Source organism: Balaenoptera musculus, chromosome 8 (assembly GCF_009873245.2).
Source record: "Balaenoptera musculus isolate JJ_BM4_2016_0621 chromosome 8, mBalMus1.pri.v3, whole genome shotgun sequence".
NCBI classification, from domain to species: domain Eukaryota; kingdom Metazoa; phylum Chordata; class Mammalia; order Artiodactyla; family Balaenopteridae; genus Balaenoptera; species Balaenoptera musculus.
In genome coordinates this window covers 48,458,458-48,602,636 of record NC_045792.1, presented here as the reverse complement: position 1 = coordinate 48,602,636, position 144,179 = coordinate 48,458,458, and the positions used below count along the sequence as shown (strand labels likewise).

Genomic DNA, 144,179 nt, shown 5'->3' with positions numbered 1-144,179 from the left:
ATCTGTAGTGAGGTGGATGGACCTAGAGACTGTCATACAGAGTGAAGTAAGTCAGAAAGAGAAAAACAAATACCATATGCTAACACATATATATGGAATCTAAAAAAAAAAAAAAAAGGAACTGATGAACCTAGGGGCAGGACAGGAATAAAGACGCAGGCATAGAGAATGGACTTGAGGACATGGGGAGGGGGAAGGGTAAGCTGAGACGAAGTGAAAGAGTGGCATGGACATATATACACTACCAAATGTAAAATAGATAGCTAGTGGGAAGCAGCCGCGTAGCACAGGGAGATCAGCTCAGTGCTTTGTGTCCATCTAGAGGGGTGGGATAGGGAGGTTGGGAGGGAGACGCAAGAGGGAGGAGATGTGGGGATGTATGTATATGTATAGCTGATTCACTTTGTTATAAGACAGAAACTAACACACCATTGTAAAGTAATTATACTCCAATGAAGATGTTAAAGAAAAAAAAAAAGAAAGAGCAAGAGAAAACCCCTGAAAAACAAGGAATAAAACAGAAATAAATAACTTACCATGTAAAGAGTTCAAAGCATTTGTTATAAAAATGTTAACTGAATTAAGGAAAAGAGTAGATTTACACAATGATAATTTTAACAAGGTACTAGAAAATATAAAAAGACCCAATCAGAAATGAAGAATTCAATAGCTAAAATTTAAGAAAGAAAACAACACACTAGAAGGAATGGATAGCAGACTTAGAGATGCAGAAGAATGCATAAGTAATCTGGAAGGTAGAAAAATGGAAATCACCCAATCAGAACAGCAAAAAGAAAAACAAATTTTAAAAAATGTAAATAGTCTAGGAGATCGCTGAGGAAACATTAAGCATACCAACATTTATATTATATGTGTCCAAGAAGGAGAAGAGAGAGAGAGAAGAGGATTAATTATTTATTTGAGGAAATTATAGCTGAAAATTTCCCAAATGTGAAGAAGGAAACATATATCCAGGTACAGAAAGCACAGAGTCCCAAACAAGATGAACCCAAACAGACACATACCAAGACATATCATAATTAAAATGGCAAAAGTTAAAGAGAGAATTCTAAAGGCATCAAGAGAAACACAAAGAGTTATACATAAGGGAATACCCTAAGGCTATCAGTTGATTTCTCTGCAGAAAATTTGCAGGCCAGAAGGGAGTGGCATGATATATTTAAAGTGCTGTAAAGGAAAAACCTGCAATCTAGGATACTCTACCCAGTAATATTATTATTTAGAATAGAAGGAGAGATAAAGAACTTCTCAGACCAGCAAAAACTAAAAGTGCTCATCAATACTAAACCTACCCTTAAAGAAATGTTAAGGGGTCTTCTCTAAGAGGAAAAGAAGTAAGTATATATAAGAAAGGGAAAACCCCACTAGGAGAGGCAAATATAAAGACCAAGGATCAACCACTTAAATAAGCCACTCTGAAGATTAAAAGACAAAAAAACTGTAAAAGCAACTATAACTATAATAAACAGTTAAGAGATAAACAGGAAGATGTAAAATATGACATCAAAAACACAATGTGGGGGAGGGTAATAAAAAATGTAGACCTTTTAAAATGTGTTTTAATTTAAATTCATACCAGTTTAAAACAAGTAGATATAGTAGACATATATGAACCCATGGTAACCACAAATCAAAAACCTATAATATAGGGCTTCCCTGGTGGCTAAGAATCTGCCTGCCAGTGCAGGGGACATGGGTTTGAGCTCTTGTCTGGGAAGATCCCACATGCCATGGAGCAACTAAGCCTATGTGCCACAACTGCTGAGCCTGTGTGCCACAACTACTGAAGCCCATGTGCCTAGAGCCCATGCTCCGCAACAAAGAGTAGCCCCCACTCGCCGCAACTAGAGAAAGCCCGCATGCAGCAACAAAGATACAACTCAACCATAAATAAATAAATAAATAAATAAAATTTATTTTTTAAAACCCTATAATATATACACAAAAACTAAAAAGAAAGGGACACAAGCATACTACAAAAGAAAATCATCAAACCACAATGGTTGAAACAAAAAGAAGAAACAAACTGAGAAGAACTACAAAAACAATTGGAAAACAAGTAATAAAATGACAATAAGTACATACCTACTGGGACTTCTCTGGTGGTGCAGTGGTTAAGAATCTGTCTGCCAATGCAAGGGACACAGGTTCGAGCTCTTGTCCGGGAAGATCTCACATGCCATGGAGCAACTAAACCCGTGCACCACAACTATTGAGCCTGCACTCTAGAGACCGTGAGCCACAACTACTGAGCCTGCATGCCACAACTACTGAAGCCCGCATGCCTAGAACCCATGCTCTGCAATGAGAGAAGCCACCACAATGAGAAGCCTGCGCACCACAGCAAAGAGTAGCCCCCACTCGCTGCAACTAGAGAAAGCCCGTGCACAGCAACGAAGACCCAACACAGAAAATAAATAAAAACAAATAAATAAATTTATAAAAAATAATAAGTACATACCTATCAATAATTACTTTAAATGTCAATGGACTAAATGCTCCAATCAAAAGACATAGGGTGGCTGATTGGATAAAAGAACAAGACCCTTCTATATACTGCCTACAAGAGAATGACTTCAGAGGTAAAGACACACACAGACTGAACATGAGGGGATGGAAAAAGATATTTCATGCAAATGGAAACAACAAGAAAGCAGGGGTAGCAATACTCATGTCAGGCTAAATAGACTTTTTTAAAAGGTTATAACAGGGCTTCCCTGGTGGCGCAGTGGTTGAGAGTCCGCCTGCCAACGCGAGGGACACGGGTTCGAGCCCTGGTCTGGGAGGATCCCACATGCCGCGGAGCGACTGGGCCCGTGAGCCACAATTGCTGAGCCTGCGCGTCTGGAGCCTGTGCTCCGCAACAGGGGGGGCCGCAACGGTGGGAGGCCCGCGCACCGCGACTAGGAGTGGCCCCCGCTTGCCGCGGCTGGGGAGAGCCCTCGCACGTAAGCGAAGACCCAACACAGCCATAAATAAATTAATTAATTAATTAATTAATTAATTTTAAAAAAAGTTAAAAAAAAAAAGGTTATAACAAAAGACACCATATAACGATAAAGGGATCAATAAAAGAAGAGGATATTACACTCGTTAACATATACACACCAAATACAGGAGCACCTAAATATATAAAGCAAATACTAACAGACATAAAAGGAGAAGCTGACAATAATACAATACTAGCGGGGGACTTTAACAACCCACTTACATCAGTGGAGCGATCATCCAGACAGAAAATCAATAAGGCAATAATGGTCTTAAATGACACAATAGACCAGTTGAACTTAATAGATATCTACAGGACAATACATCCAAAAACAGCAGAATACACATAATTTTCAAGTGCACAAGGAACATTCTCCAGGATAGATCACATGCTGGACCACAAAGCAAGCCTTGGTAAATTTAAGAAAATTAAAATCATATCAAGTATCTTTTCCAACCACAATGCTATGAGATTAGAAATCAACTACAAGAGGACTTCCCTGGTGGTCCGGTGGTTAAGACTCTGTGCTTCCAATATAGGGGGCATGGGTTCAACCCCTGGTCAGGGAACTAAGATCCCACATGCCATGTGGTGCGGACAAAAAATAAATAAATAAATACTAAAATAAATAAATAAATAAATAAAAATAATTTTTTAAATAATCGAATACAAGAGAAAACTGCAAAAAACACAAACACCTGGAGGCCGAACAGTATGCTACCAAACAATAATGGATCACTGAAGAAATCAAAGAGGAAATTTAAGAATACCTAGAGACAAATGACAATGAAAACATGATGATCCAAATCCTATGGGATGCAGCAAAAGCGGTTTTAAGAGGGAAGTTTACAGCAATACAATCTTACCTTAGGAAACAAGCAAAATCTCAAATAAACAACCTAACATTACACCTAAAACAACTAGAGAAAGGAGAACAGACAAAACCCAAAGTTAGTAGAAGCAAAGAAATAATAAAGATCAGAGCAGAAATAAATACAACAGAGACTAAGAAAACAATAGAAAAGATCAATGAAACTAAAAGCTGGTTCTTTGAAAAGACAAACAAAATTGATAAACCTTTAGCCAGACTCATCAAGAAAAAAAGGGAGAGGGCCCAAATCAATAAAATTAGACATGAAAAGAGAAGTTACAACTGACACCACAGAAATACAGAGGACCATAAGAGACTACTACAAGCAATTATATGCCAATAAAATGGACAAATTCTAAGAAAGGTACAATCTCCCAAGACTGAACCAGGAAGAAATAGAAAATATGAACACACCAACTACAAGTACTGAAATTGAATCTGTGATTTTCAATTTTTCAATAAAACTCCCAACAAACAAAAGTCCAGGACCAGATATCCTCACAGGCAAATTATATCAAACGTTTAGAGAAGAGTTAACCCCTATCCTTCTGAAAGTATTCCAAAAAATTAGAGTAAGGAACACTTCTAGAGTTGTTCTAAGAGATCACCATCACCCTGATATCACAATCTGACAAAGATACCACAAAAAACGAAACTTACAGGCCAATACCACTGATAAACATAGATGCAAAACTCCTCAACAAAATACTAGCATACCAAATCCAACAATACAATGAAAGGATCATACACCATGGTCAAGTGGGATTTGTCCCAGGGATGCAGGGATTTTTCAGTATCCGCAAATCAATCAGTGTGATACACCACATTAACAAACTGAAGGATAAAGACCATATGATCATCTCAATAGATGCAGAAAAGGCTTTGGACAAAATTCAACACCAATTCATGATAAAAACTCTCCAGAAAGTGGGCATAGAGGGAACCTACCTCAACATAATAAAGGCCATATATGACAAACCCACAGGTAACATCATACGCAACAGTGAAAAGCTGAAAGCATTTCTGCTAAGATCAAGAACAAGACAAGGATGTCCACTCTTGCCACTTTTATTCAAAATAATTTTGGAAGTCCTAGCCAGAGCAATCAGAGAAGAAAAAGAAATAAAAGGGATCCAAATTGGAAAAGAAGAAGTAAAACTGTCACTGTTTGCAGATGACATGGTACTTTACATAGAAAATCCTAAAGGCACCACCAGAAAACTACTAGAGCACATCAATGAATTTGGTAAAGTTGCAGGATACAAAATTAATGTACAGAAATCTGTTGTATTTCTATATACTAGCAATGAAAGATCAGAAAGAGGAATTAAGGAAACAACCCCATTTACCATTGCAACAAAAAGAATAAAATACCTAGGAATAAACCGACCTAAGGAGGCAAAAGACCTGTATGCCAAAAACTATAAGACACTAATGAAAGAAATTGAAGATGACACAAACAAATGGAAAGATATACCATGTTCTTGGATTGGAAGAATCAATATTGTCAAAATGACTATACTACCCAAGACAATCTATTTCAATGCAATCCCTATCAAATTATCAATGGCAGTGTTCACCGAACTAGAACAAAAAGTTTTTAAATTTGTATGGAAAGACACTGAATAGCCAAAGCAACCTTGAGAAAGAAAAATGGAGCTGGAGGAATCAGGCTCCCTGACTTCAGACTATACTACAAAGCTACAGTCATCAAGACAGTATGGTACTGGCACAAAAACAGAAATATAGATCAATGGAACAGGATAGAAAGCCCAGAAATAAACCCACACACCTATGGTCAATTAATCTACAACAAAGGAGGCAAGAATACACAATGGAGAAAAGACAGTCTCTTCAATAAGTGGTGATGTGAAAACTGGACAGCTACATGTAAAAGAATGAAATTAGAAACTTCTCTAACACCATACACAAAAATAAACTCAAACTGGTTTAAAGACCTAAATGTAAGACCAGATACTATAATTCTCCTAAAGGAAAACATTGGCAGGACAGACTTTGACATAAATCACAGCAATATCTTTTTGGATTTGTCTTTCGTCTCCTAGAGTAATGGAAATAAGAACAAAAATAAACAAATGGGACCTAATTAAGCTTAAAAGCTTTTGCACAGCAAAGGAAACCATAAACAAAACAAAAAGACAACATAAAGAGTGGTAGAAAATATTTGCAAATGATGTGACCAACAAGGGATTAATTTCCAAAATACACAAACAGCTCATACAGCTAAATAACAAAAAAACAAACAACTCAATCAAAAATTGGGCAGAAGATCTAAACAGACACTTCTTCAAAGAAGACATACAGATGGCCAAAAGGCACATGAAAAGATCCTCAACATTGCTAATTATTAGAGAAATGCAAATCAAAACTACAATGAAGTATCACTTCACACCAGTCAGAATGGCCATTATCAAAAAGTCTACAATTAATAAATGCTGGAGAGGGTGTGGAGAAAAGGGAACCCTCCTACTCTGTTGGTGGGAATGTAAATTGGTACAGCTACTATGGAGAACAGTATGGAGGTTCCTTAAAAAACTAGAAATAGAACTACCATATGACTCAGCAATCTCACTACTGCACATATACCCTGAGAAAACTATAATTCAAAAAGCCACATGCACCCCAATGTTCATTGCAGCTCTATTTCTGTAGCCAGGACATGGAAGCAACCTAAATGTCCATCAACAGAGGAATGGATAAAGAAGATGTGATATATATATCACATATATATCACAACAGTAATGGAATGTTACTCAGCCATAAAAAAGAATGAAATTCTGCCATTTACGGCAGCATGGATAGACCTAGTGAATATTATACTTGGTGAAATAAGTCAGACAGAGAAAGACAAGTACTATATGATATCGCTTATATGTGGAATCTAAAAAATAAAACAAAGGAATGCATACAGCAAAATAGAAACTGACTCACAGATTTGAAAAACAAAGTAGTGGTTACTAGTTGGGAGAGGGCAGGAGGAAGGGGCAAGATAGGGGTATGGGATCAAAAGATTCAAACTATGAGGTATAAAATAGATAAGCAACAAGGATATATTATATAGCTCAGGGAATTACAGCTATTATAACAACTTTTAATGCAGTATAATCTGTAAAAATACTGAATCAATCTGCTGTACACCTGAATCTAATATAATATTATAAATCAGATATACTTCAATTTTTTTAAAAAGGAGAGAAATTGGGAAATTGACTTAGAGGAGATCAACCTGCTGTCATCTCACAGCCAGTGAATCCTTAGGCCTGGGGTAATTTGCATGCATCTTGGAATCCTTTGGGGAATGCTGATAAAAGGAGTTTCATTTATCCAGATATTTTAATAGGAATCTGGAGGCAACTGGAACTGCTGTCTTTTAGAGAATGTGCTCTTGTAGGCTGCTCTTGCTCTGGCCTTTCCCCCTCCACCTTCTCCCCAACCCGCTACCATCAGTACATTTTATAAGAAAAAGAATTGAGAGATTTCATTTCCATAGGACATAGAATTTGGAGAAATAACTTGAATCTCAATCAAGAACCACCTTCCACTTGCCCATCAAGATTGGGAAATCAGGGCTCCAAACAGGAAGTGACTCTATACATCTTCTTTCCATAGTGAGCAGACCTCAAAACTTTTACCTTGGTTCCCACTTCAGTACTGTTTATACTGTTGGGGAAATATAACTAAAAACAAAATCTCTTCCCAGCCCAGAAACCTTCTCCACAAAGGCCAAAGAGAAAGAAAACAATTTTATTAAATTGTTTATTGAACAATTTAAAAGTTGAATAAGTATTAAACCAGAATATGATGCAAGAACAGGCAATCCACTAAGAGATTACAAAGACATGTGCAAGAACAGGCAATCCACTAAGAGATTACAAAGACAGAAAGAAATCTCACCCTTTTATACAGCTGTTACAAGCTGAATCTTTTCCTCTTCAAAATTTATATGTTGAAGTCCTAACTCCCAGAACCTTGGAATATGACTGTATTTGGAAATAGGACCTTTAAAGAGGTGATTAAAAGGAGGGCCCTAATCCAATCTGACTCATGTCCTTATAAGAAGAGGAAATTTGGACACACAAAGAGCCACCAAAGGGACTTCCCTGGTATCGCAGTGGTTGAGAATCCACCTGCCAATGCAGGGGACACAGGTTCAAGCCCTGGTCCGGGAAGATCCCACATGCCGCGGAGAAACTTAGCCCGTGCCCCACAGCTACTGAGCCCACGCGCCACAACTACTGAAGCCCGCGCGCCTAGAGCCTGTGCTCTGCAACAAGAGAAGCCACTGCAATGAGAAGCCTGCACACCGCAACAAAGAGTAGCCCCCGCTCTCCACAAACAGAGAAAAGCCCACACGTGGCAATGAAGACCCAACACAGCCAAAAATAAAATAAAATTTAAAAAAATAAATAAATAAAATGAAAGCCATCGGGGTGTGTGTGCACAACAGAAAAACCATGTGAGGACACAGCAAGAAGGCAGCCATCTGCAAGCCAAGGAGAGGCCTCAGAAGAAACAAAACCTGCCGACACCTTGATCTTGGACTTTTAGCCTCCAGAACTGTGAGAAAATTAATTTCTGTCATTTAAGGTGCCCAGTCTGTGGTATTTTGTTATGGCAGCCCTAACAAACCAAAGCAGATGCAATCCATTTCAAACATGTTCTCAAGCGAAACAAGAGCTAGTCCTCAGGTAAGAGGACTTGTCACATATAGTTTATCCTATATTCACCTGGTAATTGAGGTGGCCATCTATGTCTGCTAATTGGTTTTAACCAAAAGAAAAATAAACTTCTCATATCTTTATGAAAGGAGGAAGTTTTACAACTTGGAGCAGGTCACCCACTGAGGTTAGGCCCCTACCTTCTCCCAGAAACTGGGATATAGGTGTTCTGTCTCCCTTAATGGTTACCTTTCAAAGAGAAGTCTCCCAGGATGGATGGTGATGCAATTGTACAACAATGAGAATGTATCTAATGCCACTGAACCATTCACTTTAAAATGGCTAACATGGAATATGTATGTAAAAATTTGGTTTAAAAGAGCTATATTCATGTGTATATTTTCATATATATGACAGAACAGAATATGTATGAATAGTGCTAATGTTATATCTGTATTTTTATTATTCCTGACTTAAATTACTTCTCAAAGTGTGTTTATACTATGAATTAATATGATGTATTCCTCACATTATGCTTTAATAATCTTTTTCTTAATGAGCCATGATATATGTATGTAAATATTCTAGTTTCCATGCCTGTGTTTATAACCCATATCTTTAATACATTCAAAAAAGAAAAAGAAAAAATAAATGGCTAACATGGTAAATTTTATGTTATATATATTTCGCCACAATTTTAAAAAGAGAGATGGTTCCCAAGTCCTTAAAAGGCATTCCTGGGTTGTAAAACTGGCAAGATGCTTTTGAAAAGATTTACATACATCTCAAAGGGGTAGAGAAAGAATTTGTAAGTTTTCTTTTAAAAATGCTCTAAGGAAAAGGAGGGGAGAAGTCTCTTTTCTTATTCTCAACAGTGCCCTTACAACTTAAATTCTATTCCTTAATTTCATACTTAAGGAAACTGAGGTCCAGAATGATAAAAGAACTTGCCTGAGGTCACACTTGGTGAATGGCAAAGCCTGAACTTGAATTCAGATGTCCTGATATCCAGGCTAGTTCTCACTTCCGAGATCCCTCCAGAGAGAGTAAAGCCCCTATACCTGTACCTGGACAAGCAGCGTCTTACCTTGAAGCTCACTGCCCGGCTGCTGTGCATATTAAGGAGTCAATGTCCTTTGGCGACGTCTGTGTGGCTAGAGACAACACAACAACTCATCTCAGTTTAGGCCAAATACAAACCACCAAGAAGCCTCTCGGGGCCCTCACTCCCTGCTGCAAGGGAGTACCTGCTCACAGTGCTTAGGGAAGTGTCCCTGCCTTCCTTTCTAATCTGTCTTGACTTGGATAGATGTATAAATTCTATACTCCCCCTCTGCTTCTAGGCCAAGGAGAAGCCCTTTGAAGGCAGGGCTTTGAAGAAGCAAAGCTTTGAAGGGGTTAGGAGAGAAAATCCTGGTGCTCGGCCCAATGTGGTGCCATCTCCAAGAGGCTGGCTTATATTGTTCCAGGCACTAACAATAATAGCGACTACATTTCTACGGCACTTAACAGTTTCTAAAATTCTGTAAAACCGCCTTTATCATCACAATAACCTTCTGAGTAAAAATGGAAGGCTTTACACACATCCACTACCTACATTCCCCTTCCCCTAATACACACACACACACACTCACACACACACACACACACCACCACACATACCACTTCACCCTCCTGTCAAAATATACACATACATCTTTTCCCTCCACACCCAACCTATTATTTTTTAGTTAAAAACCTTAAGGACATTCAGGAGTTTGACCAAGTTGCTGACACAGGAGGCTCCTGAACTCCCGTTCTCCCATGCACACTCCAAATATACAGCTATAGACAGAGCAGTTCCCTCTGAAATAAATACAGAAACTAGCTGAGAAACTCTTACACGTCAGGCAAATGAGAAAATACCCATATCAAAACAGGTAGGAAAAACTGAGACACACTCTCACCATAGACTCTACTCCCAGCACAGCACCATGTACTTGGGAAGGAATTCCCAACACCCAGCTTCTCCCTGAAATGCAAAGGGTTTGGACCCACATTTTGTGATCTAACTTTTAACCTGAGGGATAGGCCCCCAGAACACCAGGCTCTGAAAGCCAGTGGGGCTTGCATCCACAAGTCCCACAGGATTGTAGCAAACAAAGACACAGTTCTTAATGGTTTCAGGAATACACCACCCTGGTTACACACCTCAGGCCAAGCACAGAGGGAACAGGCAAAAATGCTCATCTACCAGTTTCTTCCTGAAAGGGACTTAAATACATACTTTCCCAGCTGCTGCCTGTTCCAATCAGCCTGCATCTAGGTACTAAATGCATTCCTCCCCTTTGGCACACTGACAGGTCTTGACACGCCTACTACTAAATAGTCATTAAGAACAAAGAAGGCACTTTGGACAATCACAAAGGTTTGTGAGACAATTAAGAGCTAGGGCTGGGATGAGCAATAAGGTTCATCTCCTACATGAGGCCACTCCATCAAGACTGGGAGAGTTGGCTCTTTTATCTAATTTACATAAACCAACACAAAGAGCCAAAGAAAATGAAGAAACAGAGATATATGTTCCAAACAAAGTTAAAAGATAAAACTCTAGAAACAGACCTTAATGAAACAGAGATAAGGGATTTACCTGATAAAGCATTCAAAATAATGGTCATAGTCTCTTCAGCAAGTGGTGTTGGGAAAGTTGGATGCTGCATGTAAATCAATGAAGTTAGAACATTCCCTCATACCCTACACAAAAATAAACTCAAAATAGCTTAAAAACTTAAATATAAGACATGACACAACAAAACTCCCAGAAGAGAACATAGGCAAAACACTCTCTGACACAAATCAAAGCAATGTTTTCTTAGGTCAGTCTCCCAAGGCAATAGAAATAAAAGCAAAAATAAATAAATGGGACCTAATCAAACTTATAAGCTTTTGCGTAGCAAAGAAAACCATAAAAACCTACCTAAGGAGACAAAAGACCTGTATGCAGAAAACTATAAGACACTGATGAAAGAAATTAAAGATGATACCAACAGATGGAGAGATATACCATGTTCTTGGATTGGAAGAATCAACATTGTGAAAATGACTATACTACCCAAAGCAATCTACAGATTCAATGCAATCCCTATCAAATTACCAATGGCATTTTTTACGGAGCTAGAACAAATCATCTTAAAATTTGTATGGAGACACAAAAGACCCCGAATAGCCAAAGCAGTCTTGAGGCAAAAAAATGGAGCTGGAGGAATCAGACTCCCTGACTTCAGACTATACTACAAAGCTACAGTAATCAAGACAATATGGTACTGGCACAAAAACAGAAACATAGATCAATGGAACAAGATAGAAAGCCCAGAGATTAACCCACGCACCTATGGTCAACTAATCTATGACAAAGGAGGCAAAGATATACAATGGAGAAAAGACAGTCTCTTCAATAAGTGGTGCTGGGAAAACTGGACAGCTACATGTAAAAGAATGAAATTCGAATACTCCCTAACACCATACACAAAAATAAACTCAAAATGGATTAGAGACCTAAATATAAGACTGGACACTATAAAACTCTTAGAGGAAAACATAGGAAGAACACTCTTTGACATAAATCACAGCAAGATCTTTTTTGATCCACCTCCTAGAGTAATGGAAATAAAAACAAAAATAAACAAGTGGGACCTAATGAAACTTCAAAGCTTTTGCACAGCAAAGGAAACCATAAACAAGACGAAAAGACAACCCTCAGAATGGGAGAAAATATTTGCAAATGAATCAACGGACAAAGGATTAATCTCCAAAATATATAAACAGCTCATTCAGCTCAATATCAAAGAAACAAACACCCCAATCCAAAAATGGGCAGAAGACCTAAATAGACATTTCTCCAAAGAAGACATACAGACGGCCACGGAGCACATGAAAAGATGCTCAACATCACTAATTATTAGAGAAATGCAAATCAAAACTACAATGAGGTATCACCTCACTCCTGTTAGAATGGGCATCATCAGAAAATCTACAAACAACAAATGTTGGAGAGGGTGTGGAGAAAAGGGAACCCTCTTGCACTGTTGGTGGGAATGTAAATTGATACAGCCACTATGGAGAACAATATGGAGGTTCCTTAAAAAACTAAAAATAGAATTACCATATGACCCAGCAATCCCACTACTGGGCATATACCCAGAGAAAACCGTAATTCAAAAAGACACATGCACCCGAATGTTCATTGCAGCACTATTTACAATAGCCAGGTCATGGAAGCAACCTAAATGCCCATCAACAGACGAATGGATAAAGAAGATGTGGTACATATATACAATGGAATATTACTCAGCCATAAAAAGGAACGAAATTGAGTCATTTGTTGAGACGTGGATGGATCTAGAGTCTGTCATACAGAGTGAAGTAAGTCAGAAAGAGAAAAACAAATATCGTATATTAATACATGTATGTGGAACCTAGAAAAATGGTACAGATGAGCCAGTTTGCAGGGCAGAAGTTGAGACACAGATGTAGAGAATGGACATATGGACACCAAGGGGGGAAAACTGCGGTGGGGTGGGGATGGTGGTGTGCTGAATTGGGCGATTGGGATTGACATGTATACACTGATGTGTATAAAACTGATGCCTAATAAGAACCTGCAGTATAAAAAAACAAACAAAACAACTAATACTAAACTTTCATTGGGTTATTTGTATGGAAATATGTTAATATAAATGTTTCAGACATTACATGAAATTTCTAAAAATCTTATATTTGTATTTGTATGGAAATATGTATGGAAATATGTTAATATAAATGTTTCAGACATTACATGAAATTTCTAAAAATCTTATATTTGTATTTGTATGGAAATATGTATGGAAATATGTTAATATAAATGTTTCAGACATAAAAAAAAAAAAAAAAACCCACAACCTATGGACTGGGAGAAAATATTTGCAAATGATGTAACTAACAAGGGCTTAATTTTCAAAATACACAAACAGCTCATACAACTCAATAACAACAACAAAAAAAAACCAATCAAAAAATGGGCAGAAGACCTTATTAGACATTTCTCCAAAGAAGACATACAGATGGCCAATAGGCACATGAAAAGATGCTCAACATTGCTAATTATTAGAGAAATGCAAATCAAAACTACAATGAGGTATCACTTCACACCAGTCAGAATGGCCATCATCAAAAAGTCTACAAACAATAAATGCTGGAGGGGATGTGGAGAAAAGGGAACCCTCTTGCACTGTTGGTGGGAATGTAAACTGATACAGCCACTATGAAGAACAGTATGGAGGTTCCTTAAAAAACTAAAAATAGAGCTACCATATGACCCAGCAATCCCACTACTGGGCATATACCCTGAGAAAACCATAATTCAAAAAGAGTCATGTACCACAGTGTTCATTGAAGCTCTATTTACAATAGCCAGGATATGGAAGCAACCTAAATGTCCATCGACAGATGAATGGGTAAAGAAGATGTGGCACATATATACAATGGAATATTACTCAGCCATAAAAAGACACAAAATTGAGTTATTTGTAGAGAGGTGGATGGACCTAGAGACTGTCATACAGAGTAAAGTAAGTCAGAAAGAGAAAAACAAATACCATATGCTAACACATATATATGGAATCTTAACAAAAAAAAACGGTACTGATGAACCTAGGGGCAGGACAGCAATAAAGACACAGATGTAGAGAATGGCCTTGAGGACACAGGGAGGGGGAAGGGTAAGCTGGGATGAAGTGAGAGAGTGGCATGGACATATATACACTACCAAATGTAAAATAGATAGCTAATGGGAAGCAGCTGCATAGCACAGGGAGATCAGCTTGGTGCTTTGTGTCCACCTAGAGGGGTGGGATAGGGAGGGTGGGAGGGAGACACAGAGGGAGGAGATATGGGGATGTATATATATGTATAGCTGATTCACTTTGTTATACAGCAGAAACTAACACACCATTGTAAAGCAATTATATCCCAATAAAGATGTTAAAAAAAAAAAAAGTCTACAAATAAGGGAATTCCCTGGCAGTCCAGTGGTTGGGACTCCATGCTTTCACTGCTGAGGGTCTGAGTTGGATCCCTGCTTAGGGAACTAAGATCCCAGAAGCTGTGTGACACAGCCAAAAGTAAAAAGGTCTACAAATAACTAATGCTGGAGAGGGTATGGAGAAAAGGGAACCCTTCTACACTGTTGGTGAAAATGTAAATTGGTACAGCCACTATGGAGAAAGGTATGGAGGTTCCTTAAAAAATAAAAATAGAGCTACCATTCGATCCAGTAATCCCACTCCTAGGCATATATCTGGAGAAAACCATAATTCAAAAATATACATGTACCCCAATATTCATTGCAGCACTATTTACAGTAGCCAAGACATGGAAGCAACCTAAATGTCCATTGACAGATGAATGGATAAAGAAGATGTGGTATGTGTATATATATATATATACATATATACACACACACACACACACACACACACACACACACACACAATGGAATACTACTCAGCCATAAAAAAAGAATGAAATAATGCCATTTGCAGCAACATGGATGCACCTAGAGATTATCATACTAAGTGAAGTAAATCAGACAGAGAAAGACAAATATTATATAATATCACTTATATGAGGGATCTAAAATATGATACAAATGAACTTATTTACAAAGCAGAAACAGATTCACACATAGAAAACAAACTTACGGTTATGAAAGGGGAAAGGGAGGGAGGGATAAATTAGGAGTATGGGATTAGCAGATACAAACTACTATATATAAAATAGATAAACAAAAAGTCCTACTGTATAGCACAGGGAACTATATTCAATATCTTATAATAAACCATAATGTAAAAGCATATGAAAAAGAATATATATATACATATGTATAACTGAATCACTTTGCTGTACACCAGAAACTAATAAAACATTGTAAATGAACTATACTTCAATTTTAAAAAAATGGTCATAAAGATGCTCACTTAAGTCAGGAGAACAATTCATGAACAAAGTGAGAATTCCAACAGAGACGGAACATATAAGAATACGAAACAGAAATCACAGAACTGAGGAGTATAATAACCAAAATGAAAAATTCAATAAAGGGGTTCAACAAGAGACTACATCAAGTGAAAGAAAGGATCAGCCAACTTGAACACAGGGCAATGGAATTCATGGCATCAGAGGAGCAGAAAGAAAAGAGTGAGAAAAAGTGACGATAAGAGATTTGTGGGACACCATCAGGCAGACCAATATATGCATTCTAGAGGTCCCAGAAATATAATTGAAAGAAAGGGGCAGAAAACCGATTCAAAGAAAAATTGGCTGAAAACTTCCCGAACCTGGGGAAAGAAACAGATATCCAGATCCAGGAAGCCCAGAGAGTACCAAATAAGATAAATCAGAAGAGACCCACACTGCGACAGACTATAATCATCAGACAGACTTTAAGCCAAAGACTGTAACAAGAGACAAAGAAGATAATAATAATAAATGTTGTTATTATTGTCTATAATAATTAAGAGGTTAATTCATCAAGAGCATATAATAATTATAAATATAGATGCACCCAACAACAGGATAAATAAATATATAAAGCAAATATTAACAGATCTGAATATGAACAGATCAGAACTAGACAGCAATATAATAATAGTAGGGTACTTCAATAACCCACTTTCAGTAATGAATAGATCATCTAGAGAGAAAATCAACAAGGAGACATTGGCCTTAAACAACGCATTAGATGAGATAGACCTAATAAACTTTTATAGAACATTCCATCTGACAGTAACAGAATACACATTCTACTCAAGCACACATGAAACACTCTCTAGGATAGATCATATGTTAGGCCACCAAAAAAAGTCTTAATAAATTTAAATAGATTGAAATCATATTAATCATCTTTTCTTATCACAGTGGTATGAAATTAGAAATGAGTTACAAGAAGGAAACTGGGACTTCACAAATATGTGGAGATTAAGGAACACAGTACTGAACAACCAATGGGTCAAAGAAAAAAATCAAAAGAGAAATCAAAAAATATCTTGAGACAAATGAAAATGGAAACATAACATACCAAAACTTATGGGATGTATTAAAAGCAGTTGTGAGAGGGAAATTTATAGTGATAAATACCTACATTAAGAAAAAAGAAATATTTCAAATAAACAACCTAACTTTATATCTCAAGGAACAAAAAAAAAGAAGAAGACAAACTAAGCCCAAAGTTAGTAGAAGGAAGGAAATAACAAAATCAGAACAGAAAAAAATGAAATAGAGACTAAAAATACAAAAAGATCAATGAAACTATGAGCTATTTTTTTTTAATAATAAACCTTTAGCTAGAATTACCAAGATAAAAAGAGAGAGGACTTACTTAAATAAATAAAATTATAAGTGAAAGAAGAGACATTATAACTAATACCATAGAAATTCAAAGGATCATAAGAGACTACTATGAACAATTATACACCAACATATTGGACAACCTATAAGAAATGGATAAATTCCTAGCAAACTACAACTTACCAAGACTGAATTATGAAGAAAAAGAAAATCTGAATGAACAAATTACTAGTAAGGAGATTGAATCAGTAATCAAAAACCTCCCCACAAACAAAATTCCAGGATAGATGGTTTCACTGGTGAATTCTACCAAACATTTAAAGAAGAATTATTAGCAACCCTTCTCAAACTCTTCCAAAAAATAGAAGAGGAGGGAACATTTCAAAGTTCATGTTATGAGGCCAGCATTACACTGATACCAAAACTAGGCAAAAATGTCACAAGAAAAGAAAGTTATAGGCCAATATCCCTGATGAACGTAGATGCAAAAACCCTTAACAAAATATTAGAAAACTGAATTTAACAATATATTAAAAGGATCATACACCATGATCAAGTGGGATTTATTCCAGGATACAAGAATGGTTCAACACCTGCAAATCAGTCAATGTAGTACACCACATTAACAAAGGATAAAAATCATATGGTCATCTCAATAGATGCAGAAAAATCATTTGACAAAATTCAACATCTATTTATGATAAAATCTCTCAACAAAGTGGGTATGGAGGGAACATATCTCAACATAATAAAGGCCATAGATGACAAACCTACAGCCAACATCGTACTTAACAGTGAAAAGCTAAAAGTTTTTCCTCTTAGATTGGGAACAGGACAAGGATGCTCACTCTCACCATTTTTATTCCATAAAGTACTGGAAATCTTAGCCAGAGCAACTAGGCAAGAAAAAGAAATAAAAGACATTCAGATCAGAAAGAAGTAAAACTGCCTCTATTTGCAGATGACATGATATTTTATATAGAAAACCCTGAAGACTCCACCAAAAGTAAATTTGAAGGATACAAAATCAACATACAAAAATCAGTTGTTGTGTCTATATACTAACAATAAACTATCAAAAAGAGAAATAAAGAAACAATCCTATTTACAGTAGCATGAAAAACAATAAAATACTTAGGAATAAATTTAACCAGGGAGGTCAAAGACTTATACACTGAGAATGATAAGATTTTAGTGGAAGAAATTGAAGAAGACACAAATAAATGGAAAGATATTCTGATATTCCGTACTCATGGATTGGAAGAATATTGTTAAAATGTCCATACTACTCAAAAAACTACAGATTCAATGCAATCCCTATAAAAATTCCAATGGCATTTTTCACAGAAATAGAAAAAAACAACCCTGAAATTTGTATGGAACTACAAAAGACTCTGAATAGCCAAAGCAATCTTGAGAAAGAAGAACCATGCTGGAGGCATCACACGTCCTTGTTTCAAAACATATCACAAAGCTATAATAATCAAAACCGTATGGTTCTGGCATAAAAATAGAAATAGAGACAAGTGGAACAGATAAAGAACCCCAAAATAGACCCACACATTTATGGTAAACTGATCTTCAGCAAGGGTGCCAAGAATACACGATGGGGAAAGGATAGCCTCTTCAATAAATGGTACTGGGAAAACGGGAATTCTCATGCAAAAGAATGAAATTGGAACCCTATTTTACACTATACACTAAAATCAACTCAAAATGTATTAAAGACATAAAGTTAAGACCTGAAACTGTAAAACCCTTAGAAGAAAATATAGGGGGAAAGTTTCCTGACATTGGCGTTGGCAATGACTTTTTTGGATATGACACCAAAAGCACAAGCAGCAAAAGAAACAAATCAACAAAATGAAAAAGCAACCTATGAAATGGGAGAAAATATTTACAAACCACACATCTGATAAGGGGTTAATATTAAAAATATGCAAGAAACTTTTACAAATCAATAGCAAAAATACAAATAACCTGACTTTAAGATGGGCAAAAGACCTGGATAGACATTTCTCCAAAGAAAAAAATATTTGAAGATCATAATAATGAGTTTAACTAAAACACAAGCCATAGAGACGTGATGCACGGGAACCTTTTTCAACAACAGTCCCCCGATAAAATTAAATCTTACAGAAAATATTTCGAATGACTTTTTTTTTTTAATTCTCTTAAGGATGGTGCCATTTCTAGATGCAATGGAGAAAAGTTAATTCATTACACACAATAGATACTTTAAGCTTTGGGGCATAATTCCTTCACTGAATACACAAAAAAGACTTGAATTGAGAGTCTGAGAAAGAGAGAAGGGTCAAGAAGGAAGGCTGGGCTTCAGGCTTGGCACCTGAGAAGCTGGGAGTTCTATTTACTGAAACTAGAAACACAGCACTCCACCCCCACCACTCTGGTTGTAGAGAGTTCTGCTGCATCTAGAGTGATATTTCTTGTCCTTTCTGTCCAGTCTGCTTGGATGTCCCACAAGCAGAATCACTCCTCATGTCCTGAAACCAAGTTCTCATTTTTCATTCCCCTACATTCCCTCTCTACTTTCAGTTGGTTGGACTTTACCCTGGAGATGACAGAAAGTCAGTGTTTTGCAATCATCAGTTCAAGGGCAGGGTCTACGCAGATGTATCTGTGCTATCTCACAGTGCCTGCCACAGGGCAGGTGCTCCATACATATTGAGTGAATAATTAGTTATGCAATTATGATGACTAAACCATTTGGAACTTCCTAAGCAAGAAAGTGACTTAAGATTTGTCTTTAATAGGATTACTCTGGCTGCAGTGTGCAGAATCTCCTAGAGCAGGTTTTCTCAACCTCGGCACTACTGATATTTGAACTGATTAATTCTCTGTTGTGAGGGGCTGTCCTGTGCATTGTAGGATGTTTAGCATCCTACATCCCTGGCCTCTACCCACTAATTACCATTAGCTCTCCTGTCCCCAGTTATGAAAGCAAAAATGTCTCTTCAGACATTGGCGATGTTCTCTAGGAAGCAAAATTGTCCCGGGATGAGAACCACTGCCATGAAGGGAAAAGAAAATGAAAGATCAGTCAGGAGGCCATTCACCACATAATATCATAGGAGGAAGAAGAGGCAGTACAGTCACATTGATTGAAAATGTCTACTATGTGCTGGGCACTTTGCATATGTTATCATATTTTAAAGAGGGATATGGGATAAGAGAGCCCTACCCCCATACCAACTGCCCCCTAAAATCCCTTCAGGGTTACCTGAGGTCAAGCTCCCAAATGATTAAACCCTAAAACAGACACCATCACTTTCCCTGGCCCCATATGAACGCGGTGGAGTCTAATTCCCACGCCATGTCAAAGAGAAGTGTTTGACATTGTTCCATGGATATTAATTTAAGTTATTCTGGGGAGGCCTCAAAGTCACTTTCCAGTCAGGTCCAAGGGGGGACAGGGCAGAGGTTCTTTGCACAAGGTGGTCAAACTCCAGAACTTGGGTATCTTATTCCTTTGTCCAAGCCCTCAGCCACCCTAGGGGAGCCTCTCCCTGGGGACCACACAGCAGCTGGGCAAAGAGCTGAATGTTGGAGCCAACCAGTTTTCCTGGTGAGGTCCAGCTCAGAGGGCCCTGGAAGGTGCCTCTGCATTCACTCAGCAGCCTGGGGACTCGGTTTGCTCCCACCAACGCCCGCTGATTGCTGCTGGTATTAATAACATAAGCAGCAGGAGGCTTTGCACCAGAATCAGGGCTGTCTGGATAATTATCTAGTGGCCTAGGACCAGTCAGTAAATTACTCTGTGACCTGAGAATTCAGCAGGTTACCACCATCACTCAGGCCTGCTCACTTTATTGCTCTCCCCTCCTGCTGCACTGACATTTATTTGTCTCGTTTACATTCAGAGCATTGATTTCATGCCTTTTGTTTTCTGTCTTAGAGGTGAGAAGTAGTTTCTTTAGGAAGGCTGGTTCTCAGGTCAGTGGGATAGCTGTAGTGACACAGGGAGGGGGGAATACTGGAGTTTTTGTTTTCTGCAATCATTTAGTGTGCTCCCAGCACATCAACACCTGCTCTCTGTGGTACTCCCAAACGCATTTCTATCTTTTTAGTCAGAGTTGTGACACTCTCTAGTAAACTGCCTGTATATGTAAACTTGCGTATTGGGGAAGGGAAGGTCAGAGAAGAAAACTCATATCACTCCCTCCTCACACACTACACTTCAGCTATACCAAATGGGAATAGTACATTCAAATTAATTTTCGCAAATTACTTGGGGTATTTGCATAAACTGTTCCCTTTATCTAGAGCACTCTTTTCCCTCTCCTGCATTGCACTCTTACTCATCTTTCAGGTCTTACCTTAGATGTCACTACCTGCACCCCCCCGACCCAAGGAAGCTTGTCCTTGCCCATCCAGAACACAGTTACTCATGCCCCTTCTGGGCTGCCATAGCATCCTATACCGTATTTTTATTACTAAATTCAGTTGGTTCCAATTACCTGTTCTCTTGTCTGTCCCATCTTTCAGATTGTGAGCTCAATGAGAACAAGAACCAGCTCACATCTGTTCCAGGCCCCCATTTAAAGTGGCCCAAAAAATGTAATAAGTAGACGTAGGAAGATGTATCTTAACTCTGTTTTCCAGGCAAACTCGTTTCCCAGCTTCAAATCAGCCAAGACACTCACTTAATATCCAACACCACTCTTCGAAGAGAGCTGTCGTGAAGTTTGCCAGTGGGGAACCTACAGCTTCAACTAAGGACTTTATTCCCATTCCCTGCAATTATCTACTTTATCTATCCCTCTTTTCAATTCACCAATTTCTATAAATGCACCTGAAGATAATCCTGTAACTATCATTTATTGTTCACTTTAACTCCATAATCCATCTGAAAAACACAGATATTCCTGTCTCAGCTGATTAAACTGCTTTATAACCTTGATTAAGACATTTACATGCATTCAGCCTTGATTTCCTCTTACAGAGAATGAGTCCACGATCTCTTAAGTGCCTTCCATCGTGAAAGTTTTCTGATTCTAAAATTTGAAGTATATTTTGTGATTCTGCACCATAAAAGTGGCTACCGTTCCCACTTTCTGCAAAACCCTTTTTAAAAAATATTTATTATTATTTTTGGCTGCATTGCATGCGGGATCTTTCGTTGTGGCACGGGCTCCCCGTTGTGGCGCATGGGCTTCTCTCTGTAGTTGTGGCACGTGGGCTCAGTAGTTGCCACGTGCAGCTTCTCTAGTTGTGGCGCTCAGGCTCCAGAGAATATGGGCTCTGTAGTTGTGTCACACAGGCTCCCCAGTTGCGGCACACAGGGTCAGTATTTGCAGCGTACAGGCTTATTTGCCCTGCGGCATGTGGGATCTTAGTTCCCTGACCAGGGATCGAACCAGCGTCCCCTGCATTGCAAGACAGATTCCTAACCACTGGACCACCAGGGAAGTCCTGTAAAACCCTTTTTGATAAACAAAATATAAATCAAGTAATTAATTAAAGTAAATAATTTACATACTTTTTCCACAAAGGTGCAGTATGAAAGATCATAATCTGGCCCCAACTTACTCGTCCAACCTGCCCACTCCATTATCATCACAAACTGCTTCTAGTTCCTCTCTGCACAGATGTTTTTCTAGCCAATGTGCTCTCTTACCCATGCTATTCCATCTGCCTTTCTCCTCTGTACACCTGGAAAACTTCTAATTCTGTTTTGAAACCCAGCTATGGTTAACTCCTCAGGGAAGTCTTCCTTGATTTGAGATGCAGCATGGCACAATGAGTAAGGGTTTAAACTGTAAAGTCAGACAGATTTGGGACTCTAATTTGGCCCACCACCTATGGTGGTGGAAAAGTGACTTAATTGATCTGACCAAGCCTCAGCCTCCTCATCTGTGCAATGGGCATAATAGTTCCTACCTCATAGGGCTACAAGGATTGAATGAGGTAACCTAAGGAAAACATTCGACTCAGCTCCTGGCAAATAATAAGTATTGTATAACATTTAGCTATTATTATTGACTCCAGGTTAAAATTAATCACTTCTGATGCATACTTATCAAGCTGAATTTTACATGCCTGTCTTCCCTACAAGATTATGACCTCCTTAAAGTTCAGAGACTTATTTGTATCTGTATTCCCAGAACTGTGCCCAGCACGTAGTAAGTAACGAATAAATGTTTTAAGTTAAATTGAATTATACATTTAGAAAAGAAAGGTATTCTTAAAAGAACAAGAATTTAAAATAATACTTTAAATAAAGTAAGGTAAAATAAAAAATAAAAGTGTACAACATGTTATCTGATCATGCTCTAGATTGGCTGTGACACTTTCACATTCATGTTCAGGTTTTCACTTTGATTCTCACAGTGAATTTATGTGGCAGGTATAATTATCCTGAGTTCACAAATGAGAGAAAGGACTTTGATTTTGCTTCAGATTCACAGAGCAATTTGCAGAACCCAAACCTGTATCACTTTTCTCCCCTCTTATGCTTCCCTTGCCCACCCCCACCCCCCAAAAAGGAGTAGCTCAACCACTCTTAAAACTCAGGTGTAAGATTTTAAGCTTCCACAAGTGATCCCTCACCCAGCACCCAATGAAAGCAGGCACAAAGAACAGGGCCCTTCTCCGAGATGCCATTCCCGCTGGTTACTGCGGCCCCGACTTCTTCGCACGCTGGTGGAGAAAGCATGCATGTGCTGTACATTTCGCCCTCAGCATTCAGGAGACACTTGGTTTCTGCCAGTGCTTTGGGCTCCTCCAGGCTTTTCCTGTACTTTTGTGCAGCTGAGAAGGTGAAGCATAAGGGTATCAAAAGCTGCAAACAGTCCCTACCTCTGGAGACAGGCATTTACTAGAAGAAAGAACGGACCAATGGCTTCCCAGAGCATTGTTCAGCCACATTAGAGAAAGGATTAAGCAGATACATTCAGCTATTCTAACAGATTTTCTTTAAGCTTTGAATACGCCTCTCACCCTCACTCAGATAATCACATTAGTTTTGTCATTAAAAGATCCCTTTTGTAGAAAGTACCTAAACCGCTTAAACCACCCAGAGAGGTTGCATACATTATCAAACACCAAGACAAACAAAAGGGATTTTCTGTTCCACATCTCAGTTTTCCTTATTTCTCAAAAAATCTGGGAAATCAAGGTAGAAATTATTTTGCAAATGGATAGTGGCAGGACAGCAATTCTCACTCCTTCCTTCCCTGGGAAGTCCCTTAGCAATCAGAACTGGGAAGGCTGAAAAACTTCTTCTGCACTGGGGCCAGCAGAAAACAAAAGTTTAGCCAGAGATGAAGACAGCAGAGAAAGGAGGGGGGTAGAAAGACTGTGCTTGCCTCTCTGCCACAGGAAATTGCATTTGGAACCAAGGAATGGTAGAAAAGCACAGGATTTGGGATCAGACCATGCCATTTACTAGATCTGTGGCTAGTGGTTGGGGGTGGAAGTTTCTTCATTTTTCTTGGCCTCATGGTCCTCCTTTATAAAATGGAGGTAGGTAATATCTGCCTTGCTTCCCGCACAGGGATGTTAAGGGGCTCAAAATGAGAAAAGGCAGGCAGCAGAGTTCATGTAAACTATGATACAAGCATTACAGGGGAGGTTTCTTTTGGCTTTCTTTTTATAACCCCCATGATGATAGGAGCTATGTCTATCTTTTTCACAATAACATGATGGGTGCCTAACCCTTGGTACATTATGAGTGCTTAATATCTTTTTTTAAATAGTGCTTTTATTGCCTTTCTCACCAAGCTCCACCCACCCTGCAAACTTCCAGCCTTCAAGTCTCAGTTCAAATGTTACTTCTCCTTTAGAGCCTTCCTCAAACTTACAGGATGAATTCATCACTTCAGCTTTCATGCTCCCACAGCATTCTGAATGCAACCCAAATTCTTAGCCCAAAGTGTTTAATCATCTGACATTGTGACCATCTCTCCCCTTTAATAGTGAGCTTCTTGAAAACAATAGGGCTTTGCCTTTGAATTCTTACTACCTAACACTGTACTGCATAGAGTAGCCATTCAATAAACGTTTGAATGAACAAATGATAAATGAACAAACAATCCAAAGAATTGCAGTTATTCGGCCCAGTGAAGTTCAAGGAGTAACTTAAGAATTAAGTTACTTAAGAATTCAAGGAGTAACTTAAGAATCAGACTTCAAAATGAAGGTTATTAAATTTTAGAGACGATAATGTGTCTGTACTATACGTTGTGCTACTGTGTTTTTTAGAGCATAAGACTATTGGATGAGCTGAATAAACCATCAGTTTTTCATCTCCTTTGTTGGGTAAAACTTGAGGAAAGGGCCTTAAATTATAATGGAGAAGATTTAGGTTAGACTAGAGTTTCTCGACACCAACATTATTGCCATCTGGGGCCAGACAATTCTTTGTTGTGAGAGGCTGTCCTTTGCACTGCAGGATGTCCACTAAATTAGATGCCAGTACAACCCACCCCCCTCCCCACACACACACATACACACCGACTTGTGATGACCAATAACATCTCCAGACATTGTCAAACGTCCCTGGGCGGTAAAATTGACACCAGTTGAAAACCACTGGCTTAGACCTAAAGAATAAACTCCCGCAGGTGAGGGTTTTGTGGCATCAGAAAAGGAGACAAAAGAGGTGGTGTAACTCTGACCATGAGTTCCTCAGAGATAAAGCAGATGATTTACTTTACTGCTTTATAGTGTACCTTCCATTCTGAAGGTAGATAGATTAACTAAATGAACTGACATCATGATAACATATGAGATGTCTCCTGTCGACCGTGAGATTTCCGAAACAAGAATAATCTGATAGCCTGTGTCGATGAAAAAGGAGGCCATTTATCAAATCATCTGGCTACGTCCACTGTACTGCACTTATTCAAGGGCATTTACTATATATCCTCAGTGTCATAGCACCTTACATATCACCTGAGCAAAAAGTTTCACTTGGAGTTTAATATCTTGGAGTTATTGACTGATGGTTTTCTGCACGCCTTTCTTTGGCTATTTGCATCTAGATTTCAGGGGCTACAAAACAAAGAAAAGCAGTTAAAACCACTCTCCCAAAGCTAAGGAGGAAGTTTGGTAACAGATGCAAACAACATTGCATAGAAGCACCTGATTCCCTATCTCTGCTCTGCCTCCACATGGCTGGTGAGCTGCCACTGGTCCCATAGTTCATCTGTGAGCCAAGTAGGGTAATAGTAGATACAAATGTCTGAGTAGATTCAGAAGCAGTTTTTCAAACTACTTCATTTGTGTTACAAAACATCATTCCTTCCCCTTATTCAACTATCTACAATGACATTTAAACTGGCCAACGAACATATATTCAGAAAAATTTTGACTGAGAGTGTTCCTACAGACACTGTAAAATCTATATATTTCTAGATTAAGTCAGATCAGCAAATACACACACACACACCCCAATATATATACATACCTGTAGTATATTTCATTAGCTCATTACAGTTTAATCATTATACTTTGGTGTTATGATTTTCCTTTATACTGAAAGGTCATATAAGAATGAATACAGTGAAATTTAGCAATATGTATAGAGAAATTGAAAATCTTATTCATTACATTTTTCCACTTTCTGAGGCTCTTTCAGGAAGTTCCTGCCTGGGACTCTCCAGGCTGATTGATCTTAAGTACAGTGTGAACTGTTTAACTGACTTTGTTTTCCTCTTTGCAGATGGCTGATAAAAAGCTTAGAGCCAAATTTTCTTGGCCTCTATCATCAGAAAATGTCTAGAATTCCATGGCAGCATTCCCCAGTGTATGTTTGGCAGAGCATTCATTCTTAAACGTTGTTGAAAAAGGGGTTATAGATCAAGTAAGTTTGGGAAATGTCACATTCTTGTTGATTTCACAATGAACGTGGCATATCAAAGTTTTGAGAGATTCTGTAGTAAAGATAATCTGTTTAAATTTATTTTAACCATGTTCAAACAGTTTGATCATGTACCTCTTTTTTATGTAACACCCACTTACGTCTGGCCTTACTAGCATTCTGTGGAAACTGTTCGATAAATGCTGCTTTATGGTTTGCATTCCTAGATCCATTTTACATCCCTATCCCTTTTAAATCTCTCTGTCCCATTTATGCTGTGCTTACTGTATATCTTTTAGATCACCTGAAATCCTTTCAGAACCAAGTGTGACAAAAATTTTAAAATAAATAATAAATAAACATGTGAGCTATATGACCTTGGGCATGTAACTTTCACATTCCAGGCCTGGGTTTCTTATTAAAGATGTTAGTCATGTTAAACACACATGTAGAACTAAATGATCCCAAGACTGCTTTTCAGCTCTGCAATTGTATGTATCTCCACTATTAGACAGCAAAATCTGTTAAAACCAGCCCTTTCCTTCACCCCTTGCGTTGAAAAGTGGCTCCAGAGAAATCTACCCACTTGAATGGCTATTTCTAGTCAGTGTTCTATTCCCACCTAACATCAAGGCAGAGTTATATTCAGCTCCTTTGATAAAAAGTGCCAGACTGATGGAGTAGGAGAGGGAGCCTGAGGCATGAGTAGCTGAAGTGAGGGAAAATCAGTGAGTCCAAGTTTTAGAGGTACTGAGTACTTGGAGACCCAGGAAAGCCCAGGGCAGGAAGTACTTTCCAAAATCCAGGGAAGCCCAGGGCAGGAGGTCATGTAAGCACATCAGAGCTGTGAAAGATGCTTGGCTATAGAGATGGACAGAAAGCTTGGCCTTTCCACCCTGGAAAGTATCCATTCGTATAAATTTACCAAGAGCCTACTGAGACCAGCTGCCCAGCGCTGTGCCATTACTAGATGCTGATTACTAGAAGAAGTAAGGCATAGTCCCTGCTCTCAGATAGTTTGGTCTTCCTAAAAAGAGGGTGAAAACATTTAGCAATTTATTGCTAAATGTTTGGGGCATGTGTACTAAATTAGAGGTGGTCAGGAATTGCTGAAAGGTACTGGAGATGCAGAAATGAACAAGACAATCTCTACCTTGATGAAGTTTACATTCTAGCTGACACCCTAGGTGTGAACCTTGTTCTGTGACAGCATAGATTTGAAAGACTACTCCTTTGGGAAAGCTGAGAAAGACTTCACAGGAGAGGTAATCAAGTTGATCTGGGCTTTGAAGGATGCAAAGAAGTTTGCCAGTGAAAACACATTGGAGGGTAGTGATGAGAAGGGAATCAGACAGAGGAGCAGTATTTTATTTTATTTATTTATTTTTTAAAATACATTAATTAATTTTTTATTTTATTTTATTTATTTTTGGCTGTGTTGGGTCTTCGTTGCTGCGCACGGGCTTTCTCTAGTTGCGGCGAGCGGGGGCTACTCTTCGTTGCGGCGCGTGGGTTTCTCATTGCGGCGCGTGGGTTTCTCATATCGGCACGCGGGTTTCTCATTGCGGTGGCTTCTCTTGTTGTGGAGCATGGGCTCTAGGCCTGCGGGCTTCAGCAGTTGTGGCATGCAGGCTTCAGTAGTTGTGGATCGCAGGTTCCAGAGCGCAAGCTCAGTAGTTGTGGCACACAGGCTTAGTTGCTCCGCAGCATGTGGGATCTTCCCAGACCAGGGCTTGAACCTGTGTCCCCTGCATTGGTAGGCGGATTCTTAACCACTGCACCACCAGGGAAGCCCAGGAGCAGTATTTTAGAATAACAGAAATTTTTGTGTTTGAAGTGCAGGTTATTAGGAAAGTGAAAGGCAGCAGTAAGAATGGGAAATGAGTGCAGAGAGGTAGATCCCAATTTTTGCAAAGGCTGTACCAGGGATCAAGTGATGGGTTGGCTCAGTGGAGTCAAATGTACTACAGTTGCAGGAGAATTAGGATGTTTGCGGTCTTCTTAAGAATGTATTGTGGTAAGTACAGTATAGTAGCAGCTCCTGAAGTATATTTCCTGAACACTAGTTCCTTGAGCTCACATCCCATCCCATGCTTTGATTACCATCTATTCACCATGGCTCTCCAACCCACACTGGGTTCCAGATCTTTACATCCAACAGTCCTACTTGACAGCTAGCTCCACTTGGTTATTTCAAAAGTATACAAAACTCAGCATGACAAAACTGAACTCATAATCTTCCTGCCAAACCTGTTCACCCAGTGGGGCTTTCTTTCCAGTCTATGGCACCACCATCTATCCAAGTGCACTAGTCATAAATCATCAACCTTGACACCTGCCCAACTCTCATCTCATATAAAACTCATCACCAAATCCCACTGGCATTCCTTACCAAATCTCTCTCAAATTCATCCACTTCTCATTTCCACCTCTACCACCCTAGCCAAAGCTCTCTTTCTCTTACTTGGACAACTGCAACTGTGGCCTCCTATATTACATGCTTACCCCCTCCAATACACTCTCCAATTTATAGCCAGAGTGATCTCTTTAAATGAAAATCTGTTCATGTCACTCCCCCGAATAAGGACAATCGACGGTTTCTCATTCCTTATAAAGACTCCTTATCATGGTCTACTTGAATGAGCTTCCTCCCTGCCCAGGTCTCCAGATTCATCTTATGTCACTTTCTCTGTGGTCATGTGGTCATCTGCTGTCCCATACAGAGGCCTTCTTTCAGTTCCTTGAGTATACTACACTCAGGGCTTTTGCACATGCCGTTTTCTCCACTCCTCTTCTAGTATAGCCCCCATTTACCGTTTAGATAACCTAAAACGTCACACCTCAGAACAGCATTCTCTTGCTCCCGCAGACCAGCTCAGACTATTTGCCGCTAAATTTCCTAATAACCCCACTCTTCATAACACTTATAATTGTACCCTCTGTCTGTATAATTTGACATTTCGTGTCTTCCTCCCACTGGAATGTAAACCTTATTAGTAGAGACACTGTGTTTGCTTTTTCACCATTGTATCCTCCAGGTTCCAGAACAACATCTTATGCCTTGTAAATGTTCTGTAAGTAAGAACATTTCTGTAAGCAAAAGTTGTATTCTTGATCACCATTTCGGAAAGTCACAATGCATATTTACAGATTAAAAAAAAAACGATTTAACTTTGTTTAACCCATCATTTTCCAACCTTGCTTAACTATGGATCTTTCTATTACATAAGTCATTGGCATTTTGTTGGACACCTGTGTTCCAAGAAACACTGTTTGATAGTTATACACTTATACACTGAATTGCTTGAGCTGCTCTTCCTCCACCCTCATCCTAAATAGTGTGTCTCTGAAGCCATGCTTTTATGGTCTTATCCCTCCCTAACCATCTGAGAGTTGTGGGCTTGTGAGATGGTACAGCCTCAGGGGCCTGAGGACACCATTCTGGGAAGTCGTGACAGGCCTTTTGCAAGCAGAGAAGAGGAAGCTGATCTGCACAGATGAAGCAGCCATGGGAAAGGAAGCGTTCGGCAGGGCTCCCCTACTCAAGTGGGATCAGGTAGGACAACAGGAGTGAGGAGAACTGAAGGCACATGCCTTGTCTGAGGAAATTCAAATTCAGAATTCTCTTAACTAGTGGTTCGCAAGGTGTGATTCCCCAGCGTCATCTGGAAACGTGTTAAAAATGCAACTTCTCAGGATCCACCCCAAGACATATTACAAACTCTGGGATGGGGCTCAACAATCAATGTTTTAACAAGCCCCTCGGGTAATTCTGATGCACATGCACACTTTAGACTGCTAGCCAAACTACAAATAAAAGAAGCAAATCGTACGCACTGGTTGACAACTGGTGACCTCTGCTGTAAGCGAGAGAAAGTAGCAGTCTTGACTTTTAATGACTTTCCACACCCTAATTCCATTATTTCACAATTCCTAGTTACCCAAGTCCTGGAGCTATTCCTGCATAGCTTCAAAAAATTCCCTCTTTTGCTTAAGCTGGTTTAATGAGGTTTTGTTGCTTGAATTCAAACAAAGATTTAAGCTACACCAATAAAGTGAAAACAACAAAACAACAACAACAACAAACAAACCTGGATGCAAGGCTTGGTTCTGCTAAAAATGAGCTGTGAGGCCTTAGACAAGTCCCTTCTCTCTGGGCCACAATGCCATCACCTACGAATGATGTGGTTGGACTGGATGACATCCGAGTTGCCTTCAGAACTCTCTAATATACTAGACTAGACATTGGCTCCTCTGGAGAATCTCTTGACTCTACAGATCCCTTAAGAAAGATCTCTAAATTTCTTTAGTTCTGCCCATTGACTCTAGGTAGTTAGAGTAACAAAGACAGAGAAAAAAAAACACACTCCAACTCTCTGTGTCTCTCTTTCCTGGTGTTTCAAAAGTATCATCTAATAATTAGAGGGATGCTTTAAATAAGGCTTATTTGATGCTTCAGTTCTTTTTCAATTTAAAATTAAATTTTAGCATATTATAATTAGGCCAACTTTAGTTAAGGTTGCTATCTGTCATGAAATGTACATAGAAAAAACATGTACATAAAAAACAGTCATTTTTTGACAACTTTTCTCTTCACAAAAATGCAACTCATCCAAACAATCAATATTAAGTGAAGTGGCAAAGTATTTTAAAGATTTTAAGTAAAAAAGGTTTCAATGAAAATATGCTAAAATAAATATAGCCTAAAATAAATAGTAAGAATATCCTCCATTAAGCCCATAAACCTGGCATTATATAACTTCTTAGTTGACAAAGAATAAAAACTAGTATTGTCTTGACCCTTAAATTCCCACCCCAGCAGACTTTTCTCTGATGCTGAAATGAAAATAGTGACCAAATGCTTTGATGGACAACTTATTACAATGAGAACTGAAGGCTTCCAAAACCAAGACAAAGATTTTTCTGTATCTCCCAGATGCCAGGGAAAGTAAGGGGAATATTTCAGTCTCCCACCCAAGAATGAACATTATATCTGCATTTTATAAAAAAAAATAAGTGCTTTAGAAATACTCAAGCTCAAGATACAATTTTTAAAAAGCAGAAAATGTTCCCAAGGCAGAGTGAAGAAAAAAGAACTGAGAGAAAATAAAAGCAAACAAGGGAAGAGAAATCTTTCAACAGAGTAGAAACTGTTAGTCTCTCTCTCTGTCCCTGAAAGGTTTTGATCCAACCCTATTTGTTATCCTAGAAAAGCTCTTCTGAAGAAAGGTCTCAGTGTAAGAACTGCTTGAAAGAAGCCAACCCCTTGGAAATAGGAACGGCTCAGCCATTTATTAATGTCAAATATGCTGCCTGCATGAATTAGTCAGCTTGTCTTTTGGAAGCCATACAGAAAAGTTCTTGTGCACCTGCCTCTTAGTGTCCTGACACTTCTGGCTTTAATGACAGCATACCACTCACCAGAAAATAAAATCTAAAAACCAAAATGCTGAACATAACTATATTCTACCTTCTGAATAGCTGATTCATCAGTTTTTAAAGGCTTTTTACTGAAGTATCATCAGTAACCACAGAATATAACTTGCTCAGATGTAAAAAGAAAAGGAAAACAGAGTCATTTTCCTAAACTGGCAAAACCTAACCAAACTACCACAAAACTGACCTCAGAAACAAAGAGAAACGGAGCAGAAAAAGGCCAGATTTCTTACTGGCAGTACCATGGTGGCAAATATCCCAGAACTAAGAAAAGCTGCCAAATAGAAGAGAGAAAATTAAAGGACTTTCCAAAAACAGCCAAGCCCAGTGCACACAGCATTCCCAACAGCTGGAGTGAGCTTCAGAAGCAACACACAGGTATAAGGTCCAGCCCTATTCTTTATTTACAGCACAGTTCAAAGTCATTAAATCAAGCACAAAAGAAATGGCTCCCATTTCCTGGTTTGGCACTGGATATCCTTCCTACCAGCTGCAATTACATCATTTTTATCCATCTTCTGCTTTTCCTTTTGGGAAAGTAGAGGAGGGGCGAGTGACAAATGGGCCAAAGAGACTTCAACTTCGAAACCAATAAATCCCTGCTTTCAGAGAAACCAAGGAAGTGACTCCCCCTCTTGTGAAAGGCAGTCAATACTCTGCTCCAGTTATCAAGGCCACTGATGGTGTGGGAAAGCTGTCATGAAGAGATTCTTCCTGGAGGTGGCACAAAGATGGGAAGGACTCAGGTCATTGGATGGCTGCTATCACCACCATCACGTTCTCTTCTATCTCAACCTTTGCCACACCAAATCTAATAAACAAGGGAAAGTAATTATGTACAGAAAACCAAAGTGAATGGAAATGTGGGTGGAATGAACTTAAAAGAAGAAACTGAAAATGATCGAACGTTACTCAGTGCATCTTTCTCAGACTTGCATAGAAATCTTTGATCCACTGCTTCATATGTCTAACTTCCAAGGAGCGGGCTAATAGCACAGCGACGGGATCAAAGGCATTGTTGGCTCGGAGATCTAGATGATGCGCTCCCTCTGGGATGACGATCGCAAGTAAGGTGTCTGTAATATCCTTAGTTACTCCACCTCCTGACCAGGGGTCTAGTTCACCATTGCTAAGTGAGGGAAAGAAAAAAAAAAAAGATTATTCGTTTTTTTATATCTACACAAATATAAGATAGGAGAAACCTACTATATGCATAACACCTAAAATTATAAGCTTATAACCTGGGGGATTTGATCTGAGGATTTAATCTGTCATATAGAAAGGTGCTTTATCCTGGAGTTTGACAGTATTTCTGCAAGCAGGTACAGAAATAGGACCAGAGAAGACTGAAGGTGATGCCCCATGAATCAACCTAGATTGTACTGGGACTTGGAATTTAGAAGACTGAATTCCAATCCTGGCTTCATCACTCAAAAGCTGTATGACCTTACACAAGTTACCTGACTCAGTCTCCTTATCTGTAAAGTAGAGTTAACAAGGCCTACCTCATAAGGTTGCTTCAAGGGTTAAATCAGATGCTACATGTGGATATGTTTAATAAGTGTCAGGCACATAGGAGTCCCTCAATTAAAGCCAGTCTCCTTCTTTCCTAAGACCCAAATACCAAAGTGATAAAGAAAAATTTCCATATTTAAAAATGCTAATTATCTCTTGGCTCTTTAAAAAAAAAAACAAACCTTCATTTTTTAAAAAAAATTTCCCTCTTAGTATAGCACTTTGGGAAATAGGGTGGTAGGACTGAAAAAACTGCTCTGAATCTAGAATCAGAACTTTTGGGCATTACTCAAGATACTCATTTTACATTAGCTTTAAAATTAAGGAAACGCTATTAGGTTATTAGTCCTGGCTGGTGCACACAACACATTTCAGAATGATGTAAACAGGATCAGTCATTGAAACAGGATACTTAGTTTAGCTGAAAAAAAAGCCAACACAAACACAGACAGCATCCCTAATAGTATTTGTTAACAGCTTTGTTGAGATATAATTCATCTCCCACAAAATGGACACTTATATCGTACAAATTCAATGGTTTTTAGTATATTCAGAGATGTGCAACCATCATCACGATCAATTTTAGAACATTTTCATCACCCCCAAAAGAAACCTATACTCACTGGCAGTCAAATCCCCATTCCCCTCTACTACTTCCCCTCACTGTCAGCCCCAGGCAACCACTAATCTACTTTCTATCTCTATAGATTTGCCTATTCTGGACATCTCATATAAATGGAATTATATAATGGTTGTTTTTTGTGATTGGCTGCTTTCACTTTGACATATTTTCGTTTCATCCATGTTGTAGCATGTATCAGTACATTTTTCCTTTTTATTGCCAAAAATATTCTATTGTATATGGATACGCCACATTTATTTATCCATTCATCAGATGCACATTTGTGTTGTTTCCACTTTTTGGCTATTATGAATATTACTCCTATGAACATTTGTGTACAAGTTTTTACATGGATGAATATTTTCATTTCTTTTGGGTATATAACTAGGAATGGAATTTCTGGGATATATAATGACTTAACCTTTTGATGAACTGCCAAACTGTTTTCCAAAGTGAGTGCATTTTATACTCCCACAAACAACATCTGAGGGTTCTAAATTCTCTGTATCCTCACCAACATTTATTATGTGTCTTTTTGATTATAGTCATCCTATGTGGGTGTGAAATGGAATCTCATTGTGGTCTTGATTTGCATTTCCCAAATGACTGATGGTATTGAGAATTTTTTTCATGTGCTGATTGGCCATTTGTATATCTTTTTTGAAAAAAATGTCTACTCAGATCCCTGCTCATTTTTAAATTGAATTATCAATTAAATCATTTGATCCATTCTGAGTTAATGTTTTTGTATAGTATGAAATAGGGATCCAGCTTTATTCTTTTGCCTGTGAATATCCAGTTTTCCCAGCATCATTTCTTGAAAAAAACTATTCTTTCCTCAATGAATTGTCTTAGCATTCTTGCAAAAAATCAATTAACCACACAGATAAGGGCTGACTTCTGGACGGTCAATTCTCTTCCACTGATCTATATGTCTATGTTTATGCCAGTATCACACTGTATTGACTACAGAAGCTTTATACGAAGTTTGAAATCAGGAAGTATGAGTTCTTCAAATTTGTTCTTCCTTTTCAAGATTGATTTAGCTATTTTGGGTCCCTTGCATTTTTAGATGAATTTTAAGATCAGTTTGTCAATTTCTGACTGGTTTAAAGTTTACAAAGCCTTTCATATTTGACCTCACATTATACCAACCATGTGAGGTAGGTTTAATTACAACTCTTATAGATGAGAAAACTAATGCCTAGTGAAGTTAGAAGGCTTACTCAAATCAAGCCTCTGAGATACAAACTCAGATCTTGTAACCCTATTCCAACGTTCATTTTATACTACGTTGCATTTCATGGACACATGACTGCTGTTGGAAATCGACAGCACATAACATCTTGGCTTGTGTGGTGCAGAGTAAGAAGAGCACAACTTCGGGATCAGACACACCTGGGTTCCAGTCCCAGGTCTGCCTCTCATCTTCCTAATCTCATGGAAGCTTAGATTCCTCAGGATATAACAGGGGCTGAAATACCTGGATTTAAGTACCTGGCCCATGGTAGGTATTAGGTCACTTTTCCCCGTACAGCACCTCTTGGTATGTCTATCTATAAATCACTTGAAATCACTTACAGAACATTTTAACGTGTGTTCTGACATTTGTTTAATGCACATTCTATTTTGCTGATATTGTTACGAAGCCTGAAATAACAAATCTTCAAGGTCATATTATCAGACATATGAAATTATTTCCATAATTTGCATAATCATTTAAGAAAAACCCTCTCATCTATAAGTATAATCTATACACAAATGACTATCAAAAAATATCTTTAGCCAGAACCTTTCCCCTAAACCTCAGGACCAATATTCAATTATATACTTGACATTTTTACATGGCAGTCTAACGAGACATCTCGAGCTTTCAGGTCCAAAACAGAGCTCTTGATACTCTCCAACTCCCAACCAGCCCTGCCACTATCTTCCCAATCTCTGTCAATGGCAACCTTATCTTTCCAGTTGCTGGGCCAAAAACTTGTTACTTTTTAATCTCTCTTTCATACCTAATCTGTCGACAAATCCTGGCAGCTATAAATTCAAATATATCCAGAATTTGAACTCTTCTCACCACCCCACTGCCGCTGCTCTGGTCTAAGTCACCGTTATCTCTAGCCTGAATAGCCTTTTAACTGATCTTCCTGCTTCTACTCTTGTCTCCCTGCAATCTAATATCAATACAGCAGCCAACTTGATGCTGTTAAACTCTGAATCAGGTTATGTCACTCCTCTGCTTAAAACACTCCAAGTTTTCCCATTTCATTCAGAGTAAAAACCAAACATGCAGGACCTACAAGTCTCTAAATGATCTGGGCCCTCTGCTGCCTCTCTGATTTCACCTCCTGCTACTCTCTCCCTCCTTAACTCCACTCCAGCCACAGTGACCTTCTCACTGTACCTGGAGGAGAACATGCTGGGACATTTACTTGTCAAGGCCTTTGCCTCTGCTTACCTCTCTGCTTGGAGTATCCTTACCCCACCGAGCTCCTTCCTCCACATCACTATTCAAAAGTCACCCTTGGTGAGGTCTTCCTTAGTCACATCATCTAAAGCTTCAAACTTCTCCCCACCCACCACCAACATTTCATAACCCTCTTCCCCTTATTTATTTTTTCCCCTTAGCACTTATCTCCTTCTAACATGCTTATAAGTGCTATCTTGTTCATTATCCATCTCTCAAACTAGAACTCTCCAAGGGCAGGGCTTTTTGTCTGTTTTATTACTGTATCTTCAGCACCTGGTACACAGTAGAAGCCATACAAATATTTATCAAATGAATGAAAAAAGAATGTATCTAGTTATTTGTAGCCTTACATCAGATGCCCTACACAAAAGAGATCTATAAATACACGCATGCAAGTTTAGGAACATGTAAATCACTTCAGTACTTTTTACATGGGAAAGCAGAGTTCACATAAGTGGTTCATATAAATATATAGAGACTGACCTTCAGCTATGTGTAATACTGGCAAGAAACAATGAACTAAGTCAGCAGATCTAAGTTTTATACCCTAGTAAGCCACATGACTTTGGGTAAGTCACCTGACCCCTCTGAACCTCAATTCTCATGTGTATTACCAAAAAAAAATTTTTTTAAAGATAACGCCCCTCACTCACAGAGATATTGTGAGGCCCAAGTTGAATAATATATGTGGAAATAAGGTATAAACTATAAAACACTACATGAATGTGTAGCATTATTATAGTTATTATCATATTCTACAAGCATAAGAAGTGTTAATACTTCTGAGAGGTAAATGAATAATGAAAAGGGATGCGATAGCATTTCTCACAGAAATTTGGTCAGAAAACTAATGCAATCAATTTTCTAGGTAAATGTACAAATTAAAAAAGAAATAAGCATTTAGGTACGTTAAATACATGTGTGTTTGAAATATAAGTTTAAAACCCCTGTTCTACCCTCACCACACTTTTAACCACATTTTTCATCTTAAAAAAATTAATTCAATTGCAACTTAACATCATCATTCTTGGGGGAAAAAAAATCACTCCAAAAATGTACTTTTTTTTTTTGGTTTTGTTAAAAACAAGAGGAAAAACTCACATGCAAAATAGGAGCCTTAGTTTTCAACTATGTGATAAATTTTTAAAGTAAACTACACAAGGCGTTGGATTCTCTTAAGTGAACAAATGGCCTTTATCATTATTGCAATTTGACAGGACCAACCCAGATAGGAAACTCTCCATTATTTGCAAAACAAAAAAGCTATCCCAACAGCCACATAATAAGCAAACTGCATTTGATTTAAAAGGTCATCTGAATCAGCCTAGTGGCTTAGCAACAGTGTTTGGAGTTGCTGAGAGACCTAAGATGCACATGGACTTGAATTTCTTGGTCCTAGACATGTGAAAGCTAAACCAGTCACTGGGAAATTTACAGGAAAAAAAAAAATACTGGCTTTCGTGAGAGAATCTAGATGCCTGGATAAAATTCCCAACAGTGAGCCTCACTTAATTGCTGGCAACAATTAATTTGCCTGAGAAATGATGTTAAACTAACCAGCTTCTCAGAGACTCCTTTTTGGATTTCTATTTAAATAACTGAAAATGACCATTGGTAAGATAATTTCTTACCAACTGGAGTTGGAGAAAAAAATAAATCCTTCCAACAAAACCACTGTGGAATAAGAAAATTGCTGAAATGGAACTATTAATAGCTACTATTAAATCCTCATTCATTCAACACATTTACTGAGTGCCTACTATGTGTCAGGTACTGACTGGGTACAGGTGACTTAACCGTGAACAGACAAAACCTCTGCCCTCACAGTGCTCACTTCTATGATAATCTATCTACTCCTCGAAGTAACTCTGGCAGGTAGTCATTATTTCTAACTCATATAAATTGGCAATTTGCCTGAGGCCACGCAGCTAATTCAGGGTAGAAGCAGAATGGCACCCAGGTCTCCCTGACTTCAAAGCCCAAGCTCTTAACTGGCAAATCTCTAATCCAACAATTAAAAACAGACTGAATTTTCTAACCAGAAAAGCAGTCACAGTTGGATTTGTGTGAGGTGACTTGAGAGAAGCCTGAACATAAAATACACTTTCCACATGGTTCCTCGGACATTTTCTTACTCATCAACCAGTAATGTTTTCTAGCTGATAGCCACTAAGTAGACAGAACAGAGACACCTAAAGCTGCTCTTTTACTTTCAGAATGTGCTTTCTTCAGAAAAGCAGTAGAATTTTGAATTTTTAAATAACTTAAGTTTTACATTGAATTCTTCACACCTAGCAGCATACGGGAAAAGATTTCTTTTTAAAAGTAGACTTGCCACTGCAGAAAGATAAACCAGCATTTTCATATAGTTCTGCCTTTAAACTTTCACATGCCTCTGAAGCCTTTCTGAGCTTTATATCATTCCTCATCCTTATCAAACATATTAGGCATCCACTATGTGCCAGTCACTGTAGCAGGTGCTAAAGGCACAGAGATGATTAAGACGAAGTCTCTGTCATTGAGAAGTTTACAGTCTCACGGGGCAGATAGAAACACACATAGATAATTTCCACACAGGGCGCTAAGGGACAGTCACAGGCCTTAGTGGAGCTAAGTGTGTGGGGGAAACCTAACCTCCCTGGAGGTGTCAGGGAAGGTTTCTTGGAGGATGCCCGAGCCTTAGGAAAAAGAAAAAAGAGGAAGGAAAGGACATTCAGGGACAAATAGTCCCCTGTTGGCTAGAAGGTAAAGTACAGGCTGAGAGTATACTTCCATTTATTCACTCAACGTACATTTTTTGAGCATATATATTTGCTAGGTCCGCGCCAAGTACTTCACTGGGTTAAATTTTTTAAGCATCACAACAACTCTGTGGGTGATTTTACAGAAGAGAAAACTGAGGGTCAAAGAGCTTAAGTAATTTAAGACAGCTCATTCTGCCTTTGCACAACTCTGTTAGGAAGTCCTTTCTTACACTGAGCTAGAAGTTTTTAACACTGAGCCATAATTTCCACCTACTGGCTTCAGTTCTACTCCTCAACCTTTTTTCACAAAATCTACCCTTTCCCCCGATGATGATGATGATGATGATGATGATGATGACGATTGTTATTTTGATACCCTGAGGAAAATAGTATAAAAGGACAAATGGATCACTAAAATACTCATCTGTAATGGTTGAAGCCAATAAAAAAGGATAATGTATTTGACGAAAACTCAAATATTAAAACCTTTATACAAGGATTTAAAGACTCCACTTTACTATTCAACTTGAACTTCAGCTTTGAGCTTACACCATCAGCATGCTAGAGAAATCCATATAAATACTACATGGAGGTAAGCGCCTAAAGAAAAACAAGAACATGACAAAGTACTTCCTCCTCTGAGGCAACAAAGATGACCTTGGACACCCAAGGCTTATACTTAAGCTTTTTTCAGTTCTCTCAGTCCTTTCATGTTTTCCTGATTTCAAACATCCTAACTTGGCAGTTTCCTTAAATACCCTAAATATCCTTATTTGCTCAACTGTCACTTCATAAGGCTGAGATGAAAAGTATAGTTTTGAAGACTCTTATTGAGGACAAGGAAAACAATTTCAGGAAATTAAAAAGAATCTTTACGTTTTCCACATGGGGGGGGGAGGTACCCTACTGAGTGAGAAAATAGCATGAACCCAATAAGAAAGAGGCTCTTTTGCAAAATGGGCAGTGCCACTGGCCTAAACCCAGAGAGTGATCCTTCAGTCAAAACAGCATTCCTCACTCCTAAAAGCTATTGGCCATGTCTAGAAGGTCAAATGTGACTCTGTTTAGAAGAGTTTGTAAAAGAATGACATTTACAATTTAAACAATAGGTCCAGGTTGAGGGATATGTATGGGTATCTCTCTACTATCTCCATATAGATTTGGGGAAATTTTTAAATTAAATGGTTGCTATTTTAATAACTAACAACCTAATATTCAAGCCAAAACATGGAAATTTCGAAGTCACAATCAGACACATAGAGTCTACTCAATTAACTACAATGTGAACCAATACCAAATATGACACTACTAGTGCAGCTGTGTAACAGAAGAACAAACACGGGTTTTGTAGTCAGACACGCCAAGGTTGAAAACTGACTTTATCACTTGGTAACTAAAACAAAGCTGGATGAGTTTTGGCAAGTGACTGCTCACAGTGACCTTCACTTTACTCCTCAGTAAAAAAGGGACTATAAAAACTGCTTCCAAGGCTTGTTGTGAGAATTGAATTAAGTAGTTTATTTAAAGTGCCTCATACAGTGCCTGGGACAGAACAGAGTGGGCACTTCAAAAGTGTTTGTTAAATATATATTAAAATTTTTTATTACCATTGATAACAATAGTAACACAAATTGAGAACAACAGATGATGCTTCATTTTGTGTTGGAGAGTATTTTTTTAATATTTTAACTTTGTTGCTGTTGTTTTTAAGCCTTTAAGCATACTGGTAATAGAGCAAAAATTCATATCACCTCTCAGCATCCTGTCTTTCAAGGAGTAGAAAAACATGATGGATACCACTGCTGTATTCTATATCGTTGTAACTGCAGCATTTTCCTGGTTCTCTTTTCTCAGCTATTTTAAAATGTCTCCGTCAACCAAAGTTTTCTTTGGATCAGCAAAAATTCACCTGAAAATGATGTTCGTGTGTGAACTGATGTTTTTGCCTCCATACATAGTAGGGATCCAAGAGGGCCTTGGTTTCACACCCCACTGTTTAAAACAGTCATCAGAAAATTCCTTAAAGTTCCACGAGTGAGGTTCGAACATGTCATCAATACCATTAGAACAGAAGGGCATGACCATTTCTGTGCAGGTCTGAAAAAGCAAACCAGGAGAGATTCCAGTGAGAAGATGAGGCATAAAATGTTAAATAAATTGTCCAAGGTCATACAGCTTGTAAGCAGTAAAGCCAGGGTTTGAACTCAGGCAGTCTGGCTTCAGAGCCCCTGTTCTTTATGCCATACCACCTCTCATTATTCCTGGAAAGGCGCAGCTGAGAAGTCACAGAAGTTGGGGCTATACATTCCTTCTTTGCAAACTGCTTCATTTCACATCTATTATCATATTTAATCCTCAAAACAACTCTGGAGGAAAAGCATTACTATTATTATTACTAGTCTCATTGTACAGATGAAGGAAGGAATGGAGGCTCAGACAGAATCAAGTTAGACTCCCCCTTCTTTTCTGTGTCCATAAAATGCTACCTTTATAGGACTTACCAAGATCTACTGTAACATTAGTTTAGTTACCTATCATTTCCACCAAGCTATATTTGATGATTAGATCGTATCTCATTTACCTTTGTGTCTTTGGAGCCTAGAAAAGTGCCTGACTTGTGTTAAGTACTCAGAATATATTCTGTGATGATTATATACCAAACTGAACTAGTATATATAAGACAGATAAACAATGAGGTCCTACTCTATAGCACAGGGAACTATATTCAATATCCTGTGACAAACCATAATGGGAAAGAATATGAAAAAGAATATATATATATATATATGTATAATTGAGTCAATTTGCTGTACAGCAGAAATTAACACAACATTGTAAATCAACTTTACTTCAGTAAAATAAATTTTTTAAAAAATGGAATTGGTTTTTAATGAATATATGAATGAGGAAACTTATCCACAGTCTCCAAGTACAAGGTAACAGAGCTCAGATTTGGATCCAGGTGACAAAATCCTGCAAATTCTCTGTTACAGCACAACCATATCAGTGAAAAGTAAGTTCCACTTGGGGAAATATACACACTTACCTGATAGCTCCAACCCAGGGCTCCCAGACTGCTGGTTGCTGTCTCTGATATATTCAGGCATCTCGCCTGGCCCGAATAATTGTAATATACATTAAGAGCTTGGAAAATATTCTGCAGCAGCCATGTATCAGATACATTGGGATTTTTCAAATACTGGCACACTACCTGTCATTTTAGAGAGATAAAAGGGAGAAGAGTCGAATATAAATATAAAATTACAGTTTAATAAAACAAAGAAGAAATATGAGTTTGATTTGATCATAAAACAATCTTAAGCATCTAACGGCATTGCCTGACAATTTCTATCTATTGCATATAACCACCTTCATAAATGAATAAACCTTTCAAATTACTCCCCAAACTATAGAAATAAACCAAAGTCATTTGCATGGTATGCAAAGTCCTCCCCACTTACCACTCTAGATTTATCTTCTGCAGCCTTTGCTCCAGCCTAGCAAAAACCATTCCCACCACACCAACTTCTTTCCCTCCTCACTGCCTTCGCTCACACTGAAATGCCCTTTTCCCACTCTCCCACTCCACTATTGCCTGGCAAACACCAACTCCTCTTCCTCAACGCAGCTCAAGTGTCACCTCCTCTACGAGGCCATTGTTGCCTATGCCCTCAAGTCAGGGAGAACTAAATCACTCCCTTCTTTGTGCCTCCTCATCCTGTGCCTATTTCTATCAGAGCTGATACCGCACTCATTTGATTCCAGAATGTCTCCCTTGGCACTTAGCAAGGCATCTGGCAGCTAAATGTTTGCTGAATGAATGACTATATTTTTATGAAAATGCAAAATTTATGAAATTTCTTTTGGAAAAACTACACCAAGCTCCTACATCTGTAACATTATAAGAAGCATATCAGGCAGCTCCCCAGTTCAAAATACTCCTAACACTTGACTATAATCAGAGCTAAAAGTCACAGGTAATACTTGGGGTTGGGAGCGAAGGCAGGACTGACTAGTCAGGGACATGGGGAAATTCCAAGGTTATGAAAATATTTCTTATCATCATAGAGGTCTGGATTATACAACAAACAACACACGATTTGTATGTAAATTTTACCTCAAAAACATTATAAACAAATACTGAACTCTAGATAGTGATGTTAAAGCTGAAGTATACAGTCTATATTTCATTTATTTCTGCTCTAATCTTTCTTTCTTTCCTTCTACTGACTTGGAGCTTCACTTGTTCTTTTTCTAGTTCCTTGAGGTGTAAATTTAGATTGTTTATTTGAGACTTTTCTTGTTTCTTGAGGTAGGCATTTATCACTATGAACTTCCCTCCCAGAAGTGCTTTTGCTGCATCCCATAAATTTTGGTATGTTACATTTCCATTTTCATTTGTCTCAAGGTATTTTTTAAATTTCTCTTTTAATTTCTTCTTTGACCCATTGGTTGTCCAATAGCATGTTGCTTTATCTCCAAATATTTGTGAATTTTCCAGTTTTCTTTGTGTAATTTATTTCTAGATTCATACCACTGTGGTTGGAAATGATGCTTCATATGATTTCAATCCTCTTAAATTTACTAAGACTTGTTTGTGGCCTAACATTTGATCTATCTTAGAAAATGTTCTATGTGCACTTGAGAAGAATGTATATTCTGTTGCTTTGAGATAGAATGTTCTATAAATATCTGTTAAGTCCATCTAGTCTAATGTGCTGTTTAAAACCAATGTTTCCTTATTGATTTTCTGCCTGGATAATCTATCTATTGACATTAGTGGGGTATTAAAGTCCCCTACTGTTCATGTACTGCTGCCAATTTCTCCCTTTAGGTCTGTTAATATCTGCTTTACATATTTAGGTTCTCCTATATTGGGCACATAAATATTTACAAATGTTTTATCTTCTTGTTGAATTGACTCCCTTATCATTATGTAACACACTTCTCTGTGTATCATTATAGTCTTTATTTTAAAGTCTATTTTGTCTAATATAAGTATAGCTACCCCAGCTTTCTTTTGGTTTCCATTTGCATGGAACATCATTTTCCATCCCTTCACTTTCAGTCTGTTTGTGTCCTTACATCTAAAGTGAGTCTCTTATAGGTAACATATTGATGGGTCTTGGTTTTTTATTCATTCAACCACTCTATGTCTGTTGATTAGCGAATTCAGTCCATTTACATTTAAAGTAATTATTAATATGTATGTGCTTATTGCCATTTTGTTCATTGTTTTTTGGCTGTTTATGTAGCTCCTCTAGCTCCTTTCTTTCTTTTTCTCTTGCTCTCTTCCTTTGTGGCTTGATGACTTTCTTTAGTGGTATGTTTATATTCCTCTCTCTTTATCTTTTGTATATTTACCACAAGTTTTTGTTTTGTGGTTACCATGAGGCTTAAATATAACAATTTATATCGATAACAGTCTATTTTAAGTTGATAACAACTTAAGTTTGATCCCATTGAAAAGCTCAACATTATTACTCCCCCATTTTATAATTCCCCCAATTTATAAGTCACATTCTAGATCTTTTTCTCTTGTGTATCCTTAACAAGTTACTGTAATCATAGTTATTTTTACTACCTTTGATTTTTTTGGCCTTCATACTAGCTTTGTAAGTAATTAATCCACTATCTTTACTATATATTTGCCTTTCCAGTGAGATTTATTCTTTCATATGAGTTCTTGTTACTACTTAGTGCCCTTTCTTTTCAGTTTAAAGAAGTCCCTTTTAACATTTCTTATAAGGCTGGTTTAGTGGTGATGAACTCCTTTAGCTTTTGCTTGTCTGGTAAACTCTATCTCTCCTTCACTTCTGAATGATAACTGCCAGGTAGAGTATTCTTAGTTGAAAGGTTTTTTTCTTTCAGCACCTTATATACTGTGTCTTTCCCTTCTGGCCTGCGAAGTTTCTGCTAAAAAATCTGCTCATAGTCTTATGGGAGCTCCCTTGCATGTAACAAATTGCTTTTTCTTGTTGTTTTTTAACATTTTCTCCCTGTCTTTAACTTTTGACATTTTAATTATACTGTGTCTTGGTATGGGTCTGTTTGGATTCCTCTTATTTGGAACTCTCTGGGATTCCTGGATCTGGAAGATTAGAGACGCTTTCACCTATTATTTCTTCAGATAAGATTTCTGCCACTTTCTCTCTCTCTTCTCCTTCTGGGAACCCTATGAGGTGAATGTTAGACCACCTGATGTAAATGTTAGTCTATAAGTCCCTTAAGCTATTTTCACTTTTTTTCATTCTGCTGCTCTGACTGCGTAAGTCCTACTGCCCTGTTTTTGTGTTGACTGATCCTGTCTTCTGTTTCATCTAATCTGCTGTTGAATCACTCCAGTGTAATTTTTTTCAGTTATTGTATTCTTCAGCTTTGTGACTTCTACGTGGTACTTTTTTTATATTTTCCATCTCTTTGCTGAAATTCTGTGTTCATCCATTCTTCTCCCCAGTTCAGTGAGCATCTTTATGACCATTACTTTGAACTCTTTATCAGGTAAATTAATCTCTCTCTCATTAAGATTTTTTTCTGAGGTTTTACCTTGTTCTTTCATTTGGAACATATTCCTCTATTTCTTCATTTTGTTTGACTCTCTGTGTTAGTTTCCATATAGTAGAAACAACCACCTCTCCCAGTCATGAAGGAGTGGCCTCGTATAGGAGATGAACCTTGTTGTTCAACCCTGCCTTAGCGCTTGGGTGTCTTTCAAACCTTTGTGCTTATCCAAGCAGCCTATTATATTTTTAATAACTCCAAGTAGTTGAGGACATGCCAAAACCTGTCAGCATCCCAAAAGGGAGGATCTTAGCTCTTTCATTCAGGATGACTAGGAGCCAGACCCTCAAGCACCAGCTTTTAAAAGTATGCAAATATATACAGTGTTGTGGGACTGCAAGCATGAGCCCTGTTGGCCACCAGAGTCAGGTGATCTGGAAGTGTCCATTGGGCAGTCACAAAAAACAGGGCTCCGAGATGAGTGTATAAGCTCTTTTCTAGGTGATATCAGCAAGCTGAAGCAAGGCAGAGGGAAAGCACCAAGGTGGCATCCATGGCCTACATTCCTTAAGAGCAGCTTTGCAGGCCACTAAATACGTGTTAAACCTGAAGCCTGCCCCTCAGGCAGAAGCTCCAAACAAGCAAAGAAGTCTCCTTCACAAAAAGACTGGGGGGGTGTACCTCAGTCTGCTGTCTACGCAGTGCCCTGAGGGTGGCAGCCTGACAAGAACCATATCTCCAGTAGCACAGTCCCATGGGACTCAGGAGTGTAAGCTCCAGCCCCCAGCCACCAGAGCCAGGTGATCAAGGGGTGTCCCCTGGGTGGGAGCCACAAAAACTGGGGCGCAAGACATAAAAACCAGGGCACCAGACACATGTAAAGCTCCCCTCCAGGAAACACTGGCAGTCTGGAGCATGGCAATAGAAAAAAAAAAAAATTAATAAAACTAAGACCTGGATTTTGAAAAATAAAATTAGCAAATCTTTAGCCAGAGTGACCAAGAAAAAAAGAGTGAGAACTCAAATAAATAAAATCAGAAATGAAAGAGGAGATACTACAGATACTACAGATGCTGTGTATTTCTGATACCACAGAAATACAAAGGATCACAACAGAGTACTATAAACAATTATATGTCATCAAATTCAACAACCTAGAAGAAATGCATAAATTCCTAGAAACATGCAGCCTATCATGACTGAATCATGGGGGACTTCCCTGGCGGTCCAGGGGTTAAGACTCCACGCTTCCACTGCAGAGGATACAGGTTCAATCCCTGGTTGGGGAATTAAGATCTCACATGCCATGCAGTACAGCCAAAAAAAAAGACTGAATAATGATGAAACAGAAAATCCGAACAGGCTGAATACTAGTAAGGAGATTGAATCAGTAAACAAAAACCTTCAAAAAAACAAAAGTCTAGGACCAGATGGTTTCACTGGTGAATTCTACCAACATTCAAGGAAGAATTAATATCAATCCTTCCTAAACTCTTCCCAAAAAATAGAAAAGGAGGGAACACTTCCAAGTTCATTTTACAAGGCCAGAATTACCCTGATACCAAAACTACACAAGAATGCCACAAGAAAAGAAAATTACAGGCCAATCTCCCTGATGACCATAGATGCAAAAATCCTCAACAAAATATTAGCAAACCAAATTCAATGATACACTAAAAGGATCATACACCATGATCAAGTAGGATTTACCCAGGGAAGCAAGGATGGTTCAACATCAACAAATCAGTCAATGTGAACCACCATATTAACAAAATAAAGGATAAAAATCATATGATCATCTTAATAGATGCAAAAGAAGTATTTGACAAAATTCAACATCTATTTATGATTAAAACAAAAACTCTCAACAAACTGGTATAGAGTGGACATACTTCAACATAATAAAGGTTGTATATGACAAGCCCAGAGCAAACATCATACTCACAGTGAAAAGCTGAAAGCTTTTACTCTAAGATCAGGAACAAGACAAGGATGCTCACTCTCACCACTTTTATTCAACATACTATTGGAAGTCCTAGCCAGAGCAATTAGGTAAGAAAAAGAAATAAAAGGCATCTAAATCTGAAAGGAATAAGTAAAACTACCTCTATTTGCAGATGACATGATATTATATATAAAAAAACCATAAAGGCTCTATCAAAAAACTGTTAGAGGAAATTCCCTGGCAGTCCAGTGGTTAGGACTCCACACTTGCACTGCAGGAGGCATGGGTTCAATCCCTGGTCAGGGAACTAAGATCCCACAAGCCATGTGGTGTGGCCAAAAACAAACTGTTAGAAAAATTAATGAATTTATTAAGAAAAATCAATGAATTCAGTAAAGTTGCAAGAAACAAAACCAACATATAAAAATCTTCTGTGTTTCTATATACTAACAATGAACTATCAGAAAGAGAAATTAAGAAAACAATCCCATTTACAATTACGTCAAAAAGAATAAAATACCTGGGAGGAGGTATTTTAGACATGAAAGACCTGTATGTTAAAAAATACAAGACATTAATGAAAAAATTGAAGAAGACACAAATAAATGAAAATATATGGATTGGAAGAATTAATACTGTTAAAATATCTATACGCAAAGCAATATACAGAGTCAATGCTATCCTTATCAAAATTCCAATGACATTTTCACAGAAATAAAATTTAAAATTCTAAAATTTGTGTGGAAACATAAAAGACCCCAAATGGCCAAAGCAATCTTGAGAAAGAACAATGGTAAAGGCATCACACTCTCTGATTTCAAACTATATTACAAACCTGTATTAATTAAAACAATATGGTACTGGCATAAAAACAGACACATAGATCAATGAAACAGAGTAGAGAGACCAGAAATAAACCCATGCATATATGGTCAATTAACTTATGACAAACAAGTCAAGAATATACAATGGGGGGCTTCCCTGGTGGCGCAGTGGTTAAGAATCCGCCTGCCAATGCAGGGGACACGGGTTCAAGCCCTGGTCCGGGAAGTTCCCACATGCCGTGGACCAACTAAGCCCGTGTGCCACAACTACTGAGCCTGCGCTCCAGAGCCCGTGAGCCACAACTCCTGAAGCCTGGGCGCCTAGAGCCTGTGCTCTGCAACAAGAGAAGCCACCACAATGAGAAGCCTGCGCACCGCAACGAAGAGTAGCCCCCGCTCACCGCAACTAGAGAAAGCCCACGTGCAGCAACAAAGACCCAAAGCAGCCAAAAATAAATAAATAAATTTAAAAAAAAGAATATACAATGGGGAAAAGATAGTCTCTTCAATAAACAGTGTTGGGAACATTGGACAGCCACATGCAAAATAATGAAACTGGATGACTATCTTACACCAGACACAAAAATTAACTCAAAGTGAATGACTTCCATGTAAGACCTGAAACCATAAAACTCATAGAAGAAAACATAGGTGGTAAGCTCCTTGACATAGGTCTTGGCAATGATTTTTTTTAATCTGACACCAAAAACAAAAGCAAAAATAAACAAGTAGGATTTCATCAAACTAAAAGCCTCCTGCATAGCAAAGGAAACCATCAACAAATGAAAAGGCAACCTACTGAATGGGAGAAAATATCTGCAAATCATATATCTGATAAAGGGCTAACATCCGAAATATATAAAGAACTCATACAACTCAACAGCAAAAAAAAAAAATCCAATTAAAAAATGGGCAGAAGATCTGAATAGACAGTTTTCCAAAGAAGACATACAGATGGCCAACAGGTATATGAAAAGATGCTCTACATCATTAATCAAAAGGAAAATGCAAATCAAGAGTACAATGAGATATCACCTCACATCTATTAGAATGGCTATTATCAAAAAGACAAGAAATAACAAGTGTTGGCGAGGATGTGGAGAAAAGGGAACCCTGTGCACTGCTGGTAGGAATGTAAATTGGTACACCACTTTGAAAACAGTATGGAGGTTCCCCAAAAACTTCAAACTAGAAATGCCATATAATCTGGCAATTCCACTTCTGGGTATTTACCCAAAGAAAACAAAAACACTAATCTGAAAAGATATATGCATCTCCATGTTCACTGCAGCATTATTTACAATGGCCAAGATATGGAAACAACCTAAATGTTCATCAATGGATGAATGAATAAAAGAGGTATGGTACATGTATACGATGGAATATTATTAAGCCATAAAAAAAGAATGAAATCTTGCCATTTGTGACAACATGGGTAGACTTTAAGGGCATTATGCTAAGTGAAATCAGTCAGACAGAGAAAGACAAATACTATATGATCTCTCTTATATGTAGAATCTAAAAAAAAAAATTTTTTTTTTTTTTTTAATTTAAAAAACCATGCTGGGACTTCCCTGGTGGTGCAGTGGTTAAGAATCTGCCTGCCAATGCAGGGGACACGGGTTTGATCCCTGGTCCGGGAAGATCCCCCATGCCACAGAGCAACTAAGCCCGTGCGTGAAAACTACTGAAGCCCATGCGCCTAGAGCCCGTACTCCGCAGCAAGAGAAGCCACCTCAATGAGAAGCCCGTGCACCACAACAAAGAGTAGCCCCCGCTCGCCGCAACCAGAGAAAGCCCATGTGCAAAAACGAAGACCTAACACAGCTAAAAATAAATAAATAAATTTATATGTAAAAAAAACAAAGAAACAGAACTGAACTAAACTGAAAGCTGCAAAAACCTATCAAGCCTAAAGCAATAAGGAAATGCATGTTGAAGAAAAAAGGCAAAAGATTGTTTTACTATTCTGACAACTCTCAATTATTCATGGTAAGTCAAAAATACCTAATTGCATAGCCCTTTTCTCAGAAAATGTTCCTGAGAAATATGCCAATTAGAAATACTCAAGAATGTATGGAAATCAAGAACCAATCATAGAATTTATTAAACTATCTAATGCCAACAGTTGATCAGCATTCTTTCCTGCATGTGGACACCCCCACTGGACTTAGCTCTTTCAAAATGCAGCACAAAACTACGGAGTAGAGCCATGCAATGCAGAGAAGAGCATTATGTTCAAGCACAGCATGGTAGATGAGGCTGGGTGACAGTGCAAGCTGGGCAGGGGGAGAAGGGAGTGCTGATGTGCAGCAACAAGTGGCCTAAAACTCTCGAAGAGAACAGTAACAAGTGAGTGTGACTCACATGCTGGCATCAGATCCCCTCTCAGAGCTAGAACACTGGGCCTCTGTCAGGCAAAGAAAAGGAGTCCCTATGAATAGCCATCTCTGCAAACAGCAGTTACTGTCACTCCCTAAAAGACACAAGCATGGCTGGGGACTGGCACCAGCTGACAATACTTGGGTTTTGGCAGCCCCACTTACACAGAGAGAACGTCCTGGTCAGAAACTTGGCCTCTGCTGATAGAAATTCCATGTCCAGATTAAGGGCAATCCTGGGCCCACTGTCCTCTGTGAGGTCAGAGCACCCCTGGAGTACTGTGTCCAATTCTGAGCACCACACTCTAATAAGGACACTGACCAACATGAGGAAATTCAGAGGGGAGCAATCAGGATGGGGAGTTGAGGAATAGTTGAAGAAACTCTATAATTGGTCATCTGAATCATTCCCAATCTTTTACTATTGCAAGTAAGGCTACAATAAATATCCTTGGGGCTAAATCTATCTATCTACCTATCTACCTATCTACCCTTGTTTTCTTGAGATAAATTCTTAGAGGAATTACTGGTTTGAAGGAAATAAACATTTTTAAGGCCTTTGCTACATCATGTCAAACTGCCTTATAGAAAGGAAGTACCAGTTTATAATTCTACCAGTATGATAGAGAGAAGGCCTGAAAAAATATCACTTAAAATTTGTTTACAAATATTTAAAATAAGAGAATTTTGTTATTTTAGGTGTTTCTGTATTTCCTCTCTAACTCAAAGATTCTGTGAGTCTAAGCATCATCCTCTAGATAAAAGACACACTCTCTACATTTCTCTATGTACAGTTGACCCTTGAAAAACACAGGTTTGAACTGGGTGGATCCATTTATACACGGATTTTTTTCAGTAAATATATAGTCAGCCCTCCATATCCACAAGTTTGGCATCCATGGATGGACATTTCCACCTGAGGTTGATTGAATTCACGGATGGGAAACCCATGGATACAGAGGCCCACTGACTATACTATACCGTTTTATATAAGGGACTTGAGCTTCCGTGGATTCTGGTATACACAGGGGCTCCTGGAACCAATCCCCTGAGGATGCCATGGATACTGAGGGAAGACTGTATTCCATTAAGAATTTTAGTAGCCAAGAGTAAATAAAGTTTTCCCAAAAATACTTAAATTATACTAGCAAAACCTCAGCACTATTCCCATGCTTATTCAAAGACTAGTAATTCAACAGGAGATATTCATATACTTTTATTAAAGAGCTATAGGATACACAAAATACTTATGTAAATGTTAAGCTGAAGCATATGAAATTGCCATGTTTATAAGTCAAACACAAATATTGGCATTTTTGGTTCAACCTCATATAATACTTCAGCCTAGGCCTGATAATTTGCAGGTATTACCCATCTGATGAGGGCAAGCACTTGGTCTGTTGATTATTTACTTAGGGACTGTGATCTAATCAGACAAGGAAAGATTCTCTGCCAACCACTTCCATCCAAAATACTCAGTACTGAGGTAGCCCCAGTACTACACTTTCCATTTATTTTGTAGACACTAGCAAACAGTGTCTTCTAAACAATTTCTACAAAAGGCACAGCATTCCTACTTAGACTATAAATCTACTGATAAGGGGGCAGCTGGGGCTGAGTCTGCTAGTAAAACTATTGACTATTCCTTGAGGTCAGGTGCTTTCCCTACAATGACCCAGGGAGAAACATATAATAACCATCCGCATTTCACAGAGAAGGAAATAAGCTCAGAGAGGTCTGCTACAGATACACAAATTTAAAACTGTGAATATAAGTTCTGAACCCAAACTTTGGCTACAAAGTCCTGGTATACCAATGTCTCTTTGACATCATATAATAACAATTATATGCATATAACTAGCATCAACTTAGTGCTTACTATACACCAGGTGCTATTAAATCCTCATAATGACCCTAAGAAGCATTATAATTACTATTATCCCCATTTTGCAGTTGAGGAAATTAAAGCACAGAGAGGTTAAGAAACTTCTCCAAAGTCAAACAGCCTGGAAGTAGCAGAACGGGGATTCAAATGCAGACCCACTCTGAAGCTTCCATTTGTAACCACTACGCTACACACACTCAACCTAGAAGTTATAATATAAGAGACAAATAACAACACGAACAGTACCTAAACATACCTGTAGCCTCATGCTTAATTTTTTAAACAAATATTTTTTTATTCTTAGATTATATTTTTCTAAGTTTATTTGTTTTAGGTAGAAACTTAGATAGAAAGGATTCTGTGGCAATATAAAATTACAAAACTTATTATGCAATAGTGAAAAGGAAACTGTAAAACAGTAGAGCAAAATGAGGTTCAGGAAATGGACAGACTTAATTCACTTTCTACTTCCTAGAACAAATGTGAACATTCAGGAAAAACGTAAAAAGAGCCTAAGAGGTCCATTTTAATAATTCTGTTTTAAAGAGTGTAAATTATGGAGATAGTAGAACATTGTAATCTTAGTACCAAACTAATCAGCTCTGTACCCAAATATTTAGGTTCTGCCCTTTGACCCATGTACACCAGAGAAAGTAAAGATAATGAATTGTTTAAAAGCTTTAAGTGTCCCTGTACCTATGAGGATAAGCATTTGAATAAGAGAGAAAAAGAAGGCAAAGAAAATGTTTTTAAAGAAGAAGGAAAGAAGATAGGTTAAAAAAAAAAAAAAAGACCAATCTCTTCTCAGAGAGTATGGTCCATCCACATTAGAGAAAGGATTAAGCAGATACATTCAGCTTTTCTAACAGATTTTCTTTCTCTAAGGCTTCAATACCCCTCTCACCCTCACTCAGATAATCACATTAGTTTTGTCATTAAAAGCTCCCTTTTCATAGAATGCACCTAAACCGCTTAAACCACCCAGAGAGGTCGCATACATTATCAAACACCAGGACAAACGGAAGAGATTTTCCATCTTATATCTTATTATTTCACTGTATCTATCTGCATGCTCAGGAGGCTAAGCCAAAAGATTTGGCGAGTTATCAGCTGAAAAATGATTCCAAAATAGACAAACTCTACAGTATCCTTTAAAACTGGTCTTTAAGCTGAGAACTGAGAACTAGCAGTTTTTATGCTGACAGAGCAGTCAAATGACAGAGGGGTTTTCTATTTCCCTTTTCTCTTCTTCCTTGTGTTCTATCAGCCAAGTCCATGATTATTTCTGCATGAATGTTGCAGCTTCTGTTAACAGTAAACAAAAGCAAATGGAGTCTGAGTGTACATGGCTCAAAGATAAATTAGAAAGGATAATATTTGAGTTGACATGGAAAATGGCATTCAGTTGCTGCATGTGGATACTTCAGAACTGTACAAGGTCCAGGCAGAATTGGAAATCACCTGCTTTTTTCATAACCCAACTATTACATATTATCTCACCACCCTAAGCCTGAGTTACAGACTCAGAAAAGGACGACTGTTTGTCAGCCCTTTAAAAAGGAGGAAGTGTATCAGAGGGAGGAGGAGTCCTGGGTAAATGGAACTATCCAAGTGAAAGAGCAGTCCCCAACTGGGTAGTGTTCCAGGGATTAGGGGGTTGGGAGAACAGAGACGGGGTCAAGAAAGGAGAAACAGAATGAACAGTGAAAGAAAGTGATCTGAAGCTAAGAGTTTGGAAGAGAGGCATGTAGTGGAAAAATTCTGAAATCAGATAGGATAAAATTAGAGATAGATGTAGGCAATGGAAGTTTCTCAAGCAAAAGGCAAAGAGAGACTACTTTCGGTGGGGTGCAGGCAGGAAACAGAATTATAAATATATCATAAGCAATCAAGAATTCCTTAATATGTCAAAAGAAAGGATAAAGTTGGTAAAAAAATATTAACTGGAGGAAATGACAAGAACAAGTCCTAGATAAAAGAAATAAAAGGTGATTGTGAGGCAAAGACACAAAGTTATCTTGCCTTAAAAATAAACTTTTACAATATGTATGTACACAAAAGATAAAAGAAAGATTGTGCTAAATCAAAAACAGATGACAAAATATTTGAGATATACTCCACTAATTCTGAGTGATTATTTAGGAGAGAAATAGGATAGAATATATATTTACGTTTAAGACTCAACAGCAAAATATCTCAAAAGGAACATTAAAGAAGCAGAGATAAAACCAGTTAGACTGTTCATTGTTCCAAATCATAAACAAATGAATATTAAAAAGCTGTATTCCTCTGGCATTTTTTCTAAGTCAGGGCGGCAAACTACAGGCCCCAGGCCAAAGCCAGCCCACTGCCTGTTTTATAAATAAAGTATTGTTGGAACATAGTCTTCCTCATTCATTTAAATATTGTCTATGGTTACTTTCTGCTAGAAATACAGAGTTGAGTAGCTGTGACAGAAACTACATGGCCCACAAAGCCTAAAATACTTACTATATAGTCCTTTACACATAAAGTTTGCCAACCCCTATTTTAAGTAATGAGGGAATTGCCCATATGTTTTTATCATCTGACAACTCAGTTGTTCTCCAAGTGGGCATAAAGATGCAAATGTAATTCTCACTTTGTACACAGAGTTCAAAGTTAAATCTGATAGTTGTCACACTGTGGCCAGCAATTTACCCAAATCTTCAGTCAAGTCTTCTAGTTCAGTGCAATGCAGGAGAAGATCATAGCCTCTGAACAATGGTAGGTTCGAGTTCAAATCCCACTTCCACTACCTCTTAGTTGAGCTTAAATATCCTCTCCATAAAACTGGAATTATAACTCTTTTTTCCCACAGTATTTCTGTGGGGATTAAATGAGATAGTATATATGAAAGTGCTTTGTAAAGAGTAAAATAATATAGAAAGATAAGACATTATTAGCACATAGACATTTATGGAGACTAATTCATTCAGATTTAGTTTTTTCTCATTATTTTGATCTAGGTTTTCTTACCATGAGAGAGATCTGCTCTTTAAAATAACTTTGTATTGTCAAAATTCAATTTAATTCAATATGCATTTACCTCTGGCTTGCTATGTGCAATATACTCACTGGTCATTCTACTTTTTAGATGAAGAAAAATATCTCTAATAGCAAATGATCTTGTTCCATTTGGGTTACAAAGTTTTAAACAAGGTGTGCATTTAATAACTTAAAGGGACGGTTACATTAAAAGTGCTTTTGAAACCTGGTTCTTGTATTCCCAATTCTATCTACATTCACAGCATTCATTCTACCTTGTAGAGTCTGTTGTATTCTCTAAATTTAATAACCATCAAGTTGGCCGGCTTTTGTTTTTAAAACTAAGAGGAATGCTCTTTACAAAGGAATGCCTAAAAAGAACACATACAATAAAGAATTCTGGCATGAAAAGAATCTTAAAATTTATTGTGTCAAGGGTCTTTAAATTTTCCAGAGTGTTTTCACATCCAATATTTTATTTGATCCTCAGCGCATCCCTACTGAGAACATAGGTATCGCTATCCCATTGTGCAGAGGAAGCCACGGAGGCCCAAGAAGAGAACAGACTTGCCCAAGATCACGCAGCTGGTAAATGGTAGTTCTGAACAAGGAACCAGAGTCAGTGCTCTTTCCACTCCGCCTTGCTGTGTGGGGACCATGCCTTTACGATGTATGTAGCACTTAGAATGTGTTAGCAGTTGACTGAATCATAGCACTTTGATAGCAGCTGCCATTTATTAAGCACGGGCCATGTATTATATAGCTCTGTGTGTCTCACATATATAAACTGTGTATATGAAGTGCAGAGCACAGAATTTGGTACATGGTAATTATTCCATTAACAGCAACTATTGGTCTTATTTCTAAGAGTTGGTTCTTAGTTCTAAGAGTTGTAATTCATACAACTCTGTAATCTATGCATTTTATCTCCATTATTCAAGTGAGAAAACTGAGGTTCAGAAGAGCTAGGTAACATGTCCAAGTTTGAGGAACCAGAAAGTGACAAAAGCCAGGATTTGCCTAGGTTTGAGGTTTGACTAACTTCAGAGCCCCTTTGTCACTGGGACTTCCTCTGATGCTGAAAGTCAGAGAATGCACCAAAAAAAAAAAAAAAAGGAGAGAGAGAGAGAAGTATGTGATTAAAAGTGATGAAAGGACATTTTCTTCTTACCTTGATAGGCCAAGCAGGCAAAGGCTGTAAAAAGTTGGACTCATAAGGGTAGTCCACCATTGCCAGATTCACCCAGGTTTCAGAGATCCAGTCTTTCAAACGCTGAACATCCTGAGATTCTGTTAATGGAGTGCATAAGTGAAGGGCTTCAGAAAGCCAGTGCAAGCCAGTACCTGAGAATAGAATCAAATTGTTGGAATCTAATAAGCACTGCTCAACAGAAGGGCTTTACAGATCATTCATTCTTCACTTGGTATTTCAGAAAACTCAGTCTTCTATACAGTTTCTCCAAGAATGCTTTTTCAACATTCAACAAAATATTTTTAGAACTGGTTAATCTCGTGATAGATAAGTTGCCTATCTTCATGAAGCTTACCAGAATTAGTATTCTGAATCATTCCCTTTTGTAAATAAACAAATGGAACATATAGAGCAATGAGAATGCATAAACTACAACTAAATAATACAAATGGATTTATCTGACAGTGCCGAGCAAAAGACAGCAGAGACAAAAAATACATACTATGCAATTCTGATTACTAAAAAATTCAAGAGCAAGCAAAATTAATCTATGGTTCTAGAATGCAGGATAGTGATTAGCCTGATAAATGCAGAGGTAGTATCTGAAAAGGGCTTGAGGGGATTTCTGAGGGGATTTCTTGATCTGCATGCTGATTACACTATATATTCACTTTGCAAAAATTCTCCAAGCTGTGTATTTTGATTTGTGTACTTTTCTGTATGTTATACTTAAATACATATGTTATAATTAAATATATAAAAAGTTTACTTAGAAAGTGGGAAGTGTTAAATTTGACACTTAAAAGGTAAAAAATCCCAAGATTCCATTCTCCTAATTAAAGCTTACCCTTTTCTGTGAGTCGACTAATGGCATCCCAGGACCTGCGGATACTCTCTGAACAATTTGGGCCACTTTTCCTAAAATCTGTAGTTACAATCTTCATAAATACACCACAAGGTACCATAGTCTCAAACTGCCAGATGGGGGCAGAGGATGCAAGAGCTCTAAATGGTAACAAGTCCAAGGAAGGAGAAAAGAAAAAAATGTAACTCATCGAATTCAAGTTTTAAAATTGAAACTTATATTGAACAAAAATGGTGAGAAAAATAACAGCTGTTAATGAAACAGAAATTAGAAATCTCAGTGCAACAGAACAGAACATGTTTTACCCAAAACAAATCCCTACGTTTGCCTTGACAATTATTAACAAAGTGCTCACATCCAACATAAGTGCATTTACCCAACCACCAAATGAGGATACTTCATCCTGAACCAGGCTGCAAGCATGCCACCGTAAGAGCCCCCTAGGGCAATGACAGGTTGATTTCTAGCTCCTGGGATTGTTCTTTTCAAGTATTTGATTAACTTTGCAAAATCAGCCAGAGCTTGTTCTGTTGTCAGAAAATTCAAGTGTCTGGAATCCTAAAGAAAAATAACAAAGAACATGGGTATAAATGTGCACATAATAGCAGCTTAGGCATAGCATAGATCCAGAAAAAAGCCAGATAAGCTTTTCTCCAAATAGAATTTCTAGGCAACTGAGTTAAAACGCCCAGTCAAAGCAATAGCAATGCTGATTTAAACTCATGAAAAAGTGACTTTAAGTTTGCGGGAAGAAGATAATGTATTTTGCATTCAAATGTAATTTCTATTAAATGCTATTTACCAAAGACCTTGTTGAGGTAGTAGAAACAGCAGAGACAAACTGTAAGTAACATTTAACAACAAATGTGATAGAATACAATACTAATCTTAACAGACAACTACTCTATTCTAACTTTTATTTCAAATCTTGAAACATTTACAATGGCTACCGTATAGGCAAAGGTAAACTAAACCCTATGGAAAACTGAAGTAAGAATCATCAGTAAAAATAAAACTCATCCTTCCTCATCAGAAAGATTATTATTATGTCTGATACACCAACAACTGGAACAAATCAGCCTGCCTGATGTACAAGTATAAAATTGGAGTTAAAAAAAAAAAAGAAAAACAGCAACCTATGGAACAACTATTTTCAGACATTGGAAAACAAGCAACACAAGGCTTTGAGCCCTGAGAGAAGGATACTCTGCAAGTAAGTTCCACGATCATCTAGTTCTCTACCTAGGGAGAATTTCCTCATTGCAGTATAGGGAGGTGGAACTCAGAGTCCTGCTTAGCTGAGAAGGCTAATGAAGTGTCTCCTCTGAAAAGGTGAAAACTAATTCTTCTCCTTTTGAACTTGGGCTGGACTTAGTGACTTGGCTCTAACACGAATAGAATGTGGCAGAAGTGATATGTGACTTCCAACGTCAGGTCATAAAAAGCACTGCAGTTTCTACCTTGCTCTCTAGGATTGTCAACTTTGAGGGAAGGTAGCTGCCATGTCATGAGGTCACTCAAGCAGGCCTTTGGAAAAACCCAAGAGGGGACACACTGAAGCCTCTTACTAATACCCAGCATCAGTTTGTCACTCATGTGGATCTTCCATATGAGCAGAGAGGGTCCTCCAGCCTCAGTCAAGTCTTCAGATGACTGAAGCACTAAATGACATCTTAAGCTCATGAGATCCCCTGAAACAGAACCACCTAGCTGAGCCACTCCTAATTCCTTACCCACAGGAACTGTAAGATAATAAATGTTTTAAGCCACTAAGGTTTGAGGTAAACTGTTATGTAGCAAGAGATAACTAACACACCTACATACCCATATCAGACTATCCTATTTGACCTTCATACTTTAGTCTCACCACTCTGACTACTCCCATCACCTGGTATATTTTGGAACCAGAGTTCCATCTTTCCTCTTTCCTACTCCTTTAACCTTCCCCCTTATCCAAGATGTATGCTTTCTGGCTTCTTACCTTCTCTCTCATTGTCTGTCACTATTCTTTACTTCCAGTTTTCATGGCACTATGTATAGCTGAGTGCGGTTTTTTCCCAATTCTCACAATATATCTGTAATATTCCCCCATGCTACTGACAAATTCTGTGAGCACATGAAAGGAAGGAAGCATATCAAAGACAGCCCTTACCGCCATTTTGCTAGCAACGTATGAACCACAGGGACCTAGGAGAGGAGGTTATGTTTCTATCTGCAACAAGCTGACTACCTCCCAATGGTTTCAGGACCTGTCAACTCCCCTAATCAGATAATTATGCAAAATAATAAGCTAAAGGATAGAGTTTCCCATGCAGCCTAACAAATATCAGCAAATTGCTCTGCTTTTCATTTATAAAACACGGACTATTTATTTATAATATGAGACAATAAAACCTCTGAAAATAAAAATAAAAAGTCCTTTCAAAACAGGAAGCCTAGCAAATGATTACCCCCAATCATTTCTAACTCAGATTTCTCCAAAAGCATGGTATGTGTATAATGGTGGTATGCATGATGATCTTAGGTAGTGAGCAAACATTTTTAATGTAATACTTGCTTTATTTCAATGTAATTTAGAGAAAAATAGTACATAAAGCCTTACTAAGATAACACTAAGTTTGAAAAGTGAGTTGTGGGACTTTCCTGGCAGTCCAGTGGTTAAGACTTCACCTTCCAATGCAGGGGGTGCAGGTTTGATCCCTGGTGGGGAGCTAAGATCCCACATGCCTCAGGGCCAAAAAACCAAAACATAAAACAGAAGCAATATTGTAACAAGTTCAATAAAGACTTTAAAAATGGTCCACATCAAAAAAAAAAAAGTGAGTTATTTAAAGAAAAATAGTCGGTGAATAATAATACAGATAGCAAATTCATAGAGCCAGAATCACAAGGGTAGTACATGAGTGACTCAGTTGAGGAAAAGGTGTCCTGGCTTATTAAGTGTAGATTTGTGGCTGAGGCCAAAGCTCCTTGTGAGAACAGAAAGGGCAGAAGGGAATCCAAGTGGCCAGTTGGCCTCACTGAATCATAGCAATGATTTGTCCTTATTTTATTGAAAAACACCTTACTAAGCAAACATTTGTGCACTCATTACATTTTTTTCCAGTGGTAGACCCAATAATTTAAGTGTATAATTTATAAAGCAGATTATTTACTGACATTTTTTAAACAATGAAAAGTTCCCGCCAATCTCTGCAGCCATAGATTAAGATTTGCCTGGTGAAGGCTAGCCTCATCACACTGAGTTAAAGACTGATCATTAAACATAAAAAGTAAAGATTAAATACAAATTACTGAAATTTCAGGCAGTTCAAATTAAAGCTATCATTTCTTTCTTACAGTGAGACATGTAATTAGAAAATGTTCTAAACTTAAAAGTAGAAAATACACTTACCTTGAAGGAGTTGGCACCAAAGGGTAGGGACTCTCCATAATATCGGTGTTCAGCAAACACCAACATAGCTTTCAGTTCCTCAGCCATGTCCCACATGAACCCCTAGGAGGAATTTACAAATTCACAGGATAAAATCAGGTCGTGAAAAAAAGTCTGAATCTTTTTGCAACTCATGAAATGGACCAAAAAGAGTTCTCTGAGAAGCTGCACAATTCATATTTGTTCCACAGGTAAACAATATAATCGCTGTTTCATTGTTGCACATCAATCTCACACTGTATTAGAGTGAAACAATTAAAAATAAGCCCAAGTTGCTCAACTACCAGTCATTCCAACTCTCCTTATTCTGACACTCTAGCCTCAAAATCAACATTATGTCTAAAACAGCCTTCAAATTGCACTGTGTGCCAAAGAATCTAGGAAAGAGCTGCGGATAACTAAGTTATCTGCCTACTCACAGATAACTTTTATTTATAACATGAAAGAGAACAGTACAAATAAACATATTGGACTCCCTTGGGTTTTATGTTAATCTTATTTACATGAAGATAAATAGTAGCTAACAATAGCTAATATTAATTGAGTGCTTACCACTTGTCAGATACCCTTCTAAACACTTTATATGTATTCACTTAATTATCACAACAATCTTAGAGATAGGCATTTTGATTATACCCATTTTACAGACAAGGACACTGAGGCACAAGAGTTTAAATAACCTGTGACAGTCACACGGCTAGAAAGCAGCAGAGCTAAGATTCAAGCACAGGCCATCTGGCTCCAGAACACAATCATCAAGTGCAGTAAGACCTCCTTATTTCCATACATAATGCTGGTCATTAATCAACCATTGCATTTTTTCACTTACCTCAAATTGTGCCCTCAGAACCCTTCTTAACAAAGCATTCTAGGTGTCCCACTTCAATCGACTAGATTTAGATTTAGCACAGATTAAAACTACTTGTCATCCCCAGTGCACATTATTGCTTTTTAATGAGCTGTTGCTCCCTAACAAAGACTGAGAAACTCTAAGTTTTTTTTGTTTGTCTTGACCAATAAATAAACAATTAAAAGAGCTGTATGCATGTGAGGACGGAGAATCTAACCTGATATCTGTGATGGTTTCAAATAACCCCCATTTTCTCTCTTAACACCTTGCTCATTCCCTGCCATGTATCTACAGATTCTGTAACACCAGCTCAAGATGCCCTCCTCTGTCAGCCCCCACTATGGCTTACTGATCACACCCTCCTCTCAACACCACTGTGCTAGGTATAGATCTCTATTACTTTACTGCAATATTTGCTTACATGTGTGTCTGACCCTACCAGACTATGAGTTTCTTAAGGGTAAGGATCATCCATCAAAATAGCCAGAGGAGTTGACTTCAGGGTTTGAGAGGAAGCAACTGTATTAAGTGATTATTTACCTGTACCTATTTCAGGGTGTTTTTATTTTTCAAAAGAGGTCCATGTAACATATTAATATTAAATAACATTATGTGCCAGCATTGTTCTAAGTTCCTAATTCTTATTTGCCCTCATAACAACTCAATTAACTAGACATTACTATAACCATTTAATATATAAAAACTAAGGCACAGAATAAGAAACTAACTCAAAGTCACAAAGCATAGTGGCGAAACCAGAATTCAAATCTTATCACTGGCTGACATCTTCACTCTTGACCACTATGCTATACTGCCTCTCAATAAATAAATGTCCAGAATATGTAAATATGCAACCCAAACGTTTTAGTGTGTAAAGGAAGGTGTGTCTAGGGCTGGGAAAGGGCCAAGATTTGTCCTTCTAGGATCTGCCTCTATCAGGTACCTGGAACTCTTCCTACCCTGAGTAGCTCTTCCTTTCTACCACTTCAGAGGTCAGAGATTCCCAGCAAGTCTTATTAAATTATACTGCAGTGCCTGTCAGAGCAGTGGGGTCTGTGGAGGCAGAAACAGTTGCCTACCTATGATAAAGAACAGGAGCTGGGAAAATAACTGAATAGGAGAACCTGCCCCGTGGCCTTGGCATAAAAGAGAAATCACATTAGAAAGAGAAAGGGAGACAAGGCAGCCTCAGTTGTTTCACAGAATAACAGAGCAGGAATCTGAAGGAAAATAAGTCCTGATTTCATCTGTCACTCATCTAAGAGAGACAGATATCTAGGATCTCAGCTCTTAGGGAATTATTTTATTTTCAACTAACATATTTAGACTATTAGCATTCCTAAGGAAATAATCAGAAATGTGGACTGTGATAACACAGTATAACTGGGTTCATATCTTTGCTTTCAGTGCAGTTCGGTTCAACATTTACTAAGACCTCCTGAATACCAGACACCATGCCAAACATTGGCAGTGTAGAAAATATGATTCAGTCCCCACTTTAAGGTAATTCACAGACTAGCTTTTCAGTAGAAAGTTGTCATTTTCTAGTCTTAGCTCTGGAACATTAAAAAGGAAAATTTATTCCTTTCATGTGTCCTCCTAAATTAAGTTTTGTTAACAGATTCAAGCATTATTATAAAAGATGATAGAATATATAGTCAGGGAAGCAAGATAACAGCTATACTCTTTAACCCTCACAAATATAAGAAAAATGGTAGAACAGGAAAGCTAAAATATAGCTACAGTTTTACCTTTGTCCATTCCTATTTGACAATCAAATAGTATTTTTTTTTCTTATTTGCACTGGCTTTGTTTAGATTTTATTAATTCATTCATTTAACAAATATTTATTGAGTACCTACTATATGCCTAGCACAGTCCTGGATCTGAGCATACAACACTGAACAAACAAAACTTCCTGCCCTTGTGTTCACATTCTAGAGACCATAATAATAATAATAAACTATATGCCATAACATTCCTACTCCCATTTCCCTCATATCCTTGTTCAATCATTAAATAAGCTGGGATTTTTTTTTTAATCTTTTAAAATTCAATTGTCCAAAAATAGTATTTCATTCTTTTCATGTGTAATTCTTTAAGGCTGAACAGGCTTGTTGGATATCTGTATTTATTCTTTTGTGAACTGCCTATTCATGTACTTTTGCTGTTTTTCTATTATTCGTGAGTTTATCTTTTTGTTATTTTTTAAAGAACTTCACAATACAGAAATAGTCATATATACTGCAAAAGATTTTTTCCAGTTGATCAAAATAAAAAGGAAATTGAAAAAAATAAAAAAAATAAAAAATAAATAAAAAGGAAATTGAGCCCAGAGTTTCACAAATCTGCACATACCGTATTATTGCAAAACCAGATAATGTCCCCTTCATTCCCAGTGTAGAAAAGTATAGATCCACCATCTTCCTTCCAGTGTTTATCAGCTATTAGGTACCGTTGTTTAAAAGTTTTATCAGTATGAAATCCAAAATGATCAACCTATGACAAAAAAGAAACAGACAAGACATATTTCAACAGGTAGTAATTAAATATCAAACAAGTATTTATATTTATTCTTCCATTAAAATCAATCTATGCTACAAAAATCACAAAAAAATTTAAACTTCATTTGGTTTCATTAGTAGTAGTAATATTGATATTGTTATTTTGAAATTATTTTCTTTATATTTTAAGATAAAGCAATGTTATTGGTGGTCAAGATTTTCAGTGTAAGACAAAAGATACAATTATAAAATCAAGTAGCTACTTAAAAACACAATAATGTTAAAATTGAATGAAATAGTAGAACCTATTAATTGGAACCTATTCATTTTTAAAATACAGACATTCCTTACTACCTGAATTTTCATTATTGAAACTTTTAATATCAAAATTCAAGGACTAAACAGACCACTGAAAAGGTCTATAAACATTGTCACCCCAATAACAATTAACATTCCAAGGGCCAGGATTTTGGTATCTAATACTATTCCCCACTAAAAGGAATAGGGCTTGTTAGTGAAATGGCTGCCTGACATTTGGGACAAGGAAGCTACAAGATACACCAATGCATCTTCCTGTGCAAGGAAGCACTCAAAAATTAATGGAGTTATATCTAACAAATATAGGAGCCAACTACAAAGGACTATCATTGGCTAAAGTTTTAATAAATTGAACATAAAACATATTGAACATAAGAATAATGATTGTAGTTGATTGAAACGTTCAATTCATGAAAATCCATTACTCCATAAGGATATCAAAAAAGAAAAAGCAAGAAAAATATTCATTCGCCACCATTTAAGTTATTTATTAAACCAACTCCTCACTTAGAAGTTGTAAATAAAAATGTAAAGAACTCAACATTTAACCTGCTTTTCCAATAGAACTATATATTTCAGGGTACCAAATAGTCCCAGTTGATGAAAAAGAGCTCTGTTTTACCAAATGTCAGCTAATGCAGAAGGAATGACAGAATTAGAAAAATGATATTTGGCAAACCCTAGCGAAGTTACTGATTCAGGCAAGAATTACCAAATAGTGTTAAAAGCATTAGGAGAATGGATGACAGGAAAATGAACATTCATATTACTACCAAGGTAATACCATAGAGAATACTGTCACAAGATCAGGCTGTCATCACCTTAACCTAGTAATCAAAGTTAGCATCACTAACAGTGGTGTGAGCAGGAATTACGTATCTCCTCACATGGTACAACACAAAGCACATTTCACCTATGATGAATTCTTGCCAAAAATGTTCGACTGGGGCTTCCCTGGTGGCGCAGTAGTTAAGAATCCGCCTGCCAATGCAGGGGACACGGGTTCGAGCCCTGGTCCGGGAAGATCCCACTTGCCGCGGAGCAACTAAGCCCGTGAGCCACAACTACTGAGCCTGCGCTCTAGAGCCCTCAAGCTACAACTACTGAAGCCCGTGCTCTACAGCAAGAGAAGCTACCGCAATGAGAAGCCCCCGCGTGCAGCAACAAAGACCCAACACAGCCTAAAATAAATAAATTAAAAAAAAAAAAAAGTTCGACTTCTAGCTTAGTCCAGTCTTTACATCTAATTTCCAGTTTCTGGGAAATACAAAGGGTAGAAAAACAAGCTGAAGATACTCTGAAGAGGCAATCAGACAAATCCAAAGGTAAGACATTTTACAAGAAAAAGGCAAGGCAATATCCTGATAAAAGGACTGTTTTAGATTAAATAAATTTTAAGGAACATAATAATCAAATGCAATGCATGATTCCAGATTGTATCTTGGTTTGAACAAACAAGATATAAATGACAATAAATTGGGACAACTGGGTTAATTTAAATATGGACTAGGTATTAGGTGAGACTAAGGACTTGTTAATTTTGTTAGGAGTGATCATATTGTTTTGGCTACATAAAAAAATGTTTTTCTTTTTCTACAGCTGTACATTGAAGGATTTAGAGAGAAAACATCATGCAGTCTATAATTTACTTGAAAATACTTCAGCATAAAAAAGTAAAATGAATTTAAAGGAAAAAATATTATCTATACTGAGAGAGAAAAAAACACACTGGCTACTGAGACTTTGTGAGATACAATATAAAACATGTCAAAATGACACAATTTTAAGCTTACACTGAACTTTAAATATATTTTTTGAGTTTTTTCACCATTCTCTTCATAAACTCACCATTTAAAAAATACAATTATTAAACCCTATAATATGGTAAAGTTCACAAACAACTATCTGAATTTAAAGAGTTACCCAACAGTACAGAGCCCACTGAGCCTTTAGGGTCATAGTGTCTGAATTCTTCAGTGCTTTGGAGGGACAGGAGTGAGAATGCAGGGTGGTCTGGGGCATACATAGGCTGATCCAGTGCTGCTCCAGCCTTCCTGGGGCAGGAGCTGGTTCTGACCTAATCCAGATCTTGTAAGATCTCCCTTGGCCGTTCTAAAACAGATGGAACTTCCTGCACCCACTCCATCTACACACACACACACACGCACGCGCGCATGCGTGCACGTGCACACTTCACATTCATACCAGAGGTCCCAAAATGCAAGTTTCTCAAAACTGCACCTAATGCACACTTCCCAATGTCCACGATCATCACCATATATAGTCCTAAAATACAAGCTATTCTAATATAAAGACTATCTCCCTTTCAGTAAAATAATCAGTCTGTATGGAACAGGTATATAATAATGATGTCCATGTGCTAAAAAATCCCTCCCATGACATACGTTAACTCACTCAATCACTTATTCAACAAGCATCTATTGAATGGGCCAAGTACTTGTTGTAGGCCAAGTAGTAAACTAAGCAACAGGATAAAGAGTTAGCTGAGCCACAGCTCCTTGATTTAACTTAAACTAATTCAATTATACCCACTAAGCCTAAAAGTGAAAAAGAGCAAGAGAAACAGGCAAACATGAAGGGAAGATAGACAAGTGATTCCACTTGTTTCCATTCAAATTAGTAGTGTTTCTCCATGTGAGGTCCCTAGATATCAGTATCAGCTTCATCTGGAACTTGTCAAAAATGCAAATTCTCTGGCTGAATCCTAGGCCTACTGAATTAGAAACTGTGCGGAGTAGAACCCAGTAACTTGTGTTTTAACAAGCCCTCCAAGTAATTCTGATGTACAGCTAACATTTTGAGAACCAATGAGTTAGCATAAGCCCCCAAATAAGGCAAGAATCTGCTATTCCTTCTCTTGATCTAGGTTTCAGAATACTTCTAATATGTAAGCATCTCACTATGCTGAATGAAACTCTGATGTTTAAAGATGTGAATTACCACCCAACACGGCCCCTAAATACAAGCCAACTGCATCATTTGAAGCTCAACAGGAAAAACCATGATCTGTTTCAACAAAGGAGGAAGGACTAGCTGTGTTGGACTTAAAGGAAGGAAGTACACAGCTCTCTAACAAGATGCCTTCCCCTGGTATTCTCAAAGATAATTCTGCCATAGTGATTTTCAACTTACCCACTGACTTTAGAGCCTAGCCTTGTAAAATGAGATATTGCCACCGTTCCCTTTAAAAGCAGCCCACAAAGAAACCTATTTCAATAATACAGTCCAAAGTTTTCGAATTTGAAAACATGGGTATGTGTTTGTATATATCATGTTAAGTGTACATGGTAAAAAATTCTCGCCAGAGGAAAAGCTTGTATCTAGAATTACAAGAGCCACAAGAACTTTAGACAGAGAAAGCCAAACTTCCTTGTGTGGCCACTCTCAGGGCACTCCTGCTCCTAGCAATCCCTAATTGTTTAGCTTGGGGAAAAGGGGGTGGAACTCTGGTATGACAGAAAGAAAGCAGGATAGAAGTCAATAGATCTGAACTTGAATTGCTACTGTGGGGCCTCAGGCAAGTCAGGCAAGTCACTTCACCTCTGTGAGCCCCGCTGTTGTCCTATATAAAATAAGGATAACAACACATAACTCAAAGGATTGCTGTGAAGATTAAAGAAAACATATCTAAAGTATTAGGTATAGTCCCTGATATATAATACATGCTCAGTGAATGTTAGCTCTCCACTCCATCCCATCTGCACACCAATCCTAAGCATGGAGTACTTAGATGGGGTAAATAAGGCAGAGAGGGATGAAGCTCTTCACAGAATTATAGGACATACCCTTAGAATGTCAAAATCTCCTATCTCTTGAGTGCTTCACCTAAATATTAAACAGCTAGAAAGAGGTAGTGAAATATCATTTGCAAAACATTAATTTGCAGAATTTTCTTGACTCTTCCCAATCATCAACGATATCAACTTCGGGCTACACAACTTGTAGATATTTTCCAATACCTAACGACCCAGCATACTAGGTGCAGTGTGCCCTCTGCTGTTGAGAACTGAGGCCTGCATGCCACTTACATGCCACTTACATGCCTGTGCTCCTGAACAGAGATTTTATAAATCACAACATAAAAGGAAACAGGGAGGTAGAAGCCATTTGATCTGCGTTGTTCAACTGAAGAAACGAGACTCAAAGAGGTCAAGTGCCTTGGTCAAGGTTACAAGTCAGAGGCAAACCTGGAATTTTTAATTGTTTTTTCAATTTGGTGTATTGAGATAACTAAAATAATTAATACCACTGTAAAAGCCACACAGGCATGACCTCAAAAAGGAAAAACACCTCTAGTCACACACAGCAGTTCTTTCTAGAATGTGGTCCTAGAAATTTCAAGAGATGCTTCCCTTCTTCACCTTGTAGAGGATAAAGAGATCCCTGAGAATGGGTAGGCAAGAAGGAATAAAGAGAACAACATCCTTTAAATAGTTTATTGTGGCAAAAATAACTATTTGGACTTTAAAACTGCCCAAAAATAAAATTTACACCCAGAAAAGCCTGTAAGAACATCACATCTATTAGAAACAGTTTTGGTGGCAACTTGGAGTGAGGGTTAACACAGAGCACCTGCTCGGTGTCTGGCACTGTGCTGGCGCTTTACACAAATCACCTCACCATCCTCCCCATTACCCTCTGGGGGCACGTTCATTATACCAGTCTTATAATAAGGACACTGAAACTCAGAGAGGTCGGATAACTTGTCCAAGGTAATATAACTGATAAATAAAAGTCAAATACAATTGTTTTTCATGTACTTTATCCACTACCCAATCCTACCTCTGACAAAATCCAGCCTTTTTTTCAGTGTAACACACTATGGCAGATAGGGCTGGCTACAAACTTCAACCTTCAGCAGGGGGCACTAGAGTATCTTCATTTGCAAAATGAAGTACATATCCCCAAACACATACTAACAGTTATACTGAAGAATATGGTCTTTTCACTGACCTGACTCAAGAATTGTTACTATATTGTTTTTAACTCATTTAATCAGACTGCTGATTAAAAAAAAAAATCACGTTGACTCTTAGTAGCTTTTAGGTTTTTTTTTTTTTTTAATTAATTAATTAATTTATTTATTTATGGCTGCTTTGGGTCTTCGTTTCTGTGCAAGGGTTTTCTCTAGCGTGGCAAGCGGGGGCCACTCCTCATCGCAGTGCGCGGGCCTCTCACTATCGCGGCCTCTCCTGTTGCGGAGCACAGGCTCCAGATGCTCAGGCTCAGTAATTGTGGCTCACGGGCCCAGCCGCTCCACGGCACGTGGGATCTTCCCAGACCAGGACTCGAACCCGTGTCCCCTGCATTAGCAGGCAGATTCTCAACCACTGTGCCACCAGGGAAGCCCCTAGCTTTTAGTTTTAAGAAACTCAGTATACAGTTGGTTTCATTTACATACCCAGATATATGATAATAGTTAACTGAAATTTTACTAAATATATGTAAAGTATACTCAGAGATATACAAGACAAAAAAATAGACTCACACCTCCAATACATTAAAGCACCTTGAAAGAGGGCTCTCTGGTCTCCAATTCTAATCCAGAGATGTTAAAATGAAATAAGACGTCCTTTCTTCCATTTGATGTGTGTACCCTGTATTAATTATGGAATTATGGCATTACATTCTATTAGAGTTCCTAAATGGAGACTGACATTGTTTCCGGGCAAGTTTGATCTCCCCTGAAGGGGTAGACACCTTCATGTTAGAAGGACACAATTTCTCAAAGAAGGAACCAAAACCTGAAAGGAAGGTGGGGTTTAGGCAGGAACTAGGTCTATAGTTGGAGAAAAGTCCTATGAGTGGGGTCCTTCTAAGTTGTCCCTCACCCAGGAGTAGCCACAGAACTGGGTCAAGACGGGAGAGCAAGCCATATCTTATGAGTCAGATCACGGGTGACTCGGTTTATTTCTACTTTATTATGTCAGAACCTTTCAAGAATCCTTTGAATGTTCTACCTTTGTTCATCTGTACTACAAAGATACCAGGAAAGATTGGAGAGTGAATCTGACTTAAAAGAATTAAAAGGGAAACAGTGTCCCTTGATGGCAGAGTGGTGGTGGTGATAAGGAAAAGAATCACAAGTCCCTCCAAGAGGAAGGTGAGTCCAAGAAACAGGAATGTCATTCCCTTCCCACAGGGATGCTCCCTTCATTGCCAACCTTGGCAGGTCTAGTTTCCATTTTAACAAGGAAGGTGGAAGTTTCCTCAGAGATAACCTTCAAATGAAATCATCCTTCTATGTAATAAGATGCTGCATATCTTCACACATCTTTCTGTCCATATTAATATAAAAGAGAAAATTGTATTCCTTCCTTCTGTATATTATTTGTAACCTGCTCCTAGTCTCAAAAAAGAAACTCTTAGATATAAATTATTTTCTTAAAGATAAAACAAACTGGGAAGGGAATAAAAGGATATGAGAGAGTCTGCCGTGGAAAAAGTTTGGCTATCCAGCTTCCTACACCTACAAATGGATTGTTAGAAAGGCAAGAACACAATAGCTACCACAGTGCCCCTGTACAAGACAGATACTTTATAAATAATTATTAAATGAATGCAGTCCAAATCTTCCTAATGTGATTCCCCACATTTCTGTGTAAAAGGTCCTCTTGTTAATGATAAAATTCTCATAGACACTTTATATCATGTTATATCAAGCCAGTGCTTGAGAAAATATAAGAGAAGCTATTATAAATTCAATAATGGTATAAATAAATATCACAACAGCATCTAAAAATAGTATATACTATTTTTAATAGTATATACTTCGCAGGAAAATGGATTCAACACAATTCTACAGTGTTCAGGAAGCCTCCTTTCCCCTGACCAAAGACTTTGGACCCCAAAAGGAGAATCACATTCTAAATTACCAAAATTCTATGACATCAAAATATTCTCTGCTCTACTACTAAAACAAAGGTGAAGATATCCTGCCCTTAAGAACACCTAAAACATTCCAGTAAATCAAGAAATAACATGTTTTGTCAAACAATAGTCAGGTGTTTCAGCAGAGGAAGATTCTGGCATCATCTGTTGGCTAAACAGCTCTGTGAGAGCACCACACCATCAATAACTTCCTGTGGCTTCAGGAAGCTCTGTACCACTAGAATTACCTGACCACAGTTTAAGCTCTCAAATTAGAGATAAAGTGTCATTGCAATTATTAAATATCTAAATTTTAGTAAATGTTACATCGTCAGAGGGCGCTGTTGTATAAGTATTGGGTTGGCCAAAAAGTTCGTTCGGGTTTTTATTAACGTGGAAAAACCCGAACGAACTTTTTGGCCAATCCAATAGTAAAGTAGGAGAACCGTTAGGTTTTAAATATTAGATTCATAAAATTTTAGGACAGGAAAGGAACTTAAATCTCAAGTCCAAACTCTTAAATGAAAAAACCTGAGATACAAAGATGTCAATTATTTTACATCTTTCTTTTTAAATAAAGAAATACTCACATAGTTTAAAGTCAGGGTTCAAAATGCATGCTGTTAGAAGTCAGACTAGTGATTACCCTTGCGGGGGAAAGTCACTCTTAAAGAGCATGAGAGGATTCTGGATTTAGGATGGTGCATTTTTCTATACCTATAAGATAATTAGCAAATGGATTTGTAAACACTTAAGATTTCCTTTAGGATACATGTATTATGTACATATGATGTTTATATTTCTATTTCACTATAGTCATATGTAAATTATACTAAATCACATTTACATTAAATTTTTCTTCAGACTATACTACAAAGCTACAGTAATCAAGACAGTATGGTACTGGCACAAAAACAGAAATACAGATCAATGGAACAGGATAGAAAGCCCAAAGATAAACCCACACACATATGGTCACCTTATTTTTGATAAAGGAGGCAAGAATATATAATAGGGAAAAGACAGCCTCTTCAATAAGTGGTGCTGAGAAAAATGGACAGCTACATGTAAAAGAATGAAATTAGAACACTCCCTAACACCATACACAAAAATAAACTCAAAATGGATTAAAGACCTAAATGTAAGGCCAGACACTATAAAACTCTTAGAGGAAAACATAGGCAGAACACTCTGTGACATAAATCACAGCAAGATCCTTTTTGACCCACCTCCTACAGAAATGGAAATAAAAACAAAAATAAACAAATGGGACCTAATGAAACTTAAAAGCTTTTGCGCAGCAAAGAAAAACATAAACAAGATGAAAAGACAACTCTCAGAATGGGAGAAAATATTTGCAAATGAAGCAACTGACAAAGGATTAATCTCCAAAATTTACAAGCAGCTCATGCAGCTCAATATCACAAAAACAACCCAATCCAAAAATGGGCAGAAGACCTAAATAGACATTTCTCCAAAGAAGATATACAGATTGCCCACAAACACATGAAAGGATGCTCAACATCACTAATCATTAGAGAAATGCAAATCAAAACTACAATGAGGTATCACCAGGTGAGGTATCACCTCACACCGATCATAATGGCCATCATCAAAAAATCTACAAACAATAAACGCTGGAGAGGGTGTGGAGGAAAGGGAACCCTCTTGCACTGTTGGTGGGAATGTAAATTGATACAGCCACTATGGAAAACAGTATGGAGGTTTCTTAAAAAGCTAAAAATAGAACTACCATACGACCCAGCAATCCCACTACTGGGCATATACCCTCAGAAAACCATAATTCAAAAAGAGTCATGTACCACAATGTTCATTGAAGCTCTATTTACAATAGCCAGGACATGGAAGCAACCTAAGTGTCCATCGACAGATGCATGGATAAAGAAGATGTGGCACATATATACAACAGAATATTACTCAGAAACGAAATTGAGTTATTTGTAGTGAGATGGATGGACCTAGAGTCTGTCATACAGAGTGAAGTAAGTCAGAAAGAGAAAAACAAATACTGTATGCTAACACATATATGGAATCTAAAAAAAATTTTAAAAATGGTTCTGAAGAACCTAGGGGCAGGACAGGAATAAAGACGCAGACATAGAGAGTGGACTTGAGGATACAGGGAGGGGGAAGAGTAAGCTGAGACAAAGTGACAGAGTGGCATGGACATATATACACTAGCAAATGCAAAATAGATAGCTAGTGGGAGGCAGCCGCATAGCACAGGGAGTTCAGCTTGGTGCTTTGTGACCACCTAGAGGGGTGGGATAGGGAGGGTGGGAGGGAGATGCAAGAGGGAGGAGATATGGGGATATATGTATATGTATAGCTGATTCACTTTGTTATAAAGCAGAAACTAACACACCATTGTAAAGCAATTATATTCCAATAAAGATGTTTAAAAAAAATTTTTTTTTCTTTCACTTAAAAATGTGTATTGAGTATTCATTAGTGACAGGCATTAGGAAAGAGAACGTAGTAAGATACAATTCCATCTCTCAAGTTTTGAATCTAAAAGAAGTGATGAGCATACTAATAAACAATCACAAGATGGTATGGTTTAAGTTCTATATACAAAGTGCTGTGGGAGCTTAGAAGTTACGTTCCGACCTGCAGGAATCATGCAAGGCTTCACCAAGGAAGTGGTATCTGAGGTGAACTCTGAAGAGTAACAAGAATTTTTTCAAGTACAGAAAAGCATGTCAAGCAAAGGGAGCATGAGGAACTCTGCAGAACAAGCATATTCAGGAACTGTTGTTGTTTGTGGCAGAAGATATATAGTTCATGAGGAGAAGAGATGGGAGATGAGATTAGATTCACCAGGCTGCCACCTGATGTACATAGGAAAATCTCCCTATAAAGAGAAACCTAACTGAAATCTGAGATTGCCTCTCTAAATCAACAGTGAATGAGATAGGTACGCTAGAAATAGAGCCTTAATGAGGCAGAGACTTTCGTCTGTTGTCTCAGCCCACTGCTAAGTCCCCAGTGACTAGAATAATGTCTGGCACATGGTAGACGATCAATGACTATACACAGAATAAATCCACGCATGCATACATCCTAGCTCTGCAGTTGGTATTAAAACAAACCCAACACAGCTTCAGAGAACAGCATGACTCAAAGCAATGAGAATGGAAATCAAAGTTCTCAAGATCAAGTTTGTGAGGATTCATTTATTGCATGGGCCTGTTACTGGCTTTGGAAGAGTTGCAGAATGCTGTAGTCAGATGTGCCTTTTGCCCAGTAACAAATCACGTGCCTGAGGAAGAACCCCAGCATAAAACCTAAACCTGACTCATAACAGTTTAGCTTTATCCAGGCTGCTGAGGAACCAGGAACTGCATGCCCTCTGCTGGGAGGAGAAACAGGAAGATAAATACCTACAAATTAATACAGACAAAAGGCCAGCACCTAGGGAGGGGCAGGGGAAGGACTAATCAGCATTTTACTGAAGTATATAACCTGAAAGGTCAGGTATGACCTTGTGACAGGGTTATAGTCACAGTTTTTAGGGCTGTAAAGGACTTAAACCTGTGGCTCTCTGGCAGTGAACGGTTATTTAACCTGAATGACAGCTTCCTGTAAAATGTATATTATACTGGATCATTCAGCAGCATACTAGTGTTCAGTATCCCCAAATGTGCTGCAAAATGTCGATTTGATCAATGTGTAAGATACTTTTTTCCACAAAGAGTTTTATGAAGAAGAAAGAAACACGGTAGAGGTATAATGCCCAAGGCAGAAAGTGATTAGAGGGAATAGTTGAGACTATAGGTGAGAGGGGGATTAGTGATGCTGGGAGATTCTGAGGAGACAGGAGAAAATGGGGTCAAGACACAGATGGAGGGATTTGATTTGGACAGGAGGAACCCCTCCTCCGTTGGGAGACAGACGGGTGCAGAAGGAACTACATCTCTAGGTGGAAAAGGAGAACACTGACGGGGTTCTGGCTAAAACGCCTCTCGTACAACAATGTGGTATGGGAAGAGGCTCAGGGCCAGGTAGGCCACAGTAGGGAGTTTAACACAAAGAGCAGTGAGAAAGCCTTAAAGAGCTGTAGGAGTTATTCTGATCTATGTTTTAAAGAGATCGCTCTGGCTGCTCTGTGGAGACTGGCCTGGAGAATGAGATGATAAAGAAAGGGAGAAGAGTAAATAGAAGGCTACTGAAAGGTCCACGTAAGAGATCATGGCAAGACTGATAAATAAGCCAGGTTTCTTCAGTCACTATATATATAATATATATAACATCATACACCACTTTCTAAAATCATAATACACCCAGGAGAGATCACGATGAAAAAAGACCCAATGTATGACATCAGTAGTATTTGCATAACAGCAATCAACAAAAGGAAGTCTTCTGAATAGCTATAACCACCACTATTGTCCTTTAATAACTGATTCTGCACTGACCCTGACTCTAGGCATTCTAAATAGCAAGAGCCCCACTAAAATGGTGAAAGAGTTCCAAGGCCATCAGGCTCCCAGTAGCATTTAATGGACGTGAACAAAGCAGATTTTACTTCTACCCTTTTCATCCAGAAACTATTTAAAGAAATTATACAACGTGAGAATGTAATTGTTCTCAAACCTGATGGTCTCTGTTCCTCTCTGGTGTGACAAAAGACATCAGGGACCACAATCTTTACCTGGTTACCTCTGTCAAATCAATAAACTACATTTTTAAAAAGTAGTATATACAAAGAAGATACTACTACACAATGCTAAAATGCATCTCCTCCTCTCCCACAAAGGACCTTCTGTGAATCATACTGTGAGAACTGCTGAAACAGAAAACTTACAGCATTCTCTCTTTAGAGATTGCTTTAAAGAAATAATTTTTTATTACACTGACTAATACATGACTTTAAACGCTTTTAGCATTCCAAAAAATTAAACTTTACAAAATGCCCACATGAAGATCATACACAAAAGGAAGCAACTGAAGAAAGTAGCAGCCTGAGCTTTTTCCTTCTGGGGAACTCCAACATCCAATTTTCAGTCCTGGTTTCACTATAAAGTGGCCTCTAGAGACTCTTAATCATCATCTTAAAAATACACTCTACAGACTACTCATTGTTTTCAGCATTCATCCTGTCTGAATGATAAGGGCGCTGTAAGAAAGATAAAGGAAGGGAAAAGGATATCCTCAGCTGAAACCAAAAAGCTCAGAACAATGACAGCAAGTTCAAACAGGACCAAGTTGCTCCTTGATTACTTTCAGGTGCTTTTGTCATTAGGCCACAGTCCTGCATAGCAACTGCCCAGAGCTAATACGATATAAAGATAAATGACAGTCAGTGTTTACAGTCATTCATTCATTTAACAAGTATTTCTTGAGTGCCTACCAGGGGTTAGTGCTAGAGATACAACAGTGAACAAGCTAGATATGGTCACTGCCCTCACACTGCTTATAGTCTAATGAAAGAAGCAGATAATAAACAAGCACATACACAAATAAAGAAACACTTAAGAGGGACTTCCCTGGTGGCTTAGTGGTTAAGAATCCACCTGCCAATGCAGGGGACTCGGGTTCAATCCCTGGTCCAGGAAGGTCCCACATGCCACGGAGCAACTAAGCCCGGGCGCCACAACTACTGAGCCTGCACTCCAGAGCCCACGAGCCACAACTACTGAGCCTGTGCTCCAGAGCCCACGAGCCACAACTAGTGAGCCTGCAAGCCACAACTACTGAAGCCCACGCGCCACAACTACTGAAGCCCGCACGTTCTAGGGCCCGCGTGCCGCAACCACTGAAGCCCGCACGCCTAGAGCCCGTGCTCTGCAACAAGAGAAGCCACCGCAATGAGAAGCCCGTGCACCGCAACGAAGAGTAGCGCCTGCTCACCACAACTAGACAAAGCCTGTGTGCAGCAATGAAGACCCAATGCAGACAAAATAAATAACTAAAATAAAATATAAAATAAAATAAACTTTAAAAAGAAGAAACACTTAGAAACTGTAATTGTGCAGGTTTGACTCTGACAGAGAATAACAGAGACAGACCTAATTTTAATAGGGTGATCAGAGAAGGGGTCTCAGAACAGGCAATAGTTAATTAAGCCTTTAATCTCCACAGCCTTCTAGTTAGGTATGTCAACTGTGTGAAAAGGGGATTCTATTCAATGCCACTTCTTCCACAAAGCATTCCTTGGTCTTCCTGCCTTCTTTGTGCTTCCATGGTAATTTTAGCTCTATTATAGTGCTTTTCAAATGTAGCCTTTGCACTGTAGTTACCTATTTACACGTCGTACACCTGCTATACTATTATAAACCCTAGACTAAAGTAACCCTATATAAGATGCCAGACTCTATTGATCAAAACCATGTGTATTATTCCCACCTGCCCTGTGAATAATGTAAGGCCTGCACTAAGGGCTAAATGTACATTCTCTCACTTGTTCGTCACAGGAACCCTATGAAGTGAAGAGGCTGCATTTTTTCCACCATGCCATACTGCCTCCCCTTTCTTGTTCATGTCTGAATCCCCACAGCACAAAGTACAGTGGGCACAGGACTTGCTCCATCAATGACTGCTGAGTTGAATTGAGCAGAAAAAGTGAGAAGTGTGATGTGACACCAGGAGACCAAGTAACCCAGGATGGACTTGGGCTATACCAGTTAACTCTGCTCCAGGCCCTTGGGGCCACCAGTGAGGCTCTGTTAGCTTTCTATCAGGTGTGTTAGCCTCAGGAAATGTGAAGAGATCCTAAAATTACCAAGTTAAAATCCTACTCAACTGTGAAAGAGTAGAAGAGTGGCAAACAGAGGTGACCATGATAAATATTGATTCTCCTTAGCAAGGACAAGGCCCTTTCATACCCCATCACTTCCTGAGTGCCTACTGCATGTGTCTGTCTATACTGGATACAACGATAAAAAGCACAGTCTTTGCTCTCAAAGAGGACACAGTCCAGTGGAAACAAGCGAGTAAAGAAACTATTTCTACACAAGGGATGCACATTATGCACAGGATGCTTGTTATGGCAGCTGAGAGGAGACACAACCCAACTAACTGCTGGTACAGGAGGCTAGAGAAGAGGCAAACTCAGAGAAGCTGACAATGCCTGTGCTGGGACCCTGCCCACCTCTTTTCCAACCTCATCTTCTGCCACTTGCCCCTCTCATAATTCAGAAATCATTTGGATATAATATGCTTTCTCAAGTCTTCAAAATTCAGAAATCATCTGGATATAACATGCTTTTTCATAATATCTGGATATAATATGCTGCACACGGATTTACCCCTGCCTGGAATGTCCTCCTCCCTCACGTCATTACAGAAAACTCCTACTTCACCCTCCATCCATTCAGGTGTTCACTCAAGCACTCTCCCCTCTGTAAAGCCTTCCAAGACAACCCCAGGTCCAGAGGAAAGTGCTCCTATCCAGTGGAAAAAGCCCTGCTTTGTAGTCTGGCAATCCTGAGTTGAAATGCTGATTGTACCACTTTCCAGTGAGGTAGATTCCAGCAAATATTTTCACATCTATGAACCTCAGTTGCCTCATTTCTAAAAGGGGCTACTAATATCTTCCTGACAAGGTTGCCAGGATTCAAGTATGTATACAAATCCCTGACCACAGTAAAGGCTCAAAATTTATTGCATTATAGCAAATAACCCCTGAGGATTGATGGCCATCAATAATTTTATTTTTTGTATTTAAAAAAACACACACAAAAGTACATTACAACCATATGGATATTGTTACAACATTTAACATGTGACCCTGGGGAACCTAAAAAGCAATTTGACAATGCATTTTCCCCAGGTATAATTCTGTCTTTACTAAGGCAGTAAAAATCATGCAAGATAGCCTTTACATAAAGGATCTTCTATAAGAGAAAAGAGCTGCCAGAAAGTATATAACCAAGAAAAGCTTCACCTCAAAGGCTCATTTCATTTAAAAAAGAAAGGAAGGAAGGGAGGAAAGAAAGGAAGGGAAGGAAAAAATCAGTGGAAAAGAAACAGCACATTCTTAGGAAAATTATTCAGGGGTAAGAATTACAGTCTGTCAACACTACTTACTATAGGATATCCCCTCCCTTGGGACTTCCCTGGAGGTCCAGTGGTTAAGACTCCACAGTCCCAATGCAGGAGGCCCAGGTTTGATTCCTGGTCAGGGAACTAGATCCCACATGCTGCAACTAAGACTTTGCACAGCCAAATAAATAAATGTTTAAAAAAAAAAAAAAAGAATATCCCCTTCCTTTAAAACTATAATTCAAGAAGTCTGCAATGAAAAGGTAATTACCACCATTTGTAAGTGATGGTGTTTTCATCTCATAGCATAGTACCTCTTAGAGTTCCCCATTTTAAAAAGTCTTTTTTATTCATTCCCAAAATGGATGAGTATTAAACAAGAAATAAATCTTCTCCCTTACAGTATCCTGCTTTTGCTCCTTAGTATTTAGAAATACAATCCAAGTCAGGAAACCTCAATTACAAGCCCTGCTATTATGCAAGCACATAAACACTAAGGAAGAAAACAAGTAAAGAGGAAATGAATGTGTGTTATTCCCACCTGCCCCTGTGAAAGGAAAAACCCCTGAAAGGAATGATTTAACTACCAAAGGAAAAATCTGTAAGACTACTAAGGGATACCCAAGTCCCCAAGTCCCTTCTTCCCCAAACAGAATCATCTTCCTACAGTAGGAATAGTTTTCACCATGCAGGTCTTTCTCCTCTGAACCCTCGTGCTATATACCTCTCCTGCAATACTTTACACTCACCCTTAGTAAAGATTTTTGCTTCCAGGACTTAACCTCTCCATTACAAGAGAACGATTTATCTTTGTAAGGTCCATCTAGTCTAGATTAGTGTTTTATAAAATGGAGGTTGTGATCCATTAGTGGGCTATAAACTCAATTTAGTGGGTCACAGTCAGCATTTCTCTTTAACAAAATTGCACATTATTCAGCAAGCTAGCTACAGAATCTATGTCTACCAAGAAATTTTAAAAATCTAATAGCTTGAATCATTATGCTCCTATGGGTGTATTAATTCTAAGGCTTTCTACTTGAGGGATAGCTACCTATTAAACCACATTCCAAGATGTAATTATAATTCAGGCAACAAGAGCCATTTCACAAAGTAGAGCACAGTTAACAGCCAAATGAATGCTACAGACATTAAGTACTAGGGAAGCCCAGGGAAGGATAGCTCATGCTAGGCTAGGTCAGTTGGGGAAGGTTTCCCTGAGAAAGTGAGGCTTAAGCAGGGCCCAGTAAGATCTGGATTGGAAAAGAGGAGAAGAGAAAAAAACACAGTGCCAGCTGGCCTGGACGGAGGCCTAAAGAACAGAGGAACTCAAGAGGCTATTGTAGTAGTTTACTTTGGGCCTACACAAGGTAATAATTCTGGGAATGTAAAGGAAGGGGCAAAAACTAGGAAGGAATCATGGACAGTCTTCATGATTGACTGGATTTTTGGCATGAAGGTGAAGGTGAGGGAATCAAATGATTCAAAAGTTTCCTATTCTGGGTGACCAAGAAGAGAGTAGTACCATTAACAGTAATGTGAAAAAAATCAAAGGCGTTTTAGAAGGGAGTCTCATGAAAAATGTAATAAAACATTAATATTTGTTATAAAAGTTTATCTTATTCTGAACGCTTATACCTCTGAGTTGTACCTAGGTAGCCCCATATGAGGGATACTAAGCAATATAAGTAGCATCCTATTCTTAAGGCACTCATTACCTGGAAGAACCAAGGCTTGACACTCAGCCAGTTCTTAAAATATTAAAACACTTCCATACCTGTTGGCAAATAATTACGTTAGCACCTTGAGTGACACCGTCCCCTTCTCTGTGCCTAACTTCCCAGCTGCCCCAGTCCCTTCTCCACACCTACAGACCTAAAGAACTAACCTACAGCACTGCAAGAGGCCTCAGCTCTATGACCAGTTTCTGCTTTGATTGGGCAGTGTCTATGCCACGTTGGTAGCACTAGGCAAAATATAATAAAAGCAAGTGTTAACAGCATTCAGAAGACGGAGTAATCACTTCAGCTTGGGCCAGTTATTCATTCAAACAGCTATTGAGCACATACACTGAAGATACACTGATGGATGTGGTCCCAGCACTCAGGCTGCTCACAGGCTAATGGGAACACCAACATATAAACAAATCATTGCAATCCAGAGCAGTAGCACAGAAGTATCTATAGAGTGCAATGAGAGACACAAAGGGGATGAAGTCAATTACCCAGCCCATCGGAAGGAAGAAAAGCAGTCCCATAAAGTTTCACAGAGAAGGTGGTGCAAGACATGAGCAGCAAAGGATGAACAGGAGCGTGCCAAGCAGAGAAAGGAGAAAGACAAACCATTCCAAGCAGAGAGATACCAGCACTGTATAAACCACATCCCAGCATAGTGTGTACAAAACAATGAGATGACCAATGTGTAATGCATGGCACAAAGTGTCAATAATAAATAACAAATATTAGAGATTTTTTTCCTAGCAGATTTATGTTTGTAAAGGTTGAGCCTAAAATGTATTTCCATTGTCTAAGCCTACACTAGCTAAGCCAGGGATGGGGCAGTCAAGATATCCGGAGAGGCATGGATTCAGTCAGTTTGGAATTTTAAAATGAAGTACATGGAATCTGCACGTCAACTAGAGTTGCCTGCACTTGTTAGATATGTGTAATCAAAGGTGAAGGAGGGACAGTAAATGAATTGCAGTATGAATTAGGAGCAAAAGACCAACAGAAGACCTCACTACTTTTCCAATTAACAAAAAAGGGCTTCCTAGAGGGAGACATTTTTTAACAGAAGGGAACAAGCGAGCGTTAAAACAAGCCAGACACCTCGAAAACTGAAGTATTTAAAGAATAAAGCTTTGCAGGAAGACCAACAGGAAAAAGTGTACATATATATTTGCCTTGAGTGTGGAGTAGAGAAAGGTCACATGAAGAATAGAGACTACAGATAAATGACTATAAATTCAAATTAATAAAAGGATTTGGCAATGTTATAGAATTTGACTGCAAAAAGCCTTTCTGGAAATCTTTAAAAACCATGATCCATATTTTTTGCAAAGTAACTCCCCTAGCATCTCAGCCAACATCCATTTCACCATGGTAACACTTACATTCTTCAGAGATGGACCAAAGCACTGGGGGTACATCAGTAACAGCAACAGGATCTTCTATACCTTGCCTAAGGTCAGATATTTGCATTTAACGTCTGCAATAAAACAGGACATAATATGCAGTGTCATTCCATCAGCTCAGTCCCACATATACAGAGCTTGGTGCTGTGGCCTCCCAGATCTACAGATGAGTGAAACCCAAGATTGTTGCCTTTGAGGAGATCATGGAGAGATGCTCGGTAAATATGAATTCTCTTTTAAAGTGTGGTCATTTTCTAGATATTTATATAGTCTAGACTATATAAAAAGGCAAACAACAAGCCTGTTTTGGTCTGCACTGGCTGCACCGGTCATGGTCATTTAAAGCCAATTGTTCAAGAGAAAGGAAGCATCCGACGCCAAGGAGAAGGGAGTCATCACCACTGCTTTCCAAAATTGTTGTATGAGCGGCTCCCTCAAAGGAAGAGGCCGTCAGTGCTCAGGAAGTGACAGAGGTTTCCGACAGTTTTAAAGCACAGTGTCTGCAGTGTGACCCATGGTTCAAACTGCATAAACATAAAAATTAACTGACAAATGATAACAAGTACTTCCTCACTTTCCTATCTGATGAATCAGCCATTGTTTGGGTTGCAGTTCCTTGTTTAAATTAGGTTATTAAATCACAGTGATGCTGGCCAAACATGCTAGTCATAGGCTATCAGCAAAACTTATCAAAAATGCCAAAGCGTGTCAAGGCTTAAATACACACACACACAAACACACACGTGCTTTTACACTAATAAAATCTAACCAGTACCAAGGGCATCTTTCAAACACTTTGTTTTCTGTTTTTTGTTTTCCTCCTGAAAAACCACAAATGTTCTGTGATGTAGTGGAAAGAGAAGGGAATTTGAAGACAGATTTGAGTTTGAGTGCCAATTCTGCCATCTATTAGAGCTATCTGAACTTGAACAAGGTACTTCATGTCTTTGGGCTTGTTTTCTTACCTGTAAAATAAAAAATAATAATAATAATGATACCTATCCCAGATGTGTCTTGTGATGATTAACTTGGATAATACATTCATGCAAGTGCCCAGCAAGGGCTGGCAGGAAGTGAGAGCTTGATGTATTATTAATATATTTTGCAGTGTATTATTAGCATGCACCTCCCAAGTCTGAAACCACTTCCAAAAACACACACGAACATACGCAATTTATATTATGTGTATAATATTGCCACTTAGAAGGAAGAAATTAATATATGAAACCTTAGCAATTTGTTCTGAGTGTTCACTTAAAAAGCCATAACCTCACAAAGTAAAATTTAAAATAAAATTTTTTTCAGCTCTCTTAGGTAATGACTTGGTGACAGTGAGAGCATCTTACACACCAAATATGTTGTGGTCTAGTATGGGATATGCTTTTGCTTTTGACTTTCTGTCCAGTTACCAGTAACCAGTGCTAGGACAGTGCAATATATTTTTGGTACACATTCATTGCTGTATAAATTATGTAGCTCTGAGGAAAGGTACATACTGCAGCAATGAAACACGGTGGCTTTGGATACCTTATTTATAAAGAAATTTAAAATCATCTGTGATATCCCCTTCATCACTTCATATGCTGAAGATTATAAATCCACGTCTCAAGGAACTACTTATTTCCTCTTAGGTGGCAAAACAATGGTTCAAATAGCCGGCCATCTCATAAAACTGGTTAAAGAGATTAGCTTAAATTTTCAGTCTAATACCCTTTAAAACAATAACACTTTATTAAATAAACAGGAGCCTAGTACTATTATTCTAAACAGCGTGTTTAAAGATGAGACCAATATCCAGACTTTTAAAGAAAACAAAATACATGGGTAGAGTTAACTAGACTTAACTCCCTAATCCAGGGACTGGGAGACTTTCAAAAACAGAGTGCCAAACAGTGACCTCTGTCCTCTGGAGTTACTGGGTAGGAGGGGGAACATGCAAGGACCTTCTGCAAGTGAGTGGAAGATGAAGATATGGCAGGGACTAGTCCATGCAGCATAGATTAGGGACCTTTATATGAACTCTTATTAACTTATTCCAAGCCAAATTTTGTACATGGACTGCTGAGAAAGCTTAAAATGGAGGATTCGCTAATGCATTTATGGTAAACTGTATTAAGCACTAAGCTTAAGGGGACAAAGTTCCACAGTAGTGACCTCATTACTTTATTCCCCGTGGAGAGTGCCTTTTTGTGATCATCAATGGAGGGCTCTTAACATCCTTTACTCTAGAATGTACAGAGCCACCCAAAAATATCTCATAGTACATTTTATCTCAGGTGTCATAGTCCTCTTCTGCTACTAACGTAGTTCCCATTTTTTTTTTTTTTTAATTTATTTATTTATTATTTATGGCTGTGTTGGGTCCTCGTTTCTGTGCGAGGGCTTTCTCTAGTTGCGGCAAGTGGGGGCCACTCTTCATCGCGGTGCGCGGGCCTCTCATTATCGCGGCCTCTCTCATTGCGGAGCACAGGCTCCAGACGCGCAGGCTCAGCAATTGTGGCTCACGGGCCTAGCTGCTCCGCGGCATATGGGATCTTCCCAGACCAGGGCTCGAACCCGTGTCCCCTGCATTGGCAGGCAGATTCTCAACCACTGCGCCACCAGGGAAGCCCCCATTCATTTTTTTAAATTAATTTTTATTGGAGTAGATTTGATTTACAACGTTGTGTTAGTTTCTGCTGTACAGCAAAGTGAATCAGTTATACATACACATATATCCACTCTTTTTTAAATTCTTTGCCCATGTAGGTCATTACAGAGTATTGAGAAGAGTTCCCTGTGCTATACAGTAGGTCTTATTAGTTATCTATTTTATATATAGTAGTGTATATATGTTGATCCCAATCTTCCAATTTATCCCTCCCCCCTCTTCCCCCCCCCCATTAACCATAAGTTTGTTTTCTACATCTGTGACTCTATTTCTGTTTTGTAAGTAGGTTCATTTGTAACATTTTTTTTTAGATTCCACATATAAGCAATATCATATGGTATTTGTTTTTCTCTGTATGACTTACTTCACTCAGGATGACAATCTCTAGGTCCATCCATCTTTAACTGCAAATGACATTATTTCATTCTTTTTTATGGTTGAGTAATGTTCCATTGTATATATATACCACATCTTTAACCATTCCTCTGTCGATGGACATTTAGGGTGCTTCCATATCTGGTCATTGTAAATAGTGCTGCAATGAACACTGGGGTGCATGTATCTTTTTGAATTATGGTTTTCTTTGGGTATATGCCCAGGAGTGGGATTGCAGGATTATATGGTAGTTAGAGCTACCATATAATCCTACAATCCCATTCATTTAAATTCTTCTTTCCATAACACAAAACCAAAGCCAGAAGAAAGTTCTGTATTGTTAAAAACTCTGTTATGCTTCTTTTTACTCTCTGAAATCACCCAACTTGCTGTTAAAAAGAGAATTGAAACTCCTCTTATTCTTCAACTTTTTTAATGTGTAATCTGGATTTCCTTAATATAATGTGACTTCCACAACTATCTCTAAATCAGACCATAAATTACAAAATCTTCTATCTATTCCAGAAATACAGCTATTACAGAGGCAACATGGAGTATGGGTTCTGATGACACCAAAGCTCAGTTTAAATCCTGGTGTTATCATTTATCAGTTATGTGATCATGAATAAAATTACTTCATCTCTGAGCCCTCTATTCCTCTGTAAAAGAGATGTAGTACCTCCGTGCAGGGTTAAAGATAAGTATATGAAGAGCACATATGCAGTACCTGTCACAAGGTGAACATGTCGTACTATGGTGAACAGAGCGGTGCTCTGCCCCAGCACCAACTCAACACCAAGTTATGTTCTTAAAGTCAATGAAGGCTTCAAAGAAGGAATACCCACACCATGTGTGTGTAAGTGGAAATAGTGACAACACTGACTTCACACTGTTGATCGCCCGCCTCTTGCCTCATCATCTCTGCCCCCTGTCCCAGTCTTACTGACCTCCTTTCAATTCCTCCTACTCTTTCCTAAATTAGTATCTTGTACATGATACATCCTCTACCTGGACAGAAATCTCCATCACCTCCCTTCCCCTTGCCAACTCCTATTCAGCTTCTTGTCTCTGCTTTAACACCATTGCTGACCAGAGGAAGCCCTAATACCCAAGACTTAGGACCGTACCGTAGATTCCGCAGCAAACTACTTCCTTAAAACACATATCACACTTGTAATTCCTTGTCACTATCTTCTTTCCCACTAAACTGTAAGCTTCATGATGCACGTTTTTGCTTTCCCCTTATCCCTAGCTATTGACACAGTATATGGCACATAGGGAGAGTTCAATAAATATTTGTTGAATGAATATATAACTGTGCTGCTTTACTCTATAAATGTTAGCTATCATAACTTCTATAGTAGTTATACTTTCACACATATAAATTGTATCATATAACCAAACTGCAGGGCTGCTCTGGGAAAAGTTCCTAAAGAAATCTGACTTCAAAAAAATCTGCCTTTTCCTAACCCCACGTGGGCAGTCCTCACAATACAAGCAGCAAGAAAGAGATCATGAGCCTGACAGAGACAGGGCAGCTGTTTCTCTCCAGTCACAGCACTGCAGGGCAACTTGGAACTAACTGACTCATACACAATAGACAGCAAGGATTTACAAATACACATAGTTAATTAGCCTCTGTTTGCAAATGAAAAGCCAAAACCATAAAAAGTACTCCCTTTACTTTAGCTCTCTAATAAACAAAGGCAGTACACAGCCACTACAGAAGCAGCTCTTAAGGAGATATTGTTCCTGATACATTCTTTCTTCACCCTTCCCCTAGCCCACATCCACACACAAAGCAGAAAAAACAGGGGCTGCTGCACTCTCTCCCACGACTCCTTCTATGTAGATACTTTGGGAGAAGGGTCAGTACAGACAACCAGCTTCCAGATCATCCAAATAAGAGGATGAGAACAAGTAAGCCTGTTTTTATTTGCCTGGCTTCCTACCTTGTTCCCCCAAAGCCTTTTAGACAGTTGAGAATCAAGTTTCCACACTCTTTCCTACCCTATACATACACACCCCTTCCTTACCTCAATGTGCAGAGAAGCAGGAAAAGGGAAGGGGGGAGATACAGATTCAAAAAACGTTAGTGCAGATGACACTCTAAGTAAAACAGTGTGCAGTATGCTGTGGAGGGGTTTGGATCCTTCAAGACAGACTTCCTGCTTTAAAAGGGGAACAAAAGGTTTTAACACAAGGCTAGAGTAAGACACATGCCATGAGAGAAGTACAAAGAAAGATCTGACCAATCACACACTTTCTGGGCGATTAAGAAATGGCTCCTGGAGGAGGCAGTGTCTGAGATGGGGCTTAAAAAATGCAAGGGGTTGATAAAGGAGGGAAGGACCAGAGGAGAGGCATTCCAGGCAAAGGGACAATGTGGGTTAAAGCATAGAAACAGGAAAGGAATGGGCATGTGTGGAGAACAGATTAGCAAACTGGAAAGGTGGGCTGGAGCCAAAGGGTGGAAGGCCTCGAACATACAGGATTTTGTTCTTTTTTTTTTTTTTTTTTTTTTTTTTTTTTTTTTTTTTTTTTACTATTTTATTTTTCCAGATGATTCTTTTATTTATTTATTTATTTATTTTTAGCTGTGTTGGGTCTTCGTTTCTGTGCGAGGGCTTTCTCCAGCTGTGGCGAGCGGGGGCCACTCTTCATCGCGGTGCGCGGGCCTCTCACTGTCGTGGCCTCTCTTGTTGCAGAGCACAGGCTCCAGACGCGCAGGCTCAGTAGTTGTGGCTCATGGGCTTAGTTGCTCCACGGCATGTGGGATCTTCCCAGACCAGGGCTCGAACCCATGTCCCCTGCATTAGCAGGCAGATTCTTAACCACTGTGCCACCAGGGAAGCCCCAGGATTTTGTTCTTAATAAAGCAAACAATCAGGAATCATTGCAGGTCCTGAGCAGAAGAGAGGTTTGACTGGAGGGGAGGTAATTAATGTGGCCCATGGGGACTGCAGTGGAGGGGAAACTGTAGGTTGCAAGGAAGGCCAGTTAAGAGACTCTTCCAGTCCAAGAAGGCAATAATAGAAGCTGCAACAAAGCATGAGGGCCATACAAGTGAAAACAACAGATGTACTCTGAGAATGGAATCAACCTAACTTGTTGTTACAAAGAATATGGGAGAAAGAAGAGCCAAAAATACCTGACATTTCAAGCTTTAGGGACTTTATACGTTCTGCTCCCTCTCTGATCCAGTGTCCCTTCCTCAGGGAAACCTCCTGAGATAAGCCTTTCCCAACCGCTGTACCCCATATTTACACATACATATCACCTTGCTTATTTCCTTCAAGGCAATCATTACAATCTACAATTATCTTATTTATTTCATGTTTATTTGCTTATTATCTACTTCCTAACCAGAAAATAAGCTCCACATGAGCAGTCCAACTATTGTCTCAAGAACCATGCCTGGCATATATGTAGTCCTCAATAATTTTTTTTAAATGATAATAGTGCCACCAGGAGAAAGTCATCATTAACCAGATAAGTCTGGTTTTGAGTTAGAACTACAGATCCAAGTAGAAATATAAGGAGGCAGAATGAGGTAGTAATTAAAACGCAGTTGGTGCCTCAGTTTCTCCATCTATAAATTGGGGATAGCAGTACCGAGACCTCGTGAGGTCACTGTGAGAATTAATGAGCTAATATATGTAAAGTGTTTAGAACACTGCCTAGTACATAGTAAGAGCTCAATAAATATTTTCTATTATTACTATTATGATTATTCTTAGAGAAATATGTCAAAAGTGAGACAGAGACAGATCGATCTACAATTATGGGTTTGGGAATGATCTGCAAAGCAGCTGTGAGAGGAACCATGGGCTCCTATCTGTGAAAAGTACAGATAGGAGGGGTTGGAGACTTAGGGAAAATATATGCCTTGGTTCTACTTAGGTGGCCTGAATTCCTCCCCCTCTCTTTGAAACATGTACAATTCCTCTGGAAACCTTTCTTCTTTCCTGTCACCCTCTTCTCCCCTTTCTTTCAGTAAAACCTTAGGTTGAAATGGGGTTATAAAGGGCCATTGTTCTTTTTTTCCTCTATCTCCACTCAAATGAGTTCTTCATCCTTGTTTCAGCTGTGTATGGAAGATAAGGATGTAAAATATTCAAGGAAAACATGGCAAAGCAGCCATAGCCAGGCAACGAAAGAGAAATAAGAGTAGTCCGAGTGTTTACCCAGAGATGTGGTGCTGGGTGGTGCAGTCTGGAGTCCCGAGGCCCAGGTTCTGACACTGCCACATACTGCCTGTGTGAGCCAGGACAGGGCAACTGCTTTCTTTTTTTAATAATACTCTTTTTAAATGGATTACAAAACAATGCAGATTCATCACAGATAATGTGAAAAATACAGAAAAGTATAAAGAATAAAATGAAACATCACACATCTTTCCACCATTGTTACTATTTTAGTATATTTTCTTCTACTCTTTCTCTGTGCAGCTATGAACATATTTTTAAACATATCTGACCCTCTCAATTGGTAGTTGATTTTTCTCTCAAACCTCTCCCACCACTGGGCCTGGAGGTGGGATAGGTATTTCCATTGTTCCTAATTCTTCCTCCATCTTCCCCAATTCACTACCTTTAAATATTATGTCATCAAACTATAACACCCCACTACCCTTCTCGCTACAATCATCTACTGACCCCTGGTTCACTTCCCTTCATGCCTTGAAGATTTTAGCTCCTTGTTCACTGTCGCTCCAACGTAACTCCTTTCAAAACTCTTAGTGACTTCAATATCTTGGCCCTTTAGTTCCTTTTGCTCCTCTCCTCCAACGACCTTGTCCTTCACCTACCTTGGTCACTAACCCATGGTCGAACCCTAGACCTTGTCATTCCCAGTAACTGTAATCCTGCCACACCCTCAATTTTAAGCATTCTACTTCCTGTATCTTTCCAGCTCATTCCCTCTTCTACTGTGATTCTCCAAATCCTTCAACCTCACATTATCCACCTTTTCACTGTCCCTCACCCCATCCTCACTCACCTCCCTACTTGACTTAAATTCTGTGGTCCATAACTCCTTTGCATACACCCCTCAGCTTCCATGTCTCTCTCTCATTTTGTTTTACTCATTTGGCAAAAGGGCAATCCTAGTTGAAAAGAATTCTCCACCAACCCCACACCCATACCCAAGAAACTGAATGTAGCTATAGAAACATACAGCCATGTCATGTGGTCTTACTAACTTACATGAGACTTCACAACTGCCCTGCAATCAAACTCTACTTCCCTAGTTCATCTGCCTTCCTTCTCTACTAGAGGAGTATGTACGTTCTCTCTCCTCCTCACTGTCCTCATCCCCTACTACTCTCTCCCTTGGGCACATCCCTCCAGCCATACTGGCCTCTTTGCAGTTTTTCCCACCAGGCACACACCTACCTCATGGTTTTTGCACTTGCTCTTCCCAGTGCTTTTAATGCTCTTTCCCCACTGCCTAGAATAGTGCCTAGCACATAGTAGGCACTTAAAAAAAATTGAGTAAATGAATCTGGAAATACATTGTACATTCAGTTTTCTATTTTGTTTTTTTCACATCATTAATTCATGACTATTTCTCCACATCATCAGATATACTTCAAGACCATCATTTTTAACAGCTAATAATATTCCATTTAATGGATACACCACAAATCACTTACAATGATATATTTACAGTGAAAAACCAGGAGATTTACAAGTAGGATATTTTGGATGTTTCCTTCTTTGATCTTTTTGAAACTTGGTAGTTTCACATCTAAAAATGAGGATGATATCTACCTCACAGGATTGTTGTAAAGACTGAATGTGGAATATAGATAGATACAGAGACGTCAGTTTTGTTACTACTGCTTACAACACAGAGGCATCATGGTGTCAACTGAATGAAAGGTCATAGATCTTGGAAGCAACAGATTAAAATATAACTCACAATATTGTCCCTTAATAGCTTGATCGAGACATTTAGCCTATATGAACCTGAATTAAGCCATCTGTTTTTAAAAGTGATTGTAATAATTAACCGGTATGTAAAAGATTTTAGCATAATATCTGGCCCAGATTAGATAATCAATAAATTTCATTGTTCACTGCTCATAAACAATAACTAGGACTTTTCTTAAATTGTGAACTAGAAGAAAAAAAGATTTTTATATATTCCCAAATAAAATATATATTATCAATGCAGAATTTTCCTGTTTTGATGAACAATTATCTAATACCTACAAAGCACAAGTAAGATTTTTTATATAAATCCATATATTGATTGTTTCTTTTATTTTAAAAGAAGCAAAACAATTATTTTTAATTACTGAATGACAATATGAATAAATTAATTCCCTTTTTTATTATGTGCTTCAGTGTATACATATATGTGTATATGTACATATATATGATGATGATATGCTGAGCAAGAAAATACTAAGTAGACCAGCCTAACTTTAGGGCTATTTTTTGAAGCAATCTGTGAGTTGCAGCCATATATTGGGTTGGCCAAAAAGTTTGTTCAGGTTTTTCCGTAACATCAAATAAATGCCAAGACATTAAAAATTTATTAGTGCTTTTCCATATTTTTCAGATACAAGTTAAGTATGTGCTATTGGAATGGTCAAAAAATGTAATGTGAAGTCCTCCAGAATGTAATCATCTCTGCCTCCCCAGGACCTAGCCTGGTGCTTGAAATATAAAAGGAATTGGATAAACATTTGAGTAGGTGGATGCGTAGGTGAGTAAGTGACTGATTAAGTATGGCACTCTTTAGTGCCTTCTCTCCTTCTAGGCACTCCAAAGTCAATACTTTTTGTCTCCCCACCCTGTGGTTAGAGAAAACAATGTAACCTGTTCTGGCCAATGACTTATAAAAGGAAGTGACCTGTCATTTCCAGGCTGGAGCATTTATATGCTAGCACAAGCCTTCTATGTTCTTTCTCCACTGCTACATTGATCGTGAACGCATAAATTGAGAGGAAGCCTCTATCAGACCCTCAGCCTCTAAGTGAATGTAATGAGCAGAACCCTCTGCTCACCTGAATGGAAATACACTGTGAGTCATAAATTTTTGTTGGGTTAAATCACTGAAATTTTGGAGTTTTGTTACTGTAGCACAACCTAGCCTATCCTGCTTAGTACAACAAGCAGGGTAATGACATTCATTTTAGAACTCGAAACTCATGAGTCTATTTTTAGAAAAACAAAATGGTACAGATAAGTGGTTTATCTTGAACATGTAACTTAACCTCTCTGTATGATAGTTCTCTCACCTATAAAGCTGGACAATAATAGCATCTACCTTGTAGGATGGCTATAGGGATTAAACAAGTGAATGTCTATTAAGTATTTAGCAGAGTATGTAGAGCATATAAAGCTTTCAATAAATGGTAGCAGATTATTATTATTATTAATGCATTAGACACTTATGCACTGCATATTTGAATTTACTCTCCCCCCCTACTCCATATTCATTTTAATTTACAGTCAATTTTTTCCATTCAAAAAATCTTTATTAAGAAGTACTACGGGGCTTCCCTGGTGGCGCAGTGGTTGAGAGTCTGCCTGCCAATGCAGGGGACACGGGTTCGAGCCCTGGTCTGGGAAGATCCCACATGCTGCGGAGCAACTAGGCCCGTGAGCCACAATTGCTGAGCCTGCGCGTCTGGAGCCTGTGCTCCGCAACAACAGAGGCCGCAACAGTGACAGGCCCGCACACCGCGATGAAGAGTGGCCCCCGCTTGCCGCAACTAGAGAAAGCCCTCGCACAGAAACGAAGACCCAACACAGCCAAAACTAAATAAATAAATAAATAATAAAAATAAAAGGAATTCCTTTAAAGAAAAAAAAAAGTAAAATAAATATCCTTTAAAAAAAAAAAAAAAAAATAAGTACTACGTAGAGGGTACCATGCAAGGCACTGGGAAGGAAAACAAATAACACATATCATCAGTTATTTTTCTTACCTATGATTCTTCTTTCTTCTCCAATCCGCCTTCAACCAAGCAAACTTTAAAATCATAAACATAAATACAATGTTCTATGTTATAAATATGGTGTCAGTGGGAGAGCTAATTTTTAATTTAAAAAACATTTTACATGATTTCAGTCTGTATCTTATTCAAAGTTGACATGGAAAAATTGTTTAGGTCTGATTTACCAAAGGCAATTAATGGGTAGGGCAAAAAATAGAACTGTGCTCACATCCCCACCACTCCTGATATAATGCCCTATAGACAGGAGGCAGTTGTGAACAGAATTACAGATGCATCAGAGATCAGCAGATCTAATCTTCTTATCTTACGTATTAGTACACTGAGATCTAGAGCGAAGCAATTTGCCCAAGGTATCAATATTAACACCAGTTAGTGGCAGGGCTGATACTAGCACTCAAATTTCGAAAATGTTGTGTTTTATGTGGCTAAAGCACAAAGTCCCTGTAATATGCTGATGGATACAAACATGACAGTACAAAATCTAAAATTTTTGCTGAAATTACATTTTAGCATTAACTGATAAAATATTCAAAACTCTGCTATCAGAAAGACAGTGTTAGGTTTACTATTAATATCAAGAAGAGAAGGTATTTGCAAAAACCTAAAAGGATACATTTATTATCATATGTTTTCCCCTCCACAATTTACCAAAACTCAAAATAGCATAGAAAAAAGATAGAAATAGCTTCAGATGACTTTCTTTATATGTCAGTCTTATGTGAAAGAAAATGATTTCAAGTGAGGAAAAAAATTAATTTCTATGCCTTATTTACAAGTGTACTATATTATATCCCACTGGTAAAAAGACACATATGTACTACATATGTAACAGAAAAGAATTCACAAAGATTTTCATATTTTCCAGAATAATTATTTTAGATATCACAAGGAATGACTTAAATATTTTATTCTGAGTGGAGAGGAGGTAAGTTTAAAGCCATATTAAGAAACTGCAAGATAAAATAAAAATAACATTTACCATTTACTGAGTGTTTACCAAGTGATCTAAACTGTGCCTGATAAGCACTTTACACATATCAGCTCATTTCACAACAAATCTGTGAGATGAGTAGTATAATTATCCCTATTTGGCTGATTATAAAAATAGAAGCTCAGAGTAACTTATCTGAAGTTACTCAGGTAGTGTTAGAAACAGAATTCATTCTCAAACCTGTATGGTATTCAAGCTCTATCAAGTTCCTAACCCTCCATAATTTTGACCACAGTCAATTCATCATATCTAAGGGGTGGACTACAATGACCCCTTCTGACAATGATTCTGTGAGCAAAATCAGAAATCAGTTCAGAAATCACATAATATTTGTGATGGTATGCTCCAGGCCTCAGGGGAAGGCCATCAACAGATGAACCAATAAGAAAAAGAGAAGAAGGAAAAAATGAAAAGAAGAGGAAGAGGGGGAGAAAAAGCAATAGGCCCTTCCAACAGGCCTGACACAGCTCCGTTTTACTAGACATCAGGACCACCATGACAAGAAAGGGAAACCCAGAAAAGGAATTGAAAGTAGAACTGTAAGGGATGTACATAAATCAAAATAGCTTAGTCCACTGTGATGGTCTCATAGTAGATAAGGACGGAGCTGTGGGAAGGCCCTGCAGGAGTCAGCAGCCATGAGTTCAATGCTGGGCCAAGATGCAGAGCTCTCACATAAACACTGTTCAGTAGTTAAATAAGAATAGTTGAGTGTAGATGACTGACCACTAGGTTTCTAGAAGAGACATTACCACAACTGTCAGCATCTGGATCAATCTGAAATGTATAGCACTATGGAGAGTGTGGTTTTAAGAGAGAGCAGGGGAGGAACCAGCATTTACTCTATTAAGTTCCTTAATTTCCTAATGTTCCAGGCACTATGCATGTGCTTTCCTGAATTACCATATTTAACCCTCACAACAACCTTGGTAGATGTAATGGTGAATTTTACATGTCAACTCAGCTGAGCCATGGTGTCCAGAATAGTCAAACATTCTAGATGTTTCCGTGAAGATGTTTTTTGGATGGGATTAACATTTAAATCAGTGGACTTAGAGTATAGCAGCTTCACCCTCCATAACGTGGGTGGGTCTCATCCAGTCAGGTGAAGCCCCAAATAGTAAAAAAAGACTGACCTCTCCTGAGCAAGGAATTATGCAAATTGACTGCCTTTGGACTCAAACTGCAACTCTTCCCTGGGTCTCCAGCCCACTGGCCAACCCTGCAGATTTGGGACTTACAAGGCTCCACAATCATATGAACTAAGTTCTTAAAATTAATCAATCTCTCTCTGTGGAGAAAGAGATACACAAACACACACACACACACACACACACACACACACACACGGACACATCCTATTGATTCTGTTTCTCTAGAGAACCCTGACTAACTCAGTAAACACTGATTTCTATTTTCACCAGTGAGGAAAATGACAGCCTGAAAGGACCCATTCTCCTTCCCCACTACATCACATAGTAAAATGCCCTCAGGATTCACATTCCAGTCAGAGGGGCTAGGGTGGGAGCAGCAGGGTAATGAGGAGCAGGGAAACCTCATAACCACAAGCCATGCATCCCAAGGAGCCTTTTACAACACTGGCATCACACATGTACCCAGAGCCTTGATGTGCCCGAGTGATGTGCTATCCTTTGTCTGGTCTCCTGATTCAGTTATTTTGGATAAAAGAAATCAAATATTCCTACTAAATCAACAACATTTGAAGACTCTGAAAGAAGAGGAAATATAATTGGTAAAGGACAGAAGTAAAAGATACAAACAAAAATAAACAAAAAATGATTTGTGTCAATTAAATAATGGTAGACTTTGCTTTGTTTGGGTTTTCATTGGATAGTCATCCATTCACTCCCTCAACAAATATTTATTTTGTACTTTATATTTTTATGGGCTCTTCTGGGTACTGCACAGTGCTATCTAGCTGAGGAGACACATACAAAATAGTAAATGTGAAAAAAGACCAACTAAAGTCAAGAAAGTTGACATTTCAGCTGGGATAGAGGTAAGGGTTTAACTAGCAGAGAAGAGGGATGGTATTCCAGACACAATTTCTGACACAGTCAACTTCAATTCTATGTTCTATGTTGCTAAAAGTATATGTGTACAGGGAAGGCGCGGGGAGGTGGGGGCCTATGGCAGGATGTGAAGCTGAAAGACCAGCTGGGGTTATGAGATGAGGAACAATACCAAGGACTTGGCCCCTCATTCTGCAAGTAATCAGAGTTATGAAGGAGGGCTCAGCTTTTTTACCAAGACCATTCATGGAGCTTATGTGCATATAAGGACAGCTGGGAATCGCTTGGTCAGCTGGACAGATATAACCACAGATAAATAAAATTATTATAATGTTTGATGAAAATTAAACCTTGAATAAAAACTAAGCCTTAGTTACAATAATAATTGTTTATTATTAAAAGGCATAAAAGTATTTTATGTGCTCTAACTAAAAAAATTAAAGTTGAGTTTACACATACTTTTCAGTCCCAACTAAAAATCTATGGTCTAGAAAAGTTGGCAATTACTATAAAACCATTATTATGCAACAAATACATATGTGTCTCAAAAAAATGAAATAAAACTCAATTGGAGTTGATGTAAATAAAATTATTATGGTAATAAATATATTTGTAGAATCTGTGTCCTAAAATATGAACTAAATATAAGCCAGAGGGCAAAACATGGCTAAGGCCAGATCTTATAAATCACCAAAAATGGAAAAAGAACAGGCCTCAACTTATATATCTAAAGAGTGAAGTGGTCAAGAAAGGAATCTACAATGAAGGAATATAAATTAGGACCTAAGAGATCATTCAGTCTCTGCTACCCTTTCATTCCCTACCCCCCTTTCCTGCTGATAGTTCTCTCTCATCATTCCTAAAAGGATTGTAGAGATCTTCATTCCAATAGTTCCCCTCCAAGTTAACTTTAGTTATGGAACTCTGCAATATCCCAGTATATAAAACAGATAAAAACATAAAGTTCAGGCTGAAAGAGGTCAGGGAGAGAGGGGGTTCTGGGGTACCCTAACTTGGATTCCACTTGGGCCTTCCCCATCCCTTTGAGACAGCTCCATAAAGAGCCCTTAATTTTCCTCGGTGAAATGTGAAACACATTGGTCCCTGTCCAAACCTCTCAATTTACAAATGAGGAAACTGTAGCCTAGAGAGTTGCCTAAGAAAAAGACACCCATTTCCTAGTACTCCTGCTAAAACTAGAATGCTTTCTCTTCCTCATAATCTCTAAATTTCTGGGTTAAAAACAATTTCTTATAAATTATTCTATAAGTTCACGCCATCCCTCTATCTGAAATTCCTATTCAAAATTCATAGGTCAGTAACCAAGAATTTAATAAGTGCCTACTTGAGGCCAGATATTCTGCTAGGGACATGTGATCTCTCATTTAACCATCACCAAATCCCCTGGAGATCTAGAAACTGGGCACAGAGAAGTACTTGAAACTTCCCAAGGTCACAGAGGTAGTAGATTGGAATCCTGGTCTATTTGACTCCTAAAGCCAAACCTCTGACTCTTGCACTTCTAATCCCAACCTTTCCCAAATCTTTGCCTATCTTTTCACAGGCTCCCAGAAATATAGAACTGTAAGGGATACTGTCATTTCACACAGGATGTACTTCTTCATCCAGGCTTCTCAGGGAATACCTACCTCATGCTTCAGCCAAGCACAAAGGCATTATGCCTACCTTAAACCCCTAAACTCAGGCTTCAGAACTATAGAGATGCTCACCCCCACCCCCCTCCCCAAATCCTGAGAGACTCCTACAACTTCTTTTACAAGCGTGAGCTACATATATGTTCAGTTTCACGGAGAATAGGGAAGGTTAAAAACTCTTAATGAAAGGCCCACAGGGGGCTTCCGTGGTGGCGCAGTGGTTGAGAATCCACCTGCCAATGCAGAGGACACGGGTTCGAGCCCTGGTCCGGGAAGATCCTACGTGCCGCAGAGCAACTAAGCCCGTGCGCCACAACTACTGAGCCTGTGCTCTAGAGCCCGCGAGCCACAACTACTGAGCCCACGACCTACAACTACTGAAGCCTGCACACCTAGAGCCCATGCTCTGCAACAAGAGAAGCCACTGCAATGAGAAACCTGCGCACCGCAACAAACAGTAGCCCCCACCTGCCGCCACTAGAGAAAGCCCACGTGCAGCAACGAAGACTTCAACGCAGCCAAAAATAAAATTAATTAATTTTTTTTAAAAAATAAAAAAATTTAAAAGGGCCTACAAAATCAACTCTGAGCTGAACATGAGACAACAGGCTGGCATTTTAGGTTGAATAAATATTACATATTATCTAATAAGATATTGGAAATCTGAATTTAGGGGCTGCTTTGGGACAGAGGATGACTGTCACCTTGAAGTAGGTGCCAGAGTTGGGATTAAATAATTTGAATGTGGCGGGAGGCCAAAGGAATTTTCATTAGGGCAGCCTCTGGGAGCAGAAGGCGTTGAAGTCACTGTTGTGGCCAATCACAGAAGAGAGTGTAGAGCCAGGACTGATAATAAATTATTGGTAATGAGAGGAGAGAATTTAAACAGACTGGGGACTTGGGGCCACCATCTGTAAAGTGTAAGCCAAAGTTCGGACAAGTCCTAGGCATTAGGGGTCCGAAATTTCGGGTGAGCTCCGGTGCCTGGGAACCACGAAGCCAGTCCTCGCCACCCGCTCCGCCATCCCAAATCCCTTCCCCCTTACCTTCTGTTGGATGTAGTGAATCGAGTACTTCATGGCAACAGCGGGGCGGGATCTGAAGCTGGTTGACAAGTGCAGGCTGCTGAGGGCCCTCAGGGCCGGCGGTACGGGTGTGGCGGCCCCAGGAGTCAGGAAAGCCAGGAGCAGGAGCAGGAGGGAGCGACGCCCCATGGCTCAGGCCGGCTGCTGCAAGGAGGGTAAAAGGGAGACTGGCAGATGCGCGCAGCCTGAGCCGGGCCCGCCCGCAGCTCCGCCCGCGGCAGACAGGCTCCTCCTCCCCGGGGGAAACCCAAAGCCACCCCGCCCCTCAGCAACTCCGCTCAAACCCGGGTCGCCCAAGCCGTACCGACCCCGTCCCCGACCCAGAGGGTGCCGCCAGATTTTATTGCTCTCTTGTACAATCCCCTCTCTAGAGTCCACCTTTATTCCGGTCGCACTCTAATTCCATTGCCACAGCCTTGTCCTCCGCAAATTCCATATAATAGTAATAATATCAATAATAGTACAGCCAACTAAAAATTGGTACTTGCCATCAGCCTCTACAAGGGTTAAGCCACTAGCCACTGCAGGCTTGACCTTCAACACACCCTAAAAGGAGTTCAGGGTGGAGATCAGGAATGAGGCACTCTGTGCTCTGGGAAAAACTGGCAGAACAGGCCTTTCAGATATAGTTTCAGGAGGTTATATGAGCCCAAATTCTTGCATCTTCTCGTATCTAGAAAAGCACTAAAATCATCAATGGTGACATCTGCTCCTTGTGACTAGCAGCTAGCCTCTGCCAAAATGTGTGCTTGACTGTGCATACCCCCTTCCACTAAAATCTTATATAACACTGACCTTCCCCCCTACCTCTTCGGAGCAGCTCCGCAGAGCTATCTGAGATGCTGTCTCTCGGGCTCTAGTCCTTATTTTGTCCCCAATAAAAGTTAACTCACAACTCTCACGGTGTGTTTTTTTTTTCCCCCCCAGTGGGCAGTACCATGACAATTTATTGATGGTTCACTACAGCACTAGGCTTAGTGGCACACCATCTCATCTAACTCAACCATCCCACCTATTTTGTGGGTCCTGTATGATTGTTGTTCCCATTTATAGCTGAGGAAACTGAGGCTCGAGAGGTGCTGGGACTTGCACTAGGTCACTCAGGAGGCGGTGGAGCACTGGCTTCGCAGACCGCTGGGTTTGGCTCCTTCGAACCCCACCTCCATGATGTCAGCCTAACCACCTCCTATTGTACTCTGTCGGTGGGTCACCCCCAAACCTCCGTGTAGCCCACACAGGCCATCCCTCACCGTCAACGAAGGTCGCCCGGGAATCCCACTGGATCCCGGGCCCTTCTTCCACGTTACGCCCCCTTTCTTCTTCCGGCAACCCGCAGCCGCTTCAAGCCCCGCCTTCCCCCTCCCCCCGCCCCCTGGCAGTGCCATCCCCAGCCGGCAGAGGCCCCTTTTGTCTTCGCGGCTCCCACAGCACTCACGTCCGCTTCTCCTTCTAGTCAGCCCGCTAAACCCCGGTCCGAGGGGCGCTCCCGCCCACCCTCACCCCTTCCTGGGGTCCCTACGCCCAGCTGGCTCAACGCTACCTGAAAACCAACTTTACAGACTGTACTAGTGCTCCACCAGTCGGTAAAGAACCTTCATCAAACCCTGTCTGACAAAAACGGCCATCCGCAACTGCTCACAGCTTGTTGTGCTAAATCTCCACCGTCGGCGGCTCCTTCTTCTGATTGGCTCTGAGGAAGGACGGCCAGAGCGTCACTTCCGGCGGAAGGAAGCGCGGGAGATTCGATTGGAGGGCGCTCGTTTGCCGCTGAGTCTTGCGGGTTCGCGTCACGGTGCTTCGCCCGGGCAAGTGTCCCCGTCCTCTGCCTCAGGTGAGGAGCTGGGAGGGGAGGTTCTCGGGGAGCAAGGGCCGAAAACTCCTAACGAGACCCTTAACGTCGTTCTGAGTGAGACTCAGTGCATTCTATGTTGTTTTTTCAGGAGTCAGTCTCTTCTAGAAAAGGGCGGTTATGAGCGTAAACGAGTAAGAAGGTCAATTATTTTAATTTGAGACAGTACTGCTGCAGTCACTCAGCTAGCTTTTGTATGTGCCATCATTTGGACACGGGTGAGCGTCTGGAACCGGACATACAGGGAGGAAAAGGTGCTACTTGCGACTTTTGGGGTGCTCGGAGATAAGTAGGCAGCTGGCTTTTCCAAACTGCTTTGACGACCCAGAGGGAAAGTGCTTAATTGAGCAGTGTCCTCAAACCAGAAACTTGAAAGTTTACTTTTTTTTTTTAATTTTATTCAAGTATAGTTGATTTACAATGTTGTGTTGATTTCTTTTGTACAGCAAAGTGACTCAGTTATACACATATATTCTTTTTCATATTCTTTTCCATTTTGGTTTATCATACGATATTGAATATCGTTCCCTGTGCTGTACAGTAGGACCTTGTTGTTTATCCATTCTATATATAATAGTTTGCCTTTGCTAATCCCAAACTCCCAATCCTTTCCTCCCCTATTCCCCCTCCCCCTTGGGAAACTTGAAAATTTTCTAGGTGTCTTTCTTATCTCTCACATCCAGCCAGTCATACCAGCCTCTTGAATATCTCAGATCCATACACTTCTTGCCACTTTTACTGTCATTACTTTGGTTCAGCACGACTACTACATAACTATGCCAGTAGCCTCCCAGCCGGTTCTCCTTCTTTCAGTCTTGTTACATTTCAATCCAGACACCACATTGGAGGCTGATAAAGCACAAATCTGATCTGGGCGTGCCCCATTAAAAACCTTTCCTTCAGTACCTCCTATTTGCCCTCAGGCTTAAGTCTAAACTTAACATGGTTCACAGGGCCCTTCTTGTCTTTCTGAGTTCCTCAAATGCACCATTATCCCTCACCTCCAGACCTCTTCTAAATCCCATCCCCAACACAGCTAATTCTTACTCATTCCTTAGGTCTCAGTTTATGAAGCCTTCTAAGTTAAGAAGCCTTTCCTAACCCTGCAAGATTGGGTCACAAAGCACCCAGTAGTTAGTTACTCATTCTACAGATCGTTTTTAAATGCCTCCCTTCTCTGTTCCAAGAACTGCTAGGTACTAGGATTACAATGGTGACCAAGATGTGAGATTCCTGTTCTTTTATTTTTTTAAAGTTTATTTTATTTTTATTTATTTATTTTTGGTTGCATTGGGTCTTCGTTGCTGCGTGCAGGCTTTCTCCAGTTGTGGGGAGCGGGGGCTGCTCTTCGTTGCAGTGCACGGGCTTCTCATTGCAGTGACTTCTGTTGTGGAGCACAGGCTCTAGGTGCGCGGGCTCAGTAGTTGTGGTGCGCGGGTTTAGTTGCTCAGCGGCATGTGGGATCTTCCCAGAAAAGGGATCGAACCCATGTCCCCTGCATTGGCAGGCGGATTCTTAACCACTATGCCACCAGGGAAGTCTGAGATTCCTCTTCTAATGGAACTTAAACCTTTTATGGGTGGACTTAAGAAGAATAAACTGGAATTTGTTTGATTTAGGTTGGTCTGAGAAGACCTCTCTGGGGAGTTGACAGTTAAATTGAGGCCTAAAAGACAGCCATGCAACAGAAGAAAGGAAGAACATTCCAGAGTGAATAGGTTACGCAAAGGCCTTAAAGCAGGAAAGAACTTGGCATCTTAGTGTTCAAGAACCTAAAAAAAGACCAGTGTTGCTGGATCATGTTCAGAAAGAACAGTTTTATGAGATGAGTCTGGAGAAATGGTCAGGGACCAGATCACACAGTTAGGATTCTAATACAGCAGCATAAGCAGGAGATGATGGTTTGGATTAAGCTGGGGGTAGAATATATTAGGGGAAGAGTGAATGACAGTTCTTATTTATTTATTTATTTATTTTTGCTGCATTGGGTCTTTGTTGCTTCGCGTGGGCTTTCTCTAGTTGCGGCGAGCGGGGGCTACTCTTTGTTGCGGTGCGCGGGCTTCTCATTGCAGTGGCTTCTCTTGTTGAGGAGCATGGATCCAAGAGCATGTGGGCCTCAGTAGTTGTGGCACGTGGGCTCAGCAATTGCAGCACACGGGCTCTAGAGTGCAGGCTCAGTAGTTGAGGCGCAGGGGCTTAATTGCTCCGCAGCATGTGGGATCTTCCCGGACCAGGGCTCGAACCTGTGTCCCCTGCATTGGCAGGCGGATTCCTAACCACTGTGCCACCAGGGAAGTCCCAGAATGATGGTTTTTAGATGCGGAAATAGACTCAAGGGTATCTAAAAAAGACTGATGAATATGATGTGGGACTTGAGGGAAAGAAAGGAATGAAAGATGATTTGACTCCTGGGTATCTGGGTTGAATTACTAGTTGGAGAGTACTGCCATTTACTGAGATGGAGAAAATTACTATTAAAGAGGTTTGAAAGGAAACTAAGAATTCAGATTTTTTTTTTTAACCTATTAAGCCCTGAGATGACTATGAGATACCCAAATACATTTGGCTGTCAGATAAGCAATTGAGATATGGAAGTCTGGAACTTGCACATATTGTGTACCTTTGTGTCACTTCGTTGGTAGTTCTACATTGTCTGTCTTAGCCAATAGATTATAAATTCTTTGAACATAGAGCCTGTTTTTTCTATCTGTGATCCTGTTCCCTTCCCCATCCCTAGAATAGTACTTTACCTATCATAAATACAGTGGACAAACTGTGCATTATACTCACTAAGATTTTCCTGGCTAATGTTTTTAAAATATTTTTCACCAGTATTTCTCCAAACAAAAGAGGTTTTGTCTGTTTTTGCTTATTTAATTTTCTTATCTCCTGCCTGCCTCTCCCCTTTCCAGATTTTTCATGTTAATGTCAGAAAATCATTTCGCAGGGACTTGTTATGACTGCCTTTAGAGAAATTAGACAAACTATACACCCTTCGAGGAGACCATTAGTTAGTTTTAATAAAGCAACTCAGAATACCCACCCTTTCTATAGCTGAGGACCCTTTGTCCTGTAAAATGTGAAACGGGAAATCTGAGAGCAACAAAGTGACAAAGATTTTCCTGCAAAGCAAGAACAGTTTGGGAAGGAGTGAAGAAAGGGAGAAGAGTTAGTCATATCTTCTTTTCTGTATGCCATTAGAAGTGAGGACTAGTTTTTTAAAGGAGTGATTTCATCCTTTGGTCACAGTCTTGAAACAAATGCAAATAGTTTGTGTGAAGCTTGAGCAAACAATGTAATGGACTAGAAAGACTGGTGAGCTACTCATCAGAAGGCGTGAATTCCAGACCTGATGCTACCTGCTTCTTGACCTTTAATTAGTTATTTAATTTCTCTGAGTGGATCAGATAATCATATAAGAGAGAGAACTGCAAAGCATTCAGAAGAATTTATGAGCCCAACCAGATTATAAACTTCATTAAAATAGAATCCACATCTTACACTTCTCTTCACCACCCTCCCCATAGGCTAATTCACATTAAATACTTAATTAAATTTTTTCTCCATGATCTAACACTTAAGAAGAATTATTCTAGATTCTCTGGTCTAGCCCAGTTATTTTGGATTTTCTAATCTAGTCCAAAGGAGGAAAAAACTGTATCAGTGTGTGTGCATATATGAGCATGATTTTTTATAGGGTATTAAGGTACCTTCTAAAAACTTGGTAATGAGGGAATTAAGCTGAAAAGCCTTAGTAGTAGTTTTCAAGTGTAGGCAACATAAGCCTTATCTGGAAACTTGTGAGACATGCAAATTCTCAGGCCCTCATCCCAGACTTAATGAAATCAGACTCTGATGTTGGGGCCCATAAATCTGTGGTTTATCAGTCCCTCCAGGTCATTTTGATGCACACTAAAGTTTGAGAACCCAAAACATCTCTAGTGTGAAAAGGATGCATCACCTGTGTTAGCATGATTCCATTAAATATTTGCTTCACCTAATGCCCCTTCTTCAAGTAACTTTGTTTATAATTTAGCTTAATATGTTTTTTTTTTAACATCTAGTTTTATCCAAACGAAGATATGGGCTTAAGATGAGTTCCTTCCTTGTGACAGTAATTTTTCGTGATAAATTAGTAAAGCATCTTGGATTATAGTTCATCTCCCATGACTAGAAACAGAGAAAGCAAGTATTCCAGAGTATTCCATGTTAAATTTAAAATGCACTATAATATGTCCACCTGGACCCAGCATATTTTCATAAGCATAGGTCTATCAGAGTCTTCAGTCCTAGACATTGACTTGAGCAATCTCTGGGCCGTCAAAACAAAAGCCAACTGAGGTCCTAATTAATTCCCTAACATTTATACTTTTCTCCCTCTCTCTCCATCTCATTCTCCTGTTTCTACTTCTGTATGTGAGAGATTAAGAGGACCCAAGGTTTTTATTATATTTATTGATTTTTCTAATTAAAAAAGTAATATTGAGAAAATATTTAAATAAGAAATATTTAAAATATTTAAATAGGAAATATTTAGAAAATATTTAAAAAGGAAATAAAAATCACCTTTAATCTGACAACTCAGAGAGTACTTTTTAAAAGAAGGTTATCTGTGTGCCTAACTATTCTCTTTCTCCCCATCCCCCCCAAGCTAAGACTAGATCAGTCCCCTTGTTGTATTTTCTCATGGTATTCTGTACGTTTTCTTTATAGAATTTTCCACAATTTCAGTTTTTTGGTGTGATTATTGGTCACTGTAAGTCTAGTGACCAGGTAGGGACCTTGTATATTTTGTCCATCACTTATATTATCCCCATCACCTGGTATTTATCAGCTTCACAATAAATGATTGATAAATAAGTAAATATATTGGACTTATTAAATTGGAATATGGTTTGCTGACTGTGATGGAACTGAAAGCAATGTAATGCAATATCACCATCCTTCCCAATAAAATCAAGAAGAAAAATAAATTGCAATAGATACCACATATGGAATTGTTCCCAAGTCTGTGATCATGTTTTCCTAACTTTAGTATTCTCTCATTCCTGATGCTTCATTCAGTTATCTATCAAACATTAATTCAACATACTTTAAGTCAGGCAGTAGAGAGAGAGGCAAAACAAACTAGATGACAAGAATCATAAGGGAATACTATGAAAATAACAAAAGGAATAACTAATAGTGACTGTCTAAAAGGATCTTATTGCATTTTTTTCACCAGCCAATGAATGGAAAGTCTTTTTGCCATTTGCTGGAATTTACCAAGTGAAATGCAAATAGTAAAAATACTTCAATGACCTTTTTCATTTCAGTTCTCAAATTTATTTATTTCTCCACTAGAGGGCAATAAACCCTTAAATAATGACAATTTAACCATCCTTCCTTTGAAAATAACAGCAATTAGTGCTTGCACAATTAATTTAGAAATTAATTCGCAAATATTTCTGCTTACATATGTTTTTCATTTATTGGTGAGTTGATAGACCAGATCTCCATCTTCATGAAACTTTAAAACTAATGGGGGTAGAACCAACAAAAACAAGTAAGCATGTATCATCTGATATATAATTTTCATGATTGCATATATCACAAGCACGATTAGTACCATGAAGGAGTAAAATGGGTGATATCATAGAAACTAAGAGGAAGGAAGTATTTACCTGAGACGAAATGGGGCTCTCTAAGGGATAACATTAAAGATTGAAGGATGAGAATGAACCAGCCATTTGAAGTACTGAGGGAAGAGCATTTTAGACAAAGAGAAAGGTAAGCACAGAAGCCTGAGAAAGATTATTTGGTGTGTTTGAGGAGCAGAAAGAAGGCTAGCATGGCTTGAAGTGCAGTGATTAAGGGGGCGAGTGGTACAAGGTGAGGTCAAGGAGGTGGGGCTAGATGAGCTAGGGCCTGACAGGCATTGTGAGGAATTGAGGCTTCATTCTAAACTGCAAGATTTTAAGCAGGTAAAAGACGACATTTTCAGGAGGGAGTTTTGTCCTATTTTATCTCCCCTAGCTCATAGGCAGGTGTACCACCATGTTACACCCTACCCCAAACTGGATTTTAGAGGAAATGTAGAGGGAAGATGCCTTTGCTGACATACATTCCATCATTTGTTGCATTGGCAAGAAGGAACTTGAGGTAAGTAGCACTAAAAATAGCAGTGTTCTCTGGCCTTTCTTTCTGCCTTTTCCTTGTATCCTGTATCACCTCCTCTACCTTGTCCTTAGAGATTGCCATGTAGCCTAAAGTGACAACCAAATCTAGGAAGACATGGTAGAACCTTATTAGTCATGTATACCTAAGGGTTCAAAAACAAGGATAACAGCAAGAATTAAGCAGAGTTAGATTTTTTTTCTATGCCCCCTTTAATAACATAGATCGGTGATTTATGTAAATCCATTTATCTATAATCTTTGTAAGTTCCCATCTTACTGCCTTAGGTGGCAAGATTTTATTTTCACAGGAATATTTTGATTGATGGACAGGATTAGTAACATTTTAAGATACCCATTCCATAATCACATTTCTAAATTTGTGATCATTTTCAGGAGGAGCTATACCTAAAAGATTCTTTTATGATTTTTAAACTGATGACTTCCACTTTGTCGAAATTTGCTGATGCCAGTCTCAGAAACAGTTTCACCCATTTGCAGAAATTGAAAGCTTTTGCCGTGTGTTTACAAATGAAAATTTATTGGTATAGCTTTATATTGAACATGTACAGAGATTTTTATTTCAGAGCATTTATATTATGCTATAAATAAGCTAATCAATTTAGAAAATTTTGAGAAACCAACATTTGAGTTTTTAAAAGGAAAGTATAAAAGAGGCGAACTGCTATTTTATTGTTTTACTCCTCTGATGTGTTTTATACAAGGCTCATAAAGCACTTTGAACTCTCATTTGACCATGCAACAGTTTTATTTTTCTATCTGTACAGTCTAAATTGTCTTTTTTTCCTCTTCAAGCTGTGTAAAAATGTACATACTGAAATCTAATGAAGTGATTTTTTTTTCCAGCTGAAAAGAACTATTTCCCACCAATTTAGGTTCTTTTAAACATTCCTGTAAGTTCTTTTAAGTTCCTTTCAATTAATAGTGGAAACGAGTTCTATATAGCTCTTCTTATAAAGATGTTGAAAGAAGTTAAATGACACCTTTCTTGAATTACTGGGGTGGAACATTTATTCAAAAACAGAATATTTGCTTGAACTACTCTGTTTTAAATCTTATTTTCTTAATTAAACAGAAAAAGAAAATTAGTTTTCCAATACACTAACATTTACTACAAAAAAAACATCTATTGGCTTTGCAGGGAAGTTTAAGTGATTTTCCTAAGAAATGAATTACACGCATGCAATTAAAGATTTGCCATTCATCCCATGGCTATTTTGTTTTGCAGACCACAGTGAGGACACATGAATAGAAGAAGACAATTTCTTCTTGCCTCAGTTCTTGCTCTCCAGAATTCTAGTTTTATATATCCTTCATGTCAAAAGTGCTTCTCTCGGATAATCCTGGTCTCCAAAAGGTAAAAATAAAACCTGAAAGTGTGAGAAAGAAAATGCAAGTGTACACTGTAGATTTCCTATGGCTCAAAGGCAAGTAAGGATTAAGTTTGTACCAGGACATAAGATTCTCTTAGATTGGTTGTTCTGTAAATCCTGGAATAGAATTGGCTGGTAATCCTCTATTACTAGAGGTATGTTTCAAATTATCTCCAAGTCTTTACTAAGTACCTGCTTCAGAGAAGAAAACTAATTTCTCAGAGAGGAAGTCACAATCCTGATACAAAAACTTAGTACACTTCTGGCATATCCCTGGAAATAGTGTAGGGGTTTTTTGTTTGTTCACTGTTTGCTTATTTTTGCATAATCTCCAGATTATTTTTTAATAAATGAATAAACTCCCTGAGAACAGGGACTATGTTATTGTAACCTCTGTATCCTTCAGCACCTAGAACAGTGCTTGGCACATAATACTTTATTATGGTGCCCTGATTCAGGCCAAGTAGACCTAAGAGCCTAAGATTCGTCTCTGATCTTTATAGAGTACAGGTGAGAGGTTAGGGTTGGAGTTCCTTAAGAATACATTCTCTCTTCCTAGGGGTGAGAATAAGAATATCTAGTAAGTACCTAGTAGTATGTAAGTAGAGTAGTAGGCCAGCAATATTCTTAACTAGTCTTTTTTGTCTAGTTAGCATTGTATGGGGAGGAATTGACAGTTCCAACCCACACCTGGACTCTAAGTCATCCTTCCAGTAGTTTTCACTATTTCTTTATTAAGCCATTCTTTCAAGTACTCATTTGTAAACTGAGAGAAAGAACCTATTTGTGTTATTCATCATTAAATCCTCAGCATTCAGCCTATGGTTTAGTTCATAGAAAATACACAATAAATGTTAAATGAATGAATAAATGACAATGTGATAGTGTCTAGGTTGTCTTCGATCTAGACTTAGCTTCACTCATTTTCAGGTTCCTACCTATTTTCTGAAAAAACTAAAACCCAGGGACTGTTTGCCTTTGATCAGGACCTATTCTTAGAAGCAGTGTGGTATAATGGAACGATTTCAAGCTTCGGAAAACACAACAGGGTTGTAGATAGGCTCTGACACTTGATAGTTGTATGATCTTGGGCAAGTATACCTTACCTATTGCATTATATCCTGGTGATTAAAAAGCACAGTTCTCTGGAGCCAGACTGCCTGGGTTCAACTCTCAACCCTGCCACTTAAAGCTGTGTAGCCTTGGGCAAGTCACTTAAATTATCTGGATCTCAAAATGGGGAAAGTAATAATATCTGCTTCATAGGATTGTTGTGAATTAATAAATGCTTCAAACATTGTGTGATACATAATTAGTAATATATAGATGTGAAATTTTTTTTTTTTTTTTTTTTTTTTTCTTTAAAGTACAGTGCAGCATTTCCTTCTTAACCTTGGAGCCAAGTCTCTGAAGGTGCTGGGTTTTTTGGGGTTTTTTTTGTTTGTTTTTTTAAAAAATATTTATTTATTTATTTATTGGCTGTGTTGGGTCCTCGTTTCTGCGCGAGGGCTTTCTCCAGCTGCAGCAAGCGGGGGCCACTCTTCATCGCGGTGCGCGGGCCTCTCACCATCGCGGCCTCTCCTGTTGCGAAGCACAGGCTCCAGACGCGCAGGCTCAGCAGTTGTGGCTCACGGGCCCAGCCGCTCCGCGGCATGTGGGATCCTCCCAGACCAGGGCCTGAACCCGTGTCCCCCGCACTGGCAGACAGATTCTCAACCACTGCGCCACCAGGGAAGCCCCTGAAATATTTTTAAAACTGAGTTTTTTCCCCCAAGTCATTTCTTTTTTTTTTTTAATATTTTTCATTGTTTATCTGAAATGCAAATTGAAGTGGGCATCCTGTATCTTTTTTTTTTTAATATTTATTTATTTATTTATTTATTTATTTATGGCTGTGTTGGGTCTTTGTTTCTGTGCGAGGGCTTTCTCCAGTTGTGGCAAGCGGGAGCCACTCTTCATCGTGGTGCGCGGGCCTCTCACTATCGCGGCCTCTCTTGTTGCGGAGCACAGGCTCCAGATGCGCAGGCTCAGTAATTGTGGCTCACGGGCTTAGTTACTCCGCGGCATGTGGGATCCTCCCAGACCAGGGCTCGAACACGTGTCCCCTGCATTAGCAGGCAGATTCTCAACCACTGCGCCACCAGGGAAGCCCCCCAAGTCATTTCTTTTAAAGATAATCTATAACAACCATTTAAGTTGAACAATACTGCCATTTTTACCTCTTTAGACTGGTAATAACAATAGATAACATTAATGAATGTTTACTATATGCTACACATGGTGCTAGGAACTTTGTAAGCATTATATCTTTTAATACAACAGCCCTGTGAGGTGATGCTACTGTTAATGCCAACTTTCAAAGGAGAAAATTAAAGCTTAGAAAAGTTAAATAACTTGCCCCAAATCACAAAGCCAGTGAGTTAGTGGCAGAAACACATTCAAGCCTAAACAGTCTGACTGCTATCTACATCCATAATCACTGTATTACCTCTAAATTAGCAGTGAAATTGGTATCCATAATGATCCCTCCCCCTCTCTTTCCCAGAGTTTAAGATGCCCCCAGAAAACTGAGCTCTAATTGGACCGTTTAGTCACATAAAATCCACAGCACTTTGTCCTTGCCTGTGGAAATGTAGTCCACAAAAATATATCCTCTCCTCTACAGATATTACATTGACAGTGCTACACAAAGTCTATTCCCATAATTTCCAGTGCTTATCTTTTCTACTGTTATCTCTGCTTTCCTTTTTTCTTACCTGGAGTCAGTTGTAAGCCAGCCAGGAAACAAAAATTCCTCACTGCTGCAGCACAGCAAGTTTATGACAGGAATTCCACACATGTAGCCTTTGCAGAAGATTTTAGAGACAGTGAAGAGCAAAAAGACTGCTCCCTAAAAGTTTTTCATTGAACCCCAATTCCTTAGCAACAACCACCATAATAGGTTTTGTGTTTTATGGGATTAACTTTTTTCTCTTGTTAACCTCCAAGATTAGAGCAGTGGTGGTTTTCAAATTACTGTTCTGCAGAGCCTTAGGGCTCTGTGCTTCTAGAAGGAGATAGGATTAGAGAAGTAATAGTAGATTGTGCTGACTAGTAGGTAGGGCTTTAGGGCCCCCACTTTAGTTTCAACAACAGCTCCATTCTCAGCCTTGAATTAGGGTTCCAAATTAGATTTCTTTTCAAAAAAGATTCCATGACTTAGATAAAGATACAGATAAAGACATAAAAATGTAAAAAGTATATGTACAGTTGACCCTTGAACAACACAGGGCGCCAACCCTCTACACAGTATAACCTATAGTTGGCCCTCCATATGTGCAGTTCCTCCATTTATGCAGGTCCGCCATACCTGTGGTTCCTCCATAGGCACAGTTCCACATCCAAGAATTCAACCAACCACAGAATATATAGTACTATATAGTATTTACTCTTGAAAAAATCCATGTATAAGTGAACCTGTTGCAGTTCAGACCTGTGTTGTTCAAGGGTCAGCTGTGTAAAAGTTAGTTTGGTCCTTCATTATCATATTCATATATATATATATGAATATGTGTATATACATATATACACATTTGTATATGTGAATATGGTAATCTCATATGAAGGAACAAACTTTTATTTATATATATATATATATATATGATTTTATATATGTATGGGGGAGGTGTATGTACTCCCAAAAATTATGAGCAAGAAAGGGGACTCATTTGTCCATATAAGCAATCCAGCCAGCCCAAACATGTAAATTGCCCTTCTGATTCACTTAACGGGACCCATTATCCCTTTGGTCTAGAAATCTGTCTCCAGCACTAAAAGCTTTCTTTTCCTATGTTATTTTTTAATATTTTTCATTACCTTTACCTGTGAAATATGTAAAATATTGTGTGTTATGGTTATGTGTGCAGTTTTCTGGGAGAGAGAGAGTCCATTGCTTTCATCAGATTTTCAAAGGGTTACTAATCTCATCAATTTTTCTACTTTGGGGCTAAATATAAGTACACTAACCTAGAAAAATAAATGAATGAAACTTAATGTTTTAACTGGTATCAAACAAAAAAGGTAGCAAATACAAGTATTATTTTAGATAGATCCTTTCAGAGGCTTCTTGGGGTCAAAACTTTTCATAATAATTCTAAGACATAATTTGCCTTTTCACTCTCATTCTCGTAAAAGTGCATAGTGGAGTTTTCCAGAGGCTCCATGACATGTGATATCACAGCAGAGTGAGCAGAGAAGGAGGTATGAGAATCCAGCTGTCTATTAAGACAGACATTAAACAGGTTTGCAAAATATAAAACAATGCCACTCTCTTCTCACTAATTTATTTTGGAACACATAGTTATTTTTCGTAAAAATATATTCTTTTTGTTAACTATGCGATGGATCTATTTTTTAAGGTATTAATAAGTATTTTTTAGAATTCTCAATTTCTCACTTTCATTTAATTTCTCATTTTCAATTGGAAATATAGATAGATATTACCCACATAAGCAAAAGCTCTTTGGTATTCTCAATAATTTTTAGGAGTATAAAGAGTCCCAGAGACCAAATATGTTTGAAAACTGCTATTCCATAACAAATGACATTTTGGAAATGAGGTGCCTCTAGAAGTTGAATCAGGGGACTGTGATTTGAATGTGTTGTCTCTACCCTTGCTTCTCAAAATGTGGTCTGAGGAACAGCTGCATCGGCATCACCTGGGAGCTTGTTAGAAATGCAGAATCTTGGGCCTTGTCCCAGACTTAGTGAATCAGGATCTTCATTTTAAGAAGATCCCTAGGTGATTGGTATGCATACTGAAGTTTGAAAAGCTGTGATCTGTATTACTCCATACTAACATTTATTTCAATTCAGACTTCTTCCCAAAAGGATTAAAGGAAACTACATAAATATCTTCATTTTATATATAACATAAAAATATAAATAATTTAGTGTGTATATGCATTAATGCTAATAATGCATTAATACTAGTCTTTCTTAGGCTATCATTGATACTCTGTATTTGTAAGATAGTTCATTATTAACCATACTGTTCTTATAGTTATACAAGAAAGAACACCAGGCAAGGAATCCAAAGCCTTGGATTTGGTCATAAAAATCACTAACTTTGTCACATTGGGCAAAAATTCACCCCAATTTCCCAGTTTGTGAATGGGAGTAAATGCCTTGTTTATGTATCAGAAGGAAATAATGTATGTTGAAAACATTTGTAAACTGTAAAACACTTATGCACATTAATTCTAAGATTTGCTAAGAATTTTACATTCGACCTGAATGCATTATTAGTACATAATTTTTAAAGAAGTTCTAATATATATTTAAAACACTTAATTCATTTCACTAGAGCTTGGTACTAATGAGGTTTTCTGCCCTGGTAAGTCGATTACCTTCACTTAATTCTATGGCCAGACTACAACACAAACTCCAGCCAATTTGGTTAAGATTATATGAATGGATTGGCACAGATCCATCAGTGTGGAAAAAAAAATTAATAATTAGCACAGATGTAATGATGGTGAATTAGTAACTTCTTTTTTTAATTTATTTATTGTTTTTATTTACTTACTTTTTTGGCTGCGTTGGGTCTTCATTGCTGTGCACGGGCTTTCTCTAGTTGCAGGGAGCGGGGGCTACACAGGCTTCTCATTGCAAGGGCTTCTCTTGTTGCAGAGCACAGGCTCTAGGCACACGGGCTTCAGTAGTTGTGGCATGCGGGCTCAGTGGTTGTGGTTTGCAGGCTCTAGAGCACAGGCTCAGCAGTGTGGCGCACGAGCTTAGTTGCCCCGCAGCATGTGGGATCTTCCCGGACCAGGGGTCGAACCTGTGTCCTCTGCATTAGGCAAGCAGATTCTTAACCACTGCACCACCAGCGAAGCCCCAGTAACTTTTTATATGAAGGATTAACCTTTGTTCAAAAGAGTCACCTTGTGAGCCATGGAATTCAGGCTCCCCCTAGTGGCTGTCTGGCAGCAATCAAATTTATACAACTGTCTCTAACATTATTTTCTATTCACATTTTTAAGCCAGATCATTAGCGACATGAAGAAAAAACAGTTCTAGGATTAACCATTACCATAAGGTGTTTTAAGGGGTCAATTTGTTAAATTAAGAATGTGAAAAATGGATAGCAGAGTTCTAAGATATTGCAAACAGCTAGAAAAGAGGGAAACAGAAGTGACGGTAACCATCACAATACTTAATATAATTATGAGGGAGAAGCAGACTAAACACATTAATTTGACAAGATCTGTACTAGATTCTTTCTTTACTTTCTTTTCTTACACTTTGTCTCATTTTATCCTTCTTCAACCCTGGATTTCACAGATGAGGAAATCTAAGTTTAAGGGATTTAGTATCCATCCCAAGACCAGACTGCTAGTACATAACAGTAGTGTTATACTTGACACACAGTAGTTTTGTTTTTTTTTAATATAAATTTATTTATTTATTTCTATTTTGGGCTGTGTTGGGTCTTCATTGCTGTGCGTGGGCTTTTCTCTAGTTGTGGTGAGCGAGGGCTACTCTTCATTGCAGTGCACGGACTTCTCATTGCGGTGGCTTCTCTTGTTGCAGAGCACAGGCTCTAGGCATGCGGGCTTCAGTAGTTGTGGCACACGGGCTCAGTAGCTGTGGCTCGCGGGCTCTAGAGTGCGGGCTCAGTAGTTGTGGCGCATAGGCTTAGTTGCTCCGCGGCATGTGGGATCTTCCCAGACCAGGGCTTGAACCCGTGTCCCCTGCATTGGCAGGCAGATTCTTAACCACCGTGCCACCAGGGAAGCCCATACACAGTAGTTTTTGATAAGAAGGCTTTGGGGGAAAAAAAAAAAGTGTTTGATAGAATTCAAACTTGGAAAAAAAAAATCAGCTAATGTCTAAATATGACCTAGGCCATCTTCACTATTAAACATGAACCAGCACCACCCCCACAAAAAAAAAGAATGCCTTTGGCCATAATTGCATAATTGCCTTACAAACAAGTTAAACAAGATGTTTTGTACCTAGTTTTTGTAATCTAATAAATTCTCAGCATATTTCAATGAATTAAATTAAAGAAAGTAAAGTTATTCTTATAATAGTGAGAAAAATATGACTAGGTACTTTGTGTATAAATATTTATTAAATGTTTCGAGCTTATTCATTGTCCTTTTAAGAGAAGATAGACATTCAAGTTCAGGTCTTCTGTTGGTGTGGTGCTCACTTCATTATATCTAGTTTGCCCCCACCCTCAACCTCGGACTATAATATGCCTCATTTGTTAACGATGATTTAGCTACCCAATAACAACCAACCAGCCAGCCTCCCTCCCCACACCCCTCTGTCTCCCCACACACGCACACACAGTTTTCCTTCAATTTCTATCAATTTGGTGCTACTTAATTTAAATCAGTAACTTATGAATAGAGAAAATTTAAAAGAGGTTGATCTGAAATTATTTAAGAAGGATGTAACTTGTACATTTTGTACACAAAATATTATTTTTAATCTTTACTTTTCCACATTTGTTTTACAGCATATTAAAAAAAAGTTAGTGAACATCTCTATGCTTTTTTCCCTCCACTTTTCCAGGTCTAATTGTCCAAAATGTGGCTCTACTGGTGAAGCTGAAAATGCCAGTTACAGATATAAGCTTGCCTTAAAAGTTGCAGAATCAAACAAATTATTTGGTATTACTGTATTTGGAAGCTGCTTAGATGCATTTTTTGGTCTTACAGCCACTGGTTTGCACAGGTAAGAATATTTAAAGCATTCTTTTTCCTAGCTACTACTTTAGTACATCAATAGAATTTGAAGACATGTGGGGTTTTTGTGGGTTTTTTGTTTGTTTGTTTGTTTGTTTGTTTGTTTTATTTATTTTTGGCTGTGCGGGGTCTTTGTTGCTGCTCGCGGACTTTCTCTAGTTGCGGTGAGCGGGGGCTACTCTTCGTGGCAGCAGGCGGGCTTCTCACTGCGGTGGCTTCTCTCACTGCAGAGCACAGGCTCTAGGCGCACGGGCTTCAGTAGTTGTGGCGTGCAGGCTTCAGTAGTTGTGGCTCGCGGGCTCTAGAGCACAGGCTCAATAGTTGTGGCGCACGGTCTTAGTTGCCCCGCGGCATGTGGGACCTTCCCGGACCAGGGCTCGGACCCCTGTCCCCAGCATTAGCAGGCGGATTCTTAACCACTGCACCACCAGGGAAGCCCCCGAAGATATGTGTTTTTAAGGTAATATGCATTTAGTAAAAAAGATGATCACTCGACCTCAGATCATCAGTTCATTTAAAAGATAATCAAGTGAGAAATAGAAAGATGTTTATTTCCTGAATACATATTGTGATAATGTTAAACCATGCTCCAACCAAACTGTAATTAGACTATTAAATTACAAAACTCTAATCCAAGTTAGAGAAATATATAATAAGAAGGTAAAATTGTTTCAAACTGAAGGATTATTCAAATCAAGTGGCTAAGGTCTCTTGAGGTGGAAGAAGCTATTTGAAGGAATATTTGCATATCAGAAATTGAATTTTGTCATTTATTTCATTTGCATTGCAACTTCATCTGCATAGTTTGACCTGTTAAGATGTTCTGAGAGTGTAAGGGTATATGTAAGCAATTGAAGCTTTTTCTCCCCTTCAATCTTCTGCCCTCCTCCCCTAATACTTAACAGAGGAAATCTCTGTTCATCTCCTTATAGTTGAGAGCAAAGTGATTTGAAGAAAGGGAGGGCCAAGGGACCACAGCCAGGATTGCCAGCCATGAGGAAAGACTTCCCCCTCTGCTTTGAGGAGAAGGGTTAAAGATCCCAGCACTACTCCCACCGACACTTTTAGAATAATTGCTGGGCCTGATTACTAGGCAGGCACCTACTTTATTCACACTTGATCAGTTGTTTTTGTCTTTCTAGGCTATAGGAACCTAGAGGGAACAAAATGCGTAGCTCTTAAAGTCACTTTTTTTTTTTTCCCCTGTATGTAACTCAAAAGTTTCATGCTGTATTTTCAAACTAATTGTGTCTTCTGACTTTATGGCAAGTTAAAATTTCAAAGCTTATCTCTTCCCATTTTTTATTTTCTTTCCAATCAAGGTACATTCAAGATCCTAATGAAATTCCAGAAACACTGGACAGTGATGCAACTCAGAACCTATTAACTAAAGCAGTTGAAACTTGCTTTGTTGGACAGAGCTTTATTTTTGGAGTAACGGTAATTGAGACTAGCTTTCTTTTTATTATTATGCTAACATTTGCATTGTAATGAAGTGATTTTAATTTTCTAAATAGTTTTTAGGAGTCATAAGTGTGAGAGCCTGTAGAAGCACTTTAAGCTTTGTAAAACTAGGCTATAGGTGATCTGTTAAAATACCATGTATGACAACTTCCTCTTTCAAAAGTTAGAAGAGCCCCATTCAAATGCATTCAGAGCTTTAAAAATCTAAATTTATTATAAATTCACAAGTGTTAGATATTTTGTTTTGATATTTTGTATTTACTATACCCTCTAAATTCAGTTCAGATTCTGTAGTAAAACTTTCGTCAACTCTAGCTTTTTAATCTTATCGATAAAAGGAGAAAGAGGGAACTAACATTGAAGGCAAAGTAACTGAGTGTTGATAACTGTAAGAATAGGTTAAGAAGGATCATCTTAAATAATTATAAAAGTGACTGTAGAAAAAGTCTAGAGAATGTGCTGACTGAAGGAGTAATCGCTTTCTGTCTCTTATACGCTAAAGGGAACAAATCAGTATTTTGCCTACACTGCAGTCAGGGTTTTAAAGAGTGGAATACAGCACTTCACAGCTGAACAGTGAGAAAACCCAAAGGGAAGATGAAACCAGGAGCTACAGAGGTTTTCTTTCTTAAAATCTCAGATGGCTCTTTTTCTTCTTCTTTTTTTTTTTTTAAAGTGAGAACATTCCTTTAAACACTCAAAGCTTATGGAAGCTAATGAGAAATATAAGAGTAGTTACCATTTATTGAGCAACTACTATTTGCTAAGCACTATAGTTTTTTTTGTGTTATTGCTAATACAGTAATCCTGCATTTTTATGCTTATTTTATAAATGAGAAAACTAAGGCTCCTAAATAACTTGTCCAAAGTCCCAACACTAGGAAATTTTAGAACCAAAATTTAAAGACAAGTCTCTTTACTCCAAGGTTTACTTCCCCATAATTTCAATTCCTCTAGCGTTAAACCGTATAACGCTAGAGGAATTGAAATTACGGGGGTGGGGGTTATAGTTGCATCTGTTTTTAACCTTTTAAATCCCTGTTTCACATTTGAGTCAAAGGAAGAAAATATTATTCTGATTTAAATTCATTTACTTCTTTCACAGAATTTTGAAAGCCAACATGGACAAGGTTCAGGTTCCAGTAACCTCTTAGAGCAGTACTCAGACCACAAGAGAAAAGTTAAAGCGCTAGTAGCTTGCCAGATTCTTCTACCAGACCCAGGTGTCGTAGGCTTCACTGTCATTGACTATTTCCATCGGCTTTTGCAGCTTTCTGATATCAGGAAACTTCGCTGTGGCTCCCAGGCACCTAATAGCCACTTACTTGCTTTCGAAAATTCAAATAGCGATGTCAGCAGCATATGTGGCCCTGACAGCAGTTCTTGTTGTTTTGAGTCCCATGGCAGAGATGATTTTTCAGGATTCTGGCAGCTATCACTTGAACTCACTTCCATTGTTTCACAACTAACAGATGATGATGATTTTTCAGCTTCAGAACAAAGCAAGGCCATTGATACTCCTCACCAGAACAGAATGTGCATTTCCTCTGCAGAGGCCACTGGTTCCAATAGCTGCCATGATACCATTCAGGGTTTATGGAGCCCTGCTTCTTATATGGATAAAAAGAGTGCAGCACAAAAGCTGGGTGAAGAACTTGGCTTACAAGCTAATCAGCCAAGTGCTGTTCATAGCAATCATCATGAAATTGGAGTTCCTGGTTCTAATTTATTCCCTTTGAAAGTGCAAGAGCCCCTTGAGCCAAGTAATACAAAATCCTTCCACAGTGCAGTGGAAGTTAAAAATATATATTCCCAGCGTGAGCTAACATGTCACCAGTATCATGATGTAGATACCCCCGCTAACTTTCAGGAGAGATCTATGTGTTGTCCACCTTCATCACTCAGACTTGAAGAGATAGCTGGGGGTTCTCAGGACTGTGACCCTGAGATCTGGGCTGACCTTCCACTCTCTGAAAGCCTAAACAAATTTCTGGCAGCTATCGAAAGTGAGATTGCTATAACCCAGACAGATGGCAGTAGCAGGAAATGTCATCTAGATAATGACATCAGTAAATTACATGCAGACCACAGCAGGTTTTCCGTGACTCCACAGAGAACTACTAGATCCTTGCATACACCACCTATAGGCTTAAGATCACCACAAGCAACAGTCAAAGCAAACTCCAGCAAAAATAACTTCCTTTCCAACTGTGAAGCAAATCCAAGTCCTAGTGTTCATAAGGAGTCACAACCAGAGAACACAGCAGAGACTATCTCTATAAGTAGTAGTGAAAGAGACGTTTCTGAAAATCTTCTACCAAATGTTTATCTGTCAGCTCTGTTTCCATCTTCAAAAGGCTCAGGCACAACAGTTACTCTTAAGTCTACCAGAATTCCACCACATGAGGCTGAAATTTCACTTAAGCATGATACTTCAGAGACTGACCATTCTTGTCTCAATAGCAAATATTTTAATGGATGTGGAGAAAAATCACTATCCGAAATGAGTGAAAAGTTGACAACTTTGAGTTCTAGGAGGTATAATGATGTTTCCAACCTTCACAACTTAGAAAATAAACAATACTGTAGGCGGCCAAAGAACCAGGGTGACAGTTTGACAATTTGCAGGAAACTCACATATCCTTTAGAAGCTCTTTGCAGTATGCCAAATAGAAGTACGAACACATTGAAAGAAATGTCTTATGAACACACTGGTAATAACCTAACACCAAACTGTTCTACTGGTCATGAAGGTTGCTACAATGCTTCTGCTGATCTCTTTGACGATAGTCCTAAAGAAATGGACATGGCAACAGAAATGACCAAAAAGTCACAGGATATTTTGTTACAGTGGGGAAAGTCTTTGGCAGAAAGTCATCATACAGAATCTGATTTTTCATTGAGATCACTCTCTGAAAACTCCAGCCAGTCTTCACAAAAATTATCCTTGCAAAACACATCTGCCTCTCTGTATCCAAAAACATGTCCCTCTCCACCTCATTTTCAGTCAGATTCAGAATATGATTTTGAAGATAGCCAAGACTTTGTTCCATGTTCACAGTCAACTCCAGTTATAGGATTCCACCAAACTAGAATTCATGGAATGACAGGAGCTTTCCAAAAATTACCTGCCTTTTATTTGGACCTTGATGCTAACTATAAAAAGACAAGGATTTCCTCTGTAAATGATGCACAGCAAGCCACCCCTAGCTGTCCAAAAAATATAAAGACACCCAGCCAGAAATCCAGAAGCCCTACTGCATCTAGTATTACACAACCAGAGATCTCCAACAACTGTCCTGTTGCTAAGTACCTTGACACTGATGTTGATGAATGGGTCCCTCCTACCACACAAAAAGTATTTCCTTCAGAAATGCTTGGATTCCAGGCCGTGGGTCTAAGGAAATGCCCTGCTGCTTATAATTCTCCTGATCAAAAAGAGTTACCAAGAAAAAAACTGAAATATGTCAAACAAAGAACTGATAAATGCTTAATTAAGAAAGAGTTAAATTTGAAGAATATGCTTACAGCAGCAGAACCGAAAACTCCTGACTATAACAGTACAGGGTTAGGCTGGATTTTCAAAGAGTCGGTTTTGGGACTTGGTTCCCGTTCAGAAGTCAAATGTTGCCTTGCATTTTCAGAAGATTGGTCACCTTCAGTGCCTGAAACTAAAAGTGCTTGGTCTCCTGAATTGTTCTCATAAAATGTCACCTGAACCCAATTTCTGAGCTTTTAAAGGTAAGTGTGTTTGGAAACTCTTGCCTCCAGTGTCATGGAAAGCATTCTTACCATTTTGAACACTTGAAGAGAAGCAAATAGAAAAGAGGTGCTGTTGTGCCTTTTTAAATGGGGGGAAGCCATTGTTTTTCCCAGTGTTTTATCCAGAATACTCTGATTTCAGATAATTTGGCACTTTATCTTATATTATTGATTGTACTTATGTATTGTCAGTTTTGCTTGTTGAAAGTATTTGTTAAAATCACACATACATTCAGAAATAAAGCCTTTGCAAACCAAAACTTAAAGTCTTTCTTAATTGTTCAGCTTAGATCAGAAAATGTCTACCATGTATTAAGCCAACTACTGTTCTGAGTTTGTGATACAAAGCTACAACACCACTGATCTCAAAAGATTTTAGTCTACTGGGTAAGACAGAAATATAACAGACAATTTCAGTACAATGCAGTAAATGCAATGATAGAAGTTTTTGATGGATATTAAATTTATGTTGCTCTGGGAGCATGGCAGAGAATCAGTTAACCCAGCAGCATCTATGGGCTGGGGATAAGAAGAAAGGTCAATAAACACTTCCAATTTAGAGTTAAATGTGAAACTGTCACTATTTTATCCAGTAATTATTTGTTGAATGCTTACTACATGCCAGGCACTATGCTAGGTGCTGGGAATTCAAAACTGAAAGTCAAGCTCCTTACCTCAGAAACTCATGGTCTAGAAGAGTAAACAGTTCTCTGATAGGGAGGTAAGCTCAAAGGGCTAATAAGGAGCAAAAATGAAGAATAGTTTCTAGACATTCACGTCCTTAGCAACACCTCAGCTGCACCCTGTAAAAGCTTTGTGCGTCTGGTCAGCTCCCTTTGCCATTCCCCACAGCAACTATTCCAAATCTTCACTCTCTTTGTGCCACCGACCTACCTACTCTTGCCTCGTACTTCATGGAGATCATCTGTGTTCCCTTACCTTCCCACACCCATACTTACCCACTCGTCTGTATCGACTCACCCACAACTCTTTTTCCTCTAACCTCAGAAATAATGCACACCTCCTATTTAGTGCTAACCTTTCTTTTTGGGCTGTTGATCCATTATACCCATCTTTGTCGTCTCGCTCTACTGGCTCTCTCCCCTTCCCCCACTTTTAATTTTGAAAACTTGGAAAACAAAAGTTGAAAGAATGATACAATGTTATAGCATCTATACATACGACCTAGATTCAATTATTTAACATTTTGCCTTTTGTGTATGGGTGTATTTTTTCCATTGTGTCTATAGATATATATAGTTGTTTCTGCTGAACCTTTTTTTTTTTTTAATTAGCTTATTTATTTTTGGCTGCATTGGGTCTTCGTTGCTGCGCATGAGCTTTCTCTAGTTGCGGCGAGCGGGGGCTACTCTCCATTGCGGTGCACGGGCTTCTCATTGCAGTGGCTTCTCTTGTTGCGGAGCATGGGCTCTAGGCACGTGGGCTTCAGTAGTTGTGGCACGCGGGCTCAGTAGTTGTGGCTCACAGGCTCTAGAGCTCAGGCTCAGTAGTTGTGGCACAGGCTTAGTTGCTCCGCGGCATGTGGGATCTTCCTGGACTAGGGCTCGAACCCATGACCCCTGCATTGGCAGGCGGATTCTTAACCACTGAGCCACCAGGGAAGTCCCTTTGCTGAACCTTTTTAAGGTAAGCTGCAGATATGACATTTTACCTTGAAATACTTCAATGTGAGTTTTCTTAAAATAAGGACTTCTGCATAATTATTGATACAATATCATTATCACACTAAAAACTATAACAGTAGTTCTACAATATTGTCTAATGTTTAGCCCATATTTAAGTTTTTCTACTTGTCCCTAAGTTGTAATTGTTGTTGATGTTGTTTAACCTGGCTAATTTCATATCTCCCACTGTGATTAAAGAGTAGTAATGCAGTTACTATTGAACTATATAGATCTTACCTCTACAGTTCCCTAATGTCATTTATTTAATGCTGGTTACATCTCTACTCATGATGCTGCATCCATTGTGCCACCGTGAGTACTGGCTTCCAGTAACTCTCTCAAATGTTGTTACTCTGCTTCATTGGTGATTACCAAAAATGCAGGTCTTACACACAGTATGCAGGAAAATGTGAATAATAATTCATTTTCTGGTTATATTATATTTAGCATTTGGACTTTTCTAGCATAAACGTAGCGCACATATTCTAACCATGTCTTCTCTTGAACTTTTTAGGCTGTAATTACTGCACTGCCAAACTGTGATCTCTTAGCCACACCCAGGAAGAATAGTCAAGAGGCCCACGGATGGAGCAAGAAGAGTAGTTTCATTTGTTCAAGGAATGCCCATTCCTCCATCAGCATGGGTTAAGCCCAAACCTAGAGAGCACAATGCCACTGTCAATTGGAAATGAGAGGACATTGATTGGAAGAGCCAGCTGGCATAGCAGAGCAGCAGTCTTAAAAGGCCTCAGATTAGATGGGCCTGTCCTGACACACAGTGCAGAACCTGCAGAGAGGGTAAGGGGACCTCCCTGGTGCCAGTGGTGGGAGGTGGACAGAATTTAAGAACAATGTCACCATCCTCACAAACTTGGTGGCCTACAGACCAAAGACAGTCCCATAGTTGGAACACAGACCAGTGGGAGCCAAAGCACAGACCCACACATACAACTCAATCTCAAGGGTCAATAGTTTGGTAACCCAAAACCCTAAATTCATTCTGTGTCCAATATGAGAGTCACCTAAAAGCACCATTCTGGCAGCTCAGTCTCATACTATTGTGTGAAGGAAATATTGCTTCGGCCAGTAGAAATGGTCCACTCTTCAGACCCAGGGAAATTCCATAGGCACAAGACCCAGAGCTCCTTAGAGCATTTGTTCCACATGAAGAGTAGGTGAGTGGGTTAGAGGGTCAGAGAGTACCTCAAATGGGAGAAATGGCACGTGTCCCAGCATCAAAGTGGGACTTGAAAATCTCAAGAGAGGCATTCTGGCAACCAAGTCTACGTGGGGACCAGATCCAGGCTTAGGGTGCCTTCCTTAGTCCCAGGAACTGGAGGTGAATTTAGAAAATCTTGAGGAAGACACTCTAAAGCATCAGTCTCCCTGAAGCATGGGGCTGGGGCAGGGTCCTTTCTTACTCAGGTCTTAGAGATGCTGTCTCATCATCCCCTCTTATTATCCTTGACTGCTTCATTTGCCTGCCTTTTAAAAGATGGTGCCTCTAAGTGTTCCGTTATTGGCCCTTCTGTTGAAAACCCAAATGAACTTTTTGGCCAACCCAATACATGTACTCTTTGGTTGAATTTATCTACTCATCTATAGTTACCACCCATAAGCTGTTTAATTCAAAGTCCGTCTTTTATCTAGACTCTCCTGAGACCAAATTCGTATGTTAGTGTTTTATTATTCAGCTCAAAATGTTTTATAATTTCCATGTGGGTTCTTTGACCCATGAATTTTTTACAAATGTATTTCTTCATTTCCAAACAGAAAGGATTCTTCCCTAGCTATCTCTTTATGAATGATTTCTACCTGAATTACACTGTGGTCAGAAAAATTATTCTATATTATTTTAGTCCTTTGAAATTTGTTGAGACGTTTTCTGGCCCAATCTATAGCCAGATTGTAAATGTTCTAGGTGTGGTTGAAAAGAACGTATATTCTGCAGTTATTGGGCACAGAATTTTATATGTGTGTATTAAATATATTAATCATGTTCAAATTCTCTATATCTGTACCGACTTTTCCCCTGTTTTATTAATTATTGAAAGAGGGATTTTTAAATCTCCCTCTATGATTGTGAATATGTATATTTCTCCTTTTAGTTCTGTCAATTTTTATTTCATTTTGAGGCTATGTTATTAGACACAAATTCAATCTTGTGTCTTCCTGATGGACATGGGGAAAGTCCCATTTCATTGCTATTAATGCTTTTTGTCCTAAAATCTAATTGTTATTACTATACTACATTAGTTTTGTCTTGGTTAGTGGGTTTTGTTTTTGTTTTTCATTTCTCTTTTATTTGTTTATTTATTTGTTTATTGGCTGCATTGGGTCTTAGTTGCTGCGCGCAGGCTTTTCTGTAGTTGTGGCAAGCAGGGCTACTCTTCATTGTGGTGCGCAGGCTTCTCGTTGCAGTGGCTTCTCTTGTTGCGGAGCATGGCCTCTAGAGCGCGCAGGTTTCAGTAGTTGTGGCTCGTGGGCTCTAGAGAGCAGGCTCAGTAGTTGTGCCCCACAGGCTTAGTTGCTCGGTGGCATGTGGGATCTTCCTGGACAAGGGATCAAACCCATGTCCCCTGCATTGGCATGCGGATTCTTAACCACTGTGCCACCAGGGAAGTCCCTCATTTCTCTTTTAAATCTTTCTGTATCTTTACGTCTTAGAAATGTTTCCTGTAAACCTCATATAGTTTGGTTTTGTTTTATTGTCCAGTTTGACAGTCTTTGTCCTCTAGCTGGAATATTTCATCCATTAACAATTAATGTAATAATTTAAATATATTTGAGTTTATCGTATTTCATGCTTCCTGTTTATCCTGTCTATTCAATGTTTCATGTCTTCTCCTTTCTTTCTTTTTCTTATAATCCTTTCCCAAAGACCTTAAATCTTTTTAATCCATTTACTATTTCTTTTAATTATGTTTGTCATAAGTTTTAATTCTGTATTTTTAACTCCACAAGATATAGTTTCTATAGTCAGTTTTTTATATTTGTTTTTTTGTTTTTGTTTTAGATTTACCCACATATTTACCATTCTCTTTGCCCTTCAATTTATGTTTTATCCCAGATCTTATATCACTTTCCTTTGGTCTGAAATAAGCCCTTCAGAATTTTTTTTTTTTTTTAACTTTTATCTATGTAGTTTTTTCTTTTTCTCCAGAGTTGTTTTTTGAGTTTTGAGTGTCCCAGCTTTGGCAGTTTACTGTTTATTTATTTGGTTGCTCCGGGTCTTTGGTTGGGGCAGGCGGGCTCCTTAGTTGCGTGTGGTATGCATGTGGGATCACCAGCAATCAAACCCAGGCCCCCCTGCATCAGGAGCACAGAGTCTTAATGACTTTGCCACCAGGGAAGTCCCCAGAATTATTTCTTCTGTTGAGATTTTCTTGATGGAAAACTCAGGTTTTTTGAATTTGCATATTTATTTATTTGTTTGAAGATGTCTTTATTTTCACTCTCAATCTTTTTTTTTTTTTTTTTGGCCACTCCACACAGCTTGCAGGATCTTAGTTCCCCAACCAGGGACTGAACCTAGGCCACAGCAGTGAAAGCACCAAGTCCTCACCACTGGACCACCAGGGAATTCCCAATTTTCACTCTCAATCTTGAAAGATATTTTCTCTGGGTGTAGAATTCTAGGGTAGGGGTTATTCTCTTTCCACTCACAATGCCATTCAACTGTCCCTGGCTCTCATTGCTGTTGAGAAATCAGCTAACTGCCTTTTTTTTTTTTTTTTTTAAGTAATCTGATATTTTTCTTTCTGGATATTTTTATTCTGTCTTTAGTGTGCCTCAGTTCTATTAATGATGTGTTGAGATATAGATTTCTTTTTTTAATTCTTCTTGAGATTCATTAAGTTTACTGAATCTGTGCATTAGTGCCTTTCACCAGTTCTAAAGATTTCTCAGCCATAATCTTAAAATATTGCCTCTACTCCATTCACTCTCATTTGAGAATTCCAATTAAACGTGTTATGCATTCTCACTCTTTCATTTCTCTTAACCTTTCCTTGATTGTTTTCCCCTTTATATCTGTTTGTGCTGCATTCTATACAATTTCTTCTGACCTCTTCATCTGTGTCTAATCTACTTTTCTACCTACCCATTGAGTTTTTCTTTCAAAAATTGTATATTTTCTGAAAGCTGGATTTTTTTTTTTCAAATTTGCTAGATCACATTTTAAAGTCTTCTTTTTCCTCTAGACACTTTCAGGTTTATCTGTTACTGCTTTAAACACAGTAAGCATAGTTGTTTTATATTCTGTGTTTGACAGTTTCAGTAACTAAAGTCTTGATAGGTCCCTATTGTCATTTTTTTTCTGCTGGTTCTCACTCATAGTGCCATGTTCCTTGAGGCCTAGTTTAGCTGGAGCTACTTGTTTTCTTTGGAAAATTATTCATGAGAATTCTGAGGCCTAAGAAAATGCTTTCTGGGGAAGGATTTCCATTTGCTTCTGCCAAGTGCCTGGAATCACTACCGGTATAAAACAACTTAAACTAAATTCATATTTGAGGGCTTTTTATTTTTTTAATTTATTTTATTGAAGTATAATTGATTTATAATGTTGTGTTAATTTCTACTGTGAGAGTTTTTTATATCTGCCAAATGAGCTGAATTTGGGTTGCTAAATCATACAGGGGTCAGATTATGGCTATAACTTCTTAGGGACTGTTTCCTTCCTCCACTGCTGAGGGTTTATATCTGATTCCCCCTACACTGAAGACCTTCTGAGGTCCTGCCTTAATGGGCAATTCCTAATCCTATTAGATTCCTTACCATGAGCAAGTTATCTTCTGTCCCCCATACCTCACACAACAATGAAAACTGAGTTAAGATTGTCCCCTAAGCATTTTGTCCATCTTTTATGGCTGAATTATTTGTGACTGTATTACAGTATTTGACCTGCCATGAATTATCATTTAATAATAAATGTCCCAGGATTTTTACTCCTTTTAGATGATTAAAAAAAAAACTACCCTCAAAGTTGCAGCTACCTTATTAGACTGTTAAACAGTTATTAAATTTCTAAATATTGGATCTCATCAGTTCTTAGCATTTTAGACCTGGAGGGGACCTTGGAAAACATCTGAATCAGTGGTTCTCATCCATAGGCTGCTCATTTAAATCACTTGGGACCTTTTAAAACCCTATTGATGCCTAGATCTCATCCCAGACCAGATTTATCAGAATTTGTGAGGGTAAATCTCACATATCAGTAGTTTTTTTAAACTCTCCAGGTGATTCTAATGTGAATCCAGGGTTAAAAAGCACTGGTCTAAGCCTCATAGATGAGGAAACCGAGACCCGAAGATGCTAAAAGTCTTCCCAAAATTCACATTTACATAAGGTTGAGGTTAGAACGTGAAGTACCCTAACTCTTACTCCAGGACTCTATTACCCCATTCTGCCTCCTTTATTATTGAATACTAAATAAAGATTGGCAACAACATTTCTTTTAATTCAAGAATTCATACAACAAACATCATGTGTTTTCTGGGTACTTGTCACTAATGATAGGATGATTAAATAGAAAAACACTCTGGAAACTTAAGGTTAGAGAAAAGCTGATGGAAAACTAGAAGGATTATCTAGTTAGCATTTGTTCTTTAAAGTCACTGCCTAGTCTGGATCTTCTGCCTAAGGTGCAATGGAATGTTTTGGTTATAATTTAATACCAGGGGCAAAAAAACCTGTCTTCCATTAAAACTGATACGCTTTATTTTCTAATAATGAGAACTGCATCCTTGACTGTTTTTCCTTTTTCTTGTAAAGTATTCCAAACCAAACATGATGCTCAGTTATAACCACTGTACTGGGTCTTATGGTTTGCTCCCTCCTTTTAAGTGATCTGAATTTTATTTCCATTTTTATTAACATTATGGCATAAGTGCCCTTTATTATAAAAATGCCTTATATTAGTTTTGAAAGGAAGTGGTGAAGTAAATTTTTATATATAAATTTAAAAACCAACCTCAATTCATTAATAGACTGTACCATTTAATGAGTAAAATATATGTAAACTGCTGTTTTTTATTTCCCTAGAGTGTTTACCAAGGAAAACATACAATATAGACTCCTAAATTTATCTAAGGGAGAAATTTTAGATACATGGTTTTCTCAATCAGCATTATTCATTTTATAGATTTCTTTGATAATTATCAGTTGTGAAAGTCATATCTATACCTATTAGATGACTGATTATGTATGCATACGTACCAGAATCTAATGTGATACCACGGCCAACCAGACTTTTCTTTTAGCTGCTGGTCTTTAAAGAGTCAATAACCATTTCTTCATAACCATAACTTATGTGGCAGACCTTTGTTAGGTTCTATCATTCATTAAAAGTATTCAGCAAATTGTTTGTTGAGTTCCAGAATGTACCTGGCACTGTGCTAGGTTTAAGATAACTGCTATCAAGAAGCTCACACTCTAATACATTATGTCACATACATTCTATCATTTAGCTTTCATTCAATCCTGTGAAATAGGTATTGTTATCCCCATAGCCTCTACTATCTTATCTGTAAAACAGAAATAATACCTCTTAAAGCTACTATGAGAGTTAAATAAGACAGTAAGTGTGGAACATGGTTCCTGCCATCAAATTCAGTGTTCTTTCTACACCACCACACCTTCCAATACCAGAATTTTCTGTTTGCTTTCACCTACCCCTTTATTCTTCGATACCGTTTTGAATTAGCATCTGCTCTATGGTTGTAATTCCTTTACCCAGTTCCAATTCCTCACCTCCACAATGGCTTCTTCCCATCTTTCTCCCTCTATTAAAATCCAATCCTTTTCTGACCCCTTGCTTCCCCCTTGCAACCCAAAGTATTTTTGGAAATAATCCCTTATCACTGATTCATTGTTGATGGCAATGTAATTGGTATGAATTCTGTGTAAGATAATTTGGCATTATCTATGAAAATTATAAAAGCATTTCCACTTATAGGAAGTTATCCCACAATTATATTCATATATAAAGAAGTATTAAAGAAAGATATTCCATTAGCATTGTTTTTAATAGCAAAATAGTGAAACAAATAACCATCAACATTTATAAATGGTTTTATATGTGTAGAATATTAACTGGAAGGATACACAAAAACCAGTGAAAAAAGTTTAAAAAAAGTGAAAATCAGAGTATATGGCATTATATGTATACACGTACACATATATACACATATAGACATATATACGTGTATATCTTTCACGAGTATAATGATACTTTAAACACTAGGTGCCTTCAAATGATGATAGAGAACCAATTCATTATCTTGAAAACTGATAAAAACAAAGGGAAAGAATTCAACATTTATCTTAATTTTCTTATATAAACTGTACCGTTGGATAACCAAATAGCTGTAGGGAAGTTCTCCTTATAAAGACTCCAACTAATACATTTCATAAATGATAGAAATGGAATATCACCATTTTGCAATCCCCAATGAATAATGGATGTGCTCATTGAGCATCAATGGCTGCTAATATTCCAAAAAGAGACAAGGAACACCTGTCTATTTACTAGATGAGTTGCTGCCTGATTCATGAATCATTCAATAAAGCCAGTTAGATCTTCAAAAAAACCAAAAAGAGAAGATATTATATGCTTCCAGATGAAAGAATATATCACTTCCTTTAATCTTGCCAAAGGTATTGAACCTGAGTCTAATCTCGCCTCTGTATCTAGCTGTCAATTTGCAAAATACCCAACTGACAAAAGAACATGCAGACCTACACCAATAAAAATGAAATCAGCAAAATCCAGACTAGGAAACTGCATATCAGACAATGCATGTTCTTCAACAGATGATTTTAAGGAAAAGAAAAAGATGGAGGAGGAGCCTGTAAATCATTTAAAAGGCACATGAAATTTTTTTTAAATGGGCAAGACTAAACTCCAGTGCCTTGAGATGCACACTTGTGTATGTCAATTCCTTGATCACTATGAAAGTCAAGATAGTTTCTTTGAGAAGGAGAGGAGATTCAGGAGTGGTTGGCAAAGTTCTATTTCTTGACTCAAATACAAGTGTGTTTACCTTATAATAGTTTACTAAATGATACCCTTGTTTTCCTGCATTCATGTTTTAGTTTATATTTTTTAATGTTTTAAAAATAATTGAAAAGAATGTAAGTAGGTGCGTTGTAATGAGGGAAACAAAAGGCGCAGACAGGTGGAGCATCTCTCTCTGGGCCAGTCCTCATAGTTATTTTACATACTTTGTCATTTACAGAAGTCAAGTAACTCACTCAAGGCCAAGGCCACATCACTAAGTGGCAGAGCCAAAGCTCTGATTTTTCCAGTGCACTGCACCGCCTCTCAAGCCTTAGGGGGAATGTTGCATGAGCCCTCACCTCTTAGGACAGGCATTTCTCTGTGAGACAGCTTCTGCCTTCTTGTTGACCAGTGGCTGCAGCCACTTGAATAATTTAAGGTTGAAGGCAGGTGAAGTATTCTGCACTGTTTTTATCTGATCCATCACTTGCACTTTCAGCCTAAATTAATTTGTGATGTGATAAGAGAAAATTATCTCCATGGGAGAGAAATGAACTCACCTATAAAAATCTTGCCTTTTCCCTAATAGGATTCAATCTGTTTCCTGCAGTTCCCTTTAGGTGCCAAGCTGAAGTGTATGACCGCTTGGCCTATCTCCCTTCATCACAGTTCCTTCACTGGCCGAAGAATTTTCTGCTAACTAGAGCTACCAGCTCTGCCAAGAGCCAAGTGTTTGTCCATCCCTTGCCTGCCTTGGGTGGGAAATGATAACTCACGACATTGCAAAACCCAGGGCTGACCAGTGGCTTTTTCATTTTGTATACAGCAAGTACAAGGGCTCAGGACCTGGGTTGATAGACACAACAGCACCTGTAATTAGATCCAGGTGCTATATACACTGGCTATTGACTATGACTCCAATAATTACAAAGTCAACCAACCAAAATAGATGTTATCAAAGATGGCTAAAACAGAGACCTAAAAATCAGCAGGAGTTGGAGAAGCATTTTCCCACTCTTTGAAGATCTAAGCTTAAGATACATGTGTTTGGTAAAATAGGCATTTTTTCAGCAGGCCTTAACCAGATTACTTGTCTCAGGGCTTGCAGTTTGGCTGGTATCCGATGAAGGGATTCATTGAAAGCATAAGCTTAATGGACATGATTAAGTTAACTGGAGTCAATAAATGCCATTGACAGTATGTTACAACTCTCCTAGATCTTGGGGTATTTCTTATGTAACAAAGGGGAAGTGGGTATGGTAACTCTCATATTGAACCTGTAACTAAGCAGCCAATCAGCCCAATTAACTAATACAATCTGCTGTAGATTGAATGTTTGTGTCCCCCCCACCCCCCGAAATTCATATGTTGAAACCTAATCCCCAAAGTGATGATGTTTGGAGGTAGGGTCTTTGGGAGGTGATTAGGTCATGAGGGAAAAGCCCTATTAAAGAGGTCACAGAGAGCTCCCTCACCCCTTGTGCCATGTGAGAACACAGTGAAAAGATGGCCATCTATGAACCAGGAAACATACCCTCACCAGATACCAAATCTGCAGGCACCTTGATCTTGGACTTCCCAGCTTCCCGAACTGTGAGAGAATAATTTCTGGTGTTTATAAGCCATCCAATCTATGGAATTTTGGTATAGCAGCCTGAAGAGACTAAGACACCATCTCTCAATGGTCTGCTAGATGACTAATTTTTATTTCATATATGTAGTGTTATTTATCATGTGCCTGTTATATGCCAGACACAATGGCACTTGTATTATTTCATTTAATCCTCAGAGTAGCACTCGTATTCTGAGCACTAGTATTGGCTCAATTTTAAAGAAGAGAAAATTGAGGCACAGAGATAAAATAACTTGTTCAAGGCCACAACCAGTATATGGTAGAGCTAGGGTTCAAACATAGGTCTTTTGTCCATGCTCTTCCCACAAATGCTAAGGCAAAGATTGCTAACAGCCTACCCTAATATCCATTCTCTGCTTCTTCCTTTGTAATAAAACCTCTATCTTATTCAGGAGAGAAATATGCCCTATTGAAAGACTGTATTTCCCCGCCTCCCTGGCAGGTCAAGTTCTGGCCAGAAAGATATAAATGGAAATGTTGCATGGAACTTCCAAGAAGTTTCCTTAGAATGAAGGGATCAAGCCCTTCTTCCTCCTTCCTTTCTCTTTCTTCCTTCCTGCTGCTGAGACTGGGACGTGATGGCTAGGCCTCTAGCAGCCATCTTGGACAGGAAGGTGATCTTGAAAATAGAGGCCAGAATGAGAGAGAGCCCAAGTCACTGATAATACCATGAAACCACAGTACTACCCGTTCCAGGCTTCCAACCTCTAGACTTCTTTCACATGAGAAAAAGAAAACCCTGCCTTGTTTTCTCAGGTTTATTATTATATGTAACCAAATATTCCACATATATCTGTATTCCACCCACATTTTGCCTTGCACAATTATCTAAAGCTAAATAATTCTGCTCTCGATGCCCACTAATTAGTAAAACAGCTGTCTGTGGCTCCAGGTTGTTTAACTCTTTATTAAAAAGGCCCAAAGAGAAAAGAACTAACATTTGTATGCCTTCTATGTGTTAGGTACCCATATATATTACATTATTTCACATTCTCACTATCTCATTCCATGATCATTCCCATCAGTGCTAATATATCCTGCTTTAAAAACAAAACTCTTTTTTGACTTCATATTTCTCTCAACACCCCTTATCAGCAAAAACTCCTTAAAAGATTTATATTATAGCCACTGTTCATCTCTCTTCTGATTCTCCTGAACCCAAGTAAGGCATTCTCTCATCCCCATCACTCTGATAAAACAACTCTTTCAGCATCACCCATGACCTTCACCCTTGCTAACTCCATGGTCATCTCTTAGTCCTTGTCTTTCTTAATATATTAACAGCATTTGACACAGGTGATTGCATCCTCCTTGAAATACTTTCTTCACTAGGCTTTCAGAATACCACCCTGTTTTCTTCCTGTTTCACTGGTCATGTGTTCTGTCCCTTGCTGGTTCTTTCTTATCCCTGACTAAGTGTTGGAGTGCTCCAGGGTTCAGTCCTCAGTCCTCTTTTCCACTTATATTCACTTCTTTGGTGACATCAAACAGTTTTATGACTTTCAGTACCATCATTGTGGTATCAGCTCCCAAATTTCTACCTCCAGCCTGATCTTCCCAAATTTCAGAAACATATATATAGCTGCCAACTCAATATCTCTATTTGGATATCAAATAGACATCTCAAACTGGACGGGTCCTAAACCAAACTCCTGGTTCACCCTGCCCGCCATAACTACTCCTCCAACAGTGTTTTCCTTATAAATGTCAGTAAAACACTACCAGTTGCTTAAGCCAAAAACTTCAGTGTCATCCTTGACTCCTCTTTCTCTACATCTAAACCATGAGCAATGGGAATTCCCTGGTGGTCCAGCGGTTAGGACTCGGTGTTTTCACTGCCAAGGGCCCGGGTTCAATCCCTGGTCAGGGAACTAAGATCCCACAAACTGCTGTGCAGGGTGGCCAAAAAAATAAAATAATAATAAATAAACAAACCATGAGCAAGACCTGTAGGCTCTATCTTTAAAATATATACAGAATCCATGTTTGAGGGCATTAAAAATTATTTAAAACTTTTTAGATATGATTATAATATTATTGTCTTTTAACTTCTTTTAGTGATACATTCTGAAGTATTTTTAGATGAAATTACATGATATGTGGGCCTTGCTGCAAAACAATACAGAATGGAGAAAATGGGAATATAGAAGAAACAAGATTGATCATGAGTTGATAATTGTTGAAGGTGAGTGATGTGTACATGGAGGTTCATTATATCAATACTAGTCTACTATGTTTTACCTATGTTTGACATTTTCTATAATAAAAAGTTAAATAGTTCTCATCACACACACAAAAACTTGTTTCTGTGTGTGGTGATGGATGTTAACTAGCATTATTGTGGCAATCATTTTGCAATATATACATGTGTCAAATCATTATGTTGCACACCTGAAACCAATACAATGTTATATGTCAATTATAGCTCAATTTTTTAAAAATATGAGTAGCTCTATTTTTTAGTATTTTATTTTTAATTTTTTTTTAAAAATTTATTTTTTTAATTTATTTTATTTTTGGCTGTGTTGGGTCTTCAGTGCTGCACACGGGCATTGCGGTGAGCGGGGGATGCTCTTCGTTGCAGTGCATGGGGCTTCTCAATGCAGTGGCTTCTCTTGTTGCGGAGCATGGGCTCTAGGCACGCAGGCTTCAGCAGTTGTGGCACGTGGGCTCCGTAGTTGTGGCTTGCGGGCTCTAGAGCGCAGGCTCAGTATTTGTGGCACACGGGCTTAGTTGCTTCGCGGCGTGTGGAATCTTCCCGGACCAGGGCTCGAACCCATGTCCCCTACATTGGCAGGTGGATTCTTAACCACTGCGCCACCAGGGAAGCCCCAGCTCAATTTAAAAAAAAAAAAAAAAAGTTAAATAAAATATAGCCAGAATAGGAGCACTTCCCACAATCTCCACACCTACTCCCATGTCCCAGGCCACCTTCTTTCACCTGGATTATAGCAGTGATCTCCTTAAATAGTCTCCCTGGTACTGCCTTTGCCTGTTTATAATCTACCCTCAACAGGGCAGCAGGGTGATGTTGTTAAAATATAAGTAAAGTCACTCCTCTACTCAAAACCCTCCAAAGGCTCCAGCTCACTCTAAGTCTAAAAACAAAAGTCTTTGCAATGGACTCCAAAGTGCAATGATCCATGCCACCACTCCCCTCAAACCTTTGCCCCTCACTTTTTCATTTTGTTTTAGCCTTGTTGGCATCCCTTTGCCTTGAGGCCTTTGTACATTCTGTTCCCTCTGCCTAGAACACTTTTCACCAAAATACATACACCATTCACTCTGTCACTTCTTTCAGGTCTACTATTAAATGACATGTTATCAATGAGGGCCTCCCTTAACCACCTTATATAACATATCAACACTCTACCATCACTGCTTCTCTCCTTGCCCAGGTTCATTTTCTCCATACTAATTATCACCACCTGACATTATTATGTATTTCTTTATTTTCTACCCCTCCCATGCTAAATCAATTCCATGAAAGTAAGTTGTTTTAGTTTTGTTTCTTTAAACTTTGTTCACTGCTATAGTTTCTGTGACTAGAACACTACTTGGGACATAGTAGGTGCTTGATAAATAAATGAATACCAGTGTTGAGACCCTCATTTTATAATGAGGAAACTGAGGTAAAAAGAGGTTAAATAACTTGCCTAGAATGATTTCCATGTTCAAAGCAGGGTTTTAATCTTTGTCTTCTATACCAGTGCACTTTTTTTTTTTTTTTTTTTTTTGGCCACACGGTGTGCAGGATCTTAGTTCCCTGACCAGGGATCGAACCTGTGCCCCCTGCCGTGGAAGCACAGAGTCTTAACCACTGGACCGCCAGGGAAGTCCCTACCTGTGCACTTTCTACTCCAAAAGTGCTGAAAGTATTTCACTAGTTTACAATCAGGATTAAATGTAAATATGAACATCAGTAAACTTTATAGAATTTTAGGCCACTTACAAGTTGTTAGTTCTTGTGGTTTCATCTTTAAGATCAAAGTCAGAAAGACTAGCCTGTTTCCTCAAGCTTATTTTTATCTAGATGTGAAAATACAACTATTCTCTGGGAAGCCTGAATAAATTCCAAGTATTAAAATTTAGATAGTCTGTCTTATGTTACTAATATGTGGTTTCCTGCAAGTAATGGAAATAAGATATTTTGGTTCTTGAAATCTTCAGAGGTGAGCACCTGGCCAAAAGCACAGCCACATGATTGTGGTTTAAAAATAGCTCCAGGTTTCATCTCTCAGCTGCAGATGTGTTTGGGAGTATATAGATAGCATATAGCAGGCAGAGTCTGCCAGTCAGAAGATGTGAAATAATTGAGTAAATTAATGGCAGTGATCCTCAAGTTTTTTCAAAACACTGATTTCCAATTTGCCAAAGAATTGTGTATCTGAATCATTACATTGCCCAAATGAGAAACACAATGACCTAAACATTTAGATATTTGGGGAATAAACCACATTTATAATTTTCTTCCAGTGATCTGTACTGATTTGTACATGAATAAGCATTTAAAAATTCTATTCGAGTTTGCAATTTGTTCCATTTAACTAATGGAAAAAACTGATGCGCAAGTTGAAATAAACTTGTCAAAATTCCCTTGATGGCAAAAAAAAAAAAACAGAATGAAAACACTTAAGAGTCAAAGTTTCTCCTCCAACTGGTGGTATTTGCCTCCCAGTCTTTGCTGCTTACGACTAACTAGGTCATATTAGAATCATATGAAATTGCCAATATCTGACTGATTTTGACCTAAAAAACACAATTTCACATGATTCAAATTAATAATAATAGAACACTTAAAAACCACAGGATATATAAATTCAGAAGAGAAATTCCTGCAAACACATCTTTTTAATAAACGTGTTAAAAGAGCAAAATTGAGTCTCATGCCAACTGCTGAGAAGCTATCATTGGACAAAAACAAAATTATAGTAAGTGATTTTGCAAAGCCCAATATTTATGAATGTTAATGTCAAATAAGGTTACAGATTGCCTATGCTCAGTTAACTAAAGAACACCAGGCCAGGGAGCCCAAAGTCATAGTGCGATTCCTTTTTATCCTGTTAACTCTACCATGCTCCATGACCCACTGTACTCAGTCTTAATCCAGGATATTTGTCTCCCAAATGCATATCGCAAGGCAGAGTGAGAGGCAAGAGGTGAAGTGGGGATGAGTTTCAAGAAAAGGTGCAAATCCGTGACTCCTGCAGTGGAGGTGAGAGACAGCTAAAAGCAGATTCCTGCACCTACCCTATAGTATATGCTCAATAAATGGTGAATGAATGAATGGGTGAATGAATTAGTGCCTTATTAGTAATGCATAAGTAGTCTCATTCCTAATTATGAAGGATAATATTTTAAATGATATCTCTAAAAAAATAGAACCATATAATGTGTTTTAGCTGGAAGGTGTCTTAAAGATATCTAATCTAGTGCCCGTATTTTACAGTTGGGAAAATTAAGGCTTGAAATTAAATGATTACGCCAAAGTCACACAGCTTCTCAGTATCAGCTGGGACTAGAATTTGACTCCTGCTTCTCAGTGTAATACTCCTTCCAATATATGATAGGATAAATCATTTTTCTCACCACTAGAAATAATTAGCATATAATTTTCACATCCTGAATATAGCAGAGGAATCTTATTTAGTGTTATAATTGGAGGAGGCCTTACTCAGTGTAGCCCCATATTTTACAGGGAAGAAAGCCATGGTGCAAAATGTTAAACAATTTGTCTAAGGTTAGCCAGTTAGAGAATCGACATTCAAACTCAAGCCTCCAGATCCCCAAATCCAGAGCACATTTCATGCTGAAGGACATTAGTGTACTTAAAGCTTGTATGCTTTTTACATAGTTTGATGGCATATGATTGTCCAAATGTGGGCAACAGGAAATGTTTATTTATTTACAAGTACATGGGAAAGCAATTTCTATTCACCTTTTTAAAAAATTCTGTTACAAATAAAAAGTTGTTAATACATTCATCCTTTGCACACAAAATACATTCTTTTTACTTTTACTCTCAGTATGAATTATTTCTTAATAAAAACCAAAGCTACAATGGATGGTCAACTGGTTCGGCAATTTGACAATGTTTTTTCAAGAAGGAAAACCCAAACTTTAAAAGACAGTCGATATATGTAAAGGAAATTGTATATTAAAAGTGCTCCTTCATTGAATCCTAGAAGATTGAGTGCTGCTCTCCAGCATGATTTGTAGCCGCCCTTTCAAAAAATGTGGAGGACTTAGAAATTCTCTATGTGGTAACAACTCAATGTCTACAAGACTGAAGCAGTCTTCATGAAATTGACTATCTAAATGATAGGCTCATAGAAAAAGTTATTATCAATTTCTACAAGACTGAAGCAGTCTTCATGAAATTGACTATCTAAATGATAGGCTCATAGAAGAATTCATTTAGCCATATTAGGGTGTTAGCCATTATTCAGAAATCTCCTAATTGACCAGTTGATCTAAGATTTTAAGTTGCATTCTCTAAGTAGGATTTTAAGAGGCCCTGCTTAAATGAACCCAAGTGACTTGATTTGCTAGACTAATTAAAAGATGTGAAAACATGCCCACACAGAAAACTTGTACAGATATTTATAGCAGCATTATTTATAATAGCCAAAAAGTGAAAATAACCCAAATGTCCATCAACTGATGAATGGACAGGTAACATCTGGTGCATATATACATACAATGGAATATTATTTAGCCATAAAAAATGTATTGATTCATGCTATAACATGAAACATGGTATAACATGAAACTTGAAAACATTATGCTAAGTGAAAGAAGCCAGACACAAAAGAGCACATATTATATGATTCTTTTTATATGAAATGTCCAGGATAGGCAAATCTATAGTGAGAAAATAGATTAGTGGTTGCTAGATGATGGTGGGGAAGCAGGGAGAGTGATTGCCAATGGGTACAGAATTTCTTTGGGAGATGATGAAAATGTTCTGGAGTTAGATAATGGTGATGGTTGCACAACTTTGTGAAAATACTAAAAAAACACTGAATTGTACACTTTAAAGGGGTGAATTGGTGTATGAATTATATCTTAATCTTAAAAAGAGAAATGCAACTTCATTTTAAAATATTTTGCTCAGATTCCTGCTCCCTCATCCCCCTTTTTAATGTTGAGTGAAGTTTTCACACAATCACCTTTCTATACAATGTTTTCAGCTAATTGCACTCAGGTCATCATCAGCTTATATTTCTAACAGGCATTTTATTAAAAAAATACATGAACACATAAGACATGATACAGCATCCTGTTCATATCTGCATATTAACATTTAAAATCAAGTATTTTGCTTGTGTTGAAATAGATTTTATATTCAGATGTATTCAGATATTACTGAGAGCCTATGCTTGAAACCAACAACCAATTAAGAGTTGAGTTCATATGATTCCATGATGAACATGTTTGTTAAAACTATGTTTACATTTTGATCAAAAGAGATAGGAAAAGGGAAATCAGGGATTCTCTAAGTCTTCATAAAACAGCTTCTCTAAATATTTTAACTAGCTGCTGAGAAGACCTCCAGAATTATATATTTTGTATTTTATTTCATCCCTATACTAAAAGTCATGCATTAAAATGTATGCAACAATATATATGGGCATATTTTTCCCTTTAGATGATCTAAAAAAAATCTCAACCCTTTATTATCTGAAATTTTTTTTATCTGAAATTTTAAGCAAAGGTTTTTTTTTTTGCTGAAAATAGCAATTTTACTCACACACTTACATTTACGTAAGTGTATTTAAGTAGCTCCCTTACATATCATCAAAGAAGCCCCAACCTTCTGGTATGTCTAGAGGACACTTCAGTGAGCAGAAATTAGAAGCCAGCATTCCAGTCATTTGAAATTTTCTACAACAGGAACATGAAAGCCCCAACATACATTAAAGGGATAAAAGGGTTCACAAAAAAAATGTTTCTTAAATAAAGCAATTGACATTCATTGTCAGGGAGCCTACAAGAAAGTTCTATTAACATTCTGCAACTGTATAGGACAAGAGAATATTTATTCTTAATGATTACTTTCCAGAAAGCAGTATGTTTAGCAGCTGTTTTTCAGAAGGCTTATCAAGTTTTGCTATTGTTATTTAATCCAGGCATAACTGTGTAACCTTAAACAAAAGCTCTGTACCATTCAACCAACTAGTGACAAATTATCCTAGCAGACCAGATTTGTATCTTTTGTTATTCTGTGCAGGAATTTTTGCTTTATTAGGCATTTGGTATTCCAATTTTTATTTCAGAACTTAGTGCACGTGTAGAAAGGGAAAGAAACCCTGCTAAATTTAGGTGTTGGTAATTACGTCCATCAAATAATGTCATGTATGAAATTACATCCTAAAAGCAGTTGACAAAACTGGGATTCATGACTCCATTTTCACCAAGAGGAGAAAACAAGAGCCATATAACCAGAATAATTCTTCAGAAGCATACTTGGTTATCAATTATATGTTAAACATGGATAACTGAAGAGTTAATCAACAGTAAGACTGTGATCTAAATCTGATATCAATAAGAAGCTAAGAATTTATAAATACCTATCCTGACATTCCCCAAGGGGATAATAATTATCACCTTAATGAGCTTTTTCTGTCAATTAAAAATAAATTGAGGCAGAAGGGCTATAATAAATGGCAAACATAGCCCTTTAAAAAGAAAACAGGATCAACCCATTTTTCTTCTAATGGAGAATGGGATCAAGAAGAGAGAGGTTCAAATTGCACTGTGAGGTATCTCGGTAATAAGGTTAAGTTTCCTGATAATGAGTTTACAACCCTGGAATTGCCCACTGGGTTGAGAGAGAGAATACCTTTCTTGAAGCAGGTAAAGAAGTGGAGTCTCTTGGGTAACAGTTATGCCCTAAGGCAGAAGAATGGATCAAATGAGTGATTTTCTTTTAAGGCCCTTTCAGAAATGGAGTTTTTTTTTTAAGTCAGGAGGATTCCTTGTTTTGTTCTAAGGATCTATAGTTGTATCAGACCATCCAAAGTCTGCTCTTAATCAAGGAGAAAACTAATATTTGAGTGTTTACTGTTTACCAAGCATTTTCAATTTATCTAATTTTTACAATAATTCTGACAGGTATTATTACTATTAGTCTATCTTGTGGAGGAGGAAACTGCAAGAGATTGTGCTTTGCATAATGTTATAGCTAATTCATGGGAATATTAGGACTCCTCACACCTAGCCTAGTGTTCCCCCTTCTAAATACCTCCCTACATCGCTCCCTGAAGTGTCAAAGTCACAACCCGCCAAGGGAACTAGAACACAATACCTCTGAAAATTCTGCTTTAACTCAGTGGGAAAGTAAAATTTTGACTCTTGCATGTCACAAAGTCAGTTAAAGAAGAGGGTAGCTTTTGTGCTCTGACTTCTTATCCAAAGGAGTCAAAGAAATTCTCACCCAAACCGAAGTGTTTCTCACCATACTGATGCAAGACCAATGACTTTTTTAGAAAGACCAATGAAGAGCCACCTACCAGCCTTGCAAGGATGCAAGTTACCTTGCAGGTGGAATCACTTGGGTAATGGGCTTTATTAGCAAATGTTGCTCATAGTTATCTCTGATTTTCAAATCAAAGACCTATATTTTGTTACTTTCTACATAAAACAATTTGGCCTCCGTTCTTTTAAAATTATTTTCAGATCATGCTTCTTCAAGAGAATCAAACCGACTAACCAAATGTCATTTGAGACTTTTCCAAAATAGATTTTGGGGCCTGCTTTTTGCCAGTGACCACCAGCCCATCTGTGACAGGAGCTGCAAAACTTTACGTTGGTAATTTATGGGATTTTAACTGAAGATTCCGCTCTGCTAAAGAGGCCTATCCTGAAATCCTGAAGAAATACCAACTACTCACTAACACTGAGCTTGGCCTATGTTTGGCAAGTGACAAATACATAATTTCTGTGATTTCATGTAGATTTCAACTTCTACTAAAACAATACCTTTTTAATCTTTAACTCAAGAACCAGTTTGTGATTTCAACAGGACATCAATGAATGGACTTGGAAAGCAATCCCAGCCTAGGGCATAACAGCAAGCCAGTCTCGACCTAATGACATGTAACCAACCTCCTTCCTGGAGAGTGGGATGAACTTTGGGCAGAAGAGCAAAGCCTTAAAAAAAAAAAAAGAAATAGCTGTGGGTCAACAGATATTTAACTGAACGTGTTATGAGAAGCAAAGTACTGCAACATAGAATTTTAATAGGTCATCTGGGCCACCCCAACAAACGCTGGGATCTTCTCCACATCATCTTTGCCAAGTTCTTATCTAGCCTTTGCTTGACAGAGGCAGTCCCTTCCATGGTGAACCAACTTTTTGAGAAAGTTCTCCCTGACGTGAAGTTTAAATCTGTGGCCCTATGACCTCTATTCATTGGGCCTCATTCTACCCCTTTGAACAACAGAGTCTTGCTCTAATGTACTAACTGT

General features: G+C 38.4%; 2 protein-coding genes across 9 annotated transcripts; one reads left to right on the top strand and one right to left on the bottom strand.

Moving 5' to 3' along the window:
• Positions 1–32,562: 32,562 nt before the first annotated feature.
• LOC118899748 (prolylcarboxypeptidase) lies at positions 32,563–101,709 on the bottom strand. Of its 2 annotated transcripts, XM_036861661.1 has the most exons (11): positions 101,568–101,709; positions 99,989–100,171; positions 64,772–64,912; positions 61,525–61,626; positions 58,507–58,688; positions 58,113–58,270; positions 57,245–57,417; positions 42,578–42,742; positions 41,441–41,628; positions 33,093–33,309; positions 32,565–32,991 (listed from the first exon to the last, which is right to left on the bottom strand). In XM_036861661.1, the coding sequence occupies exons 2-10, from the start codon at positions 100,154–100,156 to the stop codon at positions 33,093–33,095; spliced, it is 1,494 nt and encodes a 497-aa protein (XP_036717556.1). In that variant the 5' UTR covers positions 100,157–100,171; positions 101,568–101,709; the 3' UTR covers positions 32,565–32,991. The 2 variants fall into 2 exon arrangements, with proteins under 2 accessions (XP_036717555.1, XP_036717556.1); XM_036861660.1 differs by having other exon boundaries at positions 32,563–33,309; positions 101,667–101,709.
• A 99-nt stretch (positions 101,710–101,808) lies between these two features.
• Positions 101,809–135,876, top strand: DDIAS (DNA damage induced apoptosis suppressor). Of its 7 annotated transcripts, none has more exons than XR_005020987.1 (9): positions 101,813–101,858; positions 107,892–108,017; positions 108,899–108,945; positions 109,281–109,409; positions 116,992–117,153; positions 118,487–118,604; positions 119,899–122,369; positions 124,590–124,873; positions 135,766–135,876. XR_005020987.1 is itself a non-coding variant. In XM_036861658.1 (8 exons), exons 4-7 carry the CDS (start codon positions 109,297–109,299, stop codon positions 122,332–122,334), a joined length of 2,994 nt encoding a protein of 997 aa, XP_036717553.1. In that variant the 5' UTR covers positions 101,813–101,858; positions 107,892–108,017; positions 108,899–108,945; positions 109,281–109,296; the 3' UTR covers positions 122,335–122,369; positions 124,590–124,967. The 7 variants fall into 7 exon arrangements, 1 of the variants encoding a protein (XP_036717553.1); XR_005020982.1 differs by having other exon boundaries at positions 119,734–122,369; XM_036861658.1 differs by lacking the exon at positions 135,766–135,876 and having other exon boundaries at positions 119,734–122,369; positions 124,590–124,967.
• Positions 135,877–144,179: the final 8,303 nt, after the last annotated feature.

Excerpts from the sequence above, each read along its gene's own strand:
- LOC118899748 (XM_036861660.1), bottom strand. The coding sequence starts at position 100,156 with ATGGGGCGTCGCTCCCTCCTGCTCCTGCTCCTGGCTTTCCTGACTCCT. Across the intron at positions 58,271-58,506 it reads TATCCTCATTTGGTGGTTGG|AGCTCTTGCATCCTCTGCCC; the intron begins GTAAATGCACTT and ends GTTACCATTTAG. Across the intron at positions 41,629-42,577 it reads CCCTGGGTTGGAGCTATCAG|ACCTGCACAGAAATGGTCAT; the intron begins GTAAGTGTGTAT and ends TTGCTTTTTCAG.
- DDIAS (XM_036861658.1), top strand. The coding sequence starts at position 109,297 with ATGAATAGAAGAAGACAATTTCTTCTTGCCTCAGTTCTTGCTCTCCAG. Across the intron at positions 109,410-116,991 it reads ATAATCCTGGTCTCCAAAAG|GTCTAATTGTCCAAAATGTG; the intron begins GTAAAAATAAAA and ends CCACTTTTCCAG. Across the intron at positions 118,605-119,733 it reads GCTTTATTTTTGGAGTAACG|AATTTTGAAAGCCAACATGG; the intron begins GTAATTGAGACT and ends CTTCTTTCACAG.